Source organism: Mirounga angustirostris, unplaced genomic scaffold, assembly GCF_029215605.1.
Source record: "Mirounga angustirostris isolate CCGP_5_RB_7025 unplaced genomic scaffold, mMirAng1.0.hap1 SCAF_9, whole genome shotgun sequence".
Classification (NCBI taxonomy): domain Eukaryota; kingdom Metazoa; phylum Chordata; class Mammalia; order Carnivora; family Phocidae; genus Mirounga; species Mirounga angustirostris.
Window position 1 is genome coordinate 107571588 of NW_026991717.1, and position 144179 is coordinate 107715766.

At 41.5% G+C, this 144179-nt stretch overlaps 2 protein-coding genes and 1 long non-coding RNA gene across 3 annotated transcripts; 1 reads left to right on the top strand and 2 right to left on the bottom strand.

Annotated features, from left to right (window-relative positions):
* Positions 1-5142: 5142 nt before the first annotated feature.
* On the bottom strand, positions 5143-79749 carry LOC135361625 (uncharacterized). The gene is made up of 4 exons (XR_010405212.1): positions 79663-79749; positions 64989-65098; positions 18149-18324; positions 5143-5210 (listed from the first exon to the last, which is right to left on the bottom strand). It is a non-coding gene; the product is annotated as an uncharacterized LOC135361625 (long non-coding RNA).
* Positions 20139-107256, top strand: RHOJ (ras homolog family member J). The gene is made up of 5 exons (XM_045901000.3): positions 20139-20733; positions 76853-76911; positions 87235-87399; positions 90459-90554; positions 99087-107256. The coding sequence occupies exons 1-5, from the start codon at positions 20490-20492 to the stop codon at positions 99231-99233; spliced, it is 711 nt and encodes a 236-aa protein (XP_045756956.1). The 5' UTR covers positions 20139-20489; the 3' UTR covers positions 99234-107256.
* Positions 107257-111788: 4532 nt separating this feature from the next.
* On the bottom strand, positions 111789-116733 carry GPHB5 (glycoprotein hormone subunit beta 5). Its single transcript, XM_045901001.1, has 2 exons — positions 116530-116733; positions 111789-111977 (listed from the first exon to the last, which is right to left on the bottom strand). Exons 1-2 carry the CDS (start codon positions 116731-116733, stop codon positions 111789-111791), a joined length of 393 nt encoding a protein of 130 aa, XP_045756957.1.
* Positions 116734-144179: the final 27446 nt, after the last annotated feature.

Genomic DNA, 144179 nt, shown 5'->3' on the forward strand with positions numbered 1-144179 from the left:
ATATAGGTGGTTTATTTTCTTATATTTTGTTTCTAGTAAACTTTAAAATCCTAAATTACAGCTGTAGATATCAGGAATGGCAATCTAGGATGGATCTTCAGACAGCTCATAACTGAATTAAGCAGATGATCCAAAAATTATAGGATGATTTTTCACTGAAGATTACTTTCAAAGCTCTGTCAGATGCTGAGTCAAGGAACCCAACACACACAAAAGCAGAAAGGTTAGCAACTGGATCTAATTCTCAATCCACTCTGACAGAATCCAATTCTAACAGCATATCTTCAGGTTCTACTATAGCATTTAAATATGGTTTTCAAATATACCCCTATAATACATAATCAGTTTTTCCTGGGATCAGTGAAGAACATCATCATGTGCTGAGAAAAATAAAATTCTCAGCAATGGAGCTCTTTTCACTGTAGGTCAGTCTTAGAAACAAATTCTCATTTTACTCTCAATATTAAAAATCTTGATATGCCAAAATAATGGATCAAACTGAGATTCTGATATCAGTAATATACACCATTTGAGCAAACCACTTGAAAACATATGTCAATGGCATAAAGCTGTCATTATCAGATCATCATGAAGAAAGAGTTTTATCTCTTCCCTCATTGCAGATGCTTGTGAACACCTTTCCTCTCACCAACAATTCTCCCTCTATCTCCTATATCAATTTTTTTCCTTTTTATTAGGTCACTCCCATTAGCATAAAAACTATGCCGTTATTCCTTCTTTAAAAAAAACAAACAAACAAAAAAAAAAAAACTCTGCTTTCTCTGATCCCTCTCTTAAACCTCTCCAGTCAGGTTTTTGTTCCCATCAACTCGACCAAAATCAGCCTTGTCAAGATCACCAGTGACCTACCTTCACATTGCAAAATCTCATAGTCAGTTACCAGCCCTCCTCTTACTGAACATCAGCAGTATTTGGCACTGTTGATCACTGCCTCCTCTAGGAAAAACCTTCTCACCTGGGCTCCTGGACACACCACACTCTCACAGCTTCCTTCTTGAGGCACTCTCTTTGCTTCTCCTCAATCCCTTTGTTCCTCTAACCTCAGGAGATTTCTCCTTTTTCCAGGGAAGCTAATCCACATCTTCAGCCATAGCTCTCCCCTGAAATTCAGGACTGTGTATGTCCTCTCTGTCTAACAGACACAGCAGCCTCAAAACTGAAATCTCGATCTTCCCTACCCTCTATTCTCCACTCACAGTCTCAGTTAATGGAAGTTCCATCTTTCCAGTTGCTCAAAACAAAACCTTTCGGGTTCATCCTTGATTCCTCGTACTCTCTGATAATGTACATCCAATCATTCAGATCACTGGTACACCCAGAATATGACCTCTTCCCTCCACTTCCACTCTGGTCCAAGCCACCCACATGTCATTTGAATTATTACAATGGATCTCCTTGCTTTCATCCTCCTCCCCACCTACTCCCAGTCCATATTTTTCACAGAAGCCAGAGTGATCATTTTAAAATACTACCCAATCACAGCACTCCTCTGTTCCAACCCTTCAGTGTCTCCTCATCACACTTGGCCAAAGTCCATACCAGAACCTAAAAGGCCCCATAGCCGGCATTTTGTTTCCTCCATTGCTTTATTTCTCACCCATTCTGTTCCAGGCACACTGGAGCTCAAACATTCCAAGGATACCCTCACATTAGGGGTTTTGCACTGGCTGGTCCCTCTGTCTAGAATATTCTTCCCTCACATATTCTATCCCCTATTAAACATTCAGCCTTTGAGAACTATTTTCTGCTCCACCCTTCTTCTGACCAATTATTCTTATCTTACTATAGTCTTCTTATTTTCCAATAGCACTTACCACCTGTTAACTTAAATTACATATTTGCTATGTTCATTGTTTATTATTTACCTCCTCCCACTAGAATGTAAGCTCCACAAGGGCAATGATGGATTTTATCTGATTAGTTCACCACAATATTCCCAGCACCTGGTAGGTACTCAAAGAATATTTGTTGCAGAAATTAATAAATCCATGGTAAACTGTACTTCTAGCCATTTTCCCAAACTAATACTATACATTTAAAATTATATAAACAATTGATTATTAAAAATGATTCTAAAAAGGTTTGAAGAGCAAGTATGATATGGCCTTTAGATCTGGACATCCCTGATGCATCCCTTAACCTACCAGCTCTGTGACTTTGAGCCTGAGATTTCATTTCCATTTAAGAACAATGGAAATCACATCACTCACCTCTGATTTTTGAAAGGATTAAATGTGATTAGTGTGCAAAATTTCTCAACATAGTGCCTAACATATAATAGTTGTTCATTAAATGTTAGAAGGTCCATCTCCCTTTTTCTCCTTCTTCCTTGATCACAGGAAGAGTTACTTGCTTATTCTGGTAGAGGTTGAGCAGAGCTGAAAAAGGATTTTACTTTACATACTAATCAGTTTGTGGTAGATGCCTAGAGCAACTGGGTTGAGAAGGATTTGATGGCCATGTTCAGATTTATCTAGAACTTGCACCATGATGACATCTAGCTTGGAATTAGGGGGAGAGAGGAAAATGGTGGTATCTAAGCAGAATCTACCATCCTGATTTTAATGGTTTACCCTAGTGCCTCACAGAGAACCCTCTATTTCTCAAAATGCTCGTGTGATTTTTCTAGTGTAACTGTCAAAGGAGCATCAATTGTAGAATTATTTCCGAGATTAAGGAAAGGCTTAAGGAAAGACAGCAGAAAATCTGTATTTCTACAAAAGGCTTATCAAGACAATTGAGATGTTGCTCCATTTTATGGAGTGTGCCTCTTTCCGTATATTTCAGTATACTCGGGGTCTAAAAGCACAGAAGGCTAGCTAATCAGGCTTCACAAATCTCCAACTCCTCAACTAGATTTTGAAGGCCCACATTTACTCTAAGGGAGCTTTTCCCAATGACATAAAGAAAATACCGGCTTTTTTTTTTTTAAAGATCTTCAATCCAGAATAATTTAAGATTAAGTATTTTATTGATTCCAATGGTGTAAGAAATATTAAGAAAAGTGCAGGAGACAGATGTTAACTGAAGAAAAGAACATTAGACATGAATATAATTATTCTCCTAAAATGCTATGTTATTCATCAAGTTGACCTGGCCTAGTAACAGTAGCTTTTGTTTTCATGGCATAGAGAATGTGATAGCTAAATTTTTAAAAATGGGGTGCCTGAGTGGCTCAGTTGGTTAAGCGACTGCCTTCGGCTCAGGTCATGATCCTGGAGTCCCAGGATCGAGTCCCGCATCGGGCTCCCTGCTCAGCAGGGAGTCTGCTTCTCCCTCTGACCCTCCTCCCTCTCATGCTCTCTGTCTCTCATTCTCTCTGTCTCAAATAAATAAATAAAATCTTTAAAAAATAATAATAAAAATAAATAAATAAATAAATTTTTAAAAATGTGTGTTATGGCCAAGATATATTTTGGAGGAAAGAAGAGAGTGGGCAAAATGGTATTTAGTTCTTTATTTTTTAAGTTGATATCAAAGGCAGCAACTTATCTGATAATAAGCTTTTGTACATAAGAGTAGAAGGAAATAAATGTTTCCTATTATGTGCCAAATTTATCTACCAGAAAAAAAAAGAAAACAAAAATTAAACCAAACAAATGGTTGGATGGCTCTTGTTCTATATCAAATCAAGAAACATGGACCTAAAGATATCGTCACAACATCCAAGCAGTTTCACCCTTACCCACAGTCCTGATCCTGTTGTGATTATGCAAACGATAGCCATGAAGACAAACAGGGGAGAAGGGTATTTGACAGTCATCCTTGATTCGGGAATAACTGAAATCAGCTGCAGAGATGATTCACAAAGACGTATGGTGCTTTATCAACACCTTCAGTAAGAACAAAGGAGTATTAACAATGACCTAAAGTACAAGTGTTCAGAAATGGATCGGCTACTCCACATGGCTTACAGCATCACCACAAACAGACTAATGTAGGCTTCGATTGTACAGCACAGCACTGAACATTGCCAAGGCTTTACAAGCTCTTAACTAAAAGGCCAAGGATTATAATTGGAGGGTGGAAATTGCGTGTAGGACACTCCTTGTTTGTGACTCAACACCATCCATTGTTAACATAGCCAGGTAAATAGTGCAGGCTCTAGAGCCAGAGTGCCTGTGTGAATCCTGGTTCTGCTACTTCCTATCTGTGTGAATTTCCTCTCTCTGGGTTTTGGTTACCTCATCTGTAAGATGAGAATATTTTTTTTTCACTATCACAATATATCATAAATATATTATTGCAAGAGTACTGGTATGTTCCAAATAAAATATATTTTAAACAAAGGAAAAGATATATTTGTAATATTTAGATATTTCAGAATATGAATATACATCTTCATTTAACTCTAGAGGATCCTTAAGTTTGGCTCCTGGGTAATATACTAACATCTATTCCCCATCCCCCATTCAGGAAGTCATACAAATATCCTATCAAATGTTGTGATTAATCACAATATTCAATAAAACGTAATCAATTAGACACATGGTTAAAAATTAAGGAATATGTATTTTTAAAGCTTTCCTTATTTTTTCTTTTCTTTTTAAAGATTTTATTTCTTTTTTGACAGAGAGAGACACAGCGAGAGAGGGAACACAAGCAGGGGGAGTGGGAGAGGGAGAAGCAGGCATCCAGCTGAGCAGGGAGCCCAAAGCGGGGCTCAATCCCAGGACCCTGGGATCATGACCTGAGCCAAAGGCAGATGCTTAACGACTGAGCCACCCAGATGCCCCAGAGCTTTCCTTATTTTTTCTGTAAGATGAGAATTTAATGGTACCTATACAGTTGTGGTAAGGATTAAATATGCTAATAGATGCCAACATATAATATGTACTGGATTATTAACCATGATTATTATTCTCATTGTAACTATAAGTACTACTATTATTATTACTACATTTTTTACTCCCCTTCCTAACACCAGTCTCTGGAGTTTCCTCTCTCAACCCCATCTTCCATTTTCTGCCTGGTGGGTACCAGGTGTGGAGCCTGATTGGCCTAAACCCATCAGCACATTTCACTTAACCCAAGTCAGAGAGAAACCTGGCCCTTGTGCAGGAAATCCTGAGACACACACTCTCCTCTCCACCGGGCTAGGTCACTGAAGAAGTGAAACTCACCTGGCTTGTGGCTGTGGATGTGCTGAGGATGGAGCCTTCCCAGAAGTGGCAGACCAAGAATGAATCCTAGTGGCAACAATAATAAGTCCTAGGTCAGTCAATCCCAAAGCCAGCTTCCCGGGAATGTTTGGTTACATGATTATAAATCTCTTTTAGCTTAAGCTAATTTGGATCTAATTTTGTTTCTTAGATCTTTTATATATTCATGACTACATTTATAGAGATGTTATTAATATATTTTTATTTAAAAGCAGAGAATTATTATTTGATGAGGTTTCTCTCAGAGTCTATACAAATGGGGGCTAAAGTGACTTGCATCTAGTTCTTAACCATGTATCTTAGTCCATTTGGACTGCTGTAACAGAATACCACAAATGTTATAAACAACAGGAATGTATTGCTCACACTCTTGGAGGCTGGGAAGTCCAAGATCAAGGTGCTGGCAGATTTGGTATCTGGAAACCTGCTTCCTGGTTCATGGACTGCTGTCTTCTCTCCTTGTCCTCACATGACAGAAAGGGCAAAGGAGGGTGCCTGGGTGGCTCAGTTGCTAAGCGTCTGCCTTCGGCTCAGATCATGAGCCCCGCATCAGGCTCCCTGCTCAGCGGGAAGCCTGCTTCTCCCTCTCCCACTCCCCCTGTTTGTGTTCCCTCTCTAGCTGTCTCTCTGTCAAATAAATAAATAAAATCTTTAAAAAAAAAAAAAAGAAAGAAAGAAAGGGCAAGGGAGCTCTCTGGAGCCTCTTTTATAAGGGCACTAATCCCATTCATGAGGGCTCCACCCTCATGACCTAATCACCTCCCAAAGGCCCCACTTCCTAATACCATCACATTGAGTTTCTACATGTGAATTTGGGGGGAACAAACATTCTGTTCATACTGAATGTAAACATGTAAATACAAAAGCCCGAATTTGAAGAGCAACTCAAATTATAATCACATGTGCCCGAAATGATACTCCGCATTTCACAGCTTTGTTAAACAAGTCATCTCTACATGCATTGTCTCAAATATCATGTGGCAGCTTATCCAAGATTTCCCCATTGCTCTTTCAGGCACTAGTCGGGGCTCTTCCAAGTGCAAGTAATGGAAATCCATCCCAAATTAATTTAAACCAAAAAGATAATGTAATGGTTCATTCAAAAGGGAAATCCAGGGCTCTGTTAGGAATCATTTGATCCAAGAGCTCAAATTTTGTGATCAGGAATCCGTTTTTCTCTCTTACAGCCATGTTTTTCTTTAGTATAATGGGAAAAGCATGAGCTCTAGAATCAGGCTGCCAGATTTAGAATCCCGGATCCACCACTTCCTACCTGTTTGACACTAAGCAAATCACCCGACTTCACTTAGCCTCAGTTTTTTATCATGAAAATGGAGGAAATAATAATATTCACCTCATAGGTTTGGGGAGAGGATTAAATGAGTTAAAATATATACTACTTGGAACACCTGGGTGGCTCAGTCAGTTAAGCATCCCACTCTTGATCTCAGCTCAGGTTTTGATCTCAGGGTTGTGAGTTTGAGCCCCACATTGGGCTCCATGCTGGGTGTGGAGCCTACCTAAAAAACAAAACAACAACAACAAAAAAAAAACTACTTTATCATCATCATTATGATCAGTATGGTAGGATCTTTCCACTTGGTGATCCTTAGTGAGAGTAATTCCAGGGGAGAAGAGCACCTATTTCCGGAGAGCAACAGCAAATGCCCCAGAGATCATTCTTATTTGCCAAACCTGGGTCAAGTACCCACTCCTATGCTAGAGGGTGCAATTAGCCTGAGCTGAACAGCTTGGACTGTAGGTAGACAGTAGAAGGAAAATTGGAGTGCCGTTCCCAAAAGAGGAAAGAGACCTTAGATCGGCAAAAGCAACAAACGTCCACTACAAGCCCAACTACACCATGATTATTCAAATAGTAAATAACAGTAACTGCATTTTACATAGTGAACAGCAGTACTCATGAAAAGGGCACAGCCTCTGAGCCTCATGGTAAAGAAAATTCCTTTATTGTTTAAAAAGTTGGATTTGATAATTATAAAAAGTCCCTCCCAGACTCAATGAGATTGAGGTTTGGAAGAATTTTGAGACATAATAAAAAATAAAAATACAACAGAAATAAATCTTTGAGCATCTACAGAATGGGCAGCAATTATCATGAAGTCTCCACATTTGAGATAACAAGTCAATGATGGTACCGAGCATTTGCTGTAATTGGAATTAGCCATGAATGCTTCAGAGATGTGCAGAGTGTTGGAGGATCACCTTCCTTTCAACATGAAAGAACAAAATAAAGCTTGGATAAAAGCTTGCATGTGTGAAATTTATAAAAACAAAACCATTTTACCAATTTTCTCATTATAAAGTCAGTAAAAATTATTTTATCATACAAAACTACAGTATAAAGAAGTTACCTTCAGACGTTCAGAGTAGAAAAAAAGATATACACCTCATAAAATCGATGACAATTTCTTCAGTTTTCCAAAAAGTGAGGGAAAGTACAAAATAACTTCCAAACATAATGTGATCGAAAACAAGAGAAGCAAATTAAAAACTGCTAACGTTGAAATACTCACAGTACTTTTAATAAGTCAGCACAATAGTGAATAGAAAATACACAAAAAAAGAAAATTTCATAAAACTGAATGGAAAATAAACACTTTGCAAGAATTCTCCATGTTGACAATAAGAAGGGAGTCTTTTCTAGGACACTCAACCTGAAAGCCATGCGTCCTTTCACATAATGATTCCTCCTACCTTCTGCCCTTGGTTGCTGGGATTACAATCACAGAAGACTCTGTCTTCCTCCCTTTATGCTGGGGGTTTTAATAGATTTGTTTGAAGCTGTTTTCTTTCTCCTCTCTCCCACTTATCCCCCTGGGATTTAGTTTCCAGATCTTTCCCCTCAGTCCCTGTCATGCACAAACACCAAATCTGAGATCCAACCTGAGGTCTCATGTAAGCCCTGGTAGTCTTTATATCTCTCTTTATTCTGATGCAGGTGATTTCTAGACAAAAATTAATTAGCAAATGGGCTGTTCAGGAAGTGTGATCAGACATATTACGTCCACAGAGTAGAGTTGCATTTCCCTCTGCATTTAGTGTCTCACCAACAAGGAGTTGGTCGGTAACCTGCAGGGTCTCAGATAGATTTCTTTGTGGGTTTAATCTGGTCAGAACAACCAAAACGCCTCCTTATATACATCAGAGTCCCATGTCCCCTGTCCTTCAACTCCTCAATCTTTGTGTTAATTTTTCATGTAACAACAATGCATCCTAAGTAGAGGGCAAATTTGGAGTTGTTTTTCTAGCAGAGATGAAGATTTACACCAATCTTTCTCACTTTCCCCGATAGATCCCACATGTAAAAAGGGCAATAAGTTGTGGCAGGGCCCTGAGCCCAAAGAAGTTCAGCCTGAGGCAGTGACACTGACGCTTTCCCACTCAGACAATAACCAATCCAACTACCTTAGGCATCTTGGACCCTATCACTAACAAGTTGAAATAATCATCAAAGATCTTTGTTTGACTCCAAGATGGCTATTTCCAAAACCTATTCCTGCTCCATGGCCTTGACAGAGAAACAACTCAGCACCCCCTCAACCTCATATTTGTCTGCCTTCCAAAACATACCTCTTCAATCTACAAAATCAGGAATCAATGGGAAATTTCTTTCCAAACTGTTAGCTATCTCCAGATTTTCCAGATTGGGGGGAACATGAAAGATCCCTAACCTCTGGGTTTCTATGGAGGGAGACCAAAAAAAAAATTTTTTAATAGATTATCCACAAGTCCAGGACAAAGCTTTATATTCAGAGTTAAATTATGCAATAGTGGGGGGCGGAGCAAGATGGCGGAGGAGTAGGAGACCTGGATTTCGTCTCCTCTCAGGAATTCAGCTGGATAGGGATCAAACCATTCTGAACACCTACAAACTCAACAGGAGATCGAAGAAAAGAAGAGCAACAACTGTCTCAGCAGAAAAGCGACCACTTTCTGGAAGGTAGGACGTGCGGAGAAGTGAATCCGAGGCGATATTCGGGAGGATAGACGGCGGGGGAGGGGCCTCCGTCGGCCGCTTCTGGCAAGTGATAGAGCCGCGGAGCACAAAATCGGAACTTTTAAAAGTCTGCTCCGCCGAGGGACGTCACTCTGGTGGCTAAGCGGGGGGTGGAACCCTCCGGGACAGTATGGTCTCAGGACCCTCGGGGTCACAGAAAGACCGGGGGTGCCTGAGGGCAGCAGAGCTCCCAGGTAACGGAGCCGGGAAGCCGGCTGCAGAGGCGGAGCCCAGGCGCGGGCTCTCAGCTGGGGTTGCCATTAACCGCGATCCGCGGCCCAGTCGGGCCCCTGCTCCTCCAGCAGGGACCCAACAAGCGGCCGATCCGGGGAGACTCACCTTCCTCCCCCGGGAGGAGCCGCGCGGGAGGGCACCGCAGGGATCTGCTGGGTTTGGAGACTCCACCCGGGGTCGGGTGCCAGAGAGAGAAACGCGCGGTCACAGGCCGGTTGAGCACGGAGTGCAGCTGCAGACCGGGGAGACGGGAGTGACTGACGGCTTTTCTCTGGGGGCTCACTGAGGAGCGGGCCCCGAGTTCTCGGCTCCTCCGGGGCGGAGATTGGGAGGCCGCCATTTTCACTCTCCGCCTCCAAAGCTGTACGGAAAGCTCACAGGGAACAAAAGCCCCGGAGAGCAAACCCGAGCAGATTACTTAGCCGGGAGGGGGCAAGGGCGGGGCTATTCCGCCTCCGGCAGAGACATTTGGAAACCACGGCAACAGGCCCCTCCCCAGAAGACCAGCGAGAACAGCCAGCCAAGACCAAGTTTACCGATCAATGAGAACAGCAGAACTCCAGCGCTAAGGGACTACTGCACATAGAATTCACGGCTTTTTTACCATGATTCCTTAGTCTTTTAAAGTTAATTTTTTTTTTAACTGTCTTTTTGTCTTTTTATTTCTTTTTGAATTTTTCTTTTTCCCTTTTTCAAACAACATCTTATCAATCCCTTTTTTTAAAAAAAAACATTTTTATTTTTCATTTTTAGAGTCATATTCTATCCCTTCATAGTAGTTACCCATATTTTTGGCTTATATATATAAGTTGTTCTCTCTTTAAAATTTTGAGATAGTTTCTTCTAACAGATTAAAATATACCCTAAATCTCTAGTATATGGTGTTCTCTATTCCCCTGCCTGATCACATCCTCTCCCTTTTTTTTTCTTTTTCTTTTTTCTTTTTTTAAATCCTCTTTCTTTTTTCAAACAACTTCTTATCAATTCCTTTTATAAAATTTTTTATAATTTCCATTTTTACAGTCATTTTCCATCCCTTCATCATATCAACCCTTATTTTTGTACATATATAAGTTTTTCTTTCTTTAAAATTTTGGGAGACACTTTCTTCTAAAAGACCAAAACACACCCCAAATCTAGTGTGTGGCACTGATCTATATACCATATAGATCATATTTGATCACATTCTGGTTTTTCTTTTGTTGTTGTTCTTTTGTTTTGTTTGTTGTTGTTTTTATCTTTATCTTTTTCTTTTTTTTTCTTTTTTTTTTCTCTCTTTCCCCTTCTTATCCCACTGCTTCAGGTCTTTTCTGATTTGTTTAAAGTATATTTTCTGGGGACGTGGTTACTCTGCTAGCATTTTGTTCTCTCATTAATCTATTCTCCTCTGCACAAAATGACGAGACGGAAAAAATCACCTCAACAAAAAGAACAAGAGGCAGTACCGACTGCCAGGGACCTACTCAATACGGACATTAGTACGATGTCAGATCTAGAGTTCAGAATCATCACTTTAAAGATACTAGCTGGGCTTGAAAAAAATATGGAAGTTATTAGAGAAACTCTTTCTGGAGAAGTAAAAGAGCTAAAATCCAACCAAGTAGAAATCAAAAAGGCTATTAATGAGGTGCAATCAAAAATGGGGGCACTAACTGCTAGAATAAATGAGGCAGAAGAGAGAATCAGTAATATAGAAGATGAAATGCTGGAAAATAAAGAAGCTGAGAAAAAGAGAGATAAACAACTACTGGATCATGAGGGCAGAATTCGAGAGATAAGTGATACCATAAGACGAAACAACATTAGAATAATTGGGATCCCAGAAGAAGAAGAAAGAGAGAGGGGGGCAGAAGGTATAATGGAGCAAATTATAGCAGAGAACTTCCCTAATTTGGGGAAAGAAACAGGCATGAAAATCCAGGAAGCACAGAGAACCCCTCTCAAAATCAATAAAAATAGGTCAACTCCCCGACATCTAATAGTAAAACTTACAAGTCTCACAGACAAAGAGAAAATCCTGAAAGCAGCTCGGGAGAAGAGATATGTAACCTACAATGGTAGAAACATTAGATTGGCAACAGACCTATCCACAGAGACCTGGCAGGCCAGAAAGGACTGGCAGGATATATTCAGAGCACTAAATGAGAAAAATATGCAGCCAAGAATACTCTATCCAGCTAGGCTGTCATTGAAAATTGAAGGAGAGATAAAAAGTTTCCAGGACAAAAAAAAACTAAAGGAATTTGCAAACACAAAACCAGCCCTACAGGAAATCTTGAAAGGGGTCCTCTAAGCAAAGAGAGACCCTAAAAGCAACATAGACCAGAAAGGAACACAGACAATATATGGTAACAGTCACCTTACAGGCAATACAATGGCACTAAATTCCTATCTTTCAATAGTTACCTTGAATGTAAATGGGCTAAATGCCCCAATCAAAAGACACAGGCTAACAGACTGGATTAAAAAACAAGATCCATCGATATGCTGTCTGCAAGAGACTCATTTTAGACCCAAAGACACCCCCAGATTGAAAGTGAGGGGGTGGAAAACCATTTACCATGCTAATGGACACCAAAAGAAAGCTGGGGTGGCAATCCTTATATCAGACAAATTAGATTTTAAACCAAAGACTGTAATAAGAGATGAGGAAGGACACTATATCATACTTAAAGGATCTATCCAACAAGAAGATCTAACAATTGTAAATATCTATGCCCCTAACATGGGAGCAGCCAATTATATAAGGCAATTAATAACAAAAGCAAAGAAACACATCAACAACAATACAATAATAGTGGGGGACTTTAACATCCCCCTCACTGAAATGGACAGATCATCTAAGCAAAAGATCAACAAGGAAATAAAGACTTTAAATGACACACTGGACCAAATGGACTTCACAGACATATTCAGAACATTCCACCCCAAAGCAACGGAATACACATTCTTCTCTACTGCCCATGGAACATTCTCCAGAATCGACCACATCCTAGGTCATAAGTCAGGTCTCAACCGGTACCAAAAGATTGGGATCATTCCCTGCCTATTTTCAGACCACAATGCTTTGAAACTAGAACTCAATCCCAAGAGGAAAGTCGGAAAGAACTCAAATACATGGAGGCTAAAGAGCATCCTACTGAAGAATGAATGGGTCAACCAGGAAATTAAAGAAGAATTAAAAAAATACATGGAAACTAATGAAAATGAAAACACAACTGTTCAAAATCTTTGGGATGCAGCAAAGGCAGTCCTAAGAGGAAAGTATATAGCAATACAAGCCTTTCTCAAGAAACAAGAAAGGTCTCAAGTACACAACCTAACCCTACACCTAAAGGAGCTGGAGAAAGAACAGCAAATAAAGCCTAAACCCAGCAGGAGAAGAGAAATCATAAAGATCAGAGCAGAAATCAATGAAATAGAAACTAAAAGAACAGTAGAACAGATCAACGAAACTAGGAGCTGGTTCTTTGAAAGAATTAACAAGATTGATAAACCCCTGGCCAGACTTATCAAAAAGAGAAGAGAAATGACCCAAATCAACAAAATCATGAATGAAAGAGGAGAGATCACAACCAACACCAAAGAAATACAAACAATTATAAGAACATATTATGAGCAACTCTATGCCAGCAAATTAGATAACCTGGAAGAGATGGATGCATTCCTAGAGATGTATCAACTACCAAAACTGAACCAGGATGAAATAGAAAACCTGAACAGACCTATAACCACTAAGGAAATTGAAGCAGTCATCAAAAATCTCCCAAAAAACAAAAGCCCAGGGCCAGATGGCTTCCCAGGGGAATTCTACCAAACATTTCAAGAAGAATTAATACCTATTCTTCTGAAACTGTTCCAAAAAATTGAAACGGAAGGAAAACTTCCAAACTCATTTTATGAGGCCAGCATTACCTTGATCCCCAAACCAGACAAAGACCCCATCAAAAAGGAGAATTACAGACCAATATCCCTGATGAACATGGATGCAAAAATTCTCACCAAAATACTAGCCAATAGGATCCAACAGTACATTAAAAGGATTATTCACCATGACCAAGTGGGATTTATCCCTGGGCTGCAAGGTTGGTTCAACATCCGCAAATCAATCAATGTGATACAGTACATTAACAAAGGAAAGAACAAGAATCATATGATCCTCTCGATAGATGCCGAAAAAGCTTTTGACAAAGTACAGCATCCTTTCTTGATCAAAACTCTTCAGAGTATAGGGATAGAGGGTACATACCTCAATATCATAAAAGCCATCTATGAAAAACCTACAGCAAATATTATTCTCAATGGGGAAAAACTGAGAGCTTTCCCCCTAAGGTCAGGAACGCGGCAGGGATGTCCACTATCACCACTGCTATTCAACATAGTATTGGAAGTCCTAGCCACAGCAATCAGACAACAAAAAGAAATCAAAGGCATCCAAATTGGCAAAGAAGAAGTCAAACTCTCACTCTTTGCAGATGATATGATACTTTATGTGGAAAACCCAAAAGACTCCACCCCAAAACTGCTAGAACTCATACAGGAATTCAGTAAAGTGGCAGGATATAAAATCAATGCACAGAAGTCAGTGGCATTCCTATACACCAACAACAAGACAGAAGAAAGAGAAATTAAGGAGTCGATCCCATTTACAATTGCACCCAAAACCATAAGATACCTAGGAATAAATCTAACCAAAGAGACAAAGGATCTGTACTCAGAAAACTATAAAATACTCATGAAAGAAATTGAGGAAGACACAAAGAAATGGAAAAACGTTCCATGCTCATGGATTGGAAGAACAAATATTGTGAAGATGTCAATGCTACCTAGAGCAATCTACACATTCAATGCAATCCCCATCAAAATACCATCCACTTTTTTCAAAGAAATGGAACAAATAATCCTAAAATTTGTATGGAACCAGAAAAGACCCCGCATAGCCAGAGGAATATTGAAAAAGAAAAGCAAAGCCGGTGGCATCACAATTCCGGACTTCAAGCTCTATTACAAAGCTGTCATCATCAAGACAGCATGGTACTGGCACAAAAACAGACACATCGATCAATGGAACAGAATAGAGAGCCCAGAAATGGACCCTCAACTCTATGGTCAACTAATCTTCGACAAAGCGGGAAAGAATGTCCAATGGAACAAAGACAGTCTCTTCAACAAATGGTGTTGGGAAAATTGGATAGACACATGCAGAAGAATGAAACTGGACCACTTCCTTACACCACACACAAAAATAGACTCCAAATGGTTGAAAGACCTCAATGTGAGACAGGAGTCCATCAAAATCCTAAAGGAGAACACAGGCAACAACCTCTTTGACCTCAGCCGAAGCAACTTCTTCCTAGAAACATCGCCAAAGGCAAGGGAAGCAAGGGCAAAAATGAACTATTGGGACTTCATCAAGATAAGAAGCTTTTGCAAAGCAAAGGAAACAGTTAACAAAACCAAAAGACAACCGACAGAATGGGAGAAGATATTTGCAAATGACATATCAGATAAAGGGCTAGTATCCAAAATCTATAAAGAACTCATCAAACTCAACACCCAAAGAACAAAGAATCCAATTAAGAAATGGGCAGAAGACATGAACAGACATTTTTCCAAAGAAGACATCCAAATGGCCAACAGACACATGAAAAAGTGCTCAATATCGCTCGGCATCAGGGAAATCCAAATCAAAACCTCAATGAGATATCACCTCACACCAGTCAGAATGGCTAAAATTAACAAGTCAGGAAACGACAGATGTTGGCGGGGATGCGGAGAAAGGGGAACCCTCCTACACTGTTGGTGGGAATGCAAGCTGGTGCAGCCACTCTGGAAAACTGTATGGAGGTTCCTCAAAAAGTTGAAAATAGAGCTACCATATGATCCAGCAATTGCACTACTGGGTATTTACCCCAAAGATACAAAAGTAGGGATCCGAAGGGCTACGTGCACCCCGATGTTTATAGCAGCAATGTCCACAATAGCCAAACTGTGGAAAGAGCCAAGATGTCCATCGACAGATGAATGGATAAAGAAGATGTGGTATATATATACAATGGAATATTATGCAGCCATCAAAAGGAATGAGATCTTGCCATTTGCAACGATGTGGATGGAACTGGAGGGTATTATGTTGAGTGAAATAAGTCAAACAGAGAAAGACATGTATCATATGATCTCACTGATATGAGGAATTCTTAATCGCAGGAAACAAACTGAGTGTTGTTGGAGTGGGGGGTGGGGTGGGAGGGATGGGGGGACTGGGTGATAGACACTGGGGAGTGTATGTGCTCTGGTAAGCGCTGTGAATTGTGCAAGACTGTTGAATCTCAGATCTGTACCTCTGAAACAAATAATGCAATATATGTTAAGAAAAAAAAAAAAAGAAGAAGAAGAAGAAGGTAGCGGGAGGGGAAGAATGAAGCGGGGGAAATCGGAGGGGTAGACGAACCATGAGAGACGATGGACTCTGAAAAACAAACAGGGTTCTAGAGGGGAGGGGGGTGGGAGGATGGGTTAGCCTGGTGGTGGGTATTTAGGAGGGCACATTCTGCATGGAGCACTGGGTGTTGTGCACAAACAATGAATCATGGAACACTTCATCTAAAACTAATGTTGTAATGTAAGGGGATTAACATAAGAATAAAAAAATTAAAAAAAAAAAAAAAAAAAAATTATGCAATAGTGAAATACAGAACACACACACACACACACACACACACACACCCCTTTACCATTACTGGCTAAATCAGCCTCTTCTTTCCTAGGACAGAGAGAAGTCCCCATTTGCCCGAGATTCACAAGTAACTACTTCTATCAGAATTAAGAGGTTTGGCAAAGAAAGAAAAATCCTCCAAGCAAGGAAAAAAGAAGCCATTTCAAGAACTATAAAAAGATCATATCCAAGAAAATGTGGCTGATAAATGATTATGATATCTTATCATATCATACCATATGACTTATGATTATAACATGGGCCATAGTCAGAGGCTGAGTATAGGTGGTCTGGCAGATTAAAAAAACACAGATACATGAGTGTTCTTGATAATAATGACTCATCCCTCTTGGGGAGCGGCTGTTCCAGACCAGGCCAGTCCTAGGACAGCCTGTTAAGTTTTAGCAATATCCCAACTGATTTTAAGGGTTAGGTCCAGTGGGAGATTTGGGTCAGAAGTCTTAAACTATGCTTCCCCTTTCTGTCTCCCACCTGCCCGCCACCACTAGGGGCCTGACTTCCACATTAGCCCCAGAGAGGGCTTCCTGTGGAACAGGGGGTGACTCGTGCCTGGGCTGGACATCTCGGAATCACCATAACCACAGCACATCCCACATTCCTAAGACCGGAGTCAAAATATTCTCCTATGTAGAAGCTAATCCCGAATCAGAGTATCTGGTCCAATTGCCTTATTTCCCTGTGCAACTTCTAGTTTCAAGCACAAAAGAAAAAACAATAGGGGAGAAAAATCTGGGCTCTTTTATTAAAGTCATACTAAAACTGAAAGCAATCAGAGAATCAGAATTTTCTGCAAAAATGCTCTGTTGGCGTTTGGGAAAATTCGTGTGAAACCACAGCTCAGAGGACAGGAGGGAGCCAAGGAATTGGGATCTCAGAAAAAAGCAGGAAATATCACCCAACAAGATTTCACCACGTACTGGTAAGTTTATATAAAGTTGGTGCTCGAGGTAAACCAATAATTAATGGCCACGAAACCACCACTCAATCATTCAAATGGCCCAAGATCCTTAAAATACAGGCATCTGGTTGAGAATATTTCAGCAAACAGTTTTCATACCACTTCTAAATTCATAACTATAAATCTGGAATTAAAGCATATTCTTGACCATTCTACCTGAACAAGGAAGCAGTCACAGTTCTATAGACTCATGGACCTATAAAAACAAGGATGAATTGTCTTCACTTTTTTTTTTCTTTAAATTCTGTTACTCTGGCTCGAGCCATCTTTTAATATTTATTTATTTTTTTAAAGATTTTATTTATTTATTTTAGAGAGAGAGAGACAGCACGAGTGTGAGGGGCAGAAGGAGACAGAGAGAGAGAGAGAATATCAAGCAGACTCCATGCTGAGTGTGGAGCATGATGCAGGGCTCAATCCCAGGGTCCTGGGATCACAACCTGAGCTGAAACCAAGAGTCAGACTGAGCCACCCAGGCACCCTGCCATCCTTCAATATTTAAAAAGATTTATTCTCACATGGACAATGTGATCCATATAATCAGCAGACTATTAAAATTTTAACTTTCTTTGCCATTTTCCACAGGATGTCTCACACATTTTTTTCTTATAAATATTCAGTTGGGGTTGGGGGGGGCAGTAAACAGTGATGAAACAAGTTTATTTTGAGAAATAGAGCCAACATTCTCAACAGCCATGACCCATCTTTGCATACAACCCTATCTGGCTGATGTACCAATCCTCTGAGTTAGAGTTAAATGTCAAGGACCACAACTGGATGCTTCCAGTCTCTTCCTCGACATCCCAATTTTTAGTCACATACCAATTGGCATGGACTTAAATATCTGTGTGTGATGACACAAGATTTAGGTTAAACACAGATATAGCCACATTTCACCCAATCCAATTTCTCAGTTTTTTCTTAGTCCAAGTGTTCAGTGGGCTCAAGCATATTTGTAGTGTAAGAATACAGGTGGGGCCAGTCATTGCTCGAGAATATTTACTCCATGCCATACTTACTGCCTGATCTCAGGGATGAGGTCAAAGTCAGAACGCCTCAAAGTTCTGCCAAACACAAATCAGCCCACTGTGCTCAAAGTGGTCTTGTTCATCTTCAGTTTGGGGTTCCTGACATTGTCAACCACTCTACCTGCGCAGATTTGCTTGGCTGCCACCTTCACCCTTGAGGGTTTTTTCTAGAAGAAAAACATAAGTTTTCAAGTTGCAATTTTATTATCACATATTCCCAATGTTTTGCGTAGACTAAATGAAAATAAAATGATATAAATCACATGCAGTCATAGGTGCCTTCAAATGCTCCCAAATGACACCTACCATAAAGAATTCAACTTTCCTACTGCTAACGTAATCTCAACTAACTAAAATATCTCTGTGATCTGAACTACCTCTAAACTGTTCAGGCTGTTCTCCAATATTTGGTTCCCTCCTTCCTGACACATGGTAGGATTATACTTCTGACTTTGTTGAACCTAGCATGGGTATGTGACTTGCTCTGGCCAATAAATGCAAGCAGAAATGTCACCTTGAGAAGGAAGCTTTAGGAGCCAATGCCACTTGACCACATTAATTTCTTCCTCTGCCACAGCGATCACCTCAGTTCTCAATGTGGCTGCTCCACCATTCTAGATCCCTGAATGCGGGTGACAAAAATATGCAAAATGGATAACAATGTGAGCAAGAAATACACGTGTTACTTTAAATAATTGAACTTTGGGAGTTGTTTGTTACGGCAACACAACCTAGGAAAAAAATATCGGGATACTAAGCACTATGGTGAATGTTACTATAATCTAAAACAGAAGAAATTTGGGGCTCTATCTGTTACACTGTAGCATATATATGTGTATGTATCATTTTACATATATACATTATTATAGTAATATTCTATATTATTATATTACCTATATTATTTTTAGCCACCTATTAAAACAGACTTCTCTCCCATCTCCTCCCCACACACAAAAAAAAACCTTCTCAAATCAATTGGGTAATCTAAATGCTTTAAAATAAGTGCTCACAAATCTCAAATTAACTGAGACTCCCCCATCAAAAAAGTCTTGATCCATTTGTCAAAATCATTTGCAGAGGTCCACTTCTCCAAGACCAAGTACATTAATCAAACACAGGGCTTCAAAGGAGCTTCATTTTGAGCAACCCAACAGACAAATAAATGAGCTGCCGATGGCCCCTTCGTAACGGCCGAGGACCAGGCTGACCCAAGCGGATAGGAGTAAAGCTCAAAGGGAACCATCCAAGCAAAAGCAGCATTTGGGGACCAGAAGCAAACCAATAAAGCCATCCCACATACTCTCAGTTCCAAGACTGTGAGCCAAGCACGTGTGTGTTTGTTCGCTAAAATAAGAAGATGCAAACGTCCCACGTCTGGTTGATTTCTTATGTGCTACAACCATAAAGATGTTTGTGTCTGGAGTACACATCTGAGCGTTGTGCTCAAATGTGGCAACTCATAAACTTGATCACACATACCTATGATCTATAAGAATGTTTCCCTTTGAAACAGTGTAATTCTGGAAGGTTTTCTTCTCTATCGCCTGGATGAATTGCCTAAAGTTTCTCATTTAAGTATGTGAAGAACTGTCCATTTTTACTCTGCAGAGCTTTTCACTGGTGACTCAGTGAGGGATGATGTCATCTGTTATCCTACAACGGCTGGTGTGGTTCTCTCTGCTTACTTAAACCATTCCCTCTGTTTCTGTGGCAGACAGCACTCCCCAGTTTCCATCCTGTCGTCAGCTTCTTCCCAGCCAGCCCCAGGCAAACAGCCTCCCCAGCAGCAGATGAAACAGGAAGTCGGACAGCTTGAGCCTGCAGTGGGACCCCTAGTGTTTTCCCACTCCATGCCCTGGCAGCGTTCCCCACAAGTACAAACACACACACACACAGAGCTCCCATTGTTGCAGCCTTCCCCAGCCTACTGATCCTAATATGGAATGCAGCAGGAAACCCATGATTTCCTGGTACTCGGCAAGCTGGAGGAAGCAAGGGGAAAACTCCATTAAAAAGCCCAGCTTCCCTCCATGTTAGATGTGAAGTGGAAAAAGGGGAAGATTTAGCAGAATTCCACCGTGTCTTCTAGCCAGGCTGGAGAGGGGAAGAGCACAGCGAATTCGGAGGAAAAAATGAGGGTTTCTTAACTCAAACTAAAGGGGAAAGGGACAGATGCTTTTAATCATTCTCCCAAATGTGTGCCACCTTTCCTGACCAGTATGGTAAGCGCGAGGGCATGTGCCGGCTGCCTGGGACAGGTCCGTGTGATCCCAGGCGCCCTAAGTAAGGCAGGGTGATCTCGAGCCCGCCGCTCGCCCGCTTCCCGCGCTCCATGGGCTTCGGGAGAAGCAGGAGAAGCCACAGCGGCTGCCGGGTGCCGGCAGCTGGAGCCGCCGGGATGAGCTGCACCGAGCGCGGTGACAGGCGCTGCGGCTGCGGGGCAACGGAGGAGAAGAAGATGCTCAAGTGCGTGGTGGTGGGGGACGGCGCCGTGGGGAAAACCTGCCTGCTGATGAGCTACGCCAACGACGCCTTCCCAGAGGAGTATGTGCCCACTGTGTTTGACCACTATGCAGGTAAGGGAAGGCGGAAAACCCTGCCCTGCGGACGGGGGGCGCGATGCGGGCCGCCACACCCCAACTTCAGAGGGGCCTGCTTTAGCTCGCAGGGCAGCCGGTAGGGGCCGCGGGCCTGGCCGCCGCCGGGTCCCGGAGCGAAACACACAGCCAAGGTCTCTGCTGGAACGGTTAGGGCAATTCGTCCGTCCCTTGGTATCCTCACAACTCCCCACCCCCTCTCCTTAAATCAAATGACGAATACTGGGGAAATACCCTGAACTGCCCTCCAGGCTTTGGGGCCAGAGATTTCACGCAACGTTCTTGGGAAGATTCATAACTTTTTATGGGAACATTCTAAAACGTAACTGCAACACCATTAAAAAAAAAAAAAAATCACCACTAACCACACAACTAGTGAAAGAAGTATTGTTGCCACTTTTCATATATTTACCTCACGCCATTCTTAAATGAAATGGTAAGATTAACAAACATTAGAACACTCATTTTTCTATAACAATCGGTGGCTGTACTCCTGTGATTTTATCTTCCTGGGGCTGTAGATGGGCGGGGGGAGTACTGAAAGGTTTTAAGTATCCATCAGGCAGTCTGTATCTTGAATTCAAAGAAACACTTTTAATTAATGTGTTTTTAAAGTAAAAATAAAGAGAAAAATAACATTTGAATCGTTTTAGAGTATGTCCAGAAAGGATTAAATTGGACATAAAATATTTTAAGGCATGACAGTTAAAATGCGGTAGTCACAACTTAATCCTTTCAGTTACTTTTATTTTCTGAGTGTTCTAAAGTTTGTAGGTGTACTTGACAATGTGATAGCTTATCTCAATTTTTCCATTTTTTTTAAAGATTTTATTTATTTATTTGAGAGAGGGGGGGAAAGAGAGCACAAGCAGGGAGAGGGGCAAAGGGAGAGGGGCCTAGGGAGAAGCAGACTCCCCACTGAGCAGGGAGCTGATGCGGGACTCGATGCCAGGACCCTGGGATCATAACCTGAGCCAAAGGCAGACACTTAACCAACTGAGCCACCCAGGCGCCCCATCAATTTTTCCATTTTCATTCTTACTTTTTCTCTTAATTTCCAAAATATATCTATTGTTCCTCAAAAACAAGTTCATGAAATTCTTCAAGTTTATAGTACCCTAATTTTATAACTCTTTTCAACAGAGTGATCAGCTTGGTGAGTTATCAGAGATTGAGATTTCATAAGAGAAAATTTTCCCTTCCTTTACCTTGGCTTTGGGTCAGGTTCAGCAAAGGGGAAGTGGCCCACAGGAAACCTGTGTGAATGTTGACTTTGCTATGTGGCCTTTTGAAATCCTCTCTCTGTTAGGAAGTAGCTTCTTTTCCAGAACTAAACAATCACCTAAGTCCCCTCCTTCTCCTACAGTTACATGATTTACGACAATATTACATGGCACATTGGGAGAGTACCACAGTACCACAGTGAAAATAATATCCACTTCCCAGAGGCTTTTTATATATATATATATATATTTGTAAAATTAAGAGCAAATTTTAAGTCTGGCTCCCTTAAGCTTTTCCGAAAGTATAATGACCATGACCAGAGAAGAACATTTTAATGAGAACAGAATAAAGAGAACAGAAGACTCACTCTGAGGAGGGGGGCGGGGAACTAATAAGATTAAGAGGTCCGGGACTTAAGTAAGTTACTGAGATACTTGACATGGAAACATCTTAGCAAAGGTTATTTATTCTACACCCTCTTTCTGCCAGGAAAGGAAAACTGGCTGGTACCTAATTTCAAAAACTTTTAGATCAAAGGTGAGGCCCAAAATTGACTAAAGGGAGAGGCCTCAAGTGCTTTTGAAAATGATGTATCCCAATCCCCATCTATTGGTTGAACCAGTTATCAGCCTAGTATAAGAAAAAAGAGGATAAAACCATCTTTAGGGATAAAGTCAACCTATAAAAAATATCTTAGAGCTCAAACAAAGGCTGAGCTACCACTAGATTCCACCAGGATGAAATTATTTTACATTTCAAATGTGTATATACTTACTGTTATTTGAGTACCAAAGCACCTTAAAGATTTTGGCTACTCTATGGTTTTACCTCTCTTCTCCATATGGACAAGTATCCAGTATCCAATCCCTGGGTCCTACTGGTGCATTCTGAAATCACAAGCAGCAACTGAATTCCTGAGTCTTTAGAAAATTGCAGCTGAAGTCTAAGAGAGACTATCCCTTGAGGATTTTTCCCTAACAGCTACCCATCCCAGGAAAGTAGAGCTATAACAATAATAAGGATGGAAGCATACTTGAACATACTATTCAAGATGGTGGGCTTTGAAGCCAGAGAGCTTAGTTCTAATACTGGCACTGCCATTGCTGTGTGGCCTTGAGCAAGTTACTTAACATTTCTGTCCCTCAGTTATCACAAGAAAAGAAAAGGGACAATCGAAGCATTAGGAGTGTTTGTAAGAACAAAATAAATTAATACCTGTGAAATTCTTAGAACAGTGACTCACACATGGTGTGAGGTACATAGTAGCTATTATTATAAAGAGTAAATTCTCTACACTTGCACACAGTTAGGAAAGGAAATTAAAATGTAATTAAAAGATAAAGATTACAGGGGCGCCTGTGTGGCTCAGTTAAGCATCCAACTCTCGGGGCGCCCGGGTGGCTCAGTCGTTAAGTGTCTGCCTTCGGCTCAGGTCATGATCCCAGGGTCCTGGGATCAAGCCCCGCATCAGGCTCCCTGCTCGGCGGGAAGCCTGTTTCTCCCTCTCCCACTCCCCCTGCTTGTGTTCCCTCTCTCGCTGTGTCTCTCTCTGTCAAATAAATAAATAAAATCTTAAAAAAAAATTAAAAAAAGGATCCAACTCTTGATTTCAGCTCAGGTCATGATCTCAGGGTTGTGAGATCAAGCCCTGCATCAGGCTCCGTGCTGGGCATGGAGCCTACTTGAGATTCTTCCCCTATCCCTCTGCCCCTCCCCACCTCTAAATTAAAAAGATAAAGACTACAACAAAGAAAAATACAATTTGAAGAGTATCCTCCAAATGGAGTAGGATGTGATGAGATGTATGTAATGTACTTATAATACAGTAATCGCATGTATTGATAATTGATAAAATATGCATGGAGTAATAGTAGTGGGATATTAAATTGGGAGGGGAAATAACAGTTTTGAATGAGTGATTGTAAAAAAAATTAACAACCAGCTAGAAAAAATATTTAAGTTTTATGAATCTTAGTTCTTTTCCCTCTGCCCAAAAGTACATCTCCTGCAGGCATCTTTCCTCCCAGCCTCCTTCTTCTCCAAGCCCCCTTGACTCCATAAGGAGAGTTCCTTGCTCCATCTTCAACCCATCTCCAGAAATTTCTTTACATTTCTAGAAGACAGCTTCCACAATATAGAGCAATTTATCTGTTTTCTTGTTTTTCCCACTTCCACTGTGCTTGAATCTCCTGAGGGAGAAGGTTGTGTCTTGCCAAATCCCATGGTCAGTTCTCAGCTCTCATCTTACTGGATGGCTTGGAGGCTTTTTTATGGCTTATTACTGTTTCTTTGCTTGGTTTCTGGGATAACAGCTTCTCCTGGCTTTTATTCCCTTTATTGTCAAATCTCTCTCCATCGCCTCTGCTGCCTACTCTGTCTCTTCCCAAACAGTATATGTTGGCAAACCTCAGTGTTCAGTCCCTCAGTTCCCTTCTTGATTTATACTCATACCCAAGTTGGTTGTGTTTAGTCTCATGGCTTTAATTATTATTTATCTACCAATGGCTCCCACATTTATATTTCTGGTCCCAATATTCCCCCTGAGACCCAGCCTCATAGATCCAACTGTCCCTCTGAATATCTAATAGGCATCTCCAATTTAACCTGTTAAAACAAAATTCTTTAACTGCCCCAATCTAGTCCTCTCCTAGACTTCCCCATGCAAGTACATGACCACTTTCTTGCACCCAGTTGCTTAGAACCAAAACCATCATGTCTCATCTAAACTACTGTAATCACCTCTCAGTTCCCTGCTTCCATCCTTGCCCCCCTCTAGTCAGCTCTCCACACAGCTGGCAGGGGGGCTATTCACAGCCCAAATCCCCCAATCCCTTCACACTCAGACCCATCATTCATCATGGTCTACAAGGCACTCCATGACTTGGTCCCTGTCATCTCTCCACCCCCCATCACCTAAGTCTCCTCTTCAGTTATTCTGCTCTAGCCATACCAGCCATCTTGGTATGCCTCAAACACACCGATATCCCACTTTCCTTGAAGACTTCACACTTGCCCTTCCCCCAGCCTGACACTGTTCCCTCAGATCCTCTTCAGCTTCAATTGACCACATTATTTAATACATACACACACAAAAACACAAACACACACACACAGAATCACTCTTTAGCCACTTATCCTGCTACATACCTATAACATTTCACACTACTGGCATTATACTTCTATTTATTTGCTTACCATTTTTATCCCACACTTGAATGTGAACTCCATGAGGACACTAATCACTGCTCTATCTAATCACTGCTCTCTATCCAACTTTTAAAAAAGACCCCAACATACAGTAGATTCTCAATAGATAGTTATTGAATAAACGAGTTCATATGTCTTAATCACCTTTGTCCCTCAAGTGCTTAGGTAATTTCTAGCCCATTGAAACTACTGAATAAACGAACAAACGGCTGGTCCAATCTTTAGGAATGAATATGTTTAGAAATTTTTAAATTTATTCTATTTTTGAACTATTTTGTTCACAAGTATTATTTTATCTCTACTGGAATTGTAACATAGCATTGAGTTTTCTTGACCCAAGCATCCAATGTCACATCTGTTGAATAATGTACCTCTGCAATGCATAAATTTCATTTGGAAACAGATGAGCTGCAAATTGCTCCGTGAGCATTATATTCAAAAGCCTACCTAAATTTTGAGAGGCCCCCTCAAAGACTTACAGTTCTTATATACAGAACATGCCTCAGAGTGACCCCAAGTTCAAACAAGGGCTAGGACTAAAAGTTAGGGGCAGCAGAATGAAAGTAGATAGGGCCACTCATGCTTCTGTTTCACAGAACATATGACATAAGGATAACACTTCCATTTCCTGTTTTCTTAGATTGTGTGTCAAGTTAGATCGTCCATGGTTTATATGTTCATGTACACAGGTGTGTCAAATAAGCCTATTCATGTTGGGGCCTGTGCACGGTGTACCTCACTCACCATGTCCATCAGCCTCTGGCTTAGAACCGATTTTGTCTGTGGCCCTTTCTTCTATCACCCGTACCTCCTAGAATTTGTCAAAAAACCACCTGTGTTTCAAAACTCACTGTTGAAGTTGCTATTTGCAAATCCAGCCATCTATGCAGGAAATTCACAGCATTCACGGGGGTGGGGTGGGAATCTAGCTGTTCTATCAGCTGAGTGAGATAGAAAAGGAAGTCGTTTTCACAGAGAGCTGAAAGTCAAGTCTAACTTTTTCACCTTAAATTAAATGGTGATCCATCCAAGGTAGACTTAATCACAACTTAATGGCCAGATCAGGGGAAACTGTCCAATCCACCAGGGAGGGGGAGTAACACAAAATAATAGAAAGTGAATAAAACCAAATCCTGGGCCTATAAAGGTTTGTGACATAGTTCTACCCATTTGGGAATATTTAGTCAGGAGTTTCTCTTTTGCTCTTTCTGAAGACACTTGAGAGTCTCTAGAGAATGGATGAGATTCATTTTCTATAAGCTAAAAGGAAACCTGAAACAACTTTCATGGGACTATGAACTAAATCACCAGATTTTAACCTCAGATGAAAATATAAAAGAAGTTTGTGTTCTGCATGGAGCACTGGGTGTTATGCACAAACAATGAATCATGGAACACTTCATCTAAAACTAATGATGTAATGTATGGGGATTAACATAAGAATAAAAAAAAAAAAGAAGTTTGTGTAAGAGGAGACAAGAATGGACCAGTGGACTCACTTACTCTGTTCCTTCTAAATGCAATGGGGCTCAAAAACACAAAATCTTGTAGGTATCCAACCTCTCAATATCTCCTTTTGAGGGGGTGTAATGTGTGGCTGATGCTTTTTCTGGACGCTTGGAGGCCACACCAAAGGGGCAGTGGCGGGAATCACATGAACAGTTCCTTCCACCCTGCGATGCTTCTGGAAGCAAGCACATTCAGAGGCTTCAAGGGTGCAAATTACACTCGGAAAGCCAAAGCAAACTGCAGGGACTATGAATTGTGAGCTACAGCTCTTGGGAGTAAGAAAGAAGAACAGAAGAGGGGTCAAGAAAATTAAGTATCTGTGACCCAAAAACAACCATGCTCCCAGGATTGGAAACAGCATCTGCAGTTCTCAGCAGTCCTGCATTCCAGTTTTAGCTGGCAACAAACCAAGGAGCGAGACCAATTCAGGCTCCAGTGGACAGGCTCCCTGTGACCAAGACACTTAATTCCACATGTTCTAACTCCCTTCACGTCCAGGCTAGGAAATCCTTCATAAATTTTACTACCAACCTGCCCATGGAGGTTGGGCTTCAGGGAAACAGTATTTTATTTCGGGAATAGCTTTTTCAAAATCTGCCATTTCTCCCTCTTAGTGTGAGACAAATAACAAATTTGGCTCAGGGACGGCCCAGCACATTGGACATTTATGTTTTGGGTACAGTTGGCCTGTTTTAAAAAGGCATCATGAAGATGGGCAACAAACATAAGACCTCTCAGGAAAGGACAGGTAAGAAAACTCAAGAGAAACACTCTCCCTCATCAATCCTGAGCACAAGATTGCAAGGGCCTATGACGGAGACCCTACCCTCTGTGTATGGATGCAGATGCTGATATGATGCTGAAAATTTACCTTCCCACATACAAAAATCCATGCCACCTGTTGGGTTAGTCAGCAGAATCCAAACAGTCAATTTTCCGAGTGTAACTCAGGATAAATTCCATCATGAATTCAATAGAGACCAACTGTGAGTCACAGAGTGGCCTGGCATTGTTCCTAAAAGCTCTGAAGTCCACCAGCTTCTTGAATGTGTCCAATTTTCATGAAACAAAAGGATTTGATTCATGTGTATCCACCTGGTTTTATTTCCACAGCTTTTATTTCCAGTGCTCTTCGTTTCCGGTGTTAGCATGAGTCTCTACAGCCATATGTGATCCAACAAGCAGTGTGGTAGTGTTAATTATGAAACTCAAGTGTCACTAGTACATGTATTAACAACAATACCAGTAGCTGTACACTTCCAGAGTCTTTGCTATGATTCAGGCATTTTGCAATATTTTCATACATCAATTCACGGCTTCCTCACAATGCTCTTGTGAGGTATATTCTTTTCCCAATTTTACTGATGAGGAAATCAAGGCACAAAGATATTAACCAATATGCTCAAGGTTAAATGACTTGTAAAGGAGTAAACGGAGGCCATGAGACAGTACACAAACAACATAAGCAGTGTAGAGCATTATAGCTATTAGCATTAATCAAAAAGCCACTGTTAGGGTATGCTAACCTAACCCAAACATGTAAGGGATTAACACCATGGCAGGGTGTTTCTTGCTGATGTTACAGTCCTGGGCAAGTAATCAAGTCAGTGGGGCCACTTCCCTCCATTTAGTCATCTAGATACCTGGGCTCCTTCCACCTTGTGACCCTGCCATCCCCTGAGATCTCATAGTTACCTGCATCCAACCAGCCTAATGAAAAAGAACATGGACAAACTCAAATGGAAAGTTTTGTGGGCCAAACCTGGAAGTGACAGACATCATTTCCAGTCACACTCCGGAGGACTTGTAAATGAGTCCTGAGGCCACGCCTCAGTCTAAGAGAGGCTGGGATAGGAAACCCACCTGCAGGCCCAAGAGAGGTAAGAATAGATTTCAGTGGAGACCAGACATCTCTGCTTGTATCAGACTCTCCAGCCACTAAATATCCGTCCACACTTTTCCCCCATGTAAAACCAACTTGCCCTTTTCCACAGAAGGACCTCCCAGAGTCCTATTCTGTCACCGCACCAGGTCAGAGTCCAGTGTTTGCAGGTGATACACAGCTCTTTCCATCTGATGGAGACATGGTTCCTTGTGGTGCAATAGGAGATTCATCATCTGCCCCATTTATACAATCACCCCTTAAACAATGGTAGAACAGGGATGGAATAACTAAAATTTTCAAAACCCCTTCATAAAAGGAAAGAATGGGAGACACATGGCAATAACAGAATCCTGATAGCAAACATTGGGAAGACCCTCTGTGCTGTCAATGGAAGAAGTGTCTGGGAATTGACCCTGATGCTATTCTCTGGGAGGAGAAATTCAGGCTTCCTTTAGTCTTGACTTTGCTTCTATTAGTCTTGACTTTTCCTGGCTCAGGTCTAGGAGGTTCTTCTTGTTCATCCATTGCCCTCCGTGACACACATCTCAATGAGGCCTTTGGGAGCATGTTTTCCTCAGGGACTACAACATTTTCACAGCCTGCTTCTTGCTTGTACAATTTGGGGACTCAGTGTAGTTTTAAAGCTATAAGCGTATTCCGTCCAAGTTTGGCATTTCTTTGGAAACACAAGTCTCAAAAACTTACCAGGTTTCTGGTAAATTCCATGGACCAGTAACAACATCCAAGACCAAAGTATGTCTTCCTTAGACATACTTCTTAAACATACTTTATTTGTCTGCCTCCTGTAGCCAATGTCTTTTATTTTTCCCCTCAAATTAACAATAGCCACCAAGAGGCTGTATGAAGCAGGAGGTTTAGAGTCAAGGGATCGTATCTTTGATTCTCCTGCTTAAACAGAGAAATGGACATTTATGGCTCCTTTTTTAATTGTATCTTCTATTTGTGGAATCCAAAAATAATCAATTTTACAACTCTGTAAGTCCATCAATACCTGTGTTCTATCAATCTCTGCTTAAAAAAACCAACCGATTCAGCTCTTTTCTTTCTTAGAACACCTTGCTAAACACAATAAGTAACAATTAACATACAATAACATTCTGGTTTTCCCTAGTCTTTCCTTTGAGTGCTACAGACACTGTAGGAACTCAGTACCTTCCAGGTTTCACAGATAATAGTTTTGCAAAACTACAGTCTTGCCACAGGAGAGCATAGATCTCGATCTTTCCAGACTCTTTTTTTTTATCACTTGCCACTGAACAGCTAAGCCAACAGTACAGTTTTGCTGTTGTTGTTTTTTTTTTTAGGTTCTTGTAATAACACCACACTCAATAGACTAGGATACTGTAACAAATAGACTTGAGCATATAATGATTCAAACTATTAGAATTCTATTTCTTGCTCATATAACAGGCGGGGCAAGTGTTCGTACTGATGAGATGGTTCTGCCCCATGTGGCCATTCACGGACTTTTTTCCATCTTGTGACTCTGCTGTTACCTGGGGCTTAATAGTGCCATGTGTCGAGACAGTGGACGATAAAAGAATAGGGAGGAGTGAGGGCAAGGAGCGGTGCTGTGGGCCAGATTTACAAGTGGCATGCCTCACTTCTGTTCACACTTCATTACAGAGAAGTTAGACCCTGGGCCACATGTAATTGTGACAGAGGTTAGCTTTACGCCCAAAGAAAATGCAAACAGATTTTACTGGACTCCTAGTAATCTTTACTATAATCACTAAGTTGAGATTTCTTCTGCTAAAATATAGTAGACCCACATAAACAATAGAAACTGCCCTAAGCACCATATTGAATGAGGTGTTTATTCTGCTACAGATGACATACCTGTACTTCCCAAACTTGCCTGCTCATCAGAAAAACCTGCTTGTTGAAAATGCAGATTCTTTAGTCCATGCCATAGCCTTAGTCTGCTATATCAAACCCACTGAGAGAAAGAGAGATAAATATAGATTTCAACAAGCATCCTAAGCATTTCTTATTAGATGGAACCTACGAAACTTCCATTTTACAGTTCAAAATCTTTTGGATATCATAAGGTCATATAGTTCAATCTAATGTAATTTAGCAAGTTCAGAAAACCTTTCTTTATACTATAAGGTGCCTATAAATCAAGTCAAGAGGGACAGTTCTATGATAAAACATTCCATCAGTAAAAAGCAACTTAAAAATACATATCCACATATACAATTTCTTGACTTGGGAGTCTCTGACAAGGAAAGTCGCACAAAACAGAAAAGGCCTTTAGAACCTCTCAGAAACAACTAGCAGGGCGCCTGGGTGGCTCAGTTGGTTAAGCGACTGCCTTCGGCTCAGGTCATGATCCTGGAGTCCCGGGATCGAGTCCCGCATCGGGCTCCCTGCTTGGCAGGGAGTCTGCTTCTCCCTCTGACCCTCCTCCCTCTCATGCTCTCTGTCTCTCATTCTCTCTGTCTCAAATAAATAAATAAATAAATAAATAAATCTAAAAAAAAAAGAAACAACTAGCAAATTCCTAAGTGAGGACCAGAGTGCTCTCGTCAAAGACCTGCTGTCATGGCTGGGCGTAGAGAGATCCTGGAAGAAAGAGAATGCAGGAGGCTGAGACTCAGAAAGTGTTGGGGGCGCCTGGGTGGCTCAGTCGGTTAAGCGACTGCCTTCGGCTCAGGTCATGATCCTGGAGTCCCGGGATCGAGTCCCGCATCAGGCTCCCTGCTCGGTGGGGAGTCTGCTTCTCCCTCTGACCCTCCTCCCTCTTATGCTCTCTGTCTCTCATTCTCTCTCTCTCAAATAAATAAAATCTTTAAAAAAAAAAAAAAAAAAAGAAAGTGTTGGGAGAGGGCTGGGGCGGGGAGGGCTGGGAAGCCTCGGAGCATAGAACAGAGAGGAGTAGGAATTGTAAGACAGCAGAAAGGGGCCAACTAAGCAAACTGGGGTGCCCTGAGCACCAGCTGCTGGGAGAACAGCCTCGGCTGTGACTGACAAAGTTCCACAATCAATCTCTCTGTTCACTGAGCCTGCTGTTTGGAAAACAATCATTGGCCTGACCAGAAGACTGTTGGTGGGCCCATTGAGGGAAATTTTAGAGAACGCCTCCTCTCAGGGGAAGAAGCAAAGGAGTCTTAAAAAACAGGAAGGAGCCAGGGACCCTGGGGGTGGTTTTGGTGTAGCTCTGGACGTCTTGGATGCTCTGTACTATTCTTCCACAACCACCCAGCCCTACGATTATGAAATGAACATAAACATCTGTTTCCCCTCGGCCAATCCTTCTGTTCTTCACGCTTTGACCTACATTGGGGAAAAACAAAAATGGAAAACCTCTTAAAATGCAGTTACTGAGCATCCAGAAAGGCTCCTCCTTGGGCTAGAATCCGGTTCCTGAAAGAGATACCATGTCAATTCTGGGGGAGGCAGAAATCTCAGAACTGGGACTCAGGCACAGTTACCGGGTCAACCAGTTGACAAACAATCCTGCTAGTGGGGACCCAGCCTTCCTTTGGAGTTTCTCCAGCTGTTTTAATACAAATTAGCAAATCAAGCCTCAGAATGTGATTCTGCTTGCCAAGAGGGGAGAAACAATGCTCTGTGTAGCCTGAGCAGAATGCAACACAGTGAACAAAATTGCTTCCTGATCCTTTTGCAGGAAAATCTACAGCTGATTAGTAAAAATAGTAATTTGCAGGGTGCCTGGGTGGCTCAGTCAGTTAAGCCTCTAACTCTTGATCTCAGCTCAGGTCTTGATCTCAGGGTTGTAAGTTTAAGCCCCGTGTTGGGTTCCATGCTTTGCATGGAGCCTACTTAAAAAAAATAATCATAATTCACTAATACTATTCAGCTAAGTCTTTAGTACGTGTCAAACCCTGTGTTACTTTTGCTTACTTCTTCGAGCCCCACAATTTCTCTAGGTAGTAAGTATCTTCATTTCATGGATGAGAAAACTGAAACTCAGAGAAGTCACCTGTCCAACATCACAAGGCTGGGAAGTGGCAGAAAGGATTCAAATCTATGAGCTCAAATGTTATCTCCTCAGTGAGGCCAGACCACTCAGAATAAATAAGGCTTCATTTTAAGACCTATTTATTTCCTCTGTAATTATATCCTAAGCATCATAAACATACATTCAGAAATATTGTATTGGCTTGGTTTAGAACTTGCAAAACAATTTTATTTTTCTAGGAAAAAAATTCTAAAATATTTTGTTCTAGTCATATTTCAAACTTGTGAGATCTGGGGGATTTAACCAGGCAAAAGTTGTTTTCCTAATTATATAAAGGAGTTCTGTTTTATCTCTGTTTTTTGGATGTTATAGAGACAAAAAGAAAAGCTTAATTCCTTAAAGTATATGCCATATAGCTTTTTTTCCCAGATAATGAGATTAATTATGAGGAAAAACAGTAAATCAATAATCTCCTTAATGTATAACAGGCATAAAACTCCTAGGAATTATGAATGATATATAAAACACAAGCATTCATTAGCTAGAAAGCATACTAATTTTCAGCTGGTATGCTTGCAAGAAATGCAATGAACATGTTCATATATATTAATAATGAGGCATTTTATACTTGCCAAAGTAAGAGATATGAGAAGGAAACTGGCTTCTCTCTCTCTTTCTCTCTCTCTCTCAAGACTCCTTTCTTCTCATGTTGGATAAGCTTGCACTATGAGCACTAAATGCTTCTTTCCTCAACTAAAATGAATTTCATATGACATTTGCCATAGTTCAAGCTGGTAAATAAGAGCCTTAAGAATTTTCCATAGTAGGGGCGCCTGGGTGGCTCAGTCATTAAACATCTGCCTTCAGCTCAGGTCATGATCCCGGGGTCCTGGGATCAAGCCCCAAGTTGGGCTCCCTGCTCAGCAGGGGGGAAGGAGGGGGTCCTGCTTCTCCCTCTCCCTCTGCCCCTCGCCCTGCTTTGTGTGCGCGTGTGCATGAGCTCTCTCTCTCTGTGTCAAATAAGTAAATAATCTTTAAAAAAAAAAAAAAAGAATTTTCTAGAGTAGACATGTTATTAACCAAACTTTTCAAATGAGATATTGAACGTTAAATCTTAAGTGTCAATATTAGGTACAAACTTTGCTGTAGAAGTTTTATTCTATTCATTGCATTCATTTACCCTCTTACTAATTCTCCATACCAAGTCCTTCCTTTTAGATAAACGGAATCCATCAGGCAGCAGATCCAAGCTATTTGCTCTCACCCAAGCTCAGCAAAAATGGAGAACTCCTTATTATCATCCTCAGAATGATGACTCTTAATATATTTGAAGACTGAGGAAATTTTCCTCCTTCTCTTCAGACAATACTCCCAGATCTTTCCAACTCCCTTCATAGATATCTGACCTTGTATTTCCCCATTTTTAATGGGTAGCGTCTCACAAATTCAGTTTCAGTCAGTCATTATCAGCTTGCCTTTCAAACCCATGGCTGGCACGCGGTAGCTTTTGTAATGGTTCCATAGGAATGGGCATCTCATCAAAAGGGTTACGTACAGTCCTTAACAGGATGTAAAAATCTAAACTAAATAATCTTTTCAAGCACTTCTGTCTTTTGTTTTCTTTTTCACTTATTATTTAAGTACGTCAGTCTGACTAATGTAAAGGACTGAAGTTCTCAATAGAAGAGTACTGCATTTCTCCCCCAGCATTTTAATACGTCTCTATTAAGTTTTTCCCAGGTTTATCTACATTACAATAGCATGTTACGGCTTTCAAAACACGGGATTTCTTCGAATCCCAGAATTAATCTTGGCTCCGTAGGTTGACACATTTTTTGGTATTCTAGGAGGTATCTTGGTCCCTGTGGTTACCAGAGATCACTGTGTTTTATAATACTGAATATCCAATCATTGTAACAGATATGCTAGTCTTACTAGGATTTAGTATGCAGTAGACTACAAATCATCCTGAATGACTTTTATGCTTCATTTACTTTCTACCCATTAACACATTAAAAGTTTATTTAGCCCGACATCCTATCTGGCAACCTCACCAGTTACCACAGATTGAATGTCAGTTTCACAAAAGACATCTTATTCCAGGGTAGTCTAGAGCTCAGCTTTTTCTGGATACAAGGAGAATCTTAGGCTCCAAGGTATAAGACTTCTGGGGTACCTACAAGAGATCGTGAGTTATTTTGGACCCTACTACATCATCAACTAACCTTAAGTATAGTAATTTACACAGTAAAAGAAATTACTTCACATCATGCCTAGTTTGATACATGGGTCCCCAAATGATTTCTAAACTTTCAAGTTAGAGCTTACAGTGATGGGGAAGGAATGGAAGGGGGTCAGGAATATAGATTAACAGAACTTTCAAAGCATCCACAGAACATTTGGGAAAACAAGTTTTATTTGCCTTCAATGTCACAAGGAGCTAGGAAACCCCCCCCAATAGATTTCCTTTCTGATTGCATCACTACCTCAGCCTCCCCATCTTTCACCACCTCATGAACAGTTTAGAAGCCTATTCCCTGTGAAGTGAGGAAAAGAATTTCTATTCTACTGACAGAGACAGTTAGCTCTGATTTTACAGCCAATGTCTGGCTATTCCCACAACCCCTGCAATTAACTCAGAGCCCAGAGAAAAAGCACCAAGTAAAGCATTTCGAGGGTGAGAAGGATTAGCCCACAGAATGATCTATTTGTCCATTAAAAGTTGTTGCCATTTTTCTATTTCTTTGTAAATGGACACCAATAAACCTTTAAACAAAGTATCTTTGAAAATGGAGACTGCAGAGGATTTAATGCACATTTTTTTTTCTTTTCATGGTTCTTAAAATCAATAATCTGCCTTTGAAAGATATATGGCATACTCAAGAAAAAGCTTCATAAAAATTGTTTTTGTTCTTATTTAGTCTTTCCATGTTCTCCTACTTCTTTTTTTGAAGAATCCCAAACTTTCTGTGGTGTATGCATTAAGAGTTTCCCTGCCCCTCTGCAGTACCTTCATCCAGTGAATTCTACATGAAAGGAATGTACATCTTTTAAGAGAAAGGCCTCGTGGTGTATTAACTTGACAAGAAGCCCCTGATCAGCCAAATTTCATGCTAATACTATTTAAATTTTGTCCTTTATTAGGAAAAAAATACTTCAGAAATATTTTAATGGTATATGTGAGAATCATAGAAATTCAGTTATGGAAATGATACTGTGATGTAAAAGAAGTCAGAAATGACTGCATATCTCTGCTGTGGTGAATTAATCAGTGATTCAGAAGGAATAATGCAAGTCTACTCCTGAGCAATGTCTATCCAATCTATGGAAGGAGAAAATTAAGTAAAATTTTTCTCCATAATTCTTCAAGGACAGGGTTATTTCAGCCCCAAACTCTCAGGACTTTTTCTACTAAGACCCACTAGGATCCTTTCCTCAGTACAGAGGGTGATCCTCCTCTATTACTCCCCAAATTTCTGCTCTTTTCTCATTTTTTTTTAGAGGGGGTAGAGGAGAGGGGCATAAGGAGAGGGAGAGAGAGAATCTTAAGCAGGCTCCACACCCAGTGCAGCGCCCAACGCAGGGCTCGATCTCACGACCCTGAGATTATGACCTGAGTCGAAATCGAGAGTTGGACGCCCAGCCGACAGAGACACCAAGGCGCCCTATCTGCTCTTTCCTCATTTTAACATCAAGTCTCAGAAATATAAAGTTTCTTGTATTCTAGGGATGAAGACAAGCACAGTAATGCCTGGTCCTGGGACTCCCCGACTGGGTAACTCCTTCTCCCTCCCCAGGAAATGTGCTGTTGGAAGGCAGGGGCTGCCTGGAGTTCTGATCCATTAAGTCAGAGCAGGTGTGTCACGTGAGAGCTGCAGTTCTTAGAAAACATCCAAGTGTTGCCCAAATTACAAAAGACTGCCAAACTCCTTCCTCCTTCATGCACACTGTTGCTCAATGACTAGACATAGACATTCAAAAGGCAGAATTGGAATTTTGTACTAAAGAATCTGGCATTATGCCTATCTCTAATATCTATATTGTCATGCTCAGTCTCTTGAGGCAATAAAATCCCCCAAGCTTTCTTCCTCCTTCTCTGCTGTCTCTTGGTGGTGTGAATACCCCCCTTAAAATAACTGCTTTTCTCCTCTGCCAGGCTCTTCCTACTAAGGCAAGGCACTTCCCCCCGTCATACATGGGCTTATAGTAGGCACTGGATTATAAATGTTGATTATATTTCTAACACCAAAGAAAGGATGTAGCACTTTTTCCAGGATCAGGAACACAATGGATGCCCTAGTGAGGACAAGTGCATCATACATCATCATAGACGCCCAAGATAATTGTCTTAAGCCATAAAATGAGGGATTTAGACTAGAAAGGTTTAAATATGACCTTGCTGTACCATTTCCAAGTGGTTTTAGCATCTCCCCCTTCAAAGAATCTGAGATGATTTCAGTGTGAATGGACCCTTCATAATGGGAGTGGCTTGGTATTGTGTTGGGTCTGAATGCCAAGAGAACAAAGGTGGAGGAATGCAACTTCAAAACGGGTTTTATTTCTTGCTCTCCTCAGCTCTGTGTATCTGGAAAACAAAAAGGAGCTAAGGAGGAGAGAAGGAAGGACACTGAGGAGCCCATACTGCTCTAAGCTCACCAATCATTGTTGATAACAAGTGCTAAGAATGAGTAAGAGCAGAATTTGGGGCTCGTCGGCAGATAAATGGACCTTAAGTTTGTTTCTCATGGAATTCAAAGCTGAAAGCCACTTCTGCAGATGTTGGGGGCACCTCCTCCAGGTGTTATCCACACTGTTGCGTAGAGTTGAAAAGGAGGAAATTATGATCAACCATGGAGACTGCTGCTAGAGTAGGAGCTATTAGTCTAAGAAAGAGGTCCTGTGGTTCTGTCTGTCTCTAGGTCCCCACAGCTTGTCTCTGCAGTGAACTCCCAGCATTGACAGATGCTCTTCTTTCGAGTTACAGATTTTTTTGGTCTCATTTCCATCCCAGCTCTGGAGTTATGCATGACATTTTTATCAATTGGCCTACTCTACCATCATCCTAGGTGATCCACAGAGGTGCACAGGGGGAGGGAGCACATCTAGTGAGTTGATTATTGCCCAAATGCCTCATTCTGTCACCTACAAGTCCATGTTTTCCATCCTGGGAGGTTACTATCTGCAGACTTTCATGAGAAAGTTGTGAAGTAGCCAGAGACTAACTTTCATACCAATTTTATCAGCTCAAGGCTGGCAGCAATGTTTTCAATATGAGCATTCCAACCTTGAATTTCATGGACATCTCTGGAAGACTGAAATATAAGTATAATCCAACTCATTGTTGATACTGAATCTGTGTGTGTGTGTGTGTGTGTGTGTGTGTGTGGCAGAGACAAACAGAAACAAAGATAGAGAAACCCTAACTCTCTTGGTAGAAAAAAGAAGGAAGGATATATATTAACATATTCCTCAGGTATCCATTACACAGCTGTGCTTTTCCAGATTGGGGTTCTCGTCCCTATAAGATAACTTCAACATGTCTGTCTGTTTTTTTAAAAAGATGGTATTAGGGGCACCTGGGTGGCTCAGTTGGTTAAGCATCTGCCTTTGGCTCAGGTCATGATCCCAGGGTCCTGGGATAGAGCCCCACATTGGGCTCCCTGCTCAGCAGGTAGCCTACTTCTCCCTCTCCCTCTGCCTGCCACTCTCCCTGCTTGCTCTCTCCCTCTTTCTCTCAAATAAATAAATAAAATCTTAAAAAAAAAAAAAGATGGTATTATCCTTAAAAGCTCTTTAGAAATGTCTATAGTCTCATTTCATCAAACAATTTCACTCTACCACAAGAGCCTCTAAAAATATCTTGTTGAGTAAATTAATTACCACCATAACTCTAACATGTAATCTTGCACTGAAACCAGGTATCTATGAAGTAACCGGTCTTCTTGATAACACAGTGTGGTAGGGGTCCCTAAGCAACTAATCTATATTAGCCAAACATTCCCAAGAAATCACAAATTGTATAATGTACATGAAAGCATTTTGTGTGTTTGGAAAACACTATCAAATGTTATTGTTTCCTACTAGCAATAAATCACTTTATTTATTAAATGCACCACAAGTGTAGAATGACATGATATAATTGGCCACAAAGTACAGCAAAAGCATAAAAGTACATACATCCTCTTTCCCAGGACTGCATCTCTAAGAATGCAGTTAATCCTGATTTGTCCCTTCACACATTCATCCGCAATGTGGATGTGTGAGTGCCCAAAATAGGGCTCAGAACCAGAGGTATTGCTTCCTACACTGTAACTTGTACATACAGCCCACTTGTTCCTCTTAGGGATGGAAACGCCTCAGAACTGTGGGCATTACCTCAGTAGCAGGTGTGAGGTGGGGCTGGGGGAGGGTCTCCACGGCCCAGATCACCCAGCTGCAGTACCAGAAGAATCGTTTCTAATCAGGAATGTAAATCCATTTTTACAACCTTAAAAAGACTCACAATGAGAACATTTGGATATCAAAACACTTTATTCTAAAGACATACTTGTAATTGTACTGTTTACTATTGATAATATACCTCAAACAATCTATTGCCTAGTGAAAAATCCAGGCCTACTCTACCAAATTCACAGAATAGTTAATAAGGGCAATTAGTCCCTACTAGGATGGATCCAAAAGTTAGTTGTTTGGAAGACTGCATTTGTTTCCTTCTTGATTTCCCTAGCATTCTCTGACTTCTAAAGTTAATGCTCGCCTTTTCCCATACCCCCACCCTGGGGTCCTCTTGCTAACTCCCAGACTTGTTCTTCAGACCCTCAACGCATCACAATTTGGGAAGTGATTGGAGTCCATCTTCAAGGAAAAGCATTTTCCCCAATTGCATCCAACTATCACTTAAACAATCCTTATCAGTTAAACACCTATAATTTATACATTTTTAAGATACAGTTGGGAGTTGATGGAGGAGAAAAATTTTCCCTGGGACCAATATAAATTGCCTCAAGCTTTCCACGAGAGAGCAAAATATTTGCTATCAAAGAAAAGAAGACAAAAAAGTAACTTGTAATAATCTCATCCCTATTTCTATAAATAATGAAATCGTTCCCTTCTGAATTTCAACTCTAAAATACCTATTGAGAGCTTGTGAAAATCAATTTAATATTTGTATATTCACTTCTGTAAAAATTTTATATTTCTATATTGGGGCTTCTGATATAACCATGATTTCAGTTTTCTCCTCTTCCTGAAAACCATCCAAAAGAAAAAAATGGAAAACAAAAATACAAATTGTTTCCAGTAAAACTAGGATATAAATTCCAGAATATTTTTAAAAGGATGCCCAAAACAGCAGAATTCACTGAAGAAAAAAAGGAAGGAAGTAGAAAGAAGCTGAGGAGACAGAGCCCAGTGGTAACAGGCCTCAAAATGGCAAACAAAAATATACTTTTTAAGGTGAGGGGCACATCTAGATTTATATACATTCCATGTAAATAAAGAAGTGCAAAAAAGAGAATAATCTGAGGGTTTTACAAGCCTCCATAGACCTGGTTCAGATCATAGAAGCTAAGGATCTCATGAAGAATCATACAGATAAAGCCATGTGCAAAAGAGATTTATTCCAAGTATTTAAGGATAGTTCAATATTAGAAAACCAGGGATGCCTGAGTGGCTTAGTCGGTTAAGCGTCTGCCTTTGGCTCAGGTCATGATCCCAGGGTCCTGGGATCAAGTCTCGAATCGGGCTCTTTGCTCAGTGGGGAGCCTGCTTCTCCCTCTGCCTACCGTTTCCCCTGTTTGTACTCTCTCCCCCCCCTCCCTCTCTGACAAATAAATAAATAAAATCTTTTTTAAAAAACCATAAAATTCATCATATCAATAGGTCTAAGGAGAAATAGTATAGTCATCTTCATGAAGATTGACAAAGCATTATAAAAATTAATAGCAAAATTTGATTTAATAATAACAACAGCAAAATAGGGAATTGATGGTATGATAGCCTCCAGAGATAACCATTGTCAATTCCTCCCCTCCTTCTATAAATATGACACTCTACCATCACGAGGCGGAGTTTATTTCCCAACCCTTGGATCTCAACTGGTCCTGTGACTGTTTTGCCCAAGATGATGAAGAGAAATTGATTTTCTAGTACCTTGGAGCCCAGGATTTCCTTCCTCTTAGAACCCAGTTGTCAATGTGATGAAGCCAAAGCCATATGGAAAGACCAAACAAAGTAAGAACTAGGCATTCTAGTCAACAGCTCCAGCTCAGCTCCCATACAATGTAACACCAACTGCCACACATGTGAGTGAGCCATCTTGGTAGCTCCAACCTAGCCAAGCCCCCAGGCAACTACAGCCCAAGCTGAAGTACGATAAGGCAGAAAAACTGATGAGCCAAGTCCAGTTAACCCAGAGAAACATGAAATAATAAAGTGATTATTATTTGAAGTCTCTACATTTTGGTGTGGCTTCTTATGCAGCCATAGGCAACTTAAACACATGGGGGTTTTGTTTATATATCTATGTCAGTCTAAAAGCCAGCATCATGCTTAACAGGAAAAGGCTAAAAATATTTCCACTAAAGTCAGAAATAAGGCAAACATTCCCATATTACCATTATTATTCAACATTTTATGGGAGGTACAAGATAATGCACTTGGATAAGAGAAAAATATTAGAGGTATTTTTTTTTAAGGGTTATACTCTCACCTCCATCCATCCTGATCTCTTTGCCATTTTTTGAATACAAATTTCCCCTTTGGAGATTTTGCTCTTGTGGTTCCCCCTGCATGGCACTTATGCCCAATAGTCATCGGACTGGCTTGCTAACTTCCTTCAAGGATCCACTCAAATGTCACTTTTTCAGCAAGGTCTTCCTCAATCACACTATATAATAATGAATTTTTCTCCATTTATCTTGCATTATTTTTCTACAGAATTTATAACCACCTAAAAATATTGCATGCATATATGTGTGCATTCACACACCACATTGCTTTATCATTTGTCTAGTCAGATGGGGATGGGGAGCCATGTCTTTAGCATTTAGAAGAACGCTTAGCACTCAATAGATATCTTCTGAATGAGTGAATGAACATTTAAAAGGTTACAATGCTTTCTAATTATTTGTATATGTTGGCTCTTCCTTAATTCCAACAATTATTTGCATCCATCTCTACCTTTCCCCTCTGATTTTATGAGTCCTTTATAGTGGATATTAGAGCATACTTATGAAAAATCACAGAGAAGTTGACCAGTTCCATAATTCAGTGAACCCAACCATCTTGCTGGGTGACATTAACAGCTAGTCAAATAAATCAAAATTACTTTCTGTATGAGCAACTGAGTGGCTCAGTCAGTTGAGCATCCGACTCTTGATTTCAGCTCAGGTCATGATCTCAGGGTCGTGGGATCAAGCCCTAAGTCAGGCTCCATGCTCATTGCAGATTCTCTCTCTCTCCCTCTGCTCTGCCCCCCACTCACACGATCTCTCTCAAAATAAAATAAATAAATAAAATATTTTTTAAAAAATTACTTTCTTGGGGTGTCTGGGTGGCTCAGTTGGTTAAGCGGCTGCCTTTGGCTCAGGTCATGATCCCAGAGTCCTGGGATCAAGTCCCACATCAGGCTCCCTGCTCAGTGGAGAGCCTGCTTCTCCCTCTCTCTCTGCCTGACTCTCTGCCTACTTGTGCTCTCTCTCTATCTCCCTGTCAAATAAATAAAATCTTTAAATAAATAAATAAAAATTACTTTCTTTCTAACACGTCATGCTTGAACTATCATTTTTCTCTGGTTATGTGGGCAAAGAACTAGCCATGCTTTTGCAAAATGTTATCATATAATTATGTTGCATAGCCATGTTAAGAATGGATGCATATACATGTGGAAGAGTCAAGAAGATTTGCTTTCAGGGTGGCTGATTAGCTCAGACAATGGAGCATGTGACTCTTAATCTCAGGGTTGTGCCCCACATTGGGTGTAGAGTTTACTTAGAAATAAATTCTTTAAAAATAAAAGAAGAGGGGCTTTCCACCAAACATACCTAAATTAGACACACAGCTCTATCATTCTGTGGTCATTTTGATTTTGGCCAAATCATTTAACTCTCTAATCTGTAGTTTCTTTATGTGTAGAATGAAGATATAATGGGACTTACTTCATCTAGGACATATGAAGATTAATTGAGCCAATGTGTCAGTATATTTATCAGTGTTGAATAAATGCCATTGTTGTTTTTGTTCATGTGGGAGAGACACTTGACCCAACTTCTTTGTCTTTTCATAACATCTGACCTCATAGACTGTAATTTCCCTGACTATGGTAGTTTCCAACATTCAGGAAAGAGTAAACAGCACAAAGTGTCCATCGACTAACTCAATATACTCTGATGTGTTCATCAAACACTGACATGAGGATGGGAGTTACAAAGTTACATACGTGAAGATGTCTTCACAAAGAGAACAGTCTCATGGTACTTGAGTGCTTAGGACACTGACATGCCTGAGGCAGGGGATCCCATGAAACACATTTCTGGGGTCCCTCCGAAACCTGCATTTTATTTTTCTTGGCAAAGCTTCCCCCATACTGTGGGTTTCATCGAATGATCTTCAACTAGAGAATCATAAGGGACAACCTCAAGTAAATTCTTACATTCTCAGGCATTCACATATACCTTCTTCCCTTCTGATACTTGAAAAGACTAATTTTCACAAGTGCTTGTTAAATTTAAATTCAAGATAGGAAAAGCTGTCTCACCTTCCCAAAACTACACTTGGCTGATACAATAATCTCAAGGAAGATTTAGACAATGGCACACGGGAGAAAGATAAATTAGTGTACCTGGAGAGTGGGAAAGAAGGAAAATAAACACAAGCTATTTCTTAGAGCCACTTCACTCAAGGAAGTTTGCTAGAATAGAGAGCTGACAGCTGATGCATCATTGACCCCTGCGGACAGCTCTTCACAGCACAGTCTATATCCAAACAATAAGCCAGAGTTGGTTTAACATTGAATCAGATTATCACGTTTCTCATAAAACATTGAGAAGAAATAATAAATAAAATGTGATTTCTGTAATCATAATCATTATATATATATAAATGCCTGTATTTTTCAAGTAATGAGTCTTATCCTTTGGCTGGGTGATTAAACAGGAATTACCCTGACCCACTTTCACAATAGAGCTTTCTCCCAACCCCATCTAAGGATGGGGAAATGGGGAGATTCTTAGTCCTACCATTGTTTAAGAAAGACATGTTTTTATGTGTTTTCTTTTTTCTTATTTGTTGCAATATTTATTCCATAGTCCTCTATTGAGGTTTTACACTTCTATGATACACTATGCCCACTGTGTTTATTTTAAAAAATTTAGATAGTATCTTTGGTTGCTATTATTTTCTTTTTTAATTGAAGTGTCGCTGACACACAGTATTACATTACTTTCAGGTATACACCATAGTGATTCGACAAATCTGTGTAGAATGCTGTGCTCACCACAAGTGTAGCTACCATATGTCACCCTACACTATTACACACCATTGACTATATTCCTTACACTGTACCTTTTATCCCTGTGACTTCCTCATTCCGTAACTAGAAGCCTGTACCTCCCACTTTTTGTTTGTTCATTTGTTTTATTAGATTCCACATATAAGTGAAATCATATTACATTTGTCTTTCTCTGTTTGACTTATTTCACTTAGCATAATACTTTCTAGGTCCATCCATGTTGCCACAGATGGCAAGATACTATTTGTTATGACTGAGTAATATTCCCCTGTACATATATATATGCCACAACCTCTTTATTCATCGATCTACCATGAGTTTTCCTAATGCTTCAAAAGGTGAGGCCAGTAGCCAAAAGATAAGTGAGCTACTCCAAGTTGAGGAAAATGTGAAGATCATGAAAAGTGGCAAATAAAAAGGAAATGGAAAAGTTACCTGGGAATTAAAAAAAATAGGGTGCTTCCTGTTCTCAAACAGTAATCGAGAGCATGGCTTTTGAGCTCATACAAAGTGAGATATGAAATAAGTAACCTCTTGCCTGATCCTTAATTTCCTTACCTATAAAAAAGTGAAATACCTACCTCATAAATATGTTGTAAGGAATAAATGGGCTACTGTACATAAAGCATCTAACAAGCATTTAATGCATGGAAATATTATTATGTATTTTTATGATAATTTAGAGGTAGCATCATTACTGAAAAAAATTTTTTTTACCTCTATCTGGCCTCTTACAGAGCTCTAAGCAACTAACTGTACCTTCTCTGGACTCTATAGTCTCTGGAGGGAAAGGGCAGATTCTCAAAGGTTTTCTCCATTTTTTAGTCCCCTCCCAATTTCCTGGCTCTAAGGGTGAGCAAAAGTGAAGGTAGTAGCCAATCACAAAAGAACATATTGTAGGACTTTGTTTTATAGAATGCCCAGTGTAGGCAAATCCATAGGGACAGAAAGTAAATTAGTGGTTTCCAGGGACTGGAGAATGAGTGAATGGGGAGTGATTGCTAGCGGGTACAAGGTTTCTTTTGGGAGTGATGAAAATCATCTAAAATTGATTGTGGTGATGGTTGCACAACTTTGTGATTATACTAAAAAAAAAACCCACAGAACTGTACACTTTGAATGGATGAATGTGTGGTATACGAATTATATCTCAATTTTTAAAGCTGTAAAAATAATCGGGACTGGAAAAAAAGTGAAGATAGTAAGGCAATCTCTTTTCTTATAAAAATTAAACTAACATAATAAAATTAAATTAAAAAAAAGATGAATGGGGGAAAAAGTTAAGCAGAAACTGGGTAGTTGCTAAAGACTGAAATAAAATGAGGGACATTTTCATTTCTAACCCTTATAAAAATGTATCAAAGTTCTCAGTTCCTAAATGCATATGCAGAGTCCTATCTAATAATTACAGTAACAACTGACTACTAGGCCAAATTACTCTTCAATCTGTCCTCATCTCTATTCCTCCTGTCACTGATTTATTCATTGTCTCTTCTGTGGATTATTATAAGTGCTTCTTAATCAGCCTGTCTTCCCTCCTTCAGTTCATTCTCTGCCACCATCAGAAAGGTTTAAAAAAAAAAATCCAAGCACATCAATTTTCTACTCAATATCCTTCACTGGACCTCAACCATTTCCAGAATAGAGTTGTCTGTTCTTCATTGTCTGTGCTCCGACTCCTCTCTTCAACCATGTCCCCCCACCACCACTCCATGTGAACCTTGACACTGGGCCACCTGAACTATACGTGTTCCCCATACTCTTGCTTCCATGTTTGTACAAGCCACCTGGTGTGTTCAACCATCCTTGTCCACTTGGAAAACTCCTGTTCAGCCTTTAAGACACAGTTTAAACTTCACCTCCTTCTTACAATCTTCTGCCTCCTCCCCCTAGACTGTGATCCCTCAAGGAGAGGAATCATGTTCTTTTGTTCATCTTTGCATTCCTGCCTCAAGTGTACCGCCTGGTACATTGTAAGTGCTTAACAATTCCGTCAGTAAATGAAAAAAGGAAACTACAGAGATTATTTGAACATTGCCAACATTACTTATGAACCCCCCTTTCACTTCAGTATAAAATACCTGATACCAAAGAGATAGGCTTTATTGGTATTAGTAACAGTAATGCTGTTTTCTGGTTGTTCAGATCTAAACAATATAGATATGCAATGCATATACACATATATAATTATATATACTTTCATATGTGAAGAGACGAAATTAACCATAAAAAGAAGATGGCTTTTCTCACATCTCACTTTCCACATGTATCTTTTTTAAAAAACATATGTAAACTTGTACATGTGGGAAGAAAGGTGAAGCCTCCTGTCCCCACAGTTCCCAATCCACACTGTGACACAATCAACTTTGTTTTCTTTAATGGCAATTTCTCCTGTAAGCTGCCAACCGCCATTCCCGGCCATTTGCTAAACATTTCCACTGAAGAATGATGGCCCACTAAAGAAATCGTTTCCCTCTCTTTTGACTTTAGAATATTTTAAAACCAGTAAACTTGTAAACATTGTGATCCCAAAATACTATTTTGTTTCCTGCCAAATTTACTCCATCTAATCTAAATCTCCCGAGGCTTCTATATTAATATAAAAGCTTTTTGGTAACTCTCGTTTACCAATACACTAAACTAAGTTCTTAGGCTGCTTCTTTGTGATTCTAAATGATCAGAAACCATATCAAAACTATTAGTAGTTTCAAATATGATACATTCCACAGGAAAACTGGTTTGGACTCTTCAAAAAGATAAATAAAAGCAATACAGGGAGGGAAAAAGTAAAGAGACCACTTTTGATTAAACGCTGTATTTTAACCTGATTGGATCCTGACTAAAAAAAAAAAAAAAAAAAAAGCTACTGAAGACATGTTGTGGGCAATGAAGGACATTTTAATGTGCAATAATTTAGATTAATTATGAAATTAAGATTTTTCTTGCATATAATAATAGTATTGTGGCTTGGGAGGAAATGTCCTTATTTTTGCTAAAGTACTTATGGGTAAAATGTCACCCATATGTCTGCAGCTCAGGAGGTTCCAGGGGAAAAACTGAATGCATCATAGACATGGAGATAGGAAGCATATGCAGTAAAACATTCACATTATTGAATCTAGGTTGGGAGGTAGAGTGTGTTCTTATCGTTCTTTAAACTTTTCAGTATGTTTCCAAATTTTCCAAAATCAGGATAAAATCCACTTTGAAGAAAGGGTTTTTTTTTAAATCATAGTTGTGCCCTGTGCAGCCACATACATTTTTTCCAGTTGAGATGGTAAGTTTGTGTTAAACATAAGTCTGTTGTTGGAACTGATACAGAGATGGCAGTGTTTGTTTCTGATTAACTCTGGAACTGTGTTTATATCAGAAGAGTCAATTAGCTAATCCTACCCTAGAACCTTCCGAAAGACCTGGAATTAGCATTATTTTCTCCCAGAGAGGAAATACCAAAATGCAAATTCATTTCTTTCTTTAACAAATATTTTTTTGCTTGGATAAATATTTCCCCAGGAAAAAAAAAATGTCATGTGGGACACATAGAAGAAATTCTCCTTCATAAACACATTTCATTATTTCAATGTTCTGAAAGCTAAATGCAGTTCTCACAAAGACTTTTTAAGTTGTTTCTGCATTTTTCTACATATATCACATTTCCCCTTCTACATCCATTCTCCTTACTCTGACTCTAGAAAGTCTCTTAAATGGCTGGCAAGTTCCAAGAAAGGCTGGAGGTTCTAGGAGAGGCTACAAGGGTTGTGAACCATTTGGCATAGTCCCTTTGCTTTGAACAAAGCCTTGTCAACAAAACCTGCTGTGTGAACCAAGATGGCAAATGACCCAGCTGAATGCCTTTTGGGATATTCTTTCCAATGTCCGTATGGGGCATGGAATGTACTCTTGGAGCCAAAAAGCAGTGAAGGCTCCAGAATTCTCTCTTTGTAGAAAGAAGTCTGAAATACACGCATGCGCACGCGGACACACACACGCACACTATGGGAAACATTATGTCAATGGGACTTGAGTTGACAAAAGAGGATATTTCACAAGATATAATTTGCCTACAGAAATAAGAGAAAAGAGCAAGAGGAAAAAAAATCAAGAGTTTCTCTATTGTTAAAAAAGAGATTGACGCTAGCAGGAAACAAGATGACATAGCCTAGAAAGCATGATTTGACAAAACATTAACCAGCTCAGTTTATCTCATGAGAAAAAACTTTCAAACATAAAAAGATAATTGTCTTTCAGTTCCAAGTGCTCTCCACGGCACTTGAAACAGTATGAATGTTTCAATACCACTCCCTGGTATTCAATACCAATCAGATCAATACCAATCCCTGGAAAATTTTAATTTTAAATATTAAAACACATCTGCTCTTGACAGTCAGTATGATTTCTGAAACCCTCCTGGTCTCTCTTAGGCCAAGAGCAAGAGAGTGGTGTGTGACATGGCATTCTGTTAGCTATTAGTAAAAAATTCCAGTTACACTCTTGTTATGTTTCAGTTTAATTATGGCCTCAAAGAGTAATTTCTTGTTCAGTTTTCCAAACAGTATCTAAATATAGAAAAAAACCAAGAGCTATAACTGAGAAATGCTGATGAAAATTTAGGTATTCATTTTGTAAGTCAGATTTTATCATGAAGTTCGACTGTATTTGAAGGTGAGGCTGAATTAACTGATGTGTACCATCGGACCATCTCAGCCACACCTGGTCTTGTTAGCTCAGCACAGTGAGATCAAGGGATTTCTCACATGCTTCTCATTCTTTAGCAAGTACAACTTAGGTATCAGAGGCATTTTCCTTGCCACTTAAGCCTGGCTGTTCTCCCACCCAGCTTTGCCCTGCTGCCAAGCACTGGCGAGATTCAGACCATATTCAACACACTTTAGAGTCCCTGTAATGGGTTCGCCTCTTGTCCTAGGTTTCCACCAGCAGATCATGGCCTAACACAGCAAACCTTTCACAGAAAAATTTTTTCTTGGTAACTCCTAAGTGAGAGATGGGGGGGTGGGGAGGGGCGGAATGCAGAGTTCAGGTATATTCAGAAAGCTGAAGTCAGAGTCATCTTAGAAGTATTAAAGGTAACTCCAATATTTTGCATGCTTGTTTGTGTCTTTGTTTCGCTCAGGCAAAGAGAAAAAAATAGAGTTTGGACGAGGCCGTGTCGAGGAAGTTATAGAAATAGTTAAAGCAACAGCTATCATCAGCATGGTATTAAAGTTAGCTTTCCAAAACTCAGGGTCGGGGAAAGTCTCGAGCTATGTATTTTTAGTCATGCTTAGGACAATAACACAGTCAGCATGGAATTTATGGCACGCCATTCATGCTTCAGGAACTGTGAGGAGAACTTTTGTATTTTTCAGTACATTTTCATGGTGATCCTGAGAGGTGACTGTGATTTCTCCATTTCTGGAGATGAGAACAATGCAAGACAATTAAGAAATGTGCCCAGTTGTATCATATATGAGCCAGTGAGCAGGGCTGACATCCCACACCCATGCTCATAACCATAAAACCACACTGCCTTATCACACCCTAGGCTGGGGGCTGAGTGAACAAGGGCCCAAACCCAGCCTGTGGCCTTTCTAGGTCATTACACACTGCTAAACACAACTTACGGGAATGAACAACAAATCATTTTAAAGTGGAAATTGAAATGAGAGTTCATCCAACAAATATGACCCATATTATCAGAAAGACTTCAGGGGACCCTCAGAGACTCTTTGGGGTCCTATGTTGTTCTAGAACAGTAGAAGTCAGCAGGCCAAATACTTTTATGGATACCTTTGGGAAATTAAAATGGCCTCAAGTTGTTTCTGAAAGTTGCTTTGACCAGAACCACTCATTTAGTTGTCAGACCCTGACATGACTGACCTACTGCCCCTGTCAAGAGCTTTTTCTGCATTTCAGGGGTTAAGAGAGTCAGGTCAGGATGCCTGGGCTGTAATTTTGTGATGGTCACAGCTGACTTCCTGCAGGACAGAAATACACGAAAGCCGCCTTCTTTCAAGATGAGTAGAGGAAGGGAAACAGAAGGTTCTTTACTGATCCATGTGTGATATTTTCTGGACTCAAGGGCAGTGGAAAGGGTCATCATGCAAGTCAGCTCCAGGCTAAAAGACCAGAGATGAAATTCTGAAAAACTAAAATAGAAACCTCTGTGGCTCTCTGAATCCCACTACTTCCAATCCTCAAGGGCAATAGCCCTGACCTGCATTACCTTTGTAAAGTGTCATGGCATTTTATATTTTATTCTGTACGGTAAATACTCTATGAATATGGTGGAATGATAAATTGAATAATTTATAATATTGAAAATAAGGCCCATGAGAAAACCCTAAAGGAGCTGGATTTGGTTCATAGAAAGAAGCAAAGGCTGGGAGGTGACTCATGGTCAAACAAAAACATAAAAAGTCTTAATAATAAGAGTATGTGAATATACTTTCTGGAATAGTCTAAGTTTTCTTGTGTTTAAAAGATAGAAAGTAAAGATCCCATTCTTTTCTAATGTATTTATTTATTATTGTCATCAAAACCATTAAGTACTTTTTGGCATGAAATATTACTCTATTAGTTGTTATATGGAGCAGTTTGGACAGAAATCTTCTCCATTCCTTTAGGAATTATAGCCTAATTCCTGCAAAGCCTGTTACAGCAACAATATAAAATACTTGCTGGTTGATTGATCTCAGAGGGAAAAAATGATATGGCTAAAGATGTGGAGGGCTCTGGAGAGCAGAAGAGAAACAGTGAGTAAGTAGAAAGATACTGGAATATTTACATTGAATACATGGCAAAAGCAATAAGGGAGGGAGGAGATGATAAATACCCGGCTCAAAATGTCAAGAAAAACAACCAAGCCCACAAACTATGGGACCACCTTATAATCTTGTTATTAAGTCTTACAATGGATACTGCATAAATACCTACTGGCTTTACAGAACCAATAAGAACATAATGAAATCAAGTTGTATCAGGATTTTCATGAAATTAGATTTTTGAAAGAAAATTATCCAACTTACTTAATGTAAGTAAGATATTTAAGGGGTGCTTGGCTGGCTCAGTTGGTAGAGCATGTGACTCTTGATCTCCCAGTCGTGAGCTCAAGCCCCAAGTTAGGGGCAGAGTTTACTTAAAAACAAACAAACAAAACAAAACAACAACAACAAAACCCACAGATCATCGAAGACATTTATAACAGGATTCCAAGGTATTTGTTTTCCCATTTGTGAAAGCTTTTGATTCCAAATCCAACACATGGCAAGTCCTTTGTCAATATTTCACTTGCTCTCTTCCCAGAGTACTCATGAGAAGTAATGATTAATATAAGTTCCAGATATCAAAGACTGCACAGGAAAGTTCCTTTGAAGTTATTATCAGTTCCCTAGAGTAGCTCACAAATGCTACTCAGGGGACAGCTCTTGCATATTGGAAGGCCACACCATACATGCATTCATTCCATAGTCACTGGAGGTTCGCATTTAAAAAAAAAAATGTTAATTTTAAACAGCAAGTCAAAAATGCAATGCCATCATTCGTCCTCTAAGCTTTCTGGGAAAATAAGGACCAAAAAATTGTTTGTATCCTCCCAAGTCTTGGATACGGTCATAATCACTAGAGAGAAAGAGGAAGAGAGGAAGAGATTTCTAGCCCCATCACCGACTTGCAGGCTTTATTTTTATATTCTCAACAAATACTTATTCTCCTCGTCTCTGGGCACACATGCAGAAGAATGACTTGCCAGTTGTTCGTGGTGACTTCAGCAGAAGGTTTAGGATTTACTGATGTGAAGAAAAGCAAGTACAAGCAAAAGACACTCACATTAACTACCTTTATGTGTTCTCTGCAGCTTTGCAGGCGACAAGGACATCAATACCCAGTTAGCTTTGCAGAGCAATTAGTTACGTGGTTAAGAACTTAAGAGGAGAAAGTGCAGGTTGGCACCCAGGGCCCACTGTGAGGCCAGCCTGAGGCCTGCGGGGTGTCTGCAGAAGCAGAGCCCCCTCCAGTGCTGGTTGATTCAGTAGCTCAATGTCAAGCTAATTTATGTTCAGGTCAGGAGAGTCCACGTTAGGAGGATAAACGAATAAATGGAGTAAGGCTTCCACTTTGAAGACCACATTACCCTCAAGTGAATTTGAGGGTCTTGGTGGTGTCACCAGTGCCTCACAAAGGTTTCTACCGAAGGTAGTCTTCTGGTAGAAGTGACTGCAAAGGAAACCCTTTGGTGCTAAGCCCAAAGGAAGGGGAGTAACTCGGAAATAGCGGGAGTAGGACGCAGGGAGCGATGGGGGGGGGGGGCATACCTAGCAGGGACAACAGAAAACGTCTTCAGAGTTTCATGTTTTGCCTTTAATATCCTTATGAATTTGGCATTCTGTCCCATCATAGCTCTCTCTTTGTTTTAATGTGAAAATGAAGTGTTGTCATCGGCTGTTTTATTGGGAGTTGACGTTGCAGGAAGAGTCACCCCTTTTCTCTCTCTTCCTTGTCACTCAAACCCACTTTAAGAAGCTGGGTGCTGATGAAAAGGCACACATTAGCAATCACCATAAGTTTCTTTGCCATAACTCTCCTTAAATAAGCCATTCTCCACAGCCATTTTTTTTTAAGATTTTATTTATTTATTTGACAGAGAGAGACACAGCGAGAGAGGGAACACAAGCGGGGGGAGTGGGAGAGGGAGAAGCAGGCTTCCTGCCGAGCAGGGAGCCCGATGTGGGGCTCTATCCCAGGACCCTGGGACCATGACCTGAGCCGAAGGCAGACACTTAACGACTGAGCCACCCAGGCGCCCCTCTCCACTGCCATTTTGAGAGAAAAATCCATAAGCTCTTATCCAAACCAAATGCAACTGTCAACAGACCTATACAAGCAGTTATGTTTTACAGTTATACAAGAGAGGTAACTCAGAGATTTAAAATTAAATGGTCACAATTATTTGCTACATTCAGTATTTTTATAGAAATAAGATCTCTGGCAGGGACACCTCGGTGGCTCAGTCAGTTAAGTGTCTGCCTTCGGCTCAGGTCATGATCCCAGGGTCCTGGGATAGAACCTGCTCAGTGGGGAGCCTGCTTCTTCCTCTGCCTGCCGCTCCCCCTGCTTGTGCTCGCTCTCTCTGTCTCTCTATCTCTGACAAATAGATAAATTAAATCTTAAAAAATAAATAAATAAAATCTCTGGCAAATAATTCAAACTCATTTGAATTTCACTCGTCTCCTATTGAGTTTTGCAGTTCAAATCAATAGAGAGCATGTGCTGTGTCATCATACCATCAAATACAAGGAACCCACCGGATTCCAGGGGGCGTTGGAATATATATTGTGGGCACAGAAGTGTTCAAATGATAGGGTGGCCAAATGGAGAACTATGGTACTTGCACCTTCTCATTATTGTTTTAATTTAAACTAAAAACTTAATTGAAGAAAAACTCCCAGGGGAAAAAAGGGATAAAATATGCCTTCAGACTCTCCCCACTTCCTATCTGAACAAGCGCTTCTAAAAGCCATAGAGAGAAAAGTATTTCTCCCCCTTTTTGTCTCTCGGTAACCCAGATGGCATCACTAACTGGTCTCTCAATTAGAGTGATCCACCCATGGCACCAAAACTAGCTCCTTTTATTCTCCTACTCTTTGGAGTAACATGCTTGCATAAAACTCAGTATTTCTAATGCATCAGCAAAGGATTTGACCCAATGACCTACACAGTGACCCACCCACCATATTTTGCCTAAATGGCCAGAATAGCTTGAAAAATATGGCCATAAAATAACTCCTCAGCCATTAAGGAAGGCTTCACTCTTGACTCCTTCAGATGCAACATGGGAAACATAACAGTAACAGTGACTACTCTGTGGAGTGGTGGTCTTCTTTGAATTAGGCTGTCAGAGTCACAGACTCTTCCGAGATGAATGGCAGTCATTGACACAGTTGCGCAATAGGCACTATCTATGATATGCTGCTAAAAGGGTGGCATCGTGACTAGCATATTTTACAGATGAACTCCTACAATTGACTAATACAGATTGATCAACAGCACCTATTCCTGTCCACAACGTGTACCACATTCATTTCTGAAACAGATGGTTCTATTAACTTCTCATCTTCAGAAAGATGGGGACGATAGAGCTTTGACTTCACAGGCTCTTGGGGAGGAATATGTGAGAGACAACATGCTCAGAAAAAGCGCTTGACAATTCACACACTGCAAGAAGAAAAGAAATGTTAGCTTTCTAGTTTGTGACACCATGAGGGACGTTATCAAACTGAGGAAATGCCTGGTCTAAAATGAGCAGCTTTGGAAATTGATAACGGCCACAATATTGAACACCTGTCATATCGCAAGCATTATATTAGTGGGATGTCTACACATTATCTCTAATCCCTACAACAATTCCTTAAGTGTTAAGATCCCAGTTTCAAAAACAAGGAAACTGAGACTCAAATCCATTAATTAATTTTCCCAAGGTCATAAAACTGCATAAAAATTAATTTTCCACTAATAAGGGAGTTTTCAAGTAAGCAAAGCTTTATACTTGTCTCTGATTGAGTCCCCTCACACATGGGTATTCACAAAAGCAGCACAGCTTACTGAAAACAGCATGAGCTTGGAGTCAAACACTCATGAATTTAAATACAAATCCAGGGTTTTCTGGCTGGGTGACCCTCTCTGCACATCAGTGTCCTTAAATATAAGATGGACTCACATGTACATTGTGAGTCATCCTATGACCCTCCTCACATTAGCTGCCGAAATAGCAGGACCAAATCTGTGTTCTACTTCTCACAAGTAGAACAGATTAGACTGTTAAGCTGTGTACAGCTGAGACTACTATTTTGTATAATAACATCTTCTTTATCTTCACTTAATTTTTCCTGCATTAATTTTTTTTCACCCTGATTTCCTCACTTTACAAAAATCTTACATTTGTTCTAGTAACCCCCTTTAGACAGTTTCTGGAAAAGCATAATATTGAACACATAAAGAACAAAATTGAATAATATATCAATTATTGATAAATAATCGATCCAGTAATATGAAGTCACTGAATAACTAAAAAACCAAAAATGTCCTCAATCACATCTATGGAAATGTTAAACCCAAGGTGTTTTCATCTAGTGCTAAAGAACTCTGGATGCATTAAGGTAGTAAGGCAGTTCTTTCAGTGGTGTTCCTCAGCATTACTTTGTCTTACCTTTGAGTCATCACAGTGTAAGCTCAATAATGGGAGTAAGTACAAGATTGTTTTGCTTCATTGAAAAGAAAGGTAGAAGATTCAATTTGGCTGCATTAATACACACGGTGTATTTAGAAAAAGATGTATTTTCTAAGCTGTCCAAATCTGACCTGAGCATAGACCAGTGTATAAATCTGGGACTATAATCTCTTTCTGGCCAAATGCTTGGAAACTGAAGGGTCTGGCAAACTTCTAAAATCCATAACCACCAATGGCAGGGACGTCATAGAAAACATCCACACCCACTCACAGTAGGTCAGACCATCCGAGACGTCAAAAAGGAGTGGGTAGAGCCTGGGCTTTGAATTCGAACAGGCTTGGATTCTAATTCTCATTTTGACACTTATTACCTGCGCAGCTGGTGTTACTATTAGATTATTGATGACGTTTTCCTAACCCCGGAGGATGTTCTGTAGTTAGGGCAAGGACTCCCAATGTTTCAAAGACCCAGCTTAGGAGGGTCTCACCCTTCCCTCCCAGACTGCAGCTCCCTCCTGACAACAACCAAGGCAACTGGGCTCAATCCCATACCTGTTTCCCATCATCTTCTCCAGCGCTCACTCGCCTCTCTTCCTCCTCAGGTCCTTGCTTACCTCCCCTCATCTCAACCCCCGCCTTTCACCCTGGGCTTCAAAATCTTTCTCTTTCAGGCTCTTCTCTCTCATTTCATGCCTAAGCCAAAAGGATGACATACAATAAAAAAGTCAAGCGTCTGAGTTTAAGAAAATTGGCCTTAATAATAAGCCAGTGACATCAAGAGCCTGGTAAGTTTCCAGAAGTTTTCTTCAGAATCTCTACCAAAACCACAGAGTGGATAAAGCCTGGGCTTTGAAATTAGACAAGCCTACGGACTCTTACTATCAGTGTGTTCTTGGGGAAATCACATAATCTGAGACTTTTCTTTTCCCTTAACTGTTAAAGTGAGAAATTAAATGAGATGAGTCATATAAGGCACTTAGCACAGTGCCCACATGACAAGTATGCAGTGACTGTCAGCTATTATTAATCCCATTGGTTCCCTCCTCCTGTTTCTGGCACCTAGTTTTCCTTTGACCACTAAGATTCAAGATGCAGTTTTAACAACTTTTTCCTGTTTAACAATGTGTGGAGTAAGAACACTTTCTACTACTGTTTTCATATATATTTATAAGAAGTCAGCTGTAGTATGTGCTATTGTGGGCTAGCCTAGAAACCTGAACATTGAGGGAGTGGGGAGACTCTATTCCAAGTTGCAAATTCAGCTAGACAAACTTCAGATCACAATCTGTTTACCGGCGCATAAGAGATCTTAAATGTCAGCCCTTGGTGGAAATAGGCTTATTAATTCCCTTTAACTATTCCCTGTGTTCCTACCCAGCTCCATGTTACAGGTCTGGAGACAGAATTGGAAGGGGATGCAGAACAAGGCTGGGATCAGAAAGAAGCAGAGCCAATCAGAGAGGTTCCCAAGGGACAGATGGGTCTTGGCCCTTACTATTAGATGAAGTGAAGAACAGAGTAGAGACATCAAAGAGTAAGTTCGTGTAGATTATGGTGGAATAATACACTGAGGTTTTCTCAGTGTAGACACTCAGGGTTATAGTGGCTCCCTAGACCCTCAACAAGTCTCTTCAGCAGGAGACTTGGAAGGATACATCTTACAACAGGTACCTAGTTCTACAGTGGCATCCCCAGTGGCAGGTACCTGCTCACCAAGTGTATCTGGATTTCCAAAGCATGAGATTTGAAATTAAAACCTTTGCAGACCCTACCCTCAGTTTATCATTTTCTCTGTCTACTTCCCCCTTTCCTGTAGGCCCAGAATCTAGATTTCTCTAGTGAATAGGGGGGAAAAGACGGGAAAAAAGCAAGAAGGGAAGAAATGATGAAAATTTTCATTGCGTAGTGTCCTGGAAGACACTATTTAAGCTTCTATTGGCAAATGCAAAACTATCTTTTTTTCTCATTTATAAAAGTGAGTTGTCTCTTTCTCATACTTGGATATGTCCTTGGATAAAAATCATCAATAGAGGTCACTGGTCTGATCACTGGTCATCATAGAGATCTTTTTCCTTTTGTCTTCTTCTCACATGTTATAGGTGAAATGGGATAGAGTCCTTATATAAAATACCCTTATAGCTCTCAATAAGGTAACAAATTATGATGGGGATCACTGACTAGGTATGTTTATCTTGTGATTAGTGTACTGAAACAGGTGAATACATTTTCTTTCATGATATAGTGACTCTATAAATTCATATATGGCCAAAATTTTGATAATCTATGTCAAGGTAAATGCGATTAAATGAAGGGAACCATTTGTAAAGCTAAGGAAATAATAAAATACTTCAGCTTGGCAACTTATTGACTTACATGCCTTAAATCTGAGCCAGATTCCCCTCGATACTAGTGTTATGGAAAAAGGATTTGCCCCCTCCCATCCACCTCATGGCCAGATTATTTTTTATGATTGCTCTTTTCCATTTTAGCTCCCTTTGTCATTGTAAGGTAATTAGAAGGAAATTCCATACTTTGTTAATTCAAGGAGATTTCAGAGTCAGAGAAATGATGGGATTTGGTGTCTTTGAAAATGACCTTTTCGGGCCGCCTTCGTGGCTCAGTCATTAAGCGTCTGCCTTCGGCTCAGGTCATGATCCCAGGGTTCTGGGATCGAGCCCCGCATCTGGCTCCCTGCTCAGCGGGGGGAGCTTGCTTTTCCCGCTCCAGCTCCCCCCCTCCTTGTGTTCTCTCACTGTCTCTGTCAAATAAATAAATAAAATCTTAAAAAAAAAAAAAGAAAAAGAAAATGACCTTTTCTTCTGTAATTACAAAAGTTCCATACTGATTTCTCTCCTAAGCTTGCTCTTTTTCCTCTGCGTACTGTTCATTCATTCAACAAACATTTATTGTCAGGCTGGAGCCACAGTGAACAAGGGACACTGTGCCTGCAAGCATCTTGCAAGTTACAGGGGGAGTCCTAGCTTTATTTTTTTTTTAAGATTTTCTTTCTTCATTTGAGAGAGAGAGATTGGGAGAGCATAGAGTGAGAGTGAAAAGGAGAAGCAGACTCCTCTGTTGAGCAGAGAGCCCAATGCGGGACTCAATCCCAGGACCCTGGGATCATGACCTGAGCCGAAGGCAGAGGCTTAACCGACTGAGCCACCCAGGTGCCCTGAGTCCTAGCTTTAGATGAAACTTGATACATGACTCAAACATCTTTCAGCCCTGCCTTCTCAACACTGGTTCCACTGTCAGATTTCTTTTCCTAGTTCCAAATGGCTACCAGGAGCTCCTGGAGCTGTCTCCTTACTCACTCACTTCTAGCCAGAAGGAGATCCATTCTCTTGTAGCTCAAGTAAAGGACCTGGAATTGAGTTATGTTGGTCCCAATTGGTCTGACTTGGGTCATGCGTAATTCCCAACCAGTCAACCAAATAGGGATACAGAATAAGTGACAGGCTTACAGTAATCACAGCTCCTTCTTGCCACTGGTCTGAACCCTCTGCCTATTGCTGAGAAGCTCGGGGCACTTTTAGGAAACAGAGGAAGGTATGAAATTGGTGCTGGAAGAAACAAGGTACATCCACTCCACTCCCTGTCCCTACAGAGCTAATAGCCTCTGAAGAATTGGCAGGATGATGGGAACTCACAACTCAGTGCATGCATGAATCATTTCTGATACATGAGGGCTAACAAGTGTGAAGCCCTGGAAATTTTCCCCTAGCAACAGAATTCAGGCTGACTTTTCTGTTAAAAACCACCACTGAGCAGCCACCATATGCTCAAAATTGCTGGCCTCTGGCAGTGATTTAGAAGGAAAACCTTTCATATCCAATTAGCCTACACTTGGATTCATGCAGTGCCTAAGAATTCACCTTTATTTATAAGTGCAAGGCTTCAGATGAATTTGACAAGAGCTACTGAAAGTTAAAGCGTTTGCAAGGATGTTAGTTTCCTCGGTTGATCACGATTTAATTTTCCCCATGTTGAGCTGGTTAGAGAAAACTGCAAACAGGGGGTTCCATCCAAACCTCACATTAGTAGAAATATTTGTTCTCCACCTTGTTTACAACATTATATATTGGATTTAATTCTCACCCCACGTGTTACCCCTCATCATCAATCTAATGCTCTAAGTCAGTGTTTTTTAACCTTGGCCACACAGTGTGATCTTTTGGGGAGGTTTTGGAGATATCTATGCCTAGGTCTCAGCCCCAGAGATCCTGTTAGCATTGGTCCAGGGCATGGGCAAGGTTGAAAACCACTGCTCTAAGTACAACCTTGTTAGAGATGAAGTGTCTCCTAGGAAACATGTCCAATTTGCACATATAACTAACTTAAATGCTATAGTCAATCAGTTAAGAAACAACATCGATTTAGGATTAAATCAAGTTCAGAAACAGGGAGAAATGTTCTCTAGGTCAGCAGCAAGCCACCTATCTGTGCATGCTTTTGCCCCCACCACCGTAGACATGTCACGTCTCTGCTGCCATCACCCAGGCTAAGCCACCACCATCTTCCTCAGCCATGAAAGCACGCTCCCGATTCTCTCCTGCTTCTGCTGTCACAAAGCAGCCAGGGTGAGCTTCTTAAAATATAAATAAGAACATGTCACTTCCTTCCTCAAAAACCTTCAAAGGCTTCCCATTGCTCATGCTACAAAACATACAAACTGTCCAGCCATTGTCTGCCCACTCCCCTCATTTACTACAGGCTGCCACCTTGACCTTTCATTTCCTCCACATCTTTTCCATCTCTGGGCTTCTGTGTGTGTTGTTCTCTCTCCCTTAAACACACACACACACACACTCCTGATCTCTTTCCACTAAACATGCAAATATTCTTTGCCTTCCTCACTTTACTTATTGCTACAATCTCAGCTTAAAGTCACTTCCTCGAAGAGGTTGTCCCTGACGCCTAATCTAAAGTGAGTCCCATGTTTTATACTGAGTGCCTGATTTTATATCTTTCCAGTGTGGGGTTATTTTTACAGCATCTGACTTCCTCTAGACTATAAGCTCCTTGAAGACAAGGACAATTCTGTTTTGATCACCCAGCACCACTTTCTCTGACCCATAGTAGATGCTCAGTAAATATTCAATGTAAATAAGTGTGTTTTACTGTGCCATTTACTTACAGAGAGAGATGTTGTAAGAAATAGATCATGAAGTGTACAGCCATGTTTACTCAACATAGTGTTTAGAATCCTGTTCATTACATTCTATAAGCATTCCCTTTATGAACACCCAGGAGAAGTTTCCCACAGTCCCAGTGTTAGGTATAGTTATGTTTCTCTTGAGTGACCTGTTGGGTGTTTTGCTATCATATTCCATAAATCATTCAACTTTGATTCTACAATGATTCTATAAATCATTAACCAATTAGGCTTCCCTCTTTGCTTTGACTGATAAGAAGTTCAGAGTCAGATTTGTGAGCCTCCCCACCTCAAACCCTGCCAGCACTGGAGGAGACGCTCATGATTCTAACCTCATTCTACTTTTATCTAATCAATCCTTCCTTCATTTCCCCCTCTACTCCTCTTGTTTTTTTTTTTAAGATTTCATTTATTTTAGAGAGAGAATGAGAGAGAGACAGAGACAGAGAGAGCACATGAGAGGGGGGAAGGTCAGAGGGAGAAGCAGACTCCATGCTGATCAGGGAGCCCGATGCGGGACTCGATTCTGGGACTCCAGGATCATGACCTGAGCCGAAGGCAGTCACTTAACCAACTGAGCCACCTAGGTGCCCCTCTACTCCTCTTTTTTAATTATAATGTATTTATAAGCCATCTTAAATACTCTGGAACTAAGCAAGACATAATAAATAAATTAAATAATGACACATAAGTTATTCAAGGAAAAGAGAAAGCATATCTATGTGATAAGTTGTGTTTCACTGGATTCAATAAATAAGACCTCTTTTCCCTGCTTGAGAAAGAAGAATCCAACAGAAAAAGACTAGAATGGGTTTAGGCACATGGGTAACAGTGGGCTTCTTAATCCATCACAAAAAAAAAGCATTGGAAAACAAAGACCTCTGTATCCAAAGAGAGCAGAACTTTTACTTTTCTGGACAGATGGATCCCAAAGGGGAAGTGGGAAGGGCTAAGCAAGGCATGCCCAGGTGTGGCTCCCACACTTACCAATCAGGTCATTCTAATTCTCTCCACTCTCCTGGGGGAGGTCAGGCCAAGAATATTAACACTAATTGATACCCTTCACGTGGAAACTCTAAGTTAAGGGAAAGAACATCCTCTCTCCCCAAACATCATTGACTTGCAAACATGTAACTAGTAGTTATTTTACAATATAAAGTTTACTGTGTTCATTTTCTATTGCTGCTATAACAAATTACAAGCTTATCACCTTACATTTCTGAAGATCCAAAATGTATCTCACTAGGCTACAATCAAGGTGTCCACAGAGCTGTATTCCTACCGGCTCTAGGGGAAAGTCCGTTCGCTGCCTTTTCCAGCTTCTGTGGACCCCTTCGTATCACTCCAACCTCTGCTCCCATTCTGACGTGTTTGACTCTACTCCCCTGCCTCCCTCCTTCCCTTATAAGGACACGTGTGACTACATCAAGCCCACCAGGTAATCCAGGAAAATCTCCCCAATTTAAGATCCTTACTTTAATCACATTAACAAAGTCTCCTTTGCCGCCTAAGTTAACCTATGGACAGGTTTGGGAATTAGGAGGTGGATACCTTTGGGAGACGGTTATTCTGCTTTACCATTGTTACACTAAATTAGGTGTCTGTGGATATGCCAAGGTATGAATTTGGGATATGATTAAAACAATATCAAAGAACTGTCTCCAGTATCTGGAACCATCCACTCAAACTAATTCCTTTATTAAAACAGTTAAGTCGAAAGACATGATAAAAAAAAAAAAATACTTTTTGGCCCTGGAAAAGTAGTCCAGGAATATTTCCAAAGCTGATTTTAACCCTCACAAAAACATCACTTCCTCCTAATCAATAGCCCTCCAGCATGCAGCTGTGATGAAAAAAACTCTTTTGTTATTCTGCTCCCCCAACCCCCCCGCACCCCCACCCCCCACCGCCTGGAACTCTCAGCAGTCTCTGTGGTCCTCCAGACCCTCCCACCCCCACTCCTAGGATTTCCTGCCCTCTGGTCACTCCACCAGTCCCATTCCCAGAAAGGCAGCAGCATCAGAACAGGGACATGAAGATGGGGTAAGAAGTATTTCCTAAGAAAAGGAATGTGAAGATGAGATCTTTGACAGAGAAATTAGGAAATTCCCACAACTCTTTAAGAAGAATCTGACTGGATTTTTAGATCATTTTTCTAGCCCTGCTGCTGGCTCTGGACTTTTTATGTATATTGTTTATTCTCTTGCCTTTCCTTATGCTTGAACAAAAGGTCAAGGCCTCTATAATTCTCAAGGTGAAAACCCTTCAGAATTCAGGGTGGTGACATGCAAAGGGACATTTAATAGATACTTGTTTGTTATTAATCATGAGCGTCCGGCTGTCATTTGCCTGCAAATGCCAATCCTTAATTCCCTCATCTGCTAAAAATACACTCACCTGAATACTTCAAAAGCACATAGGTTTTAGATAATATCATAAATCATTTCTTTAGTATTTTCTCTCACTGGTTTAGACCACTGCCCCCTTCTTGCCTATCTCTGCTTTCCTCCAGCCATTTCTATTTTTAGGTGGGTCAGCACTTACTGATTTGTAAAACTGATCCCTTCTCACTCTTCCTGGGATCATGTAACGACAACCAGTCACAAAACATACCTCATGGAGAGCCAGAAGACCTGATCTTTAGACTTTATTTTTTTTTAAGATTTTATTTATTTATTTGACAGAGAGAGATACAGCAAGAGAGGAAACACAAGCAGGAGGAGTGGGAGAGGGAGAAGCTGGCTTCCCGCCAAACAGGGAGCCCGATGTGGGGCTCGATCCCAGGACCCTGGGATCATGACCTGAGCTGAAGGCAGACGCTTAACGACTGAGCCACCCAGGTGCCCCTGATCTTTAGACTTTAGACCAAAGTCTAAAAGAGAAAATTTTTTGCTGACCATTGAAGGATCAGCCAATGTGATGATTTAAGAAAAAAAAAAAGTGTGAATTTGTCTCAAGAGGTATGGTTAATGCTCATTTATCCCTCACTGATTCTGTATTTTCAAAAAACTATCTGGAACATAATTAGCAGATGTGTTTAGTTATTTTTTTCTCTCCTTCTTGGCTGGGGAGTGAGATCTGGAAGCAGAGTCTGTGCTGCCCACACTGTCCCCCAAAGGGCTCCTAGGCAACATGGTGGTTGGAGTGATGGTGGAGCCAGTCCCTGGCAAAGGTAGAGGTCAAGGGCTTGGGCTGCTCCCCCCAGGCCCTGAAATTGACAACCCCAAGGGCTGCCTTATGTCACACAAGACCAGATCAGGGTTGTCTCAACTGTCAGTGCTGGGAACCAGCCAAACATGCCATCACTGTCTATCTTGGAGTGAGCCCAACGCTTGGGCTCAATAGCTTTCCTTGTTTCCTAGAATTGATCAGTTTCAATTCAACAATTGTGTCTCTTGGCATCTACACCAGAAAGTATCACCAGGACCCTCGGCTGTGATTTCCTGAGTGTGAGGAAAGCTGCAAGTCTGCACAGAATCTCCTCCAACCTATCAGATACTCCTGAAATCCTTATTAGAGATTTATCAGTTTGGCGTGATTGCCTTTAAAATGTATGCTTTCCTTGGGGGCTGGCGGGGGGCGGGGGGCGGTAGTTTAGGCTATCCATTCATTCAACAAATACCCATTTATTGAATACCCATTACTTCCAAAACACTGCTGGATCCTAGAAGTTTGTCTTTGCTTGTAAGTAATTCACAGTCTAGTCAGTTATTAATCATTTGTAGAACCTCAATGTGTGGGGAAAACAAAGGACGACAGATGTTGGTAAGGGAGCAGGGGAAAGAAGGACACCAGTTACTGAGCCAGAGAGGGGAAAACGAGGTGAGGGGAGCTCACCCAGACAAATGAAACATGTCTGACTTCACCAGCTGCTCCGAAAGCCAGGACTGCACAAGCCCTTACACTGGACAGACGGACAGCAAGAGTAGACACTTCCACAGGTCCAGAAGCGCACTTTTTAAAATAGGTCACAGAACTTCAAAAAGACACTCAGAAATCCCCATATACAAGAAAGCACACTGGTTTTTATTATGCTCCAAGCTGCCAGAGTACAATCTACTGAAATACTGAAATAAATTACTGAACAAATCAGCCCTTTTCATGGTCTCATTTGCACAAATCACTCGCCTCCCTCCCTTTATTCATGCTCTCACATTTTGAGGTCAATTTCCCCTCAGTGATGACCCAGGGGAATGAGACAACATTTTCCAAGCCTCAAGATTACTTGTTTATAATTTCGTCTCTTTACAGTCCTCGTTTTTGGCACACATTCCTTCCAAGCCTCAAATTCCCACCAAAGAAACCAGCAGCCATCTCCAGAGCCTTCACTCTTAGCGGGACCAATAATGTGCTTATACCCCCAGCCCCTTAATTCCTGAAGACCAGTGAGGGGGCAGGTGAGAGTGAGCCCTCCAGCTGCTGGACCCGGCTCCTTCCTGCATTTCTGTGGTTCAGTACCCTTCCCCATTCAGAGATACCTGTAACCATCTGATCCTGTGTCCAGGGGATTCCCACAGGCACAACCTCATTTTGCTTTTGACAATCTGCGACAACTAAAGAGAGCCATTATCTTACCTCTAATTCCGCTTTCAGCCCTTGAGCCTTTAACCTCTGGTCTGGTAGAAACTGCCCTTCCAACTATCCCTGGTGTCCTTGACAATGTGGTAGTTTAAACTACTGAGTGCCTATGGGTTCCAAGAGAAAGACATGATGTTAGTATCACACCCGAGTTCAGCAAGTGAGCCCCCTGACCTGTAAAACAAACAGCTGCATTATAAATGCATCAGGGATACAAGAAAGGATATTAAATTATAAATGTTTATTATTTTCCCCTTCCCCCTCTTCCTGCCCCTACCCCCACTGCTATGGAAGAGCGAAAATACCTCTGACTACTCAGTTTCCCTCCCCTCCAAAGCCCAATGGAGAGTGCCACACAAGCCTTGGGCTTCCTTGCAGGTTGGCAGAAAGAAGACTAAAATATGTACGGAAGGTGTGCTGGTGAAGAGTGGAGGATAGGGGCAAAGCTTCAAGGCTGTTGGTAGGCTCTGAAAAATACTGAGAAGATGAATTTAAGAAGCAGTGCTGCGGTTTATGATTTGAATCTCCCTTTGGTGTCTTTATCTTTCATTTATGGTCAGAATGGTTGACAAGAAAAGCATCAGCAAAACCAAGAATAAGAATTCAGAGCCTCAGACCGCTAATCCACTGACCCAGTTGATCTGAGGCACCAAGCCTTGTACGAAGCTTCTTTCTAGCTTTGAGTGACAGTGCATGTCACAAACCCACTACTCTCAATGTACCTGTCCTTAACAGAACTGGCTGGCCATGCACTGTATGTTGCTGATAAGCATTCCCAAAACTCTAGTTTTATTTTTAGATGGTTTGAGGAGAAACAGTTGGAGAAAAACCTGTGAACAAGGACATAAAATCGGCAGACGTTACCTTATACAAACTGAGAAAATACTTAACAATAAAGTTACAAGATGGTCCCACAGATATTTATTGCAGAAAGGCTCCAAGAACTGCTTTATCCCAGACTGTCATACATACATCCTCTTTTGATCATAATTAACCAGAAGTTATTATTTCTGGACAGTTGTTAAGAAGTAAAAAACAGCGCCTGGATGGCTCAGTGGGTTAAGCGTCTGCCTTCAGCTCAGGCCATGATCTCAGGGTCCTGGGATCGAGCCCCGCATCAGCCTCCCTGCTCAGTGGGGAGCCTGCGTCTCCCTCTCCCTCTGCCCCTCCCCCCACTTGTGCGTGCACAAGCTCTCTCTCTTTCTCTCTCAAATAAATTTTTTTTAAAAAGCAAAAAATAAAACTTTAAAGAACCCCTATTTTGTGCAGATACTAGACTACAATAAATGAAATAAATAAAGGGGAAAAAAACCACAAGTACTCAAAATTCTAGGCTTCTGAATAACAAAGAGGCAGAGGAGTAAACATAATCTAGGACAACCACCATGCACAAAAGTATAAAATAGAGAAAAATCGTTTAATGTTCTCCAAATTATCTTGTCATCCTTTGGTGGAGAAGTTATTGAGAGCACAAACACATACTCTAACTATCTGCTGGGCTGGTTTGTTTCACTATGCCTAGACATTGTCAATAAAGGGCTATATTTGGAACCAATTTACTGCTGTTGTCTTTACAGCTCATACACTTGTTTTGGTTTTACAACTAATACATTTTGGCAGATTCCAGCATCCTCAAATGCACAATATTTTCTCGGTACCTTTGAAAAGCAAGTATAGGTAGAGCATTAGGGGCTTGTCATAATCCTCGGAAGAAGATGAGCTGCTCTGGAATACAGTTTATAACATTCCGCGGCAGCAAGCACCGCATGTGCCTCCTCATAAGAATAAAAGCTCGGTCCTACAGCCTCAAATAAATCTGGAGGAGCCTAAGACAAAATCAGAGAGTGAACCTAGAAACAATGGGAGAATGTAAATGACAGGAAACAAACCAGATGACATTTAATCTAATCTCTATAGAACAGTGATAATCAGAACACGATAACCACAACTGGTGAGCACCCAAATATTTTTTTTTCTGACTTACGTGTTCAAGGTAACAAAGTATGGAAAAAATAAAAAGTATTTTCTATAAATATTTTTACATACGCAATGTAGAATTTTATCTCCTTCTATCAGACATTATATCCTCACTATTTTGCCTCACTTCCCAGTATTCTTTAAAAGGTTACATTTTGGGGCACCTGGGTAGCGCAGTCGGTTGAGCAACAGACGCTTGGTTTCAACTCAGGTCTGATCTCAGGGTCGTGAAATTGAGCCCTGTGCTGGGCTCCATGCTCAGCATGGAGATTGCTTGAGATTCTCTCTCTCCCTCTCCCGCTGTCCCTTCCCCGAGATCCTTCTCCCTTTAAGATAAATAAATCTTTAAAAAATACAAAATAAAAGTTTACATTGTAAGGTTGCTCCATAACTGAAGAGGACCAATCCCCAATTCCTGAACTTTTAGGCTGTTTCCAATTGGTAGCAATTATAAATACTTTGGTGATAAACTGTCTTATTATGTATATATTGTTGTGCACATGTATGATTATTCCTGGGGATACACCATAGAAATCGAATTGCTGAGTCAGAGACAGACCTGTGCTTAGGCATTTCATCTATATTGACAAATGGCTTGCCAGAAAACTTGAACCAATTTACATTTCCTCCACCTTCATGTATTCACCAACACTGGGTGCCATTTTCTTCATCTTTGTCAATTTGATAGGCCAGAGATTATATCTTGTATAACTGGAATATTTTCACTCCAATATTCATTGGCCCTTAACTTATTTGTAAATTGTACATATTCTTTATTTCTTTTCTTTTGGATTATTCTTATTGATTAGAATACACCCTATGTATCAGAGATAACCTTCTTTAACCTTCATATATCATGACCATTTTTTCCCAGTACACTTACCTTTCTTTTTTTAAAATCAAGTATATTGATCATTTTATTTATGGTGTTCTTCACTTGCTGTTTTATTTCCAAATAGTAACCAACTGTCTAAATACAATATATTGACTACTTCATCTTTTTCCACTGCCACTTATATACTAAATCTTTACACAGGGAGCATCGGCTTTGTAGCTGAGATTCCTGTTCTGTTTCATTGATTCTTATGCTGGTGCTATGCTCCTTTAATTAGTATAACTTTATAATACATGTTAATGTGTCTGAACCCGGTTATCCTGTCATTTTCTTCATTATTAGCTATTCTCACCAATTTCATTTTCCATACAACAACTGTAATCACTCTGTTGTGTTCCCAGTTCAAAAATCCTATTGGAATTATTTTAAACTTATTAAACTGAGGAGGCCTAACATCTTAATGCACAGCTTCCTACCCAAATCCATGTTTCTCCACGTCCTTCTTTTATATCACTCAACAGAGTGCTTTTTCCAGAAAGGTCTTGCACATTACTAGACATTTTATAGTTTTTGTTGTCATTGTGAAAGGATACTTTCCATCATATTTTCTAACTAGTTATAGCTGGTACCTGATAGAATTTTTATGGGCCAATAATTCTTTGAAAATTCTTCACAGGAACACACTATTCCACTTTCATCATCACCCAGGTGTTTGCATTTCCAGTGACTATTTCTAGACAAGGAGGGGAGAGTGCCATTATACCCAAAGTGCCTCATCCCCGTATTATAAGTCAGACATGGCCAAAAGGATAATAATATCTGTGTAGCATTCTGTAAACTTTACAGTTTTCCCCACATATTACCTAATCTAATATTCACAACACCTGTCTAAAGGGGATAGGATACTCTAGAGTAATCAAGTTGTCATTAGTCTCACCTTTAAGATGAGGAAACAGAGGTTCAGATCTGAATCAGTCTCCTGAAGAGCTTGATTAAAATGCAGACATCTGGGTCCCATCCCACACCTATTTCCTCAAAATCTTAGGAGCGGGGTGTGAAACCAGGGACTCTGTGTTTTTAACTAGCTCCCCCTGCTGGCTGCCATGAAACATTTCGATCACGGAGTCAAAAGGCTACAATTGAACATTTCTGCCTCCACCTTAGGCATCTATCCCACCATACCTCAATGCAAGCCTAATAATAGTGAGGGGTTTTTTTTTTAAAGCAATTTATGAAGAAGCTGGCATTTTTTAAAGTATCTCTTTATATAGGGGATCCTGCAAAAAGCATGCTCTGGTTTGCCACGACAAGCCCCTGTGTGCAGGCTTCACTTATCATTCAGTCACTTCTTCCCAAAGTCTTAATTAAAAGACAGCTCCCCTGTACTCTGTGACTAATGCCAAGCTGCCTGGCTGTTATGGCTTCCACAGCCCCAGTGAACCTCAGGACACCTTGGCAGTGGTCCTGCCCTACTGGCCTAGAATCCGACAGCCCCATGGCTGATGAGAGTTGCCTGGAAAAGTGGCAGAGGGCTCCAAGCACAGATCCCACCCAGCAAAGCCCCACTGCCAGGGTATCCTCTCGTGGCAGGTGGGCCAGCACCAGGGGAGGACGCCATTGCTGGTGACCCCATCCTGCCCATTACTGTACAGAAAAGCTCATGGTAACCCTTCAGGAAACGCCAAAGACTCGTCTACAGAGAAAACCTTCAGTTTGGGTAGAGTTTAACGTATTTTTCAGTCACTCACCACTATCTGTGGAGTTACAGGGCAGGCCCATGCTAACTCTGAGACGTGAGAATAAATAATATACAGCACTGTATGGCCCAGGGAGCAAGGAGGCGTGGGAAGAGGCTTAATATTTAGAGGGAATTTTGGAGGGAAATTTGGAGGGAGTTTTATGGTTGTGGGAGTTTTCCAGACTGACAAGTGCAGAGAAAGCATTCCAGAATTGCTTTTTCCAGAATTCCGGAGGGACCAGCTTAAGCAAAGGCATCATGAGTATAATAGGTTGCAAGAAGTCTGGATCACTGGAGGGTCAAAAAATAAAAGAGAGCTGGAAGGGTAAGCTAGGGCCAGCTTACAAGGACTCCATATACTCTTGGAAGGTATTTGAAGTTTATCTTGGAGATGTTCGGGAACCACAGCTGCATGAACTCTAGTGGCAGTAGGGAAAGCACAGCAGCTGAGCCTGGAGACCGGATGTGGATTAGGCGGCTTTGGCAATGACAAGGCTGGGAGGTTGGGCCGCACAGGGTCAGCTGCAAGGATGGTAAAGAGGACTGATTCCCAGGCTGCCGAGCAGGTAGAATTGGCAGGATGTGGAGACCAAATGAATGTCGTGGAAGGAAAAGTGAGGCCAAGCAGAACTCTGAGATTCCAGGATGTGGACGTCATGGAATCATGGCTTTTTGAAATTCCTTGAAAACCCTTGACAGGAACAGACTATGAGTGTGTTCATCCCCGGTTGGCTCCAAGCATCCTAGAACTAAACAAGCTCTGCCCCCTCCCCCTGTCCTCCTCCTTCTTCTCTTCCGCCATCAGACAAGTACTGGCAAGGGCAGACCTTTCCTGAACGCGCACCCCAAACCCAGAACCTAGGCAGCTTCATTCCCTCAAACTCTGTCCTCAACAGTATTGTTCTTTAAGAAGCCATTTGTCCAGTGATGCCACCTTCCATTTGGGTAAACTTTGCTGTACAAAATCGTCATACTCATGCTTTCTTTTGCTCCCCAAACTTCCAATAAGAAAATCAAGACTTAGGGAAGCTGTAGCTTGCTAAAGCTCCCCGAGCTCATTTGCAGTGAATCCACAGTTCCAACCATTTCTTCTGCCTTAAAATCCAGGGCGGTTACAACTTGTAATAATTACAAACCCAATCCCCTGTCATAATACCTAAATGCTTAAAGGAGAAAGAAACATGACCAGGGATGGAAGATGCATGCAGATAAGTGGTAGCTGGTTCAAATGGGATTCTCATTGTTGTAGGACACATATACAGACCTAAAAACAACAACAAAAAGTCCTCAACTCAGAGTCCTAACAGAATCTCAGGTAGCCTGTCGGGTTTTCTCCTTGGTCTGTGTTCTGCAGAAACAAGACCTCATGCTTGCACATCAAATAAGAGACCTCCCCAGGCAACTTTTATTGGGGGGGGGGGGCGGCGGAGAAGAGGGTGGAGGGAGAGAGAATCTGCTGCTCAGCAAACAAGAAGCATTCCTTGCAAAGAAGGGGAAAGAGCTGCCTGGGGTGGGCCAGTGTAGATGGATGAGAAAGGTTTCAAGCCACATGAAGAGGATTGTGTATGTTGGAAGTTTGAAACTGACCAGGAAGAAATTCACTACCACTCATATTCAGGAAAATATATCATTTACTTCTAGTTTCATACAGCTTTCTAACTTACTTTAATTTGAAGAAAATCTCAGATGCTTCTGAGTTGGTCCCTTATAAAACAAACATGCCTGTCGTGAGGTTTCAACCAGGTCACAAATATGCACAAGCAGCTCCTAAGAGTGGCCAGGGGAGCTAGGTACGTCACTGCCCCAGACGGGCTCTTCCAGAAAAAAGAAGAGTGGGGGATGAGGGTCGGTTCAGAGAGGGGCAAGGTGAGGCTGCTCCTGAAGATGTCCAGTCAGCTAAGCATGATGAGAGTCAGAATCAAGAATTTTCATTTAAACTCTCCATTTCTTATAGCCCCCTAGACACGGACAGAATATTGTAATGATTACCCCTGGCTTTTGAACAGCTTAGAAGGAGTTTTTATGCCCCCTTAGGGTAAACATGATTCATTTTCCAGGTGAGAGAGACCTACTGGCTTGCCCAACATCTCACCAATGAGTCACAAAGCATGGACTTAGATTCAGACATGAACAAAAATTATCTGAAACTTGGTTGGATATAAGGCCAAGAGCATGAAACTGTCCTTTTGCTATCATGTTGGGGCACCCGCCCCCCAGGGATTAATAATCTGGGGGAATGTACCTTTGTACAGGTACATGTTAACTTGTATATCCTGTCAGGTAGACATGCAAAGATTTCTCATTTAGTAGAAAAGACAACACCGAAGGTTATTTTTTCCATAGGACAACAACTAGTTTCCCATTGAACCTAGTCACTTCCTCCCAACCTTCTGCTTTTTAAGTACCTATAAATGTCAGTTCTTCAAAATGTTCCTTGTATAAGATTTGTCACCTTACTGGTTCTCTCATCAGTAAGTTAATGAATCTTTGACATATCTTCATCCTATATTTACCTGAGAGCCACGTTTTTAACTTTCTTAAAATTCAATTTCTTGCTATGTATATCATCTAGTGTTTCTTCCTCCAAAATAGCACCTTTATGGTATTACATGCACACACCTCGTCAGGTCTGCCTCATCCCACCTCCCAAAAAGAGTACACTCAACATGAGCCAAGCAGGCAGCTAGCTAGGTGCTGGGAATGAAAGGGTGGCTTCCTCCCAGCTGACCCGGCATTTCCACCATTCCAGTTCTTTGAATTCATCATCTGTGCATCATGTTGACTTCAAAAGACTGCTCTTGGCAGATGAGATGGCCAGCCCACCACCTAACAAGGGAGGGACTTTGGATCAGGCTCCTCGTGCTGCTGATGAGCTGGGCTGAGGGTCTGAGGGTCGGAGCTGGCTTACAGGGAACGACCAACACTTCCTCATCCAGGTTTGCAAATGACACGCAGGGCCAGACATGAGGTGACTGAAATGCCGAGGGGAGTAGGCTCAGAGCCCGCCTGGGACATTTTCTTTCTGGGTGAAACTAACTGATCCTCAAGAGAGCCAACCACTGACTTAGACTTCATTAGCACCTCATTCAGCCCACAAAATTAACCACTCCCGTCTGCGCCAAGAACCACAAGGAAGCAAAAAGTTTAATGGATTTGGAGAAGAAGGCCTTCATTTTACATCTTAACAGGTCACTGACAACTTTCACACTTTATTGAGAGAACCAACAGAGCCATTAGCGGGTCGTTTGACCCACTCTCTTTAAAATCTAAGCTCAGTAAACAACTCTAATAGCTCCAAGAATAGACGGTGATCTGGGATTGTAGCCTGACGGACGTCTGCCAGGCAGATTTGCTGGCTGCAGGCGCTTCCCAGCAGTCAGTGTCTTGCCAGGGAGCTTCAAGCTGCAGCTCGGTGCATTTTGAAGGACTTTCTTCCACCTGAGTTGCCCTGGTCTTCCATTTCTGTACGATGTGCTCAGCTTCAACCACGTATACTAGGAACTGTGCTGTGTACGGTGCGGGATACGAAGTGTGGACATTCTGTCCTCAAGGATCTTCCTATCCAGTGGGGAATACAAGACATAGATCTAAACAGCTATCATTTGGGGTAGAAAGTGACCAGTAGGGGCACCTGGGTGGCTCAGTTGGCTAAGCGTCTGCCTCCAGGCCAGGTCATGATCCCAGGGTCCTGGGATCAAGCCCCGCATCGGGCTCTTCACTCAGTGGTGAGTCCACTTCTCCCTCTGCCTCTCCCTCTGTGATCTCTCTGGCTCTCACTCTCTCTCAAATAAATAAATAAAATCCTTAAAAAAAAAAAAAGTGACCAGTAATTCACAAGTATTATAAACTTTTGTGCCAGTTAAGGTGCACTGGTGATTCGGTGGAGAGCAAGTCCTTACTTAAGGTTCAGGAAGCATTTGTTGAATGAAGGAGAGGAGGTAATAATTGCTCAGCGCTTACTATGGACCAGGCTATGTGCCAGGCGTTTTCTCATTTAATATGCTCTTTACAGGTGCTCTCTTTGGTAGGTGACGTTATCCCCATTTTTAACAAATAAGAAAGGCGGGGCTCAGAGATGTTAGGTGACTTTCCCGAGGTCACTCAGATTGTGAATAGCAAAGGAAGGTATCAGACACAGAACCATCTGACTTAAAAGATCCTGCTCTTTCAACCTCACTACCTTTACTATTAGCATTGCAGTGCCTCCCTTCCTTCTGTGCCGTCTGACTGATCTGTTTCCAAACTGAGGAACTTTGCAGGACAGAGGTTGGCGAGCAATAAGGCATCCACTGCTCCTTTAAGATAAGGACTCACAAAGCCATTTGCACTCTCGACAGCATGGGATTGATGCTTGGATCTGTCCCTTCATGTTCCCTAGCATCATCTGTGGGATCCCCTTATCTCCCAAGAAAATGGGAGACTGAAAGGGCAGAAAAGAGAGAATAACCGTGATTGCCAGGGCTAGAGGTACAAGCTCTGCCCCTTCCTTTGGGATTCTTCCACCAGGGCTGGCCACATACACAGAGTGGACACCCAGCAAAGCCGAAAGCCAACGAGACTTCCACCTGAAAAATGCCCTCCCTCCTCCTTCCACCGTTTTTACTTGGTACGAGGAAATGATCTCAATTCCTTCTCTTTCGCTTTCTTTGGGAAAAAGAATTCCAGACTTTCGTCGCTTTACAAAGCCTTCGGAAAAAAATCTAAACTAGTGAGTCAGGACAGCCAGACCCTGTGCGCTTACCTCCCCCAGTAAAGCCGGTGTAGCTGGTGAACCACCCCTGTCCCTCCCCCAGGGCACCCTGAGTAACTCACGGCCATCCCCGGGCTGCGCCTTACACCTGTCCTCCAGAAAGCCTTCTCTGATGAAGTTCCGCAGAGCGGGTGTGCGCGCGCGCGTGCATGTTCCCACCCCCACCAGCACCCACACTCATGCGCACACACACAGTAATACAGCAATGGCCCTACTGTGTGCTCCCACCGCCCTCCGTGCTGGCCAGGCATGGTGTTTACTACGTGGCGCTGTGCCCAGCCTTGCGGGTGAACCCCTCCTCCCCACCCTCCCGGACAGGAGGCATTCTAGCTGGTCTTTCTACTCCCAACGCTGAGCGCAGTCCAGGAACCCCATAAACCCTGGAGTCAGGGAGGGACAGACAGAAGGGAAAACTCTGCCCGGAGTCTCCTCCTGCCCCGCGGCCTCACTGGGCTGGCACTCCCTCAGGCCGGTGCAATTCCCTGCAGCCAAAGCTGGGGCCGGAGGGGAAGCGGGCCAGAGGGAAGAGCCCACAGCTCTCCTGTGACAGAGGTCAGAGCCATTGCTGAGGAACATCTGCAGTGTCCACATGGGCCATGAGGATGACCAGGCATCTGATGGCCCTGGGCCTGTAGGTCCTGGGACGCTGCAGGAGGGTCTCCAGAACAGCCGGCCCCGGCCCGCCTGTCCTGGGCTCACCAGAGGCAGGAAATTCCATGTTGTAATGGTTGGATTTCTTCCCTTCATTCCTGACCCATGACTAGGTAGTGAATTGGTCATTAAAGAAACCACTTTGGCAGATTTCAGGAACATCTGACTGCGCTCCAAGCATGCAGGGAGAGGAAGATGGAACAGGACCAACCTTGGGGCCACACGTTCTCACCTTCATTCCCGTTGCTTGCCTGACGTGAAAGGGAATCAAAATGTTTGGAAGCCCTTCTGTCAGCATCGTGCCCAGCGTTGCCTGGAGCTGCATTCACCACGTCAACATATACATTTGAAAGCTCCTCTGGGTGAGAGGCGGCAGCCACGTTATCAAGCTCGGCAGCCACGTTATCAAGCTGCACACCTGTTGACCTGGGCAGATTAGAAACATCGTTCCTGGTGTCTAGGGACGCAGTGCTTTTAAACGAGTGCTTTTCAGAGAATGAGCCATTGAGACGTACTTAGCCTACATGTAGCCCAGGAACCTGAAAACAAAAGTCCAATCAGTCCTGAATCAGCAACTCTGAGCAACAGGTTGGAGAATGGGGCAGTGGGTATGTGCAGAGAGCTGGTGACAAAGGTTACTACCCGGTAGATCTTTCTCTCCTGCACAGCTAATGGTTGGAGGAAACAAAAATCATCTTTACACTGCATTTGCACATTTTTTGATCAAGTAGGGGGGGAAAAATCACATTCTCCCTCACATTTTACTTCCTTTTTCTAAAAAGAGATTAAATGGGGGGGGGTTAAATTCACTGTTTCCATTCGCCATGAGGATTTTGCATTCCATGTGGAATGCAAACTGAGATGGAACTGAGATGGATCTCAGTTTCGTTTCAAGATGAGACTTTATTTCATTTCCAGACATGTACAGAGTGGTCCATACCCCTCCATTACTTCTTCCTTTTGGACACAATTGCTGGGCGAGGCAGTAAGCCTGCTGGGTAAATCAAACTGTCAACTTTCCACCCTAGGCACACCCTTCAGGTCTATGAAAGCAAACCTGGACATCTCCTCCTGCACCTAACATTCAATATTGTGATAAATCAGGTGGGCTAAAGCACTGTACTATTTAATTTAAAAACAACAACAACAACAACAAAAACTTTTTAAAAATAAATATTAAGCCTTGGGCGCCTGGGTGGCTCAGTTGGTTAAGCGACTGCCTTCAGCTCAGGTCATGATCCTGGAGTCCCAGAATTGAGTCCCACATCGGGCTCCCTGCTCAGCAGGGAGTCTGCTTCTCCCTCTGACCCTCCTCCCTCTCATGCTCTCTGTCTCTCATTCTCTCTCTCTCAAATAAATAAATAAAATTTTAAAAAATAAAAATAAATATTAAGCCCTTCTTGTTTCATTATTAGCTTTGCCTTATAGACTATAAAATATGTAGGTGGGTTACTATTCTTGGTTTTTATGGTTTTATTAACATTTCAGAGACAGACCAAAGCAGAGAGATTTGGAGCAGAGAAGCTGTTCACACAGTTCTCTATCCTGAAAGGTGGCTCCAGTGGAACAAAAGAAAAAAATAACCGAACCAAGAAAGGGTCCAGCATCCTTTTCCTTTCAAGAGCTTGATATTCGAGGGCCTAATAGGGATCCATGAGTAGCCTACAGAGTGCCCTCGTGGGACAAATAATATTCATCTTGGTTGAGAAATGTGGACTTGGCTGAGCCCATCTGCTCCCACTGCAGGCCAAGGTGGCCTTTCATTTGGAAATCACGCTGTCAGCTTGGTTTAGAATATACACGATGAGGCATATGCTTCTTACTGCCCAGGAAGAGGTTGTCATGGAGAAATGTGAAGCCTCCTGATGAAAGCTTGCACTTATGGACTCTCCTCTTCTCTTCTCCCCTAGTTACTGTGACAGTGGGAGGCAAGCAACACTTGCTCGGACTATATGACACCGCGGGACAGGTAACGTTTTGCTGTTTTGATTCATTAAGGGTTTGGGAGTGGGGAGAATGATCCGTGTGGCTAGGCATATGGGAACAGATATTACCTCTTCTGATCACTTGGGACAAATTTATTGTCTATCTAAATGACAACCAGTGGTACATTCTTAATATCTTAACACATATAATTACAAAAAAACCGAATCATTACTCAAAGTGTTGATGGGCAAATAACGATTCATTCATTGGTTGATGACTATCAATAACCAAAATAACATATTTGGCCAAGAGCCTCAATTTCTTCCTACCCACACCAATTTTGAACCCAGAATGAGTCAATTTTATAAATTTTACTTTCACCCATTATTTTTTTTTTCACATTAGATACTTTGCCCAGCCTTTATTTGAATTGCCTAATGAGCCCTGGAAAGGTCCAAAAAGAGATGGGGAGGTGGGTGGGGGTGGGAGCGAGATGGATTAAGTATTGGAAAGAAGAAAAGCCAGGATCCTGAATGGTTTCTAAAAGTGAGGGTTGAGCCCTGAATAACTGGAGGTTGACTCTAAATTCTCTAAGCTTCTTGAAATATCCTCACTCTGTCAGAGATGTGTCTTCAAGTTGGAGAACGTGGCCAACCAGTAATGTAAGGCCGTAGACTAGAAAGAACCCTCAACACTTATCAGTTAGCACATGCCCTACTTGGGTAAAAATGCCACCTCATCTTTCTTTCCTCGCACCCCACACTCCACTATGAAAAGTTTCTAATGTTACAAATTCATGGGTTAAGCAACTGATGGCTGTGGCCCAATTTCTTTGATAGAGCTTTTGTTACCATTGGGTCATTTATTTAGGTCAAAGTCAGCGGGTTGTTCATACATCTTAAGTCCTTTGGAGTGAACATTGACCATGCTCTTTCCCACTGTGAGTTTCCTGGTCATTGCTCTTTGTGGTTATGCATTTGTCTGGGCCTTTTGTTCACAATTATCTGGAGATATGTCTTTTTGCTCAACTTGAAAACTCTGTACTAGGAAAAATAATAATAAATGGATTTCCTTTGGGGGTTTCTGTATGTATTTGCAAGGACCATGTATAAATGCCTGTGGGACATCAGAGGCTGATGTAGGATAGGCCTGGACAGTGGGGAACCTGGAAAATCTTGCACCAGACTCAAGACTTCTAAGAATTAGTCAGTTACCCTTCATTTGCAGATGGTTGTTTTAGCCAGCTACTCTCAGGAACTGGGGAGTGGAGGAGACTTCGCACATCGATATCAAGACACACAATTAGGAAATGATGTTCCAAATGCCTAAATCGGAAATCCTCTGGGTTAAGGTACAAAGGCCTCCGTGCACCCGCTACTTGACTGTCCCCCCCACCAGAAAGCCTTCCAGCAATAGAGGTACACTGTTTTTTGGACTGAATTTGCCTACTTTCATTCAGTCATATAGTCATTAGAGTGTCCCCATTCATCAGAATCTCACAGCCTGGAAGAGAGAGAGTTTACACCTTTCATCCCCATAGTCAGAGTTTATGAATACAATCTAGTTTGAAAAGTTCAGTACAGCAAGGATTATTGCCTGGCTCTGAAACCTGTTTCCCTCACCTTCTAAAAAGTTCCCTGTGCCCCTCACGCCCGTCCAGTGCTCCCCTCTTCTATATCAATCCATGACAATTGTTAGCTTCTACCCATTCATTGTCCTCAGAACAAACTCCCTAAGCCTCTGTTTAATTTCAAATCCAATATAACTGTTTAAAAGCTCCTATAGAGTTTAATTATTATTTCCCACTGCTGTCCATTTTAGAAAAAAATTTAAATAACACTAGTATAAGACTTGAAGCTCTAAAGCAGTATAAAAATATCGTAAAACTCCAAATTGAAGAAAATAGAATGATCCAGACCTGACACAGAAGAAGTGATGGGCACTGATAAACTATCACAACAAGTGGGTTATAAATATTCAACTTAACTTGTACTCTAATGCTTTCCACCAGCTACTTTGAAAGCTCAAAAGCGGACAAGGTTCATGGAGGGGCATGCAGCTTGGGGAAAAGGAATCAGAACACATCTTAAGATTCCTTCTGGGCCTAAAATTCTATGATCAGGACTTTAACAGACTACTTCAAGAAGGCCTAAAAGACCTGGAGTAATTAAAATTATTTGAGGCCAGACCCAAGGGAAACCTTCCAGCAGCAAAGGATTATTAAATATTGGAGTGTGTTAAAGGGTGACATGTAATTTATTTTGTAAATAGTGGTGGTTCTCAAACTTGAGCAGACATCAGAATCACATGCAGGTCCTGTTAAAACCCAGCCCCTGGGCCCCACTTTCAGAATGTCTGATTCTACAGGTCTGGAATGGGGCCCAAGGATTTGCATTTCTAACAGGCTTCCTGGTGTCTTGGCTGCTAGTCTGCACACCATATTTTAAGAAACACTTCTGGGGCGCCTGGGTGGCTCAGTCGGTTAAGCGTCTGGCTCTTGGTCTCAGCCCCGGTCTTGATTGTAGGGTCATGAGTTCAAGCCCAGTGCTGGGGGAAAAAAAAAAAGAGTCACTGTTCCGGAACCTTGCCACTCAAAGTGCTGGTCCACCAGCAACATCAACATCACCAGGGAGCTTGTTAGGAATGCAGATTCTCAGACTCCAGCCTACTGAATCTGAAAATTCATTTTAGGAAGATCCCCACATGATCCATATGCGAAGCACTACTCTAGAAGTCTCTGGTGATCAAAGCATGGCTCTAACATTAGGAGGATGCAGCGGAAAATACCCCTTACCTGAGTTGATTCCCCTGGTTCCACACCTCTGCCAATAACGCTTTGTGACACATTTAACTTAGAAGAATGATCCCCAAATACCCATTGCCTGCCTCAGGCAGGATCATCCACTGTCCTCAGTTATATTTCAGCAAACGTCACTGAGGTCACAAGGTTAAGGAACATTCAACTAATTCAAAAATACTCATATGGCCAGAGTTACTAAGAAAGAGAGGTGATCTCAAAACCAACTGATTAATCTCTGAGCCACAAAAAAAAAATAAGTCTGAAACCAACTCTAGAATGCTATCTTGCTGGGAATAATTAGATTTTCTGACATGAATAAACCAGGAAGTAGTGTCCCTCCTCTTTGTCTTGAGCTAACTCTGGGTCAGAGTTGATGAAAACAACCTCAAGAGGCACATGTTCTGAAAAGTAAAGTGATTGGAACTCGGTATTTCTACCCTCAAAGTCAGTGCTGGACAAAATGCTTTAACCTGGCTCTGTCCACATGGCCATACCTAGTCATACCACTGTGGCCCCACCAGCCCCCCCTCCATAGATATGCTCCTGGCCCTTCAGAAGCCCACCAAGCATTTGCTAAAGACAATTTAGAATGAAGTCACATGGGGGCTCCTAGGTGGCTCAGTCCTTAAACGTCTGCCTTCGGCTCAGGTCATGATCCCAGGGTCCTGGGATCGAGCCCCACATCGGGCTCCCTGCTCCGCGGGAGGCCTGCTTCTCCCTCTCCCTCTCCCCCTGCTTGTGTTCCCTCTGTTTAATGAGCTCCCTCCCCAAATCCCCAAAACAAAGGAATACTGGGACTTGGAGTAGAATCCTTTGAAAACAAAGAGTCTTCAGAACTCTGGTTCATCTATTAGGTAGAATTCCAAACATTAAGCTAAGGCAATGGGGCGAGGAGTTTTTGCAGGCTGACTCTGCACGTGACCCCTCAGCTCACACTGGAGAGGTAGTAAGGCCGGGCCTGGATGCCAAATCTACTGAGGTTGTGCCAAGTCATGCTGTACAGCCCAGGCCCCTGGGAGTGTATTACTCAAAGGTTCTGAAAGGGATTTCTAGAGTTCAGATCTTTGGCTCAGCTACAGAGAGTCCCAGAGCTGACTTTTCCATGACGTACTTGCAGGCCAGTGTGTTTCGAGTGCGTCATCAGAGACCAAGCAGAGAACAGGATGCTGGGGTGGGGACGCTACAGCGAAGCCTGGGCGTTCGCCAACCGAGGAATGCCAAACTGGGGGACTGGTCTGTCCCAGGTCGTGGCTCAGAGCCAGGCAACCTCCCATCCTGCTCCCAGCCACCTAGAACGGAGCCTGCCATGGCAGGAGACATCTTGCCTCCTCCTGTCAGTGAGCCCTCAGCTACACGAGCCGTGTAGGTGAAGCCCTACTCAGATCATGGCCCCTCAGGCCCAACTCCAGGATAGACATGGCCCAAAGGCCACATTTGCAAAAGTGGTGTTGGCGGCCCCATCAGGGAAGAATAGGGACCTCCTGGTGTCAGGAACTGGGTATCTCAGCAGCATGAACCCCCGGGGTTCTCTGCACACAAGCCCCACAGGATGGGGGACTATCTGTATGTTGGCAAGCATGGAATGGTGTCCATCACTGCGAAGCCACAGCCCCCAGCAGCTCAGCTGTCACCAGTGACCAGGGAAGTGTGGGAGTAGAAAGGCCATATCAGCCACATGCCACCCTCAGCCGGGACTGCACACCGCGTGTCTTCACCTGCCCTGATTCCGGAAGCGCCTCTGCCCCAAGAGTTTGACGAGGCATGCAAGGCAAGTACCACTGGGGTTCACTCATGGCAACCCAGGGTCCACTTGGAAGGACATGAGCCTTCCCTTTGGCCATTGGCTGACCCCATGGGGCCATCTGGAGCACAGAACCTGGCATCAACCCTCCATGGAAGTTTGCCTAACACCTCAAAACAAATGTTTTTCCCCAATGAGCAACTCAACTCTTCTTGCTCATATGTATCTTAGTGTGGTTTTAGAGGTGTGCAATTTGGAGATTAGGAAGAAGTTTGCAACATGACAAGTTACTGGTAAAAGTAAACTTAGGACACAATCTTACTTCTCAAATTACTTAAAAAAAAAAATTGAGCTGTAGGGACATTGATTCAGAGGTGTAATTAGAATATGCAAGTATGTGGGTCTTGTTACTAGTCAGTTTAGAGAAAATGAATTTCAGATTCAGCCCTGGTATCCACTGAAGGCGGGGACACTGAAGCTATTGTTCACGGGGATGGACTCTTGACCACTAGAGAACTTACTACATTCAAGACAGTGCTCTAAGTGGTCGACACATACGAATGCACTTTATTCTCAAACAACCCTATGGGGCAAACACTACTATCAACTTCATTTTACAGATAAAGAAACAGGCCAAGAGAATTTACACAACGTCACACAGTAGTCCCCAGGCAGTGCTGGGATCTGAACCTAGAGAATGTGTCTCCCTGGCCCACGCTTTTAAGCACTATGCTACACCCCCACCCTCTGGCTATTATTCACATTTTCCAAACCAAGCCTGACAGATATGAGTGTACTTATGGGGGAAGACGAAAATGAGACTTATGCTAAAGTCTAGGATAAATGTCACTAAACCCAAGAGGACTTGGAAGCAGAATTCTATTTCCAAATGATTGTGGGTAGGGGCTGGGGTGGGCTTGGGATTTGGGGGAGGGGTAGTCTCAATGCAACTCTCCTTGTCACTCAAAGTGACAAGATCGGTTGAGGAAGAGGTATCTTCCTCTGGATACCTACGGAAGAGGTATCCAGAATACGGAGCAAGATAAAGCCCAGTGAAGGACAAAGTCGCAAGTCGCTCAGCATCACCCGGAAACTTGTTAGAAATAAATTCTCAGGCTTCATCCCAGCCCTGCTGCTGAATGAGAAGCTGCACATTAACAAGATTCAGGGGTGCCTAAAGTCTGAGAAGGATTGGTTGAATCGTTTCACTTCCTCACCACCTGGGCCACTACGCTCTGGCTATTCCAAACATATGTGGAAGGCGTGTGGCCATCTGACGAGGCTGCCCATGAACTGTTCTTTCTTCATAGTGGCTCACAGTCATCCTAGAGCACAGGATCTGCCTTCAAACCAGTCTCCTGCCTTTGGGGTAAAGTTAGTGGAAAGTACTCAAAAGCCTACCTTGCCCCAGCCCCCTCCCTATCCCCTGAACCCCCCCCCCCACCAAACCCCTTGTCCGTTTTAGCCCTCCAAACCCCACTCAAGTATCAATTTTAGATTGACACACTGTCTCCTCTAGAAACATTCAAGCCCCGGTCTTCCATTCTCAGTCTCAACATTGTAAGGGGCCTCAACTACCAGCTAGACGAATTCTCCATTTCTCATAGCTCCTTTACAGCATCTCCACCTGTGGTCATCCAACCTAGGCTCAAAATATGCCCTGTTTGGGAAAACGTTATCAGCTGGTACAAATTCAATCCCCCCCCTCAACCTCCCACCGCCCAGCCCTCACTCTCAAGAGGACGTTTCCCCTTACACATTCGGAAGCCCCTGCCACGTGTCATCACTGCAGCCTGTGGCTAAGGGGGGCGACAGGAGTCCTGCCAGCCTACGTGCGAGCCTTCTGTAGAGGTGTGTTTGCTCTGTGGTCCTGAATAAATCACTCAGTCTGTCTAGAGTCTGGCTTCTTCAACTATGAAATCAGCTGAGGGGACCAGGAAGTACAGTAACCTGTAGTTGTGACATTTGAATTGCAGCACAGTCACCCGGCAAGCTTGCAACACAGATGGTGCCCCCCCTTCCCAGGGCCGCAGCCGCAGGAGGGCAGGGAAGGGCCTGAGAATGTGCATTCCTTACATACTCCCAGGCCAAGGCTGCCAGGTGGGGACCACACTTGGGGAGCTCCTGCACTAACCGATCTCTAAAATCTCTTCCTGTCCTGCTCTGTGCTTTTCTGATCCAGTCAAATAAATATTCTACCTTATCACAGAGCTAACAAAGAGCAAGAGAAATTTGGCCTACCTCACTTCCAAATAAACTGAGTTCTTTCTATATTTTCATTTTCTTTCCCCCAAGTGGAGAGTCAATTCTTATTCATATTCTAGGCTTCATATAGCATCTTTAACAGTGCAGGAGACAATTAATCCATCTTTCTGAATGGAGTTACACAGCAGAACTAAGGCTTCTACAGAAGAGGTATCCAGAATACGGAGCAAGATAAAGCCCAGTGAAGGACAAAGTCGCAAGTCGCTCAGCGGGAGGGCCCTGGCTACCCTGCCAGGAGTAAATGATCAAAAACCCAAGCTCCTCTCACACTCCGCCTACAGGCCCCCACAGCAACTCGTGGTCTTCCTAACTCTTCCAGAATGGGAGCAGGATTGCTTTGATAGCTTCTGGGTATAGAATCAAATAAACATGATCCTTTCAGACCACTAGTTATTTGTTCCTACCTTATTTAGTTGTGACACGTCTGATTGTGCAGTTTTTGGTTTTTGGCTTTGAGGTTTTAAATATGCAGTGTCTGCTGCCATCTGGTGGTAATTACTAGCAATTGCAGGCCATGAAATAGATACTAAACCTGGAAGGTCCAACATTTCTTAGATTCCTGGGTTAAGTAAGCATTTGCATTAAGATTCCCAGATAACTGAATTTTCCAAAAAAAAAAAAATGCTTAATCTGTCACTTAAAGTTCTGAGATGAAGCAAATAATGTTATCACAATTAAGAGCTGCAGCTGGATTTGGGCTAAATAGCCCATCCCAGTATTTAATAGATCATTATCGAACTTCTCTAAAACTTAACTTCCTCTTCTATGAAATGAAGATGTGGATGCTACCATCTCTCCAGTGCTATGGTGAAGATTCAACAAGGTAATGAATGTAAGTCCCTGAAACAAGGCCTGACCCTTCATGCTAAGCCCCTGATGCAACCTCAGTGATGATGAAGATAAGGATGATGCAAATCAGCTATTCTCAATTCCACGTCAATTCCAAGCCCATGATACCAGAATGCCCCAATACTCCGGCCCACTCTCCAAAAACTGATTTAATTGGGTCTGGAGTGTGGGGAGAGAGGTAGGTAGTTGGCTAGCAGGGTGTCAGGATGGACTTAAAAGTTCCCCTGGTGATTCTAATGAAAACTCTGCCATAAATGACCAACAGAAAGCCATGTGTTCATTTGCAGGTCACTGCCCCAATCTGTGAGCGGCATTTATGGAATGTGTGCTGTGGACAGAGTATAACTAGGGCATGAGGAAAAAAACAGCATGGTCCCTGCTCCATTTATCACAATCCAGATGGGAGGATGAAGTGGCAGAGGGCAGGTGGTATCATGAACAGCTGTAAGTTATGGCCTGGGAAGGAGCGTTCTTAGCTTGTCAGCCTCACAGCTGCTCCCTAAGGGAAAGCCCCAGAGAGAAAGAAGAGCAGTGAAGAGACCGTGGGCAAGAAGGCTTGGTTACAGGGTTCTTGTGTAAAGAGGAGGGGATAGTGACAAGAAATGAGCTGTCCACTTCCCCACTGCCTTGTCACCACCAGCACCACATACACACGGGGAGCAATTTAGCCGATACACAACCTGTAGGCCCAGCCCAACAGCCCAGTATGACCAGCATTTATTCAGCAGTGCCCCCAACTCCGATTATTGGCTTAATAGAAATATGATCAATGAGCCACTATAACTGATTTTTTTATTCTTTTAGTTTACTTTTTAGGACTTAGGGTTTTTCAGCATCCTTGCCATCTTATACTGATTTTGTTTAGATAATTAAAAACCTTTGCTTAGGGGCACCTGGGTGGCTCAGCCGTTAAGCATCTGCCTTCGGCTCAGGTCATGATCCCAGGGTCCTGGGATCGAGCCCCGCATCGGGCTCCCTGCTCAGCGGGGAGCCTGCTTCTCCCTCTGCCACTCCCTGCCACTCTGCCTACTTGTGATTCCGCTCTCTCTCTCTCTGTGTCAAACAAATAAATAAAATCTTTAAAAATAAATAAATAAAAATAAAAATAAACAACTTTGCTTAGATTTTAGTAGGATTAGCAGTGGCAATAGCTGCAGCCTCGTGTGCTGAGTCCCTGCAGGCTGGGTACTTGGAGTAGCTCAACAGTAAATCAGCTCATGCCCACCCACCAGGGACTTCCTTCCAGTCACATGTGTTCGTGTACATATGTCCTCCCTTTTTATAAAGACATCCTGAGAGTCATCAGAAAGATAGCAAAGTTGATATTTTTAAATATCCGTGACATAGCAAGTTTAAAAAATCAAGTGGCACAACAATATGAACTATGCAATCAATTTATCTTTTTTAAACTAAATACATGTCTATTATATCTGTAAATAAATATATAAAATGTGGAAGGATACTCTTAAATCATGGCTCCCTCTGGAAAGAGAGGAAAAACTAGTAGAGATCACACAGAGGGTGAAAACAAGCTTTCACTTCTTCTGTATCACTCTAGGTGATGTTTGAATTTTTGCAATAAACATAGATGGGTTTTATCATTTTTTTAAATGTTAGGAAGATTAGTCAAGAGCCTGAAAAATGAATTGATATGTTGCCCATGTCTATGTATGGGGTCAGTGTGGACACACAGGTTTCTTTGCCCTGTGTGTGGATAGCGTGTGCACGGACACAGTGTGTGTGCCCATATAAAGAATGCATGGTGTGTATGACCGGTACGTCAATTGTGGTGTATGCAGACCTGTGTGTGTACATGGTATATACTTATACAGTGTAAGTATACACACACATAAAACTACTTTTGGCTTATGTGTGACTAAGTTTGATGAACATATAAAATGTTATATTGAGAAAGCAGATTTACCTTGGAACCTCCTGAAACACTTCACATACAAAAGGTACTTGCTGACATTTCCCCAAAGTTGAGATGATCCAATGTTTTACTTTGTCTTTATCATCTTCCACTAAAACAGCATATACATAAACATCTTATGTAACCAGGAACTCTTCGACCAGAGCATATTCTGATCTGAAAAGTGGGGAAAAGAATAATTAATCTAGTATTTTATTTACTAGGCCACACTATGGCCTCTAGGTAGAAGGAAATCCCAAATTCTGAACTCTAAACCCTCACACAATATTATTTCTACAAAATTGTGGTGTCCGATTTGGCAACAACTCTTTGTTTTACGTTTATAGCTAGCTTATTCTAAATTAAATTTGCATGCAACTTTTAAAAATTGTATAAGAAGAGAACTGCTGTGCCTTGGCCAGTGGTGTGCTACTTTAAAATCCTATTCAATAGGACATAATTCCAGTGCGACTGGGAATTGCCACAATATTTATTGAATTATATACATTCAAAGGGTGAACTTTATAGTATGTAAATTATCTCACTAAAGCTGCTAAAAATTTTTCTTTTTAAGTTCTTCTTTAAAAGGGGGCAATTTACAATCTCTATACACAACAAAAAAGGTGTTTTCCTGACTGACGCCTCCCTTATTTCTGGTAATACCTGGAGGGAACCAGCAGATCCCAGGGCTGGGAAGGAACCAGGCAACAGGGCGCTTCAGTGACGTCTTGCCCAGGACACTCAACCACAGGGGACCCGCCTTTTCCTAAGCTGTACAAACTCTTTGCCCTTCCCGCAGGAGGACTACAACCAGCTGAGGCCGCTCTCCTACCCCAACACCGATGTGTTTTTGATCTGCTTCTCTGTCGTGAATCCTGCCTCTTACCACAACGTCCAGGAGGAATGGGTTCCAGAGCTGAAGGACTGCATGCCTCATGTGCCTTACGTCCTCATAGGGACCCAGGTTAGAAGCAGCGATGGCGGGCAGGGTGGGCAGGGCGGGAGGGCAGCAAAAAAGGAAAGACCCTTTAGATGTCTCCTGAACATCTATTTCACCAACACGAGAGAAGAGTGTCTCAGATATATCAATCCGATAAACAGCCGTTCTTAAGATCTGCATGATTATTTAGCCCGTGGTCGAAAAAACAATAGAGCTATTTAATATGAAGCAGCAGGTTTTGATGTGGTCTTTAAAAACTGATCTCTCTGCTTTTTATTTTTAAATAACAAAGTACATTTCGAAGTAGACGCCCTTCTCCAGCCCTGAGCGGGAGGAGTGAGGTGGGAATGTCAATCACACTTATTGTCTAATATTTTTTATATCTGAAATCTACAACTGTTTGGAAGTCACAAAATAGGTGTGAATGTCAAAATGACCCCAGTAGTCAGAATGGGCACATTATGACAGGAACTCCTTAACACCACTGGAGAAGGAAGACAGAAATTCACTCTTCTCTGTTCCCTTTAAACCTCTTAGTCTTGGGCGCCTGGGTGGCTCAGTTGGTTAAGCGACTGCCTTCAGCTCAGGTCATGATCCCAGGGTCCTGGGATCGAGTCCCGCATCGGGCTCCCTGCTCTGCAGGGAGCCTGCTTCTCCCTCTCCCACTCCCCCTGCTTGTGTTCCCTCTCTCGCTGTGTCTCTCTCTGTCAAATAAATAAATAAAAATCTTTAAAATAAAAAAATAAATAAATAAACCTTAGTCTTCTGGATCTTAGGAAAGAGGTTAAAAACGGATGTAAAGAAACCTGTGATTGTCAAAGGCTTTGAAGTCTTTTGAAAGCTAATGAAGTTCTATAATTTGAATTTCCAACAGTAAGCCAATTGCACAAATGTGTTTGAGATTTTTCCTACTTTTTATAGTTTTGAAAGGATTGTGTTCTTCTCTACGTTAAAACCTAAATTACTATCCAAAGACACAGAAACGTAGTAATACTGACGGGTTTTATTGTTATCTGTTTCATATGCTCCTGCTTTCTATTTCTCATTTTATATTCTGTTTAACAAATAGAAATTTTTAAAAATAATAAAAGAAAAGTACTTCCTAGAGAAGATATGGACAGATAATTAACACATCCAAAAATCAGAATATAGTTAGTGCTTCGACTCTGAAAGATAATTGTTTAAATGCAGTCTTTTACCTTAACTCCAGATGATAACATTTGGCCATATTGGCCAAAATATGTGACAGGACCTAAACATCTTTGTGCAATTTGAGCCGATTTTACAATTGTGGGCACTACATTGAACAATCGAGACCAAAAAAGAAAAAAAAAAACCCACAAATTAGAAAAGCTGAGCAATGTGCTTATAAATGGAACTCTCATATATGAATACATTGGCTTTTCCTTAAAATTCAAGCCCACATTTACACCCATTCATGTATGCATAGGTTCACACACATGGTGAGATTTTTTTTTAAGTATTAATTATTTTATTTCTCAAAATATTTTATATTATATAATTTTAATTACTAAGGAATTTTATTGAAAGTGTAGACATGTTATGAAATCTTTCTAATCACATGTAAATTGACTCCTATATCATAAACACAACAACAATAAATCCATGCTTCTCCAGGTTAAGAATCTGTGTTAAGTAATTATAGAAGAGTGCCATGATATATTGCTCCTATATCTGGGCAGATGATCATTTTAATCATTAAAAGCTTCTAGTTTCGGGGCGCCTGGGTGGCTCAGCTGGCCGAGCGACTGCCTTTGGCTCAGGTCATGATCCCGGAGTCCCAGGATCGAGTCCCGCATCGGGCTCCCTGCTCAGCGGGGAGTCTGCTTCTCCCTCTGACCCTCTTCCCTCTCGTGCTCTCTGTCTCTCATTCTCTCTCTCAAATAAACAAATAAAATCTTTAAAAAAAAAAAGCTTCTAGTTGCATAAATTATTTCAGGAAAGGGTCTAAAAGATCAAAACCAAGTAAGCAGAAGATCCCTTTTAACTAAGGGGTCATTCACATGATGGATGTTGCATAGATGTGGGTAGAAAAGGAGAGTCAACACACACAGGTCTATTGCTGTAGGAATAAAAAATTTCTCAACCTTTGCTCCCTTGCCCAAAATGTCTGTGAAGTGAAAAACGTACAAAAGGAGAGCATATCACATGGTGAGATTTTAAAGCAACTAAAATATTTAATTAAATTATCAAAACTAATCCAAACATATATGCCATTTTCAAAGTAGTTCCGCCTTTGAAAAGATTAATGCTTATTCCTCGAGCAGACCCTTTGGGAATTCCTTTTTAGGATGTGCCTTCAGAGCCTATAGTGACATTCCTTGGAATATCCTCACAGGAGGCAAATCTTTATCCTGGTGAGGGTAAAGACAAAGATGTATTCAGAGCCAAGAAATAGACTATTAAGAAATGAGTAATATAATTTGGGATCAAATGAGGCATCACTGTAAGGTAATAAGACTGATCGATCATCATGCATCTCCTATAAGTGGGATCTAAAAATAAATAGGAAATTTCAAAGGCGCCTGGGTGGCTCAGCTGGTTAAGCGACTGCCTTCGGCTCAGGTCATGATCCTGGAGTCCCTGGATCGAGTCCCAGATCGGGCTCCCTGCTCGGCAGGGAGCCTGCTTCTCCCTCTGACCCTCCCCCCTCTCATGCTCTCTGTCTCTCATTCTCTCTCTCTCAAATAAATAAATCTTTAAAATAAAATAAATAAATAAAATTTAAAAATTAAAATAAATAGGAAATTTCAAAAATGCCTGAGACAAACCACGGGATTATTGGCATTAAGTCCTCAGCTTCCCGGGGGACTTGCTTTTGAAGAAGAAAGCACATGGAAAGACTGATGTTTATATTTACAAAGAAATCACTTTACTTTTTTAGATGTAACGTGGGCATGTGTATGTGCCTCCTTAAAGAAAAGTAAGCAACTTCATAGATCTTAAGGGAGGGGGGTGGAATCTCTACCATATGGTGGTTTAAAATCACAGTTAAAATCGCTGGTTAGGTAAAAAAAAAAAAAAGTGAATTTATCACATGTGTATTTTTTTTTTTTTGCCAGATTGATCTTCGCGATGACCCCAAAACCTTGGCCCGTTTGCTGTATATGAAAGAGAAACCTCTCACTTACGAGCATGGTGTGAAGCTTGCAAAAGCGGTACAGTCAGATTTGAATCTCATTTTAAGTATATGCTGAGAGAAGAATTTGGTGTATGATTTGGAATGGGTGAGCTACGTAGGCTTTTGCTTTGAAGTGCAACATGTTCGAGGATCTTCTGTCTGCTTCATGCTGTTCCCTCTGTTCTGAGTAGTCTGGAAGGGACCATTTGGTTAGCATTCTTCCCAGCCACCATTGTCTGTTTCTTGTTAAGAAAGAAACTTGGTGAATTAAACCACTGAAGCACTTACCATTTGATTTAGCAAACTTTGGAATATCGAGTTGCTGTATTCAGGGTGAATCAAGGCAGTCATTAGAGATATATATATATATATATTTGTACATCTCACTGCTTATTATCAATGTAATTCATTGAAATGACCCCATAAAAGGCATTTTGTGATTTCCTTGGGAAAAACTTAGATTAGCATCTGATAGGGTTATATTTGTTCACCATCTAATGAATAGCCACTTAGGCTGGATTATGTTATAAACACCATCAAGAAGAGTAACATAGACCAGAGGGTAACCAGTTGGGGAATCCAAGTGCCTGCTGACAGATGATAGCAACTAGCCCATAGCTGGAACTGTTTTCACCGACCTTGCTTCGTTCTTGAGAGCTTCACATGAATGGTGATTCTGACAGGGAAATTATTTAGACCAAATTATTTAGACCAAATCAATTACCACCAAGACGTGTGTAAAAGCAGACACTAAAATGGACACAAGAGGAGGAGGTGTTTTATGCAAGAGGAGGCTTTTAAATCATTTCCATAACCTGAGTCCACCTCATTGATTTAGTCACAAACCCAGAGGCCCGGGCCAGAGGTTTCAGAAATTGCTCTTTTTCTAAAGTAACTAAAGCTTCTGGGGGCACCTGGGTGGCTCAGTCAGTTGAACATCTGACTCTTGGTTTCAGCTCAGGTCATGATCTCGTGGTCATGAGATCAAGCCCCAAGTCGGGCTCTGAGCTCAGCGGGGAGTCTGCTTGAGATTCTCTGCCCCCACCCGATACTCTGGCTCATGCTCTCTCGCTCTCTCGCTCTCTCTCAAATAAATAAATAAATAAAATCTTAAAGTAACTAAAGTTTCTAAAGTAACTAACCCTGCAAAATGCTGGGCAGAGACGGAGTCACCCTTTTAAACCCATCAAGAAGAATATTACCTACAAATTCTTTGTGAATAAAGATGTATGCATTTCTTTTTTTTTTTTTAAGATTTTATTTATTTATTTAACTGAGAGAAACACAGCAAGAGAGGGAACACAAGCAGGGGGAGTGGGAGAGGGAGAAGCAGGCTTCCCGCGGAGCAGGGAGCCTGATGCAGGGCTCGATCCCAGGACCCTGGGATCATGACCTGAGCCGAAGGCAGACGCTTAACGACTGAGCCACCCAGGCGCCCCTAGATGTATGCATTTCTCTTCTTAAAATGTTCTTATAGGCACCAGGACTAAGTGATACACTCAAATAGAAATGAATTAAATAGAATTGTGTTTTTATGGACGCTACATGAGAATGTCTCACACATACTTGAGACAACACTTCCTACTTCTGTGACTAGCATGTCAGAACTTCCAGTATGAGCCATTCACGGAGTTCTTATAATACTAAGCACTTTACAGGCTCTGTCTCATTTCAGCCTTTCAGTAACCCTCTTAAGCAGATAGTGTTTGTCTCATCTTGCAGGTGAGGAAACAGAGTCTTAGGGAGATGAACACAGCTGATAATCACACAACCAACTTTAATCCAGATCTGTGGGTGTCACCCCTGTGCACCTGACCATGGTGTAAACTGTCTCCTCCAACCATTTATTTTGCTGATAATTCACACAGCTGATAATCACACGACCAACTTTAATCCAGATCTGTGGGTGTCACCCCTGTGCACCTGACCATGGTGTAAACTGTCTCCTCCAACCATTTATTTTGCCTCCTGTAAAATGGGTACATGCTTATAGGTTCTTCTACCTCCTCCTCACACATTCAGCTTAACTTCCCTTACTAAGGCACATGGACATATAGCTCCACAGACTATTGTATATGATTCCCAGCTATGCATTTTTCACAACGAGGAGGCCGGCCCCCTCTCCCCCCAGAGAATCAGCTGGTGCATTTTGCAGGAGTTTGGTCTCTGTGTCCCTTGCTTCTGTCCTATCTCCACCATAATGTTGGCGTCCTGGCCTGACTTCTCATTTAGGAAGTTGTTTTTCCCTTTGAAAAGAAGTCACTCCAAAGCCTCCCATCTCATTTCATACTTATTTTAGGAACAATGGCTGAGTTCACCACTTTACTGCCTTTTGCCAGTTTCTCCTAGCAACTGCTCTCGGATACGGAGAGAATCATGTTTAGCTTACACAATCCAATTTAGAAGAAATCCAAGCAAGAGTTTAACTTGTTTCATCACAATGCGTGTAATTATAGAGGTGCTTTAAGTTTCTCTGCTGCCTGACTTTCCTGTCAAGTAGTTTATAGTAACAGCTAACATCTATGGAGTGTTTGCTGTGTGCGAGGCATTTTGCCAAGCACTTTGCATGCTTTGTCTTAATTAATCCTCACAGCAACCCCCTGAGGTGTGTGTATTATTAGTTCCTTAGAGTTCCTAGAGGAAACTGAGATTCAGAGAAGTGAAGGTCACACCGCTAGAAAGTGGCAGAACTGGGATATGAAACTGCTTTGACCACCATGCTCTTCTGCTTCCCTCCTAGATTCTGAAAAAAAAAAAAAAAAAAAAAAAAAAAACCCTTAGGTTTGGGGCTTCTTTTTTACATACCGAAGCCCCATATTTTAATGTGCATATTCTCCCCCATAGTTTAAATGGTTTGCAAGTTCAGATTTTTCATATTTGATTCCTTTTGTTCAGTACTTTTCAACTTCCAAAGCATTTTTCATCTATCATCTCTTTTTAGTCTCAAAGGGCATTTTATTTTTAAAGGATATTTTCATATCATACATATTTACAATTCTTTACATTTGTCAAAAGTCAATCACATTTACATAAATATTTTGTATCAATTGATGATAAATATTCATTGTTATCCCTCTACTTGTTTTATCCTCCCTCTTCTTGTCATTATTGCACTTCTTAATCTCCAGCCAGCTTTCCTCATCTGCACATGTCTTTACTATTCCTGGGTTTACTTGTCAATAACTCACCGAACACCTAGTGTGTGCCAGGCGCCTTGCTACACTTTAGCTTGAAGATTATAATTCTTGGTGCATTCTCTTTCCCAATTCCATCTGACACAACCTGAACCTGAATTTCTAAGTTCAGACTTCCTAAGGTATTTCTTGACAAAATGTTTCCTCTTTTTCAGCCTCTGGCCTCTTTTTGCCTTATCCTGCTGTCTTCTTCACCCTGTGCCTTTCTTACTCTTGTTCTCACTCTTTGTCTTGGTACCTGTTTCCTGCTGGCTTTGGAACAGGCATGCACCAGTGGGTTTAAAGCAGCAAAATTGCTGCAGAAATCCTGTAATCAGTGTTCAATCATCTTTTTTTTAAGGTTTTATTTATTTATTTATTTATTTATTTGAGAGTGAGCAGGAAGGAGAGGGAGAGAGAATCTGAAGCAGACTCCACACTGAGCACAGAGCTTAACATAGGGCTTGATCCCACGACCCTGAGATCATGACCTGAGCCAAAACCAAGAGTCAGACACCTAACTGACTGAGCCACCCAGGTGTTCCTCAATGTTCAGTCTCTTAATCGACCAGAGTCTTTAATACCCACCTACTGAGGTGCTTAGGTGGCTCAGTCGGTTGAGCATCTGCCTTCAGCTCAGGTCATGGGTTCCTGGATTGAGCCCCGCATCGGGCTCCCTGCTCAAAGAGGAGTCTGATTCCCCCTCTGCTTCTCCCTCTGGCTCGTGATCTCTCCCTCTTGCTCTCTGTTAAATAAATAAACAAAATCTTTAATAATAATAATAATAATAATAATGCCCACCTACTGACTGCAAAAGTCACCGTTACCCTCCTTGTTTTATGTGCTGGCCATCACTTCTTTTTCTCATGGTCATTGAAAAGTGGTTACTACACTGCTGGGATCTGGGTTGCCGAAATGAAGCCCTTTCCCTCAAGAGGCCCATAGGCCAAAAGAGGAAGGTGACCAGCAAACGAAAGCATGCCGCCTGAATGAATACTTAGTACTGAGGTAGCGGGTGGGGCGGGGGTGGGGGGAGGGAGTGATGGACACATTCAGGGAAGGAGGATCCCGAGACAACTTCTTGGAGCAGGTGACATCTGAGCCAGGTTTGAAGGATAAGGACAAGTTTGTCAAGTGGACAAAGTTGGGGACTAGGGAGAAAAAAATTCCAAATAGAGAGACCAGTACATGTAAAGGCATCCTTTAAAGCATAGGGAGTACACTGGCAAGTGATGAGCCAAATTTCACCCACAAATGCTTTCATCAGTCCACACGTGTATTTTTAATGTGATCTAGTGGCCAATATTGAACAACGAAAGTTTTCATGAAGATACACATTTCTGTCTTCTAAAAAAAAAAAAAAAATCAGAAGGTCTGGCAACACTAGGCCAGCATTTCCTCATCAACTGCAATCCTTCAACAGTCTTTTAGACAAGGTATGTAACCTTCAGTTTGCCACAATCCCCACCACTCCATATTAACCTACACACTCGAGCAGTGCACTCACATTATCTAGCCACCCCTGTGCTGGCAATCGCTGCTTTATAGTCTTACAAAAAAATCAGCTGCAAATCCATCCAGCCTAGAAACATTTTTCCTCTTTGAGCAATTCGTTATGATGAAATTTATCACACAAGCTCTTGGGTTCCTTTTCCTTTTCTTAGCTTTCAAATTGCCTGTACCTTTCCTAATTCTTAAATAAGTGAGAAAAAACTTGTTATTCACTGGTTGTTGAGATAACAGCTTCCTCTGTTTATTCCACTAATATTTTCTCTTCTCTCCATTTATAGGAAATGCCTTACTCTTTCACCCCATCCTCTCTCATCACCCTCATTACATCCAAAACAACATCTCCGTTTGTTCATTAGTTTTGCTCTTTCGGCCACATTTCTTTTCACTTGCTAGAGGCAGCCCCACAGAGTGGTTAAGACTCTGGCTCAGGGAACAAATTCAAACCTCTGACATTGTTTTAGTCATGTGCCCTTCCGGAGGGAACCTCTTCTCTCTGGTGTCAGTTTGCTGAGCTGCAAATGAGGATGGTGACAGACCTACCTTGCAAAGTCCTTACAAGGATTAAGTGACCCAAGAAACGTGAGGTCCAGCTCAGCAAACTATAGTTGTCATTAAATTCATGTGCCTCTCAGAGGCATCTATAGCTGGGAAGACCTGTCTTTGCCTTTATTCCTTCCAATTACACTCTATTTTATTCTATAACATGTCCTACCTCCACCAAGACAACCTGGAAGAAGTAGGAGGTTTTCTTTCACTCGATTGGTCACTGTGGGTTTTGTTGATCCATTTGTTTGTTTAATTTCTTCTTGTCAGACTCTTGTATGTTCTCTACATGTATGATAAATTTCCCAGCTTGGGAGTGATAAATTTCAGCTATCATAAAGCTATGAGAAAAGTGTTCTCTCAGTGTACATTCCTCAATCTCTATTTTTTTTTTCTGGAAAATAAATCATTTTGGCAAAGCATGTCACAGATTGCTAACATGTGTATCTAAACAAGCATCCACAAATCCTGAGCTCTTACAGATTGTTGTAAATATTTGGCTATGTAGGTCACTTTGCTCCAAGAAGACGAGGAAGCTGTAAGGAAAGCCATGTTTCCTTGAGACAGTTTTCCATTTCATACTTTTGAGGTCATTAATGAGGTGGTTTATTTTTAGCAATGTCTATAACATGGCTGTGCCTTTTCCCTGAACCAGGGTGAATGAAGTCTTCTTTCTGACCCAGAGCACTTGATACATGGTTAACAAAATACTCACCTCCTAACTGGGTTCTCTTTCTTACACATAGTTCCCGAATCACACCCAAAATCTGTTGGCTACTTTTCCTGGAACTCTCAGTCTGAAACAATGTTATATTAACGCAGTTACACAATAATGCCTTGATCCACTGTTCCGTTATCTTCAGAAATATCTGAATTGGGACAGACGCATCTGGGCTCCTCCTCCACCTTCAGAAGGCAAGCTGTGCCTTGCTGTTAGCAGAGCTCTGGGGGGCAGACAACACAAGCCCCCCGCCCGTCTTGCAGGATCGGATGGCCCAGAGCCCCGCGTGTGAACTGAGCCCAGCTCCCCTGTAATTTCCGGAATCAAGTGAGGCTTGGGATCATAGCGGGGAGGCATTCCAGGCCAGATGGCCCCACAGCACTCTCTGTGGGTATATTTCAGGATGACAGAGAAGAGGCAGCACATTACAGGCAGTCGTTCAGTTGACATCTTCACTAGAGTGGTGTGCGTTTCACACGCTCATAGCCAGTGCTGGCTACAACCCTAAAACATAATCAATGATCTTTCATGACATTGCTAGGAAAATTTTCTCTATTTTTTATCCCTCTTTTGCATCCAACTGTTTTTAATGATTTTAAAAAGCCATTTTGTTTGTTTCTTTCAGAGGTAGAGTTTAGTGATTCATCAGTTGCAGATAAAAAAGCCATCTTTTAATCCAAAGGCCAAACCATGGTTAAAATGAAACCATAAGATAGGTTCTTAATATCCAACATCTTTCCTGTGGGTATTTTCCTTTAGCTCACACAGTATCTATTCTTTATAGGGAAAAAAAAAAGTGCGTAGTATCTGGACCCAACCAGAAAAACTTTATTTCATGCTTAATTTTTGATCGGCTTCTTTTTTTTTAAGATTTTATTTATTTATTTATGTATTTATTTGAGAGAGAGTGCGAGAGAGCACAAGCAGGGGGAGCGGCAGAGGGAGAGGGAGAAGCCCACGTGGGTCTCGATCCCAGGCTGAGCCAAAGGCAGACACTTAATCAACTGAGCCACCCAGGCGCCCCTTGACCAGCTTCTTGCAGAGTTGAGTGATAAGGGTAATCATCATGAAACAAAGAAAAGAATACACGCCAAGAGACCCAGATTCTGGTCTGGTTCTTCTACTTTCTGGTTGGGTGCCCTTCAACAATTCATTTTCCTTCTGGGGCTGTTCCCACTCTATCCTAAGCTAAACTACAAATTCCTTTAGTCCACGCATTGTGAACTGGCTAGTCGCTGACAAAGAAATCACACACTAGTGTCTTGGTTGGCCCACAGAGTATTTTCTAAATTGGTAATTATTAACTAAAAATCCAAAAGTCCAACTGTACAAAGATGGGCAACAGCGAACCACGGCAATGATGTTGTCCACACTGGGTAAGACTGCTAGCTCTCGAAGGGGTGTGTGCTTCAGGTCCGCCCCAGTTTCCACCTGTCCCTCCTGTCTGGCACCCGCCCTGCTTTCCTCATTCACGGAAGCTACTGGAATAGGCATGTGATTTTGCTACCCTGCTGTAGTCATGTATCTGCTGTGGCTTCCAAGGGCTCACCATCCAACTACCCTCTCGTGAATCTGCTTTGGTTCTTCAGTGATTCTCATAATGTGAAGTATATAATAAAAGCATTTCTCCAGACGTCCCTAATATTAAAAGACCCACATTATATCATTAGCTCATACCAAGCTTATGAGCAATTAAAACCCTGAGTCTCCCTCACACGAACAATTTTGACTGCCAAACATGGTCTGCTCTGGCTTGCTATTTTTTAAATGAGAAGCTCTAGTTCGGACTGAATTCCTATATTTCTCAAAGGGATTTTTGTGATTATCAAATATACCATAGTATGAAATCATCAAAAGCTTTGAAATAAAGCTCTATGCCAGAACAAAATATTTTTATCATTTAAGTACATGTCGAATGTATAGTAACAAGGAGGGTGTCTCCATCAGTAAATGTATTTTATGATTTTTATTTTACATGTTTTGGGTTTTTCAACTCCTTAGAAATATGCCTTTTAAAGTATGTTAAAACCAAATAATAATACCAATTGAATATTACCTTGCTGAGACAGACTGCATCAGAAGTGCATTTTAGTGAAGAATGACCTAGCAAACCTTATCACCCAGTCCCTTTCTATATGCTTTACCAACCAAGTTGACACTTTGCCTTCCCGCTTACAGAAGGAGATACATTTCACTTGCACCACATTCACACATTCCAAATGCATATGAAAGGGTGCTAAAAACAACATCATGTAGCCCTGTTGTTCGCAAAGTATATTTAAACCATATCACTGCTTTTGAATCCTCTCTCAATTTTTACATTTGTTATATTCTTATATTAGGAATGACTGGCTATGGCTCACTTTCAGAACTTACTGCTTAACCAAAAGCAATCCACAGCCATTTATTGCTAATATCAGAAAGTAAAAATGAAGGTAGTAGATGCAAATGGAAATGCAAAAAAAAAAAAAAAAAAAAAAAAAACGAAACAAAACAAAACAACCCCAGGGCTGTTTGTGGGACAAGCAGAGGTAGCGCTTGGCTGGGCAGGGGCTGATCCCACTCTGCTCTTCTCTTTTCTTTCCCTCTCACGCCTTTCCTTCTCCCTTTTGTGTTGAAGATCGGAGCACAGTGCTACTTGGAATGTTCGGCCCTAACTCAGAAAGGTCTCAAAGCGGTTTTTGATGAAGCGATCCTCACCATTTTCCACCCCAAGAAAAAGAAGAAACGCTGCTCTGAGTGTCAAAGCTGCTGTTCAATTATCTGAGGCTGCTGGGGGACCGGCCCCCACCCACCTGAGGGTGAGAGTGGCGCCGACCTCTGAGACCAAGCTCAAGCCACGAAGGAGGGCGCGACCAGAGAGGAAGTCCCCTTGCACGGAGCCCTGCTCCTCCACCCCGGGAGCCCCCATCCCCACCCGCAAGCACAGCGCACCAGCTGCCACGTCCCCCCTTCCAGCCCGAAGCGTCCACATTGCGCAACCTGTGAGAATGCTGAGCCCGCCGGAGGTCACCCAGCGACGCTGCTGACCATGTTGCAAACGAAGGCAAAGACCATGCTGCGTTTTGCGTGTCCCCTCCACGAACGTGAGGCTGAGGATAGGAAACCATCCCCAAGAAACCAGAAGAGGAACTCGGTTCCTGTATTGGTGGCCTTACCCCGTGTCTTCTACAAAACACAGGAATACTACACTAACCTTGTTTTCTGAATCTGTTGTTCGACCTATGCGTCTTGCATTTATTTGTATTATTTTAAGAAATGTACTAATTTACCAATTTACTCAGGCCTTACAAGTCCATACCAAATTAGCCTAAAGACAAAATATTTTTTATTCATTTCCATTTTCAGCCTGTTTCTACCAAAGCTATTAGAACCAACACGTACCTCTGAATGCCTGACTGTAAGAAGAAAACAAGAAAATGTTACAACTTTTGGAAATGTACAAAGCCAAGATTTTTTAATCTGGTTGAAAGAGAAACACCACCTGAATTGTTGCGGGGCCACATTTTTGCCAAAGATTCACCCTGGAAATGCTTTCGCTGATGGGTAGCCTTATTTTTATTCTATATTTATATTGTCATGGCAAATTACAAATGAACTGTGTTCAAGAAAGTAGTACTTCTGCTTCTTAATCAAACTGATTGGGGGAGAATATGGCAGACCTAGGTTTTAAAATATTCTCTATTCAGCAAAGTGAACTTCCCTGTTCCCTCCCTTCCCGGGCTCATGCCCTTTTCCTCCCTTAATTTCACTTTCTCCCTTGCCCAATAACAACCTGATCTAAAAGAAAGACCTGGCCATGGGGCATGAAAAAGTAAATGTTTAAAAGTCCTCAAAGGTTAAGCAAAGTGTTTCCATATTTCCACTTGCTTCAACCTGAAGGGTTTCTCAGCTGGGTCCCCTTGGAACTCTAAGGAACTAAATGACGTTTTCCAAGTGCAGCTGGTACTAATATATTGCCTCTCCCTATTTCCTACACTCATTGTCCCAAATGTGCATTTAGGGGATGGATCTGCGGGTACCAAGCTCTGAATCTGTTTATCCCCGCTTTCAAAATGCTGTGTTCTGTAGAACAGGACCTTCGGTCTTGGAAAGTAAAAGCCCCCAGTAAAGAATGATGTGCCCTTTCCATATGCCTCTTCCAAACAGCCAGGGATTCTTGTATCATAGAGTGAATTATTTCCTAGCTTTTATTTAGAGACGATAAAGTCTCCTAATTAGTCTTATTTGTTTACAGTTACCTTGGAAACACCCAGGTAGGCACTTCACTTTTTATTTCAATTGCATAAGCAAAGTGCCTCTTTGCAGCATCAAATTACACCGATTTTAGCATAACAATTTCCGGATTCACACTCCTTCTGTTGGAAAAATCCAGTCTTTCTTGTCCCTTCTGCTCCTGGAGGAAATCCATAAAAAAGAAACATATGATGTGGGTCTTTTCTGTTAAGACCTTCCATGACATCCCCTCAGTTGTTTGGATTTGTTTGTTTGTTTAGAATTTCTGAAAGAAGTTTTCCCCTGTTCCACGTTGCAAGACCTATTTCCCTGCTCTCCCATCTAGTTGCTAAACATTTTCTTAAACACGCACATACATGCGCGCGCACACACACACATATCCCAAACTAAAAGAAAACGGGAGTTTTGTAAGTCAAAGCTTGACATTTAGAGACAAATAGGACTTTCTTCCTCTGTAAATGGAAATCAACCGTGCATAAACTATAACTCTGCAGAGGTTATGGATTCATTCTTTACAAACAATAATGAGCATTTAGCCCTGTAATAAATGGAATGCTGTGTTAGCCAGCTTTGTTGCATTATTGCATAGTTACATCTTACTAAAGGGGCCATTCCTCACTTCTCATTAATGTGGATGAAAAAGTCAGAGCTGTATGTTTGCTCCACCAAGGAGAATTTTCCAGATGTGTGCTTCCAATAGGCGAGTGGTTCCCCAGGCCATCACCTCCCTACTGGACCACGGGGATTAACTCGTTCACAGTGAGAAGATCATCCTCTCACCTAGAACCAGAACCTGAAGAGAGACTGTTAGTGTCTTCGTGGAGAGGCTCCTAAAGATCACAGGAGCTCATTATTAAATAAAATGATGAAGAACAAAGTGACCTAAATGAGTGAATGTCATTCCACCAAATTAACTATGTATTCCCTGTTTCATGGCAAGAGGTAGTTCATTTCCTGCCATAAGATTAAACAAAACTATATTCTGAAGCCAAAGATCAGAAGAGATTTGAAAGAAGGATCTGAAGAAGGATCCTTGACCTTTGACCATCTGCCAAAGTCAAGAAGGGGCAGCCAATCTCCACTGGAGGGTAGAATCTTAGCTTTTCAAAGTTAGAAGAGGCCCCAGAAAATATAGTCCAACTCCCTCATTCTACAAATGAGGAAACTCAAGTCCGGATGGGTCAAAAGAAATGTGTGGTGGCAGAGCTGGAACAGACCTCAGCCATTCTGCTTCTCATCCAGAGCCCTGAACTCCGCACTGTAATCTGTTCATTATCACAGATACTAAGTTATAGTTTTGCAGGTGTATTATTGGAGTTGCATTTGTTCATCCTACAGATCTTGGCCCCATTTCAAATACATGACTTAGGCCACTATAAATTAGATAATCCATCACACTAGTAATTACGTAGAGACAAGAATTTGATCTGCAGTATGCTTAGAATCCACAATATACAATGTACTATAATCCCAATCTAATTGCACAGTATACAGCAATGTAATCAAGTAGCTGGTTTGACAGATATTTTTTTTCTCGGTTAAATGGTTGGTTATTTGGCAGAATTAATGGACTCCCTGGGCTATTTTGGAAACACAAAAGACTACCACAAGAGTCAAAGCCTTGTCACGGTAAGTAATCTGGGCTGATTTCTGCCAAGAAAAGGTATACTCAAAGAACAATTACTGAATGCAATAACTACAGCAAGCCTAAACCAAGAAGCAGTAAACTGGGAAATGAAAAAAATAATTCATACACATATGACAGGAAGGAAGTTTTGGTCCTGAGACTCCAATAACAATATGTCTGATCATGATACGCAAAGAACCATTTGGAAGATTTCTGGTCCATAAAAGAAGTGCCAGATGCAGTAACCATGCACAATTTTCATAGAACCATCAACGAGGAAATAATATTTAACTGGTAGTAAAGGGGCAATCACAACCATGCTCACAATTTTAGGAGAAATTAAAGAAAGTTAAACCCCAAACTTGAGGCCAACAAAAATGTGCATTATGTAGGGTGTAGGTTCTTGTGAGCAGTTAATAACCTCGCCAAGTAGAGTGTTCAAAAGAAATACTTGACCCGAGATAAACATTTAAAGATGTAGTGTTGCATTCACAAAGGCAAACTCATCCATGAGACCAAAGTGATAGAAGATTAGAAATTGAGGTTTGCTCTAAAGGAATGTTTGGCACCATGCTGGAGATGATTATCTAGCCCTTTATGTCTTCGGCCTCTATGTTTGGATGCCAGAATGCAAAATGTGCCTTCTCTCTCTACGGTGAGAGCCACAGGTCACCAGCTACTCTCTTACAAGTCATTGAGTAGGCTGCCCAAGTACAAATAAGGAAACTCAACAGAATATTTTCATCTCAAGAACCATTAGGAACAGAAAGGGAAAAAGAAGATGGGGGAAACCGAGTTTCTTACAAAGGAAATTAGGTACTTTTAAAAAGGAATCATTTAGAGAATGGAGAGAAAACTAAAACGAAACACAAGGCAAAACACACACACCTGACAATTCTCCCAGGCAGGGGCTAAGTTCTGCCTGGCCTCCAGAGCCCTAAGGAAGAAAGGAGGACCGTTCATGTGAAGAGCATTCCAGAGTCAGCCTAGAGGGCTCATCATATGATAATTCTAGATAATTCCACCTCACCATTCCCTAAAAATGTTGAAATTCTGGACAGTGCTCTTTGGGTCTTTGGGAGCAATGTGGTGGGGTCATCATGCTCACACCTTCCCTGCTAATATGGAGCAGATGGGGGAAATTTACCAAGGAATATGAGTGAATCAATTATCTTGAAAGTTTTTTAAGCACTAGCATGACTTAAAATCTGAAAAGGATGACTTTGTGATATCTGGAAAGACAGTAACTTGTATAAAAGGTATGTATTCATCTTCAGCGGACTATCTCCGAATAGAACGATGGCCTTTAGCATGCACAACAACAGTAACAGAACTCAAAAACATGAGCTAAAGCAACAATGCCTGGTGCTTCAGTATCAGCAAAGCCCAGAAAGGAGATGAAAACGCTGAGCTCCACACAGAGGTATTTCGGGCTTCAGAGGCTGGGCAGCGCTCGTCGGAGATCTCTGTAGGTTAGGGGAGGAATGAGTCAAGGAGGGTCTGGCTCATCTGTGAATTCAGGGATGCAAGTTCAACAACAGTTCTTGGCTTTTAACTTCCAGGACAGGAAACTAGAGTGAAAGCTGCATGATTTGTCTTGGTCACAATCTATTTTTTTTTCTCCTTAGGGAATATTATGTCAAAATCCAGAGTCGTTTTGTGCCTGTGTGCTTTAAACATGTTCTACCCTGGTAATCGCATTGTGTCCTGAGTTCTGCAGTGGCTCAGAAGCTTCTTGCTGCTATAGCCAGAGTGATTTTGTTGTATCTTCAGCCATGTCCTCCGAACCTCTCAGTGTATGCAGTTATCTTTGACGAACGGGGTCTGATCAGTGGTTTAGGGGATATGATGTCTGGGGCAATATGAGGAGAGGGTCCCCAAGGCACAGAACTGAGTCTCACCGTACAAGCCACATTAGCTCCCCGAGCTTCCCAGTAACCCTGCACATGCCCGTCTTTTGAGTTTGTTAATTCTTCTCAGGAAGAAATAGTAAGACTTTCATGGCAGGATGGTATGTTTGGGACAGCTTTGTAAATACCTAAAATTAGCACCACCTGCCATTTTTTAACTCAAATTTTTAAAGCAATCCTCTCCTAGAGGAACCATGGGAAGGAAGGTTAATGAATTCTACATTCTTTGCATCACCTGGCTTAAATTGTTTTTTTTGCCCTGAGTAAACAGTAATTACCATTTAAGTACATCTCAGCAGAATTTTATCCCACCTGAAACAGTCCATGTTGTTCCCGATGTGATCGCTACAGGGGGAACAATAGACAAGGGAAGGACTGCCTTTCTTACAACCTGTTTCTTATGTAACGGCTATTCTATGTACACTTTTGTAATTCATGGAATATTATTTCACGTTCTCTTTAACCTTGCAGTTTGCTTTATGCCATGTTCTGACGTTAAAGTCATTAAATAGTTTTTTTCTCCTACTCTCATTTCTGAGTTTTCTGAGGGTGTCTTCATCAGCCACGTGAGCAAACTGCCTTCCCCAGGCCTCCGTTAGAATGGGAAACCATCCAGCCCTTTGCTTCTCCAAGTGTGTCCTAGGGACCAATAGTCCGCATCACTGTGGAAGAGCCAGTTAGTGCTACAGAAACTCAGGCCCAGTCCAGACCTACTGAATCCAAATCTGCATTTTAAATCTGCACTTAATAAGACCCCCCAGGTCACCTGCACATTAAAATTTGAGAGGGACTGATCGACGAGATGACCCACCACCAGTTGTTAAATCCAAATGTGTAGCTGCCTGATGAAGAGACCATCCGCTTTGTTTGTCCCTCTGATGCTACCCTTTGGGTATTCGTTGGGCTAATATTTTGTTGTTCGCATTTATTGGGTGAATAAAAAGGCTTCCAGAAGCCTGTCATGTGATGCACAGCTGCAGTAAAGCAATAATCCTATTTTGGAATTAAAAGCAGAAAAAGCAGCATCTGGTTTGAAAGATCTGCTAAATCTGAAATACTTCTGTTCTTCAAGGTTTTTTGGTGTTTATAAGGGAGAGAGGAAAAAATGCCCTCCAAAACTATTTTCCATGAAAAAACAAGAAAGATTCATATCACAGGAAGTTATGAACTTATAAAAGGAAGATAAAACAAATTTCTGAGGCATAAAAGTTTGGATGAAGCTTCTGTCTGCATTGCTTAAGACGTGCTCTAGATGCCAAAATAAGGGTTGACCACAAACGTGTCCTCTCAGCGGGGCCTTCCACAGATTTATATCCTTATTGTCCTATGCACAGACCAGAGTTGTATTCACTTATTCAATATATTTTTACTAAACATCACTGGGAGCCATACTTGATTTCCCCACACACACCCGCCCCCTCCCCCATGTACAAGAGCTCTTTAAAAATTGCACGCACACACGCAAACACACGCATGTGGAAGTAGATCATCTTATTCAAATCCCATTGTTGCCGAGTAAATTCTGAAGGCAAATCATACCTACCCTCAAACAAATGAAGAAAAAGCACAAGGGTCATCACTTCCTTTGTACCTGCAAATGGCCTACTAGTTATCTGGCTGGGAGATCAGCGATTCCAACCCAGAATGACCCGATGTCATTGTGCAGATACAATCATTCGGGGACCACCTCCTCTGTGAAGGACGACCTTCCCCGTCTGGCAGCAGGCTTCCCTTCACACTGCTGACAGAGTTCTGACCTTGGTACTCAAAATCAGGTGTCCTCCTTCACGCTCTAGGCTGAGGGAACCCACCGGTGTCCCAAGATTCCTTTAAACTGAAGTTACTTGTAAACTGGGACAGCTTTTACATATGGGAGCAGTTTGGCTACCAAAAGCGGTCAGCATTCTTGGAAGGGTTTAGTCAAATCCCAAAATAGAATCTTACCAAAGATTATTTTCATTATTGCAAATGTATCCCTGATTTCTTGCTCTTAAACCACTGGTCCAAGCCGCCAAAAAGTGCTCCTTACACCAGGGACTGCCACAGCCCTGCACACCCACCCTTCACTTTCTTCCCCAGGCCTCACAATAAAGCCTGTTTTCTCTCTTCATAAGAAACTAATAGAGCAAGAAAATTGGCATCAACAATCAATCTCTCTTCAAGAATCCATTTCCTCGCAATTTTTAAATGTTTGATTTCCAGGCCCTTTATGGCAAGAGTAAAAGAAAATCCCAGTCCAAGATATCTGAGAGCCACCTTTTTTGAATAAAAACTATTCCTACTAAATTAAGCACATGGAAATAATAAAGTGCTAAAGAAGGGAAACCCCTCAATCAGAGCCCACTCTTCCCCTCGTCTGCAGCGTACAGCACAGAGCTTGGCATGAGTGAACCGACGGCACATAAGTTCTTTTTGGCTTTGTCCTGAAGTTGGCTCAGATTTTGGTAATGCTGAAATTTGCATCCCATTTCAATTGGACTTTATTTCTCATTAACTGGTATTTATGTTTCAATAGGGAAATGTTTCAGCATTAGCTTCCTGAGGTGGCTCAAGCAGGAGCTAAAAGCTGAACAAAATCTTCCTCTTAAAAACATTTCCAACCTATTTTAAAATGCTGATGTCTTAAATCCACTCAGTAAAATTGGCTACCCACCCCTCCAAATATTTTAATCTTGATATGCAGATTTCATATCTTCAGACAGAAGATGGAGGTTCGGAACAACCTAGAATCTTAGATCACCTCCCTTAGATGGTGTACCTCGTCATGCTGTAGACATACCTAGATTTATAAGTAGAAATCTCTGCAGGAGCAACACAGAGAGGTCAAGAAAGCATGATCTGTTCATACATTTCCTGTAGAAAGAACATGCAAAGTAACAGGATTAAATTTCTATTTTAAGTGCATAGTTCTGCAAGAATCTTTCCTCGAGATAATGACAATTCTTAATTCATCATAACCTTTTTTGTGTATGCATAGTTTAAATTTATTTTAAGTGAATAAATGCTCTTTTAAATAATTTTAAGTTGTATATTATTTGTGACTCAGGGATATCTATATTTCTTGCTGGTAATTGTATCTTCAACATCACCAAAAGAATATTACCATTCTCATCTCGGTAATATTGATATTCTATGTTAAAGCAAAATATTTTCTTTGAGGGAATGTTGTTTGTTGGTTGGTTGGGGAGTGGTTGTATTTGGGGTTTGAGTGATTTTCCCAAAGCCCTAGTAACCCACAATCAAGGTCAAAGTATATATGATCCAGTACATTGGGAAACCTTAAAAAAAAACAAAACTCAATTATTCAGTATGCTAATGAAATTGTACAGTCAGGGGAACTTAGAGTCAATTATAAAGCGAAAGAGCTTAGGAAATGTTTACTTTACTCCTGATAATGAGGACCTGGAACAGAGGATAGAATAACCCCTCTAAATTCCTTAACATTGGAGCCAAGTCTCTGTCATACACTACCAATTACAGCACTTTGCACCTGCTCCTTTTCTCATCCTTTCCCTATTTCTTTTCTTGTTGTTAGACATCACCTCTTCAGAGGTCTTCAGATACCCCAGGATCACAACAACCAGCCACTAAGCATTCTGGATCTCCCTGTACACAATTCCAAACAATCTCATTCATTAAAACAAAGGGAACTCAAAAAATAAGAAAATAAAACAAAGGGAACTCATTGTAAAAGAAATCCCAGAAGATTCATCTAGCCACGAATGACCAAAATTCTTCTACTCCACGTAAACTTTCACTAGTAGAAATTTTCAACAGAAAATAAAATTTGCAGAATTTGCTAAAGAATGGTTTCGAAGTTACTTCTTAATAATTTGCTTTAATGTTTTGAAGAAAACTAAAAAAGATAAGGTGCACATTATTTTATAGAAAACATCTGGGTGAAGAAGGCAAGCAGTCCTCTGGGAAACTTTATAAAATAAACATTTTAATGAATGCTGTGTTATTTTCAGTTAGAGATACAACTCACTTATGATCCCAGAAATGCTTTCTATTACATTTAAAACCTAAATAATTTGAAGAGTGAATTGGGTCGCTGCAGCAAGATTTGGTACTCTCCTGGTGGCTCTTTCATTTCCCAATCAGTGAAAAAAGGGAAGCATGAATTACCACTTCAATCAATGGAGCTAATAAACCTAGAAGTAGAATGAGCTGTGAGAATTTATACATTTCATTCAAAAACGTTCCCATAGAAAAAAAAATTTCAGGAAATTCCCCTTCTCCTTACCTTTCGTTAATTGCAAAATAGACACATTTTCGGGAGCAAGGAGTTGCTGAGAGTTTATCTAGAGCTCACCTCAAGGCACTGGACCATCATTCCCCTGCACCCGGTGCTCACACTGCCATCAGGTGAGAGCACACAACCTTCATTTCCACAGCAGGTGTCTTTGAATTTCCCTTTGAGGCTCCTACTCCTTTTCTCCCTCAATCTCTCCTGCTGTAAGCTTTGATCGGAGCTACAGCAAAGCATTATCTTCCTAAAGGTTATACAGGAAAGTAGAAAAAATTGCAATCTCCATAAAACAACCCAAGTTGGCGCCAAGCCACCTCCGGGAGAGACTTCAAACATGCTGATCAGGGGTGAGGATAGTCTAACCTCAAGAACTTCAAAGACTTCAGCCCAAGCAGTAATGACTAGGAAGGAGCACTCCAAAAAGGCATCACGGTCCAATGGCAAGAGGTTGGTTCTAGGTCAGAGAAACCTGGCACGTGCAGCCTATCGGCTGTCGGATCTTGGGCAAGTTACTTGACTTCTCTGAGCTTCACTTTCATCATCTATATAGTGGTAATGGTAAAATGGCAATTACACTGCCTAGGAGCATGGTTGACATAAGAATTAGGAAGAATTAATGGAAAGGATCCTGCTTAGAGTAAAAACATCCATCAGTGGTAGCAATATTTCTATCTTTATTTCCCAAACACAGTGCCCTGCACAAAATTAGGGTTAATAAATATTGTGGAAATGAGGGATGGAGGGAGAGAAGGGGGAAGAAGGGAGAAAGGAAGTGGGAAGAAAGAACTTTGAAAAAGATTCAAGGTTAGCATGGAGAAAGGTATTTCACTCTTTTTATTTGATACCTATATATATTAGTTTCTTTAATACCATGAACCAGGGACACCGTGGAATGTTAACCAGCACCATAGATCCTGCAGATCAGAGGCTTCTGACTGCTCTTGCGGTTTCACTGCCCTTGACAGCAGTTATGTTCACCTTCGCTTACAGCTATAGGTCATCACCTGGGCTCTGCTATCCCAGACCCTCTCATCTCTGCTGACACCAGGAAGCCCAGTTCTGGCATCTTCTCTCCATTAATATAAGCCACCGTTTCCCCCAAGCTTTAAAGAGCCATCCCAACAGCTCAGTGGGACCAGACCCAGGTGCCCTAGTAAGAATGTTAGTCCTGATTCATGGGAGAATGTGCCCATTAAAAAAACTCTTATCCAGGAGGCCAACATTTATTGGACTGAATCTTGCTCTCTTGCTCTCTCCCTTCCCATTCAATTCTGCTGAAAATCAGGGTGTGGAGCAGAGTGAGATTGGGGTACTTTCTCCCCCACCTCCCTCCCCACCAGGCCTCGATTTGGGGCTGGCTGGGTCATCCTAAGAAAGATTGCAGCTCCCATCAGGCATTCCTTTTCCACTCTCCCGGGGTCTGATAATCACTCCCTCTTCTCCTTCAGTCTAGGATGTTCATTGCTTCTAAACAGTATTCAGAGTGTTTTATCACCCCTTGTTGGTTTCCTTAACTCTGCCCACGCATTTAAATAGCATCTTCCTTGAACTGTCCTCAATATCCCGCTGCAGTGTATCCCTTGTTTCCCACCGTGCCCCTTACGGATGCTGTAGTCACCTTCTCTCAGATTGTGGCAAGCCCTTACTGCTCCTGCTTTTCTTCCTTAAGTTTCTTTAAGAAGCAGCCCTTCCTATCAGGAAATTCTGAGGGAAGTTCTTAGGGATGGGCTGAAAACACTTGAGAGGGGCCACCCCGTGTTGTCCCTAATCACTCAACGACTTTCTATGTGAGAATGACTTTCTTGCCTGCTAACAGATCTGCACTAAAGACGGGGATGGATTTTGCTCATGTCCTTTGTCCCCAGATGTCTGCCTCTGCATCCCCGTCCTCGACCATCAATCCCAACATTCACTTTACTATCTTCATGAAGACTTATCCGTTCCTCATTCAAGGAGGGCTCCCGGCTCCCAGCTGGGATATGCCAGGGGTCTGAGTCCCGACTGAGCCACCTTCGGGACTCATGATATAGTCAGTCACTTTTCTGTGTCCCTTCCTAAACGTGACATCCTAAATTAATGTGTAAGTAAAAGTAGTTTTGAAGTTCATTTTGAGGGTGCTTGCTATTGTTAAAGTATATTAAAGACTAAAAAGACTTTTTTGAAAGTTTTCATAAATTCAAAAGACAGAGGACATGCTTTATTGGCATTAATACAGATTTTCTTGGCATATCATGAAAAAGGAACAAAGTTCATTTCAACCCCAAAATGTCAGAATTAAAGACACTTGCATAATACCAGAGTTAAAAAAAAAAAAAAAAGTCACAGAGAATCAGCTGCTGTAAGATTTTAGAAAGCGCAAGAGCTAGACCATCACAGACTTACCCTGAGACAGCAGGGCAGCTTTACCCCGACAAACGCGCGAAATTTCCGAGTTTAAAAATCACAACTTAAATTTAAAATATGCTAAATGGAAAAGAATATTTGTGATTAATCATTTTGGGCCTGGCTTCAGGAGAACATCACATGAGTCTAAAACCAGAGTTGAGCTGCAACATCTTTAAACCTAAATGATGGCTTTAGTTACATATTTTTTTCTGAAGGTTTGTTTTTGTTTTTGTTTTTTTATCACAAAGGGGCCTCTTTATTAAGGACTTTGAGAATTTTGCTTGGGAAAAGAATCACCCAGAACCAGACGTTTCTCAATTTCAGCTACTATTGCCCTCCCTTTTTAATCTGAGCGGTCTCTGTTTCTTGTGTAGGTAAGTGCTCAGTTAAAAACCAGAAGGGAATATTTTCTCGAAGGAAGCTTGCAGTTGGATTTTCTTTGGGGGCATGAGGACGAAGCATTGGTTTTATTGATTTCTGGCCCTTTGATCACACATCTAGCTGCAGACCAATTGTTAAATAAAACATGAGAACGTAAAGACTTTCTAGACCCATTTCCTAATTACTCCCACTGCATTTAAACCATTGGCATATTATAAATCCAAATTGGAGGAGGATTGTGATATATGCAAATTATGTTCTGAGATTCAAGGTAAAGACAAAATAATTTGCAAGTATGTGAACCAGAGAAATTATTGCAGTGAAAACACAGATACTGTTTTGCATTTTTAGCATCGGCAGGCTGCCTCTGGGCCTTGTGCCTGAGCTGGACCCAAGGGAGACAGGTAACCGCCACAGGGGTGGTCAAAATTAGACAGTGTTCGAATCCAGGGGGAGAGCTGCTCGTGCTGGCCGTGCGGTGCATCCGTGAGGCTCGAGGCCTCCAGCTGTGTTCTGCCGGCCACACCAGCTTCAGAGGGTCTCGCACTCCGTGCTGGCTGTGGAGCAGGCCCCACAGTCACAGCGGACAGCCACGGGGTAGGTGTAGAAGGGGTCCACTCCAGGGGCGCAATTGGGCAGCTTGACCGTCACTTGTCTGGTCTCGTTGTAGGTACAGACTCGATGATGGGCTTCAATGTAGGGGGGCTCCAGAATGGGCTTCTGTCCCCACCCCGGTAGAAAACAGGGAACCCATTAGAACATACCATCTTGTTTCTTGTTCTCGGTACCATTTATCACTTTCAGAAATTAACTCGCTAGTCATTTGTTTACCTGTGAAATCTCTCCCTTCCCAGAAGATAAATTCCTGAAAGCAGCAACCTCCTTTCCATACCATATCCTGAGCTCCCAAAAGAGCCCAGGGCACATAGCAAGTGCTCAGTAAATATGTAGCAAATGAATAATCCTGATCATTGCAAAAGTCTTCTAACGAGTCTCTCTTCTACCAGCACCCCCTATAGTCTCTTTATGACACAGGAGCCCCGAGCGATTCTTTTAAAATTAAGTCAGATCCTACCTCTTCTCTGCTCAAAGCCCCAGTGATGTCCCATCTCACTCAGAGTAAAAGTCAAAGATGTTCACCCTCGAGACCCTCCATCATCTTCCCTGCACCCACACCCTCTACTATGTCTCCGGCCTCCCTGTCTTGCTGCCTTCCTCGCTCTGCTCCGGCCACAGTAGTCTCCTGATTATTCCTCAGTCCCACTCTGGAGTCTTTGCCTGTTAATCCCAGTGCCCAGAACATTCTTCTCCCTTATGATTGACTCCTTCACCAGCCTGCCATTTTGTTCAACACAGAAACCTTTCCTGACCATCTTCTTTAAAATCGCAACATCCCACCTCCACAGCTTGCCATGCCCCACCCTCTTCCTGCTTTATTCTTTTCTCCGTAGCACCTGTCATGACCATGTGACACATTATATATTGTATTTATTTGTGTTGTGTTTCTCCCACTCTAGAAAGGAACCTCTATTAGGACAGGGACTTTTGCCCATTTTACCCCCTGCTGCGCTTCTACTCCCTAGAGTAGTCCCTGTCACCCAGGAAGTTCTCAATCATTATTGTTGAATCAATGACAGAAAACAGAGTAAGGCAGGTTTCAGAATGCCCTGTGTGCTGTTCTGGTCATCAAAGGATTCACTTTCTGCCTTCAACCTTTTATAAATCTTGAACTCCAAGATAATTTTATAAAGAGCATAGAGATGACAAAATCAGCACAAAATAGTAGTTAAAATCTCAAGCCCTGGAGTGGAACCCCCACCTTCCAGTAATTCGCCAAAATGACCAACACAAATGAGAGGCACCCGCTCTATGTTCTCTAGGCTTTTTAGAAAATATGGAGTTGTTCCCTTGGTCACATACTGGCAAATCCACAAGAAAGGTGATTCTGTGGACATCCAGGGAACAGGCACTGTTCAAAAAGGAGTGCCCTCCAAATGTTACCATGGCAAATCTGGAAGAGTCTACAGTGTTATCCAATTTGCTGTTGCTGTTGTTATAAACAAACAGGTTAAGTGCAAGATTCTTGCCAAGAGGATGAATGTACATGCAGAGCACGTTAAGCACTCGAAGAGCCGAGAAAGCTTCCTGAAGCACATGAAGGAAAATGACCAGAAGAAGAAGGAAGCCGAGAGAAAGGTACTTGGGTTCAACCGAAGCGCCAGCCTGCTCCACCCAGAGAAGCACGCTTTGTGAGAACCAATGGAAAGGAGCCTGAACTGGTGCAACGCATTCCCTATGAATTCATGGCAGGATAAGTGTAAAAATAAATAAATAAATAAATAAAAGACCGCAAGAGTGTAAAAAAAAAAAAGAAAAATTTCAAATCCTGTAATCAGACCCTTAACCTTGGGTCCCTGTTGTGCCACTTGCTGAAGATTTTGGAAAGTCCACTTAACTTCTCGAAGCTTCAGATTCCTCATCTGTAAAACAAAATCTCCACCTCACAGCCTCGTTATAGAGATAAGGTAGGATGACATATGTAATGCGCGAAGCCCAGCACCACGTAAGTATTCAGTAAATGCCATCTCTTGTTCTTATCAGAGCTGTTGTAAGAGTAAGGAAGTAATAATAAAAGTAGCAACTTACAAGCTTTCAAAAAACAATGCCTTCACTTGTATTGGGTACAGAAAATATGTGTAATGGAGGCCCAGGATTAAGTTCTTCTGAACATCATGGGAATGATGGCTTTGCCTTTGCTAAGGACTATGTGGAAGAGCTCAATTTAATATCACTGCTTCCTTCTCCTTTTCAGGAAGCATTGGACCATGTCCTCTTACCCTCAGTAATCTGGAATCTCAAGCAGAGTTGCCAGATAAAATCTAAGACACTCAGTAATATTTGAATATCAAATAAACAACCAAAATTTTTTAGTGTAAATTATGTCCCAAATATTGCCTGGGGCAGACTTATAACAAAAAAACAATTGTTTATCTCTCATTCACATTTAACTGGCATCATGGTCTGGTTTGGTCTGGGTTTTTGTTTCTGTTTTTTGCGGGTTTTGTTTGTTTGTTTGTTTGTTTGTTTTGTTAAATCTGGCAACCCTAAATCCAGGCCATGAGCACACACACCCTCTGCTATGTCTCCGGCCTCCCTGCCTTGCTGCCTTCCTTGCTCTGCTCCAGCCACAGTAGTCTGAAGTAGTTCGTAAATCCAGCTACTTTGTTGTCACAGACATCCTCATTTTAGACATGCTCTCCAGTTAAGTTCCCAAAAATAAGTGCTTTATATCTCAGAAACTTTCAGATTACTGGGGAAATAAACCTCATTCTTTTATTTATTTTCTGTAAGTAACCTCCCTGCACATATAGTACAGTAAAGCATAAATAAAAGCTGGCTAACATGAAGGAGAATCTTGTTCTCTAATGGTCTTGGTGCTTCCATTTCTCCAGTGAGAACATAGTCCCTGACCTCCTGTGAGTGACCAGGATCCAATTAAAGACGTTCATCAATTTTTAAAGAGAAGAGGAAAGTGAGCCGAATTGAAGGAAACACAGTTTGAAATTTGGGCCCAGAAAGAGCTCCAAAGAGCTGAGAAATGAACTTTGAGGAGGAGTAGGCATGGCCAGGCCAAGCCTTGAATATGAGAAGATGTCAAAGTTCCCCAAGTAAGTTTGATGTCAAGTCACAGTCATGGTATCCTTAGCAGTTGAATTTCCATTCAGCTATTAGGTCTTATGTCCCTGGATATTGCAAAAAATACAGCAAATTAGGTGGAGTAGTTTTATTTAATTTGGAGACTTCATCACCATAACCTAATCCATTCATTGGGCCATAATTTTATCCAAGTGACAGCAGGTTGCTCTCTGAGTCCCTGAATAGATGGCTATTTTTTCTCATGGCATTGTCCTCTCGTGGTGCTCATGGACTTCTAAGTTGGCATCAATTAGGCTAAAAGATGTATGACTCCAGATAGAGGTCAGTCCCTCTATCTAATTATAAATATAAATTATATTTATAATTCAACAAATATATATTGAATGTCTTGTTCGTACATGACACTTCAACAAGACCTACCAAAGGCACAAGAATGAAACTCGTCTCCTAAAAAGAAAAAACAGAATCTAGTGTTGTGTGGTGGGGAAAAGTAAGACAAAAGGTAAACTAGAGTCAGGGCTGACCAGGGAGTCAGAAAACCTCTAGGGAAGGAGTTGGCCCTGGACACAAACATCAAAGAATATATTGAATATTAACAGATGGAAATGAGAAGGGATATGAGAAAAAGACCAAATGTGAGATTTCATGAGGGGTGTTTAATAAAACTTTTCAAAATCAATCTGACAAGACCAGAGCTCAGGACATGGGTAGACATTGGGAAAATGGGCAAACTTCATATTGCTGAGGACCTTGGAAGTTGGCTTTGGAATTTCTAATAGTGGGTGCTTGCTCATTAAAAGGTTTTTGAACTGGGGTGACAAATCAGAGCTGGAGCTTCATTAGTAACCAACTCGGGCCTCAGTACAAAGAGTCAACAGTCACTCCACGGTGTGATGGACATTCTATGCTGAATGGGCCTCTTTTCTTCCCACCTTGCAAACATCTCCTCATCTCAGCCCAGTAGGGCTCTAACTTTGTCTAAGATTTTTAACCTCATTTTAAACGTGATGCCTCTTAAAAGGCTGGATATCATTGAATACAAAGGGATTTTGTGGATATGTCTGTGACAATCCCTGAGGTCCCCCCAAATTGCAGTGGGGAGCTGGGGCAGGGCAACACTGTGCACGAGCCACTGAGGAAGAACTGAGGACCCACCCTCACCTGCTAGACAGCTTAAGGTCTATCTCTTGTTAATTGGCTGGCTATGTCACAGGTAGAAGAATATAGAGAAATTTGGGGGACATGCTTAAACCAATGATTTATTCCCAACTTTCTACTGACTGCCTACATAACTTTGCAGTCACTCACTCCTTGATTTCCTCCGTGTCATCTGTAAAATGGGTAGAATAATAGCACATCTCAACCTCCCAGAGATGGTTCCCACATATACAGACACTATGTAAATACAAATATTAATTTTATCAATGCTTTGTTAGAGGGGCAAGATCATGCTTTTTTCAGATTATTTTTGGAGAACAGCAAATAATTGTCATTAAAAAAAAAAATCCACAGGAATGCCCCACTCTACCTCATTTCATTTAAAAAGTGAATGCAGGAATCAACCCAGGCGGCTGACCCTGAAGGCTTTGTCACCTGTTCCTGCCTTGAGACTCACCTCCCAGGTTTCACAGCGGCCCCAGCAGGCATCCGTAGTGATCCGAAGGCCCCTGCAGCCTGGCTTTTTGGCCAGGAAAGTAAACTCCCTCACGGCACAGCCCACAAAGGTGAGAAGGTCCTCACTGGAGGTGCTGAGGACACAGCTGCAGCCAGCCAGGAGGAAGAGGGCCATGGGGCCAAGGAAAAGGTATGCCAGCTTCATGGTGTTCCTCCAGAGAGGGAAAGGAAAGAGAGTTTATTAAGAGAGCCAGCTTCCCAGGGCGCCTGGGTGGCTCAGTCAGTTAAGCGAAGGACTCTTGGTTTCAGCTCAGGTCGTGATCTCATGGTCATGAGATCGGGCCCCCACATCGAGCTCTGCACTCAGCAGAGTCTGCTTGAGATTCTCTCTCCCTCTGCCCTTCCCACTTGTGCTCGCTCTTGCTCTCTCTCTGAAACAAATAAATAAGTCTTAAAATTTTTTTTAAATTAAAAAGAGAGCCAGCTTCCTTCCAAGGGGCGACCAGTGATATGATGGTCACTGTCAAAGGCATTTTGCTTACTTAGCATTTCAGAAGAAATGAGCCAAGAAAGTGTAAATGCCCACAAACACCAACATAGGTGCCCAAATTTTCCTCTGACTCCAGCATGGTTTTCATGGACCCATTGTGCTCACTAGACCCCTAACTCCTCCCAGGGCATCCTCAGGCTTTTTCTTATTGCTACCCAACTGCTGGACTTGACTCACGTGTTAGGTTTGTTCCAACAGTCTCTTCAAAATAAATACAAAATATGAGTCACACCAAAAGTAATGCATATCCTAACATTCTCCATGAATACACAAATTATTTTTATTCAGATCCCTAGATCTGATACCCTAGTATTTGGTGCCATGTTCCCTGCCTGCTCAAAATCATATTTTCAGTGTCATGGATGGGGAATGAGAGGAGCATTGGTAAATAAAAATTGTATGCCCAGATGTATTGTTACTAACCCAGCCCAACACAAAACACTGATGTGCATAAGATATTATGAATCCTACTACCTGACTTGGTAGCACCCATAAAAATGTATCCTATTAATTACAAATAGCCCTGCTCTATGCCTCCACTGTAATAGGCACCTGGTTGTGATTCAACTTAAATCCACATATTGGAAAGCATTGGACGTGTTTAAAACCTAATCCCAATCTACTGTCAAGTCTATCCTCTCTGAGTCGTGGTGATTTTCTGTGCTTTTCCAGGAGCCAGAGACATTCCCTGCATGCTCGGCCCACGGGACCGAACATACCTGGATGTTAAAGTGAGAGTGGGCACTGCATTTATGGAGTGTCCTGCATTCATTATTGCTTCAAATAATTCATTATTGCTGCAGAATTATTCATTTTCAAATCTGATCTCTCGGTCTCATCTACTTCTACTGATCTACCTCTGATCTGTCCCCTTAGCAGGGCTCTTTGGACTTCCCTTCCGGTGGAATGAAGTTACAAATATGGAGAAGCACTTACCTGATCTTGCTGGAGCAAACTCCTTTTAGAGCTCACACTTGCACCCAAGATGTCAGAAAATCACAATGAGTGATAGAAGTTTGCTCTGGGTAAATGTCTCTACCCTCTGCTACCAGGCTGCTTGACTGCTCAAATATATAGGAAGGGTCTTGTCAATCAAAACAAAAGAGAGGCAGATCCTTACAGGAACCACTAAACACATCAAAGCCTTGGGATATAAAGCCAGTCTCTCTTTTCCAAAACTGATTAACTTAAAGGGTGTTGCTTTGTTTCTTAACATCACCTACTGAAACAGAAAGTTACCTTGGTGGGTGACATAATCCTAGGGAAAGAGTCAAAAGTAGTTCACCTGGGGACAAATGCACTGGGGCAAGATGGATTAATTCTCCTTCATGGTAACCACAACTTTCCTTCGAAACGGGTATCGGTCCCAAGCAGCTCACAGCAAACTCTTTCCCTTAACTCACAACACGTTTCAATACATTGAAAATAACAAAACAATAATTCTTCCTGGAAAGAACACAGGATCACAAACTGAAAAGATGGAACTCACCATAAGAAGAAACCTTTGAAAGTCTTAAATAAGGATTAGCTAATATTAATAACATTTTTAAATGAGTCTTATAGAAAAAAAAAAAAAACACCAAGATGTCCAAAGAGATTCTCTTCTGGCACGGGAATTAAAGAGGACTTTTTATTTCTTCCATATGGTTTTCAGCATTTTTCACATTTTCTACATTGGGGAGGCTTTTAGAACAGAACATCAATTGATATTGACACTTTAAGAATTAAAATAAGCCAATAAGTATACATTTGTGCTACATGTAATGCTATTCAATGCTATTCTAATGGAAATGTTTCATTAGACTTCTGGTTCTGGAAAGTCTAAACTAAGAAAGCAATAGTATTCTTTATGAGCATGGGACACCGTTTATATTCCAATCTGCAACAGTAGCATACAAATGGATTAAAAACTTCATTGGTCATGGCATCATTCTGGGTGCTCTAAAAAATAAATGAAAGAGACATCATCCCTGGGCGCCTGGGTGGCTCAGTTGGTTGAGCGACTGCCTTCGGCCCGGGTCATGATCCCGGAGTCCTGGGATCGAGTCCCGCATCGGGCTCCCGGCTCAGCAGGGAGCCTGCTTCTCCCTCTGACCCTATCCCCTCTCATGCTGTTTCTCTCTCTCTCTGTCAAATAAGTAAATAAATCTTTAAAAAAAAAAAAAGAAAGAAAGAGACATCATCCCTGCCCTTAGGAGTTTATATATTACAGCAAATAACGACATAGCCAGAGACATTTAAGATGTACATTACACAAATAAATACTATATAAAGAAGTTAAAGCATTTCTGTTTCCTGCAAAGAGAAGTGTTCTTTAAATATATGTTACTTGTTCAGGGCTTGATTTTTTCAAAACGTGTAACAACCCTCAGTGAATCCATTGCTAGACCATCAATATACTCACCTCTAGATTCAGTTATGATATGTGTTTTATAGAAAATTGAATGGAGCTTGGAATAAAGGACTTTCTCCAGCCCTTGAGCCTGTGAGTAGCATAACCAGAACTGGGGTCCTGTGGGACAGACGGCTTACCTGGTGTGATCTTCTTAACTCACTTAAAGTTCACCAGTTGGTGGTGAGCTGCCATCCTGGGCTGTGTTTCTGAAGAGAACTAACTCTTCAGCCCTTTTGCGTTAGACCTGAAACATACATACTTTTGTGTCTGTACTGTCACAAGATAAAGACAACAAAGAGAAGCCAAGAGTACCTTTTCTTTACAATCTCCAGTTTCCTTATAACGCAGAACTGAGCATCACACCTACCCCCCATCTTGTAAGAACGACAATTTATAGTCGCCTAGCACCTACTATGTAGAAGGCTCCATGGAATCTGCTGTGTTCTCACATATGTTATCTCTCAATCTTACAACACTTCTGTAAATCAATGATTTTTTTCTCCTTTTTCCATTGGGAGAAATAGAGGTTCAGTTATTTTGCAATCTGCCCCCCTCCAAAGCCTTCGACAGTACTGGGGATGGTAAATAAGTTGGTTTCATCTCCACAACCAAGTGTTGAAGGTGCGGCCTGGGACACTGCGTTAAGAAGACCTCTGAATGGTCACAGTGCAGAGGGCAGCAGCTCATCGGCTTCATCATGGGTGTAGAGAAGGGGAATGATGTATAGATGCCCCTTTTTTGCCATCCTTGTGCCATGCCCTGCCACTTGCCTCTCTACAGGCATAGCGAGAGGTTGCCGTGTGATTTCAAAGGCTACCTGAGGCTCTGATACCTACAGAATATCGTGGTGCCACCGTGTGTGCATCTGCTACCTTCCCTTCCATCTCTGTGGACGTCCCCACTACTAAAGTTACTCTCCTGAGGTAGCAAACAAAGATGTGGGTGATGTCTCTCCAAGCTCAGGCCGTGGAGAATCTTCTCTCATCTTGTTCTAGTTTCATCTTCATATGGACTCATTGTCACCTTGGAGGATGAGTCGCAAGAAACAGCTTCACTAGGGATACGGAAGGAGAGGGAAGAGGGGGCCTAGAGGAGCCTGGGAGGGCATGACAACAAAGGAAGAATGAGCCGAGGGTCGGTGCCTTGAAGAGGAGACAGGCAACTGAGGCCTGGTCCAGGGAGGACAGCCCCAGACGGGGAGGGCCCGGGGGTGGGCAACGTTTGCAGGCCACGAAGACATCACAAGAGCCTGGCAACTCGCTCCCCTGGCTCAGCCACGCTGACTCTCAGTGGTACAGCTTCCTCGGTGACTGACTTGGGCAGGTCACTTCACTCAGCCTCAATGTTGTCATCTGTAACATGATGGGGTTGGACCCCATGACTCCTAAGGCCCTTCCTCGCACCAGAATTTAAAGGTTGGCAAACTCTTTTATGAACAGAACCAGCTGAGAGCAAGTCAGATGGAGAATCCAAAGGTTCATATTACAATAAAGTCTTCCAGATTAGTGTTCAACTCTTGACTCTGACACGTGTCAACTTGTGATCTTGGACAAGTCCCATAACCCCCTGGGTCTCAGCCTTCCACAAAACTAAAAATGGCCTTCTTCACAGGGTTCATGTGTGGATTCTGCAAAATAACATCTATAAGGGCACCTGGGTGGCTCAGTCAGTTAAGCATCTGCCTTCAGCTCAGGTCATGATCCCAGGGTCCTGGGATTGCGCCCCTTGTTGGCTCCCTGCTCAGTGGGGAGACTGCTTCTCCGTCTCCCTCTGCCTCTACCCACCCCCCACCCGCTTGTGTCGCTCTCTCTCGTGTGCTCTCTCTCAAATAAATACTTTTTTAAAAAAATAACATCTGTAAATTGTTTATCTCAGTGCTTGATACCTGAGAAGCAGGCAACAAATGTTGTTTCTCTTTCTTTCCCATCATCATTGTGTACCTCCAAGAAATAAAAAGCTGCCAATAAGAAATTATGTCACACCATTAATTGTTAGGCATACCCTGATTTCAAAGGTATTAAATCTGGGGGAAATGTGAGCCTGAGAATAGAGGAAGCAGTCTTTGGGGGCTATGAGACCCTACCAGCATCCTGAAACCAGGAGACATGGGGTGGCACCAGGCTTGCTTCCCCAGCCAGCCTGTGGGGTTTTGATCTGATGCTAAAATTAACAACACGTTTTTCAGTATGAAAAAAGTCTAGAGTGTAAGATTTAGTCTTGAAGGTCCAACTCTCACACTTTGGGAGGTACACGGTTTATTATGGTTCCAAAATCAATATATGAATAAATCTTCATGAATATCCCAAACAATTTCAGTGCTGACCAAGAAGAGAGTCGGATTAACTGAGCCAACCAACGCGTGAACAACCCACTCTGTTCCACGGGTACTAAGTGAGGGCCCACAGGAACAAAGCTGTTTGCTCTATAACTTACAATGATCTCTTAGGAGTTAAGAAGAGATGTGTGTGCTCTGGTATGTTTTTCCCCCCTTTCCTCTCAGAATTCACAATGCTCTATCCAAGGGTCAAATTAATAAGCATTAATGTCCACAATAGCCAAACTGTGGAAAGAGCCAAGATGTCCATCGACAGATGAATGGATAAAGAAGAGGTGGTATATATATACAATGGAATATTATGCAGCCATCAAAAGGAATGAGATCTTGCCATTTGCAACGACGTGGATGGAACTGGAGGGTATTATGTTGAGCGAAGTAAGTCAAACAGAGAAAGACATGTATCATATGACCTCACTGATATGAGGAATTCTTAATCGCAGGAATCAAACTGAGGGTTGTTGGAGTGGGGGGTGGGGTGGGAGGGATGGGGTGACTGGGTGATGGACACTGGGGAGGGTGTGTGCTCTGGTAAGCGCTGTGAATTGTGCAAGACTGTTGAATCTCAGATCTGTACCTCTGAAACAAATAATGCAATATATGTTAAGAAAAAAAAAAAGAAGAAGAAGAAGGTAGCGGGAGGGGAAGAATGAAGCGGGGGAAATCGGAGGGGTAGACGAACCATGAGAGACGATAGACTCTGAGAAACAAACTGAGGGTTCTAGAGGGGAGGGGGGTGGGAGGATGGGTTAGCCTGGTGGTGGGTATTGAGGAGGGCACGTTCTGCACGGAGCACTGGGTGTTGTGCACAAACAATGAATCATGGAACACTTCATCTAAAACTAATGATGTAACGTATGGTGATTAACATAAGAATTAAAAAAAAAAGTAAAAAAAAAAATTAATAAGCATTATGCCTCCTGTGGATGAATAAAAAAACCACGAATGAAGTGATATGTTTCAAGGGATTAATAGAATTAGTGATTTTCTGCAAACAGATACAAGGAAGGTCAGCCTAAGACCTTACCAAGTTGTACGTTGCTTTTAATATCCCTTGTTTACAGGGGGGACATCTGGGTTTACAAATGAAGACAAATGGTGAAGTCTTGGAAGAAATTAATTTTATTGAAAAGGCATTTCTTCCTTTCAAAGCACTGGGTATTTGTGGGACAGTTCTTCATTTTATTGACTTAAAGAGATAATATTTGCCCTAGATGATGGTGTGGTTGCTATGGTAACTTTTTTTTTTAACAAGACTAAAAATAATGAAGCCTGTGTCTGATTTACTAGGACAAGTCAAGCCTTTCTCCACAACTGTCTGAAAGAAGTATCTGTCAGTTGTCACAGATTTATTTCAGATTAAGGGGCACATGGTTTAGGCGCTGAAGTGGAATGTTTTTATTTCCGCCTGACTCTTCCACTTTTGAAGGTCATAGCTTTGCCTGGCATGGCAGACACATGCCTAATAGAGAGGAACGAGAGGAGCTTAATGAGTCACAAAGAAGCATTCTTTATTTCAAGTGCATCCTGTATTCTCATTGGAATGAGTCCACAAAGCTGCCGGGTCCCCAAATCCTGCATTTGTAATTCCCTAGGCAGTTGCACAGACAAGGCCAAGGTTGTTGTTAGCTAAGCTTCATCGCAACAGCACCTCATTTGTTCACTGCTGGCTTTAGTCCAGAGAAAGATTCCTAGGATCAGGGCTCCAGAGTGCGCACGCGTGTCTTTATGTGCCCGTGCTTAGGCTGGAGTGAAGGGAGGGTGGGGAAAGAAAAGAGGAGAGCTGCTCTACTCTCGAGAGTATTCACTGCCTAATTCAGCACATATTTTGTAAGCAACTACTCTGTGCCAGGCACAGTCCAGCCCTGGAGTCACTGGGTTCATTAAAAAAACAAAATGCTGATGCTGGGAGACATGGGAGAATAGCCGACAGCTGAAGGTCATGAGAGATTTCCCTCCTGCTTCCCTTTTTTATCTTTTCTTTCTTCCTTCTTTCTGGCCTTCCAGTGTTAGTGAGTATTACCATGTGTCACACACATGCTGAGTACACGTGATGCAAATATAAATGGACCTACGGACCTGTCCTTAGCCAATAGCCCAGTGAAGATGATAAATAAACCAACGTACATATGACCTAGAAATTGCACTCTTGGGCATTTATCCCAGGGAAATGGCAATTTATCTTCACACAAAAACCTGTACACAAATATTCATAGCAGCTTTATTCATAATAGCTCTAAACTGGAAACAACTCAGGTGTCCTTCACCGGGTAAATAGTTAAATAAACTGTGGCACATCTATACCACAGAATACCACTTAACACTAAAGGGAAAAAACACACAACGATTTATGTGCATCTCTGGAAAATCACACTGAGTGAAAAAAGCCAATCCTGAAAATCTATATACTGTATAATTCCACTTACATAACATTCTAGAAATGACAAAATTATAGAGATGGGGAACAGACTAGTGGCTGCCAGGGGTCAAGGAGACTCAGCGAAGGAGGGAAGTGGGTGTGGTTATAAAGGGTCAACATGTAGGATTTTTCTGATGATGGAAATGTTCTATCTCTTGACTGTGGTGGTGGATACAAGAACAAAGCATGTAACAAAATTGCAGAGAACTAAATATACACACATTCACAAAATAAGTACAACTGGGTAAATCGAAACAGGGCAGATGACTATATCAATGTCAATATCCTGGTTGTGATATTGTACTATTGCGTTTTAAGTATAAAACACATTGTGAGAAATTGAATAAAAGGTGCACAGGATTTCTCTGTATTCTTTCTTTTAAAAAAAAAAGATTTTATTTATTTGGCAGAGAGAGACACAGCGAGAGAGGGAACTTAAGCAGGGGGAGTGGGAAAGGGAGAAGCAGGCTTCCCGCAGAGCAGAGAGCCTGATGTGGGGCTCGATCCCAGGACCCTGGGATCATGACCTGAACCGAAGGCAGCTGCTTAATGACTGAGCCACCCAGGAGCCCTCTGTATTATTTCTTACAACCACATATGAATCTACAATTATCTCAAAATAGAAAGTTTGATTAAAAAATAAATCAACAATTTATTTAGGGGGTGGGCAAAGTGGGTGAAGGTGGTCAACAAGTACAAATTTCCAGTTATAAGATAAATAAGTCCTGGGATGTACTCTACAGCATAGTGACGATCGTTAACAATACTGTATTATAGACTTGAAAGTTGCTAAGGAAGTAGATCTTAAAAGTTCTCATCACAAGAAAAAATGTGTAACTATGTGTGGTGATGGATGTTAATAAAATTTAATGTGGTAGTTATTTTGCAACACATAGATATATCAAATCATTATGTTGTATACCTAAAACTAAGACAATGTTACATGTCAATTATATCTCAATTTTTTAAATGAAAAAACAATGACTCTGCATTAAGAAAAGCAAAACAAAGAAGTTCATTTTTAAGTATTACTATTAAGAAATTGAACTAAAACAACTAGAGGCTTAAAAAAATAAATCAATCAACATATCACTAAATGGTATAAGTGCTATGATAAAAATGGAGATGGAAAGCTATGAGAGCTTGGACTATGGGGCATCGTCAAGAGAGACTTTCTGGAGCAGTGACTCCAGTGAGTTAGAAGAAAATACATTCCAGGCAGAAACATATATTGACTCCACCACTGGAATTGAGAGCAGAATGTCTGTCTGTCTTGCTCACCGTATTTCCCCAATGTCTACAATACTGCCCAGCTCACAGTTAATTATCAAAAACTATTGAGTGAATAACTGAAGACATGGAAGAGGGTATGGTGGGTTTGAAAAGGTAGAAGAAGTCACCACAGTTGAGCATAGAGAGTTCACGAAGAGAGACAGGGATGAGGATGGTAGCAGCAGATGGGATTTGGGCCAGGTACTCTGAAACACTCAACATTTATTCCATCATAAAATAGGAGCCAAGTGGGGCGCCTGGGTGGCTCAGTCGTTAAGTGCCTGCCTTCGGCTCAGGTCATGATCCCAGGGTCCTGGGATCGAGCCCCGCATCGGGCTCCCAGCTCCGCGGGAAGCCTGCTTCTCCCTCTCCCACTCCCCCTGCTTGTGTTCCCTCTCTCGCTGTGTCTCTCTCTGTCAAATAAGTAAAATCTTAAAAAAAAAAAAAATAGGAGCCAAGTTTGTGTTTTGGAAAGATCCTGTGGGCACAGTGAGGAGATAAATTGAAGTTAAGACACCGGCTGGGAAGGCTGCTGTGGTAATCCCAGTGAGTATTCTCCTCCCAACCTCAAACGTTGGAAGTCCTTCAGGATAAGTCCTATGTCCAAAACAGAGGTGTCCACTAAAAATGGAGACACATACGCAATTTTTAATTTTCTGGTAGCCATATGAAGAAAAGAAAAAAGGTGAAATTAATTTTAGTGATTAATCCCAGGGTGTTAAGTGCCAGGAATAAGATTGTATTTAACCCAATATCATCCAAAATTTCTACATTTCAACATGTAATCAATATAAACCATTATTAATGAAATATTTTACACTCTTTTTGCATCTTTTCCTTATATGAAGACTTTGGACTCTGATTTGTATTGAGACCGATTCACAGCACATCTCAATTCAAATCTGCCACATTTCAAGTGCCTTGAGAGCTACATGGAGTAGCTACCATATTGGACAGCACAGGTCTAATCCATAGACGTGCTGCATAGTGGCAAGGAGTATTTATTTGAGCTCTTAGACTCTTTTCATATGTCATGTCCATTAATTCTCACAACAACAATCCTATGAAGTATTATTATCTACCCTTTCTGATGAAGAAACTGAGATCATAAGCTCAATCTTCTAATCTGAGTCCTCAGCCAGCTGAGCCTGTGTAGATGATGCATGTGAAATTTCAAAGCCTAAAGCAGTAAGGAGTATATTTAAAAGATGATGGGGAATGAAATTTATCAAAATGCTTATTTTTTCAGATTTCTGATCTGCTGAGCCTGATTACATGATTTGAAAGTCTCAATCTTTTCTTATCTAACGTCACTGAAGAGCCTGCCTCAAAATAAATTATGGAGAGAAATCTCTCCTAAGTGGAGATGGCCCACCCTGACATTTATTGAATGATGAAGCCACAGTGGTGATCAGGTCCAGAGAAGGGACACTAATATAATCAAGGGGATGGAGGAATTTCATAATAAAGATAGGCTTGGGTAGGGGCAGGGAGTGGGGGGGTTACAGGGAATCACCAGCCTAAAGGATTAGCTGGACAGGCAAAGGCGGAGGGGAAGGAAAAGACCATATAAGATCTCAAAGCCACGACAGTTGCGGGCACAGTGAGCAGCAATATTTTTAAAGCTGACTTAAGACCCATTTCTCTTTGAAACCATGGCCCCTGGGTCCTGGGTGTCTCTTGGTACCAGCAACCCATCTTTGCATTTAAAATGCTGGGCAAGGATTAGAGATGTAGTTGGAGCCTTTAAGAACTGAGTGAAGTACAAGTCTCAAATCCATGATTCTGAGTTAACAAGCCATGGATAGAAAGCAAACTAGTCCCAGAACATAAAGCTAAAACAGGCTGCATATGAAGTACATAAACACTTAACTACTATCGGTTGATTTCCTCACTATCTACATGACCTCTTTATTTGGCTGTCACAGAAATACCCCAGCCTCATAATGTCCCAAAGTTATTTTATCTCTCGCTCTCTCTCTCTCTCCAGGCTCCTTCCCACCCCTTTCATCTGGCATTTCCCATCTCTGCAAATGAAACCCCTTGAGATTCATTCTAGGCACCTCCCAAACCCTCCCACTCCCCACCGCATACACCCCCAGAATTCCATCAGTACTGTTAACACCTCCAACCCCTGCTAGATCCTCAGCTCCAAGTAGCTTCTCTATGACTCTCCTGTTCACTCTTGCATCCCTAATGTTTGCACATAGTAGGCAATAAACAGTTAAGTAAATGAGGAAATGATTGAATGATTGTGGGGAATACTAAATGTCACTTATGCCCACTTTCCCCCAACTCAAAACTTTATCAGTCTGCATTAAAGTTTGGCAAGTATTTCCAGGATAGCAAATAGTCAATCCAACAAGAGTTGTCTTCCCATATCTAAATAAAAACCCATGGGCCAATGCAGGTGTCATCATAAAAGGCCACAAGCTTCAAGTTAGTGCAATATGAGGCCCACACATGGGGGTGTGGACTTACCAGGGCAACAAGCAGTCTTGGAAGCACTGGGCCCAGGAAGCAGGGTGAGTGCCCACCTCCCCCATTATCATCTTTCTGACCACAGGACACTGAACTTGGTGGCTTCTACCGCCCCCCACCCCAACACTCCCAATTTTAATAGATCCCCCCGTGTGAGTGGTCAGGCAGGGCATACATATGCTTCTTGGCACTTCTTGGCACCTTGGTCTGTTTGGTTGGGTTTCATGACTAAATTCAATTTCTTGCAAGCAGAAAAACAATTTCCCTTTTTGCAGCTTGAAATATCTCATCAAAGAAATGTGGAAGTATGGAAATTAGATTTGATTGGCAGCCGGCTCTTTGCTTCCATCACTTCTGCTCTTCTGTAGCTCTCTTAAAAAAAAAAAAAAAAAAAAAGAGTTCAGGCTTTTCTGACAGCCTGATGGACAATGACATAATTTTAATAATCCTCTCCTCTTCAGGCGAAATGAAAGAAAAAAATTTCACAATGAAATTACTGTGCCTCAAAGATGTAGTCATTAGATTCACCCTCTTTGCATTGTTCATGTCCAGCACTCTGGAAACAAGATGCATATTTCAGGCATGCTTAACACTGTTGTTAATGCTCTACTCTCTGAACTGCCTTGAAGGTTGATGAGGCCTAAAGCAGATGGAGCGAGAAGGGTGAAGCTTTAGAAGAACTGTCAGAGTCACACACACACAAACACACACACACACACACACTCAGTTCAACTGTTCATCACATAAAATTATGGATCTGATTCTTCAATTTAAAGAATGACAAGACCTTTTATTTTTATACTCCAGTCTAATCTTTTTCTTTCAATGTTGTGATTGGGGTTGGTTGGGGAGAGGGAGTGCTTATCTCCCATTCCCACTTTCCCATAATGGGCAAGAGAGAAGACTGTGCATGGGACACTTCAGGCTTCTGTCTCTCTACTCTACACTCCCACCACGAGTCTCTTATCTGATCAGATGGTGAGATTGGGGAATAAACAAATGTGGAGACTCAACATCCTGGAGATGCAGAGTTCAGGTAGACTTCTCAATGAGGATGGTTCTGGCTGCAAGTACCAAGTACAGAGCACTGAAGGTGGCATAAACATAGGTAAGTTTAAGTAGGAAGAAGTTCAAAATCAGGGAGATGGGCATTGGTGTGGCTGCTCAACAACATCATCAAGGACCCAGGTGTTTTGCATTTTTCTGGTCTGCCATCTGAGCATGTTGACATGCCTCCCTTCACGACCTGCTCCAGCTCCAAACTGAGTGCCCTTCAGTAACAATGTCCCAAAACAAAACAAAACAAAACAAAGGGGCAGAGAATAAGGAGAAGAAAGCACCTGTCACAAGCATTTCTCTTTTTTTTTTTTATTTTATTTGAGAGAGAGAGCACATGAGAGGGGGGAGGGTCAGAGGGAGAAGCAGACTCCCTGCCGAGCAGGGAGCCCAATGCGGGACTCGATCCAGGGACTCCAGGATCATGACCTGAGCCGAAGGCAGTCGCCTAACCAACTGAGTCACCCAGGCGCCCACAAGCATTTCTCTTTTAAGAGAGGAAAGTTCTCACAGAAGTTTCCTGCTGATTTCCTCTTTAATCACATTGACCAGAATCAGGCCATAATCATGTCCTTAGCTATAAGGAAGTCTGGGAACGGAAGTGCTTTCAGCATCTATGTGGAAGACCAAGCTCTGCTGGCAAGGGAGAAAGGCAAAGAATATCTGTAGGGTAAACAACCACCAGCACCTGTCAAATGTATTGATATTCAGAGCTAAGGCCATTTGACTACATATCAAGTTGTACTCTCTAATTTAAATTCATAAAGAAAGCCAATATTTTTACCTCCTCCCGTCAGATCCCTGCATCTTATTTTTCTCTTAGTTCCAAGCTCAGAGCAAGGAGAGGGTCATGGTTACTTATCACCCCCAAATACTAACAATTACTGCCAGGAGCATTGTTGACTCTGGAAAAATCAACCACCAACCTCTTTGGACCTCAGCTTCTTTATCTGGAAAGCAAAGAACTTGGATGAGTGCATCTCCAAAGCCCCTTCCAGCCCTGACAGGCTCTGATTCCATGACTTTGCATTCAAATGTCTCCAAGCAGTGAATCAAATCATGAGTAGCCTAAGAAATGTTATAAAAGGAAGAAATTTGACTCACATTGACTCGCATTAGCCTTGGGGAATCAAAACTAGTAAATGATGATGAACTTTGAAGCCAGTGTCAGTTTAATAAGGAGAATTTGTGACCGTGCCCCAGGCATGTGAGTTAGAGTAGCCATGTAATGGACTTACAAGAGTTTAGGAAAATCACTGCTCCCTTGAAATTGAGTCTCGTAAGGCTAGCAGAATGACAAGGCATTAAAAATGGATCTCTCCTTCATCTCCGTATTGAAATAACCTCTAATGTCTACAGGGTACAGCCCAAAAACCTTGACATAGTTTATAAAAGGTCCTTCCCAGCCTATCATCATCCTAATCCACACATTGAGCATATGAATAATAACAGCTAATATTTTTAAAGCCTTACTCTGTGCTCAATACATATAAAGCACTTTATATTGCATTGTCTCTTTTAACCCTTACAACAAGAATATTGTTATAATATATCATCTTCATTTTACATATGAATAAACGGGAATTAAGTAATTTGCCCAAGGTCACACAGCTAAAAGTGGTAGAGCCGGAATTTGAATTTAGGCAGACTGTGCCCAGAGCCCCTGCCCTGAAACACTACATTATATTTCTCTGACAATATTTAAATATTTTTTTAAATTTGTTTACATTTCTTTTTTTTTTTTTTTGAGAGAGAGAGAGAGAGAGCATGCAAGTGGTGGGGGTGGGACGCAGAGGGAGAGAGAGCAAGAATCTTAAGCAGGCTCCATGCTCAGCACAGAGTCTGACACAGGGTTCGATCTCACAAGCTTGAGATCATGACCTGAGCTGAAATCCAGAGTCAGAAGCTCAATCGACTGAGCCACCTGGGTGCCCCCATTTCTATTTCTACCACTAATACATAAGGACCATTTTCTCTTCATCCCCTAGTTTTGTATCTGACAACTAGTAAACACTCCCATAAATATTTAAAGAATGCATGCATGAATGAATGACTTCCTGTGCAGACTTCCCAGTCTTCTGCAAACACACTCTACTTTATAACTCCCCCATGCCCTAGGTTATACTGCTCCTCTGTCCAGCGGACTCCTACTCTTCCTTCAGGAATGGTTTGAAATGTTATATCCTTGCTCTGTTCTTCCCAACCATCTTCCAAAGAGAAAAATACGTCACATGGAAAACAAGTCACATAAGAAGGAACTAGAATCATAATGACATATGATTTACTTATTAATCAAGGCCAATGAACGACAGCTCCCAAATCTCAATAACTCACAATAAAATGAGGTACCAACTTCCAGTTATAAAATAAATAAGTCATGGAGATGAAAAGTACAGCATAGGGAATATAGTCGGTAATAATGTTGTATAATGACAGTTGGTGACTATACTTATTGTGGTGAGCATTGAATAATGTCTATATAGAACTGTCAGATCACTGTTGTACACCTGAAACTAATACAACATTATAGGTCAACTATACTTCAATCAATTAATAAATAAATCACAGTCAGCAGAAGCAGAGCGCAGGGTTCTTCAATCCCTAAGGAACAGAGGACCCATCTTGTGATACCACCATCTTCAAGATGTGGCCTATAGAACCACCCTGCAAGGGGAAGAGAGCCTGCAGGGCTATGTGAACCTGAAGTGGGTGCATCACTCTTATCCACACCCCATTGGCCAGAACTAAGTCTTATGGCCCTGACCTAACTGCAAGTAAGGCTGAGGACCAAGATGGTCCTGCATGCCCAAGAGGAAGATGAAATAAATTTGGTGAGCACATGATATTGTTCTCACCACAGCTTCTTCACAGTGACACAGAAAAATGGCTTAAAAATGTTAATGAAGATTATTTTTGTCTTAGGAAATTCTATGCCCAAACCAATTTTCAATCAAGCATAAAAGTAGAATGAAGAAATATTCAGACTTGCAAGATTGCAGGAAGTGTATACACCTTGTATACCCTTTCTCAGGAAGCTACTGAAGAATGTAAACAAGGAGATAAATAAAGGAAGAAGAGAACATCAAATCCAGGAGTCAAGGATCCAATGTGGGAGAGAATTGAAGTCCAGAAATCATAGCTCTATAGAAGACCCAGAGAGCAACACACTGGAGCAGAAGAGGATAAGTATCTGCATTTAAAGAACATGGAAAAGGGAAGAGAGCTGGTGAGATGCCTGTGCTCTGTTATACCACCATGCCCTGGCTTATCCTGTTCCCTCATTGTCCATAATATGTAGTCAACAGATAATATCTAAAAGTTATAAATCTAGAAATAGCAGTATAGGCATATGACTTGATAATGGAGAAGTAGATTACAAAAGAAACAGCTAAAATGGTTGCTCCAGGATACTGAACTGGGAGGTAGGGTGGGATAGCACAAGAGAATGCCGTTTTTCATGATAGCCCTCGGTAGAGTATTTGAGTTTTTAACCATGTCTTTGCTAAAATTTTGCATATTTTTTAAATAAAGAGAAGGAGGAGAAAGAAGTTTTCATAATTTGTCCCTTCGTCCTATCCAAAGATCCCACCAAGGACCTTATGATGGCCTCAAAATGTCAAGGAGGGAAGAAAAGACAGGGCGAATGTGCACAGACAGGACACCTTCTTTAAACCCCAAGCAGAGTATTTTCTCTTTCATCCAATTCTTTTTAAAAATACTGGTCAGTGGCCCCACCTTCATGAATAGGTTCAAGGAATGAGGGGAAAGGACTGGAAACAACAGACGGGACCATGAACAGAGCCCCTGGAATATCACCAGTGACCACCACCTATGTTGGGCCTATCCTCCATCTCGCCAAAAAAAGATAAAATAAGACATTTTAGGCATTTTTTTCTAAAATCAGGATGCTCTATATCCTCCTTATCTACTGGCTTCATAAACCTCTCAAAAATTTTTTAGTTTGGGCGCCTGGGTGGCTCAGTTGGTTAAGCGACTGCCTTCGGCTCAGGTCATGATCCTGGAGTCCCGGGATCGAGTCCCGCATCGGGCTCCCTGCTCAGCAGGGAGTCTGCTTCTCCCTCTGACCCTCCTCCCTCTCATGCTCTCTGTCTCTCATTCTCTCTCTCGCAAATAAATAAAATCTTAAAAATTTTTTTAGTTTGACATAACTTTTTGTTGAGTTCATGTTGATTGCCTTAAGTATTGGCTTCCTCAGGATTTGCACACCTATCAATCTTACCTGTCTAATTTCAATAATTCATCTTTTTTTTAAATTTAGGCAGCATTTGTCCATTTCTTGTTTCTCTTGCTGCCCTCCATGCTTCCAAAAGTTTACTAATAATGATTCTAGTTTCAGTTCTATAAGACTGATTAGAATGTTATTTGCTCAATCCTAAATACTTGACCACATTTTTTTTCTTTTTTTTTTAATTTTTTATTCTTATGTTAATCCCCATACATTACATCATTAGTTTTAGATGTAGTGTTCCATGATTCATTGTTTGTGCATAACACCCAGTGCTCCATGCAGAATGTGCCCTCCTCAATACCCATCACCAGGCTAACCCATCCTCCCACCCCCCTCCCCTCTAGAACCCTCAGTTTGTTTTTCAGAGTCCATTGTCTCTCATGGTTCATCTACCCCTCCAATTTCCCCCCCTTCATTCTTCCCCTCCTGCTACCTTCTTCTTCTTCTTCCTCTTCTTTTTATTTTTTCTTAACATATATTGCATTATTTGTTTCAGAGGTACAGATCTGAGATTCAACAGTCTTGCACAATTCACAGCACTTACCAGAGCACATACCCTCCCCAGTGTCTATCACCCAGTCACCCCATCCCTCCCACCCCACCCCCCACTCCAGCAACCCTCAGTTTGTTTCCTGCGATTAAGAATTCCTCATATCAGTGAGGTCATATGATACATGTCTTTCTCTGTTTGACTTATTTCGCTCAACATAATACCCTCCAGTTCCATCCACGTCATTGCAAATGGCAAGATCTCATTCCTTTTGATGGCTGCATAATATTCCATTGTATATATATACCACCTCTTCTTTATCCATTCATCTGTCGATGGACATCTTGGCTCTTTCCACAGTTTGGCTATTGTGGACATTGCTGCTATAAACACCGGGGTGCACGTACCCTTTCGGATCCCTACTTTTGAATCCTTGGGGTAAATTCCCAGTAGTGCAATTGCTGGATCATATGGTAGCTCTATTTTCAACTTTTTGAGGAACCTCCATACTGTTTTCCAGAGTGGTTGCACCAGCTTGCATTCCCACCAACAGTGTAGGAGGGTTCCCCTTTCTCCGCATCCCCGCCAACATCTGTCGTTTCCTGACTTGTTAATTTTAGCCATTCTGACTGGTGTGAGGTGGTATCTCATTGAGGTTTTGATTTGGATTTCCCTGATGCTGAGTATTTGACCACATTTTTGAATGTGGGGGCATCTCAGTTGCCTCTTCAACAACATTCACCCTGCAGCCATCTATTGAGCACCATTCTAGGTATGGAGGGGTGGAATGAAAAATATAGTAATACTTATTGTCATTGAGGACTCTTAGTCTAGAGGAATAGGCTGAAAATTAAGTCAATAATTTCCTCAGTAGTAAGGGCTATGGTAGAGCTATCCATGGAGACTCTGGGTTAGGAAGGGCACTTGAGGCAGCCTGGAGGAGGAAGGAAAGGCTTCCTGGGATGAGGCATCCTTTAAGCACATGAAGACTTAGGAGTAAACGTGTTGTGAGAAAGGAAAGGGGCATTCTGGGTAGAGGAAAGAGCATGAAAAAGCTTCAAAGTTAGAGAGATCTCAGAAGGATCAAGGAATCAAAAATCATTTGGGCATAGGAAGGAGATGGAGGACCCATTCAGAGAAGAGCAAAGGCATGTTTTGATGGGCAGACACTGTAGGATTTTATTCAGGGGAGTGATGTGATTATATATGAATTTCCATAGATCCTGCTGACCCAGAGAACTCAAGTATGTGTGTTGTAAGAGGAGGAAGGAGAGGCTGGGGAAAGGAGACTCTGAGCAGACATGAGACCATTGAGGTACCAAAGGGAGAAATCCCGAGAGTGTGGACAAAGACAATAGAAGTGTGGATAAAAGAGAAGAGAGAACAACTGAAATCTATTTGGGAGGTTAACCCAAACAGATCCAGCTATAAAGGATGAAGGAGGGGAGGCACCTCAGATGGCACAAGTGTCCAGCTTTGCTGAGTTGGTAGATGGTGGTATTGTTGGCCAGCAAGGGACTTTGTTGGAATAGATTTGGGGTCAGGTGAGTTCACTTCATGTTGATTTTGAAATACCTGCCAGACATTCGAGTAGAGATGTCTACTCACAGGTAAACACCTAGGTCTGCAGTCCAGAGAAAGGTCCAAGCAAGAGAGAAAACAATTAAGTCATCTGCACACAGGGGTGGTGGAAGAGGGGATGAAGGAGATTTCCCAGGAAAGATGTGTTGTAAAGAAAAGGGACAAAAAGTCAAATAAGGAAGCTCATAGCTTAGTATTCAGCTCATTTGGACCAAAGTGTTTATCTCCTCAGGATTCCCACAACTTGACCTAACCTCCATCATTTTTATGTCCATGTACTTTTTTTCCCCTACATTAGACACAATCCACTTGAAGGTAGGGACAAAATCTTATTTGATTTAGTATCCCTGGGATCAAGTACACAACTAAGAATGTTCTATTTGTTCAATAAATATTTATTAAACAATGATTCTATACTCATATAGTTTATGGAAGAGACAAAAATAGCAAGTCTGATGTGCTTCGAATTCAGGAAAGCATGAGGCTTTAGCATGTCACTCAAGACGAATTTTAATCTAACAACACATCTCTTCTCTCTGCCCCCTCATTCTCTTTACTCACTTAAGAACAGAAATGTGGTTTCTAGACTCTACCATTTGCTTCCTTTCCTCACCATGAAAACAGGAGTATTTTATTTTTCTGGCTTGCCTTAGCTCACTTTTAAAACTAAATTTAAAAACCATAGAAATAGTCTTGATTGGCTTCTGCTCTCCATTAATCATCCTCTGAGCCCCTGGTGGGCAGGGTGAGATCAGGCTCCTGCCTGGAGATACTACGTGTGTGACAATTCCAGCTTGAGGAAAAGCAAGCCTGATTATTCTGCATGAGGCTTTTGTAATCAGAACCTCTCCTCGGGACAGTTTACTGACATTGGAAATTCGTCATGGTTACAGAGTACTTTGATTTCACAAAAATAAGAGGTCTTCTTTGCTGAGGTGGCAAGTAGTGTTTTGGTTTATACAGATTAACTAGAGAAGAACCACAAGTTCGGTGTCAAAGAGTCAAGATTTTTCTCTCCTCCCTGAGCCAGCTACCAGCCTATTCAGAAGATAATGGTTTGTGTTTATAGTTACTAAATTAGCGAGTTTGAAAGATAGTAAAGATAGAAGACATTTTGTCTTTGAAAAGAGGCCACCAGAGGCAGGATCCTGCTCCATCTGCCTGTAGAAGTCTTCATGTTCCCCAACTATTGTGTCCTGGTTGGTAACTAACTGAGCAAATGCAAGCTGAGGCTTTGTGCTTGGCATATTGTAAACGAAAAAATCATACCAAAAAAAAAAAAAAAAAAAGAGGTGACAAGGTTTGAGTTCCGGGCTTTGGCTTCAGTTAGTACAATGCAGCCAAGAGCCGGGGCCGGGGGTCCAGACAAAGCTGAGGACTAACTGCACCTGGGAAAACTGCACCTGGGAAACATCAGCAACTAAATCAACTCTGCAATCTCAGTGTCAACTTTTAATGGAAAGTGTTCTCCTCATTCTCCCACCTCTGAGACCAGAGTCTAGATGCTGATCGTGCCATTTCATACCTAATAGCAGAAAAATATATATAAATAACACCCAATCCCAACAAGGATGTTGAGCAGATAACGTACCGAGGTTCTGGAGACCCCATAAATTCGTACAAACCTTTTGGAAAACAGTCTGTCCATAGGTCTCAAAGTCATAGAAAGTTTTCTACTTTTCTATTCCTGGGAACTTGTCCTAAGGAAAAAAAAAAATCTAAAATGAGAATAAAACTTATGCAAAATGCCTTTATTGCAGCATTATTTTCCAAAAATACCAACAGCAGCTATCCTACTCACACAAGGAGCGAGGTATTAAATTATGGTCCATCCACACAATGGAATGATATTTATCAATTAAAATTATTATAAATACTGTAGCATGTAGAAAAGCATTTGAAATACAGTTAAGGAGAAAAATCAGAAGGCAAAAATATATGGTATAACTACACCTATTAAACAATTATTCAAGCCTATGGATAAAAACCTGGATCATCATCTGAAAAATAATTTATTAAGATGAGTATATTGTGTTAACTGTAAAAACTGAATGATTTCAAATCTTCAAGGAAAGAAAATTCTGACATTATTTAAACAATCCCAGAGAGAAGAAAAACATCCCAATTCTTTTACAAAAGCACTAATACTAAAACCAGAACAAGAGAGCACTAGAAAAGAAAGCTATATAATCTTATTTTTCTTATGAACATCGATGTAAAAATGATAAGATATTAGTGAATTGAATCCAGCAATATATTAAACAAATTCTACAGCCAACTTGGGTTAATTCCCAAAATGCAAGGATGATTCGGTAACAGGAAATATGTTCATATAATTCTCCATATTAATAGGTCAAATAAGGAAAAACACATGATATCATCTCAAGGGAGGCTGCCAAAGCATGTGATAAAATAAACATGACAGTTATTCCTGATTTAAAATAATATTTAAGGAGCGCTTGGGTGGCTTAGTTGATTGGGCGTCTGCCTTTGGCTCGGGTCGTGGTCCCAGGGTCCTGGGATCCAGCCCCAAGTAAGGCTCCCTCCTCAGCAAGGAGTCTGCTTCTTCCTCTCCCTGTGACCCCTCCTCCCAGCTGGTGCTCTTGTTCACTCTTGCTCTCTCTTACTCTCTCAAATGAATTTTAAAAAATCTTAAAAAATAAAATAATATTTTAATTCTTAGTGAAATAAGAAAATAGGCATTTTCTCAATATCATGTATATATTCCCATGTGTATATAGTTTTTCCCATATATATAGTTATGGGTCATTCAGAACTATAAAAATGCAGCAACAGGGGTGCCTGTGTGGCTCAGTCAGTTAAGTGTCCAATTCTCGATCTCAGCTCAGGTCTTGATCTCAGGGTCATGAGTTCAAGCCCTACACTGGGCTCCATGCTGAGCATGGAGCCTACTTTAAAAAAAAAAAAAAAGAAGAAGAAGAAAGAAAGAAAGAAAGAAAGAAAGAAAGAAAGAAAGAAAGAAAGAAAGAAAGAAAGAAAGAAAGAAAGAAAGAAAGAAAATGGAGCAACAATTAGTTGATCTGATGAGTTCCTTGAAGATTAAGTGGGTGTAATGACCTTTCAAAGGCTCAAAGGCAAGCCCTGGTGTGACAGTGCCCTGGCTTTTGCAGGTTGCACCTTCAGGTCCAAGTTACTTTACCCCTGTAATCATTAGGATGCTTTGAGCTGCAATTAACCCCCATTCTCAGTATTCTCCAATAGCTTCCCATCGCATAGACACGCAATTCCAAGTCCCTCCTGCAGCCTTTAGGAACCCAGTCTCCCTCTTACTACCAAGTTCCATCTCACTCAGCTATACCAGCCTCCTGGTTTTTTTCTAAAGCACACCAAGCACTTTCCTGCCTTGGGACCTTTGAACTTGCTGCTCCTCCTGCCTGGAAAGTTCTTTCCTCAAATGTTTTAAAGGCTGGCTCCCTCACGTTATTCTCTTCCCTGACCAAATAGCATGCCTCTCAGATCCATGACCACCCAACAACACTCCTGTCTCACATTCTGCTTGATTACCTGACATCACATCACATATTCATGTGGTATTGTTTTCTCTGCGACCGGAAAGGACGTTTCATGAGGGTAGGCACTTTGACCAGATTGTTCACTGCTGCCCAGCCAGTACCTAGGACAGCGCCTGGCACGTAGTAGCTGCTAAGTAGAAATAGGGTAAATATGTTGCTAGAGCAAGAGAAACTGACTCATACAGATTTAAACAATTAAGGAATTTATTATCTCACAAGGCTAAATCCCCAAGGCTTTCTCTCTTTCTCTGCAGTTCTCTGGGTTCTCCCCTCTTTTGAATGTCAGCTTTATCCTCATATGGAGACTGCCCTCATGGCCATAGGATGGCTGCAGCAGCAACCAGAGCAATGTGCCTTCTCTCTCGTGTCCATTTGAGAGAGAACAAGGCTCTCCCCCTGTGTTTGTCAGAATTTTCTCAAGATGACACATAAAATTAACCATTACACCCCCTATCATAGAATAAAAGCCATTCTCTTCCATCTGATTGAGCCTCCTTAGTTCACGTGCCCACCCCAAACCAGTCCCTGAAAGGGAGGCTCGAACTCCAAGGTTGGCTCACGTGAATTAGGACCCGCTATTGGAGAAGAGCTGGAGTCAGCCTCCACGACCTCCATGGGCATGAGGAAGGTGTGGATGGATGCTTGTCCTAGATTGACAACCAGCCGGGATTGCTACAATCTCGGACTTCAGGGGAGCTTCTCAAGCCCCTGGAAACCTTTCCAGAGTAATTGGCCTCTTGGGATCTTGAAACACGATAATTTCCTTGGGATATTTCTTGAGTTAACTAGCACTCTTAGATCAGGGAGCTGCCTCAAAATTTTCCTCCCAGAAGAGCCTGAGCACTGAGAGAAAGGGAACCAAATACATCCCTTTCATGGGAAAGAAAAGGAGATGGAAACAGCAATGCAAAACACATTTCACAGGAGAGCATTTCTTGCAAATCGGTATCAAAACATAAAGCATATACAAAATACAATATTCTTCCACAGAAATTAAAGGTCATTTAATTCATATTTAGGCAACATGAATAGAGACAGCAATTCAGCACAGGAGAAAATATTTTGTCAGCAAAACGAGCAAGGCTGTAATTACTGAGAACATATCACTAGCCAGATACCCTGAACTGGTTAACAAATAGTTAACTGGTCAACAAATAGTTTGACTACAAAGTTGCTCAGGGCACAGCTCTTGCATGAGGGTGATTTACTAGGGAATGGAACCCCAAGGAAACAGTGAAACTCAATGGACAATACTGAAATATTTTCTGTCCTTTGAACAATATTACAATATCCTATTTCACCTACTGCAAAAGAACAAACTAACTTCTAATAGATCACCCCTGAATGATATTCGATCATTTTTTTTACACTGTGACTCCTTCACTGGGAAACTTCACATCCCATATAATTATTTTCTTTTTAATTAGCTATTGGGTTGTTACTTACTATACTAAAAATTTGTGGGGGGGTGTTGGGGGGGTGACTATTTCACATGCCTTGAAAATGCTGTTTTCTCGACATTAGATACAATAATACTATTATAAGTTGGCCTCCTTCCCCCACTCCCAATGCTCAAGGCTGCAAACAATGCATAGCAAAGACGAGCCTTTTGTTTCTAACATGAAAAAGACAAGACTTTGAGTATAACTTTCTTGCTTCTTTCTAATTGTCCCACAAGGGTATCTTCTTCTGTTTACTCACATGATATGAGCCCCAAGATTATCCAGCATTTATAAGTTCTTTTATGAAAAACATCCACCAATTTAGCAACGAATGAAAGGAAAATGTACAAGATTTGAAGATGCACAGAACAGTATATACAAGTTACCCCAGAACACAAGTAAGAGACAGAGCTAAAAGCAGACTTTAGGATGACTGCTCCCCATCCAGGGCTCCTCTGTCCCAACAGTGCTCCTACTCTGGAAAGACTCTCCTTCAGCTGGGCAGCTGGGTCCCTTTCTGATGCGTCTTGCTATAAAAATAGTAGGCTCCTGGTCATGTGCTACAGGAAAGCACAAATTTAGTTCTGAGCTTATAGAGAAGTTGAATCACTGTGTTGTACACCTAAAACTATTGTGACATTGTGTGTTAACTACACCCAAATAAAAAATATTTTGCAGGGGACGCCTGGGTGGCTCAGTTGTTTGAGCAGCCGACTCTTGATTTCGGCTCAGGTCATGATCTTGGGGTCCTGGGATCCTGCCCTGTGTCAGGCCCCATGCTCAGTGAAGAGTCTGCTTGAGGATTCACTCTCTCCTTCTACCCCTTACCCCACTTATGTGCTCTTTCTCTCTCAAATAAATAAATCTTTAAAAAAAAATTTTAAGTTGCTCAAAAGAATCACAGCTATTCCTAGTTCTGAGATATGAGAGAACTTTCTCCCAACACTCCTTACTAAGCGTGTGATATAGTTGACAGGAGCCCCACACCATTTCCTTAGAAAGTACAAGATTAATTAATAGGCTATGGCGGCCTTCTTAGCAATCAGGAGACAAGCCTGATGTGATGAGGACAGCAGGGTGATAAGATGGAAGTCCCTGGGTCCCATTGTTCCACTAAATTAACCAAGTCTTCAGACTTCTAGTGATGTGAATTTATAAATATTTTCATTATTTAAGCCACCGTTAGTCTGGTTTCTGTTAGTTGCAGCCCCATCCCACCTGATACATACAATGAGACCAATAGAGTAGAATCCCTCACCTTCAGGCTATAACTCACAAAAGGCTGTTGTGGTGGGGAGGTAGCATTGAATTCACTTAAATTGAAATATTCATGCATTTAGATCAGGAAGTTCAGAAGCACCATTACTTGAGTGGGTTCATGAACACATTGTTGATAATATTTCTGACCAGCTAATTCTGGAGAGACTGATGGAAACAGATAAAATCTAAGTCTCACTCCAACCAATAATTTGACCCCCTTTTTCCTCTTAATCAACAAAACTAATTCACATAAAATGGTTTGCAATTCATATTTGTTGATCTTAGTTTGTACCAGTCACTATGTTGAGCACTTTATGCATATTATCTTTTTTAATTTTTAATCTTCAGAACAATCTTATGAAGTAGGAAATATTATTATTATTATTTTATAAATGAGGAAAATCAAGCTGAAAATAACCATCAGAATTCCATCTTGCCATGGATCTCTTCTCTTTTATAATCTTCATCCTTTGTTGTAATTACTTATGAGTAATGAAACACACAAATATCAGGAAGTAAAAGAAAGGAGACAGAAAAGTAAGAGAATCCAACAATCCAATGTTAGAATAAATTCGTCAGTGCTTAGGCAAATAAAACCAACTTACTCAGAACTTAGAATAGGCTAATATGGAAAAATCAACTTTACATAGGTTTCTTCCAATTCCTTTATCCAATTTCTCTCCAGCAGGCTCAGAATGGGTTACTATCTCACCTCTCCCATGACTAGATACTGCGGAAAGTTCCCTTCCTAAAGGATACCTACCTGTTAGTGAAACATTCTCCAGCCCTTTCCAGAGTTTCCCCTAGACAATTAATCTTCCAATTCATGTTCATAAGCTGTCGATCAAATGTCATCAATGGTAATGAAATCCACATCATTAAAATATAAAGCTTTTAAAACTACATCTGTAGAAAGAAAGGACAAAGACAACAAAAGACATGTTTGTTCACTTTAGAATAACATAGTAACTCTGTGCTATTTTGTCAACTCTCCAACTAAACCATGATTTCTATTATTTATAACCCTGACATTTGATCAAAGTAAGGTACTACAAAGACTAAATGTGGCTTATGTCTCCATGCTCTTTTCTCTGGTAGTTAAGCCAAACACAAATTTCATTATCTGGTTTCTAGTCACAATAATGAGCCAGATTGTTCCAAAATCTCAAGATGTCATAGCCAAGGATTTTTGAGAGGGGTTGTAGGTGAATCTGAAGAAACAGACAACAGTAGTAATGGTTTTTAGGAATAGTTTGTCAAGTGGAGGAAAAAAGAAAAGTGAGTAGGGATTTTTCAAAGCAGTAATATAATTCTGTAATCTCTCCTCTTAGGAACTTGTCACTCAAATTCACTAAGGTTCCAGGATAGCTTTAGGATAATGTGGTGTCATAGCGGGTTTTCCGCTCTCCATAAAGAATATTCTGCAGCAGGCTTCATCACTTTCTGTTTAGAAAAGCAACAACAATTGTTGCTTAAGGGTTACCACTTGAATTCATTCTCCTTATAGGGCATGAAGAAAAATACCTAAAATATTCCTTATATGGAGATCTCATTTGCTGATAAGGGGGAAAGCTGTAGGGCTGTACATACACCAGGAGTGTACTAGTAAAGCCATCAGAGAGTAATATAAGACCCAGATAAAGTCAACATATTTAATCATGTATTTACATCTATAATCAAGACCATCAATGGACAAGTGGAATCATGGCATGCATTTTATATACATCTTCTAATCCCAGCAACAGCCTCATGAAATGGGTAGTGTTAGCTCCATTTTACTGGAAAAGAGAGTAATAAACTACCAAGAGTGATATTTAAAATCTTAAAAATCTCAGTCATTGTCTATCCTATGTACTTATTAGTTTATGCTGCATTTCAACTGAGAATTTTGAAATGGAAGACTATCCCATGAAATCATTGAATATGAGAACAACATTGGATGCACATGAACAAACATAAGCTTTTTCTAGACTATTAGTTCTCAAACTCTTTGATCTCAGGATCCCTTTATTCTCTTAAAAATTATTGAGGACTCCCAAATGCTTTTGTTTATATAGGTTCTATCCTTGGATATTTACCATAGTAGAATTTAAAAACATGGATGTATTTTAAATTAAAATTAATTAAATTTAATTAAAAACCAATTAATTAATTTTTAAATAACAATAAGCCTATTACATGTTAACATAAATAACACATTTTGTGGAAAATATATTCTTTTCCAAAAAATTAGTGAGAGACACTGCTCTGTTTTACACATTTACAAATTGCTTTACTATCTGGCATATATAAAAACAACTGGATTATCATAGGTATTTTCAGATTCAATCTGTTGTGATATGTTGTTTTTGATGTATATAAAGAAAATCTACCCTTGTAATGATACATAGTTGGGAATGAGAGGAATATTTTAATATTCTTTTCAGATAATGTGTATTCTTTGATACTAAGCCAAAACTCAACAAGTAGTGTTTTCTTAATGGTTGTTTATAACGCAGGTGTTGGTGGGTTTTTTTGTTTTTTTGTTTTTGAGAGAGAGAGAGAGAGAGAGCATGAGCAGGGGGAGGGGCAGAGGGAGAAGGAGAAGC

Bases quoted from the DNA above. Each gene is read 5' to 3' on its own strand.
- GPHB5 (XM_045901001.1), bottom strand. From the start codon at position 116,733: ATGAAGCTGGCATACCTTTTCCTTGGCCCCATGGCCCTCTTCCTCCTG. The intron at 111,978-116,529 runs GTGAGTCTCAAG...GGGTGGGGACAG, and splicing joins GCCGCTGTGAAACCTGGGAG to AAGCCCATTCTGGAGCCCCC.
- RHOJ (XM_045901000.3), top strand. From the start codon at position 20,490: ATGGGCTTCGGGAGAAGCAGGAGAAGCCACAGCGGCTGCCGGGTGCCG. The intron at 76,912-87,234 runs GTAACGTTTTGC...CCCTTCCCGCAG, and splicing joins TATATGACACCGCGGGACAG to GAGGACTACAACCAGCTGAG. The intron at 87,400-90,458 runs GTTAGAAGCAGC...TTTTTTTGCCAG, and splicing joins ACGTCCTCATAGGGACCCAG to ATTGATCTTCGCGATGACCC.